The 144,179-nt window shown below is 42.8% G+C and overlaps 1 protein-coding gene across 1 annotated transcript; it reads left to right on the forward strand.

Annotated features, from left to right (window-relative positions):
* The first annotated feature begins 13,882 nt into the window (after nucleotides 1–13,882).
* Nucleotides 13,883–89,605, forward strand: LOC147683913 (uncharacterized). The gene is made up of 3 exons (XM_086944292.1): nucleotides 13,883–14,135; nucleotides 78,111–78,173; nucleotides 86,505–89,605. Exon 3 carries the CDS (start codon nucleotides 86,505–86,507, stop codon nucleotides 89,301–89,303), a length of 2,799 nt encoding a protein of 932 aa, XP_086800418.1. The 5' UTR covers nucleotides 13,883–14,135; nucleotides 78,111–78,173; the 3' UTR covers nucleotides 89,304–89,605.
* The last annotated feature ends 54,574 nt before the right edge of the window (nucleotides 89,606–144,179 follow it).

Consider the following 144,179-nt stretch of genomic DNA (forward strand, 5'->3'; position numbering starts at 1 on the left):
AAGGATGAATCACACGGGAAGAAAACTAAATTCAATTAAATGTTTAAAAAATAAAGAAACACAATAGGTAAAAAAAAAATCTGCAAGGAAATTATAGGATAGCGATAGTGGCAGAAAAGTAATCTGAATATCACTTATAGTTTGAGTGGTGTTTGTGCAGAAGTATATGCAGGTAAGGCAGCAAAGTAGATCTTTGCCCTGATTGTTTTCCATTGGCAGTCACTCAGAATGAGGGTGATGTGGTCAAATTTACAAAAGGTGGTTATAAGTCTAGTCGCTGAGTGCACTACTACTCACATTTCTACTTTTTGCAAGCTTGTGACCAATAATAATTACACAAAGGCAGAAATAAAAGTCTGCTATATGTGCATGAGACGTTGTAAAGGTCACGCCTGTAGCACAGAAGGCCAGAAACCCCTAGGGTGCATAACAATTGTGCTGGGTTCCCTCCAAGTTTTTGTACAACACTTTTAGGGCCCGATTATGACTATAGCACTCTGATGGACCGCCATAGCCACAGTTGCGGTCCGGGCACCGTCTCACTGGCGGACCGACCGCCCTATTATGAGTTTGGCAATCGGACCTCCAAAGGACCTATCCCAACTCCGCACTTAAGCACGTTGGAGCATGTGTTGGACTTTGGTTGTAGGAGAGCTTATATTTACTATTCCCATGTAGCTAAATTGGGTAAAGAGTTGGACTTTGGTGGGATCAGATTTACTAATCCCACTCCGAACTTAACCACATTCTGAAAGTGTTGGACGTTGGTAGGGCCAGATTTACTTTTCAAAATGCAATCTGTGTTGGGCTTTGGGGGGGATCATATATATTATCCCCCCTTCAAAGTTAACCAACTTGGCAAAAGTGTTTGACTTGCAGGAGTCAGATGTACTGTTCCCACTCCGAACCAAGTACATTGGGGGAAGTATTGAATTCTAGAGCTTGGGGGGGGAGGGGAGAGGGGTCGAATTTACAAATTTACTATTCCCATTCTAAAATTAAGTACATTGGGGACACTGTTGGACTTTGGTGGGGGCTAGATTTACTATTTCCACTCTACACTTAATCACTTTGGGGAAACTGTTGGACTTTGGGGTGAAGGGGTGGGTTTTCTTTTCTCATGCCTAACATAACCACATTGAGGAAAGTGGTGAACTTGGGGCATCAGGGGTGGAATTACTTTTCACACTCAAAATTGAACCTCAGGTTTAACATTCCCAATCCTCTCTTAATTACATTGATCAAAGTGTTGAAATTTGGGAGGTGGGGTAAGATTTAGTATTCTCACTCGAAATGTAAACACATTGGGGAAAGTTTTGGACTTGGGAGGGGGGTCTGATTTACTATTCCCACTCCAAACCTAACCACATAGCGGAAGTGTTGGACTGTGGGGCTTGCAGATTTACTATTCCCACTCCAAACGTAATCACATTGGGGAAAGGGATGAACTTTGAGGGTGTCATATTTACCAATACAACTCCATACTTAATCACACTGGAAAAGGTGTTGGACTTTGGGTGTGGGGTTAGATATATTATCATACATAATTGATCACATTGGGGAGTGTTGAACCTTGTGGCTGTGGTTAAGAGTTAGTATTCCCACTCCAAACTTAACAATATTGAGGAAAGTGTTAGATTTTGAGGGGAGGAGGTAGTCATATTTACTATTTCCATTTCAAATGTGACCACGTGGGTAATGTGTTGGTCATTGAGGGGGGGTCAGACTTACTATTCCCATTCCAAATGTGATCACATTTAGGAAAGGGTTGGACTTTAAGATTTTGTAATGAACTCCTGTCACAAAATTCGAATACATATTTTACTGACAATAACACTTGGAAGAATCAATTTCACTTTGCCTAAAAAAACTAAAACTCATAAAAAATTAAAATATTATTTAAAACCGATCATTGACATTTTAAAACACTCACACCAAAAAAGCACAACAACATATGTGTACAAATATCACATGTAAAAACAATAATCACATAAAATCTAAATATGGAATTAAAAAAACATATTATAATCCATATTATAATACCACTACTTTGAACACAAAATATTATCTACAAAGGTAATTATAAAAAAAGAAAAAGAAAAAGATACTAATCAAATGTTTATCAAACTACTCACAAATTAAATAAAAAATGTAAAGTAAAAATTTAGATAGAAAACATTCTGTTTTAAAAATGTTCAACAAAATATCAAATGTACATTTCATCACTGAATAATAAAATCAAATCAACCATAATAATTTTTTAACATTTAACAATTAAAATAAAAAAATGAACTGTGCATATAACAAACTCTTGAAAAATATTAAAATTTACTGTAAACCCAACATTCTGCTCCTAAAATTATTAAGAAAACTTGACATATATGTTGAAAAAAAATACACTATGTTACTACAAAAATAATGTGTAACAAATACAAAATGATATACATAACAACGATATAACACCGGCCAATAATTTTAACAATATTAAAATAAAATCAAAAATGTACTCTTGTCTGCAATATTCTGACCTACAATATTTAAGACAAGATGACATGATATTTTGGCAGGATGTTTGTGAGTTTGTAATATAAGGTACTCAACCATATATATAGCGGATACCCTGTAATTCTTATATAAGGCCCAAAATCTTTCAACGCAGCACGGTCCCACAAATTTCAGAAAGCAAACTAAAAAGCAGCAAAAACCAAAAAATGTGCTTTTTTGATCGACCGGACAGTGTTGACGACTGGTTGGACTCATTGCCTAAGGAAGACACCGGGAGTGGAGGCCCCGGAGGCGCGGACGGGGGTGCAACGGCACAGGAGTGACATTCTGGTTCCTGAGGTCCGATTCTGGGTCGCAGTTATTTACAGAGTATTGTCTATGTGTTCTCATTATTAGGCCCGGGGGTGGGGCGGGGTGGGACCGTCTCTCCCATCCTCCTCAGGGGTTCTTTGTGTAGAGTTTGATGAAGGGGCGACAGGCACACTGCAGTTTGGGGTGGCTTCTACGTCAGCAGGGGTGCAGGGTGGGGGGTGTTGTAACGGGTTCTTTGCTGGGGGTGGGGGGGGGTTATGGCTGTTCTTCATGTTTTGTGTATGTTTTCTCACATGGTACTTTTTTACTTGCTTGCATCCTTAGTTCTGGGGATCCTGGAGAAGGTGGTTTGGGGGTTCTGCGGGGATGGGGGGGTGATATGAAAGTGCTGTCTTGGAACGTTAATGGTCTGGGCGACAGGATTAAGCGTGGTATTGTGCTTCAATTTATTAGATGCCATTCCCCTGATATAGTTCTGCTGCAGGAGACCCACTTGATAGGGAACGCTTGTAAAGCCCTAGATCGACGAGGCTACCGACTGGTGGCCCATGCTGGTTTCACATCCGGTTCCTGGGGGGTTGGTATAATGGTCAAATCCTCCTTGCCCCTTGAGATAGATGAAGTTTCCCTTGACGATCGGGGCCGATATGCTGCTGTTTCGGGGAGATGGGAGGGGACGCTGATCGTAATTGTTGCTGTCTATGTCCCTCCGGGACTCCAGGCTACTACTTATGCTGATCTTGGTAGGACTCTCTTAGGGCTTCCAGATGGTGTCCTTATAATGGGTGGGGACTTTAACTCGGTGGTTTCGGGTGAATGTGACCGGCTACCCCCCAGGGTTTTGCCGTCATCCCAGCTGTGGCTGCCTGAGCTGATTGAGACTTTTGGGTTGGTGGATGTCTGGCGGATGCTGCACCCTACGCAAACTCAGTATACTTTCCACTCTGGTGCACACTGCAGCCTTTCGAGGATTGATTACTTTCTGATGTTAACTGCTAATACCTCCTTGGTGCGTGGGGTCCGACATCTTCCTAGGGGTATTTCCGACCATTCCCCCCTGTTACTTGAGGTTTCGGTGGGAGGCTTCCTTGGGGGTAGGGTCCCCCGCTTCATCCCTGGCACTTTAGGAATCCTCAACTTCGTTCAGATTTGGTCAAGGCCATTGATTGTTATTTTGACGAGAATGAGGGATCCGTCTCTTCCCCTACTACCTTGTGGGAGGCTTTCAAGACCGTTATACGGGGTTCTGCACTGTCCTTCATTGCTGCTGACAAGAAGGCCAGGAGAGAAAATGTGTTAGCCCTTGAGGCAGAAATTACTTCGCTTGAAAGTGACCTAGGTGGTGACGATACCCCTGCAATTTTGCATTCCTTAGCGCTGAAACAGGCATACTATAGGGCCCTGGTGACTGACGCCGCTAAAGTGATGCGTATGAATCAGCTGGGCCGGCTCTATGATGTGGGTGATAAGGCTAGTAAGCTGTTGGCGTGGTTGGATAAATCCGAGCGATTGAATCGTGTGGTGCCCGTAATAACCCGTGAAACTGGAGTGTGCGTGACTGATCCGGCTGAGATTGTTGAATGTTTTGTGGACCATTTCCAAACAGTATACCGGTCTGTGAGTGATCGAGATGAAGCTGACTCCCGTTTGCTTTTGCGCGATATCGCGCTGCCCTGCGTGTCGGAGTAGGATAGCTCCGCTCTGGATGCGCCTATTACGGTGGACGAGATTGCCATTGCCATTCGGTCCTTGCGATCAGGTATGGCTATGGGGCTATGGGGCCCAACGGTTTACCTATCGAGCTCTACAAACTGCAACCGGACAAAATGGCGACCCGTCTGCGTACTATGTTTGTTGAGGCATTTCGACCAGCGTTTGGCTACTATAGTAGTCATTTACAAGGACGGCAAGCCGCGGGATCGGTGCACTTCCTATCGCCCTATCTCGTTGCTTAACGCCGAACCTAAGATCCTGGCTAAGGTCCTTGCTAATCGCTTGCTGACAGTTATCTGTGACTTGATCCATCCGGATCAGTCCGGTTTCATCCCCCATCGGAACACGGCGCTCAATCTTCGTAGACTCCACAGCGCTCTCGCGAGAGCTGGGACCCTCACTGAACCCACTGTCTTGGCCTCCCTGGATGCCACAATGGCTTTCGACACCATTGAGTGGCCGTATTTGTGGGCGGTCCTTTCGAAGTTTGGTTTTGGCCCTAAATTTATTGCGTGGGTGCGGCTTCTGTATGAACAGCCGTTAGCCCAAGTTGTAGTTAACGGCAGAGTTTCTGAATTGTTCACACTGGGGCGTGGCACTCGACAGGGATGCCCGCTCTCTCCACTTCTCTTTGCTTTGGCATTGGAACCACTGGCGGCGTGGCTTCGATGGGAGCCCTCGATTAAGGGGATCCGGTGGGCACCGGACCTTGAGGATTGAGTCTATCTATACGCAGACGATATTCTTCTCTATTTTACCTCGCCTCAGAAATCCCTCAACGTGCTCTTTGATGTTCTTACCTCTTTTGGGAAGAACTCGGGACTCGTTATTAACTGGTCCAAATCGTGTGTGTATGTTATAGCGGGGGAGCTGCCTCCGCTGCCTCGTAGATTCCCAATCCAAGTGGCAGAGACTGGGTTTAAGTATTTGGGAATTTTCATTTCTATGGATTCCTCTGTGCGGTATGACCGAAATCTCTATGCTCCTCTTCTTCGCCTTAAAGAGGATGTGCGGAGGTGGCGTGGCCTGCCTCTGTCTCCATTGGGACGCGCGGCACTTTTTAAAATGATGCCCCTTCCTAGATTTTTGTATGCCTTGCAAAACTTTTTTGATCCTGTTCCCTCTCGTTACTTTCGCGAGGTTGAAGGTCTTCAGAGGCAGTTAATTTGGGACGGACGAGCTCGCATCTCCTTATCTAAACTCACGCTCCCCTGGTATGATGGTGGCATTGCCCTCCCGGACATCAGGCGTTACTATTGGGCCTCACAGCTTAGTGCAATTAACCACGCGACGTATTCCCCGGAGCCCACCCCCGCCTTCGCTATGGATAAATTTCTATTGCCGGGCGGCAACTTTAATAGGGCCTTATACTCGAAAGCGCCACTCCGACTTCTAACTGGACCTACGAAATGTGCTGTGCGTGCATGGAAAGATGCGACTGTGGCCACGGGTTGGAGTGATAGATTGACGCGCATGACTCCGTTATATGACTCAGAGCGTTTGGGTGGCCTGTGGTGGACGAAAGGGTTTGACAGATGGGAAATGATCGGTATTAGCAAGGTGGAGGATCTTTGGGCCAGAGGCACAATTAAGTCCTTTGAGGCCCTGAAGGTGGAGTATCAACTGGATGACAGGGAATATTTTCGTTATCTTGAGGTGCGTCATGCCCTGCTTTCCGTGTTCCCCCCAGGGACGGAAATCCCCCAATCATCTCCGCTTGAGGATCGGATTCTGGACGGCCATGTGCCGGATAGTACGATTTCTCTTATTTATAAAAAGCTTATTAATACCAGGGCTGACCTTCTGGTGCGATTTAGGGCCTCTTGCACAGCAGATGGCCTCGAACTGGATGACGAAGATTGGCAGATGGCGATTTCCTCCCCCCGGGAGGTGGCTATTCCGGCCCGCCTTCGTTTTGTACAACTGAAGATCCTACACCGAGTCTACATGACTGGTACGCGTCTGGTTCGGATGGGGTTTTCTGCTGATGGGTTGTGTAAGCGTGGCTGTGGTATGGATGGCACCTTTCTCCACATTATATGGGAATGTCCGATGATCTCCGCTTTCTGGTCCAGAGTGCATGATGTAATGGGGCGAGTCACTGGGGTCTCTCTCCTCCCTGAGGCGAGGCGCTGCCTGCTTAATGTGTGGGAGCCTACGGATTGTACGGCCGCTCAGACCTTCTGGATCACTCTGGGCAACATGGTTGCTAAGAGGGACATAGCGCAACTTTGGGGCTCCCACAGACCACCTGGAATAAGTGCTTGGAAAGAAAACATGGACTGGTGCATGTTTCGGGAAAAGACGGTGTATGAGGCTCGGGGGCGTCCCAGGAAGTGGGGTAGGATTTGGTCACAATGGAATGAATACCGTGGAGACATCTGTACCCCCTCACTTGATTTCACTGCTGATATTCCCTCGTCCCCGTAATTGACGTTCCTACAGACTGGCCACTATTCCTTTTTAATGTTCCTCTTCACCGTACCCCCGCCCCTTAGAAAAATTGCCTTTATTCTTAGAGATTGATTTTCCCCTTCCCCTTCTCCCATACCCCAGACACTGTTCTTATCATGTGAGTGTTTGTGTTGTTTGTTTCAATTTCATCAAAATTATAAAATGAAACCTACGTGATCCTCCCTATGATGTTTGATGCCGATGCACCGTAAAGATGTGACTTATGGCCTTCCTGCAACGCATTGTGGCCTGTTATCCTGTTGATTGTCATAGCGGCCGGCCCGATTGTGTTGTAGGCAGACGCTGTGTACTGTGCATACGGAAATAAAGGTTTAAAAAAAAAAAAAAAAAAAAAAAAAAGATTTTCAAAGTCATGAAATGTAGGAAAATACCCCTTTTTTACAAGGTCACCCCAACGTGCCTGGAAATTGATGCAATTTTGACCTAAATGCACTGGGTTCCTGCTAACCAGGTCCCCAGTGCCAGATTTCTTTCCCTAAAACCGTAAATTGTTCCCCAATTGGCAATACCTTTAGCACCCCTGTAAGTCCCTAGTAGATGGCATCCCTGGTACCTAAGGCATAGGTACTAATTAGGTCCATCATGGCTGCAGCATGCATTTTGCCACCTAAGGGAACCCCTCACCACACTCATGCAAACTGGCATGCAGGTTTTGTGACATGGTGCAGACAAACGTGAAAACAAAACATGGCACAGCTCCTGTGTACAATGCCTCCAGACAATGCAGGGAACATGTGTAAGTCAGCTCTACAGCAGGTCTTACAGCCCCAAGGCGGAGTGCATTATATTACCTGTGTGGACATATCTGCATGAGTAGATATGCCCCTGTGATGTCTACGTCAGTTCATAGAAATTGCAAGTGGACAGGGAAACCATGGATTTATTAATACATGCACCGAGAGGGTAACTTAGAGGTACCCCCTGAAACCTAATAGACCACTAGAGTGCTGGCTGACTGGTACAGTTCAGTCTGCCACCACAGGTGCACTTTGACCCCTAGGAGGTGAGATCCCACTCTCAGTTGTCAGGAACAATGTCTGCTCTGGCAGGAGGTGTTTACACCTCCTCCAAACAGGAAGGCTAGCAATCAGCATACCAAGGCTGGAGGCTTCAAAGCCTCTGCCATCTTTGATATGCGACCCCGGCAGCCCCCAAACCTAGGAGATGCCACCCCTTGCCTGTATATCCATTTGGCACCAGGACAGGTGGAAAATTTGTATGCGAGTAGGCGTGGAGCACCCCCAGGTTAGACACACCCCTAAGGTGGCATGGTTCGACACGGTCAACCATGCCACATTATTACATCGTTTGGGTGGCATGGGCGTGTTGGGCGCGGCCCTGGAATGGCTGACTTCCTTCCTGGATGAGCGCTTCTTCCAGGTGTTTGAGGGCAAGGCAGTATCCTCGAAACATCCACTGAGCTGTGGGGTTCCTCAGGGCTCGGCCCTGAGCCCCACGCTCTTTAATGTCTACATGAGCCCTCTATCCCTTTGGTGTGCGTATTGTCACCTACTCGGATGATACCCAACTGGTGGTCTCCTTGGATCACACGGAGGGATCATCCAACACCCTGGGGCCCTGTCTAGAGGCTGTAGCCAAGTGGATGCATTCCTCATGTCTCAGACTCAACGGGGAGAAGACAGAGATTATGCTGCTGGGCAATCTCGCACCGACCACTCTGGTTTCCATCTGGCCCGCCTGTCTTGGCTCTCCTCCCTCTCCTAAACCCCATATCAAGAGCCTTGGAGTCTGGCTTGACAAAGCACTAGATTTCTCTGTGCAGGCCACCAAAACTGCCTCCACCTGTGTCGGACTGATGAGAATGCTCCGGAAGATCCTCCCACTGCTTCCTTTCCAGGCGAGGAGAATCATGGTTCAGGCCTTGGTACTCTCTCGCCTGGATTATGGAAATGCGTTATACCTAGGAGCCCCGGTAGCAGTGATCAACAGACTCCAAGTCATACAAAACTGTGCTGCCCGACTTTTGTTTAACATCCCCCACTGGCAGTCAGCAAGGAAGGCCCTAAAAGAACTCCATTGGCTTCCAATAGCTGCTAGAACACACTTCAAAGCCATGTGCATTGTGCACAAAGCATTTCACCGAACAGGCCCAGCTATCTTGCGCTCTTTGGTTGTACCTTACACTCCATCGAGAACCCTCCGCTCCAGCGTCCTGCATCTAACAACCACAACTAAAATCAATAAAGCTCGTTGGGGAGGCCGGGCTTTTTCACACATGGTGGCGAAGATGTGGAACTCGCTCCCGCCGAATATGCGGGAGATTAGCGACCGGATGGTTTTCAGGAAAGCGTTGAAAACCCACCTGTTTGTCAAAGCGTGTTAACTATCACGGCTCTCGCTACATTAATCAGTTGAAGCGCTGCGAGGCCTTTGGGTATGTATGCGCTATTAAATATAATTTTTCATTTCATTTCATTTCATTTCAAGGTGAGCTGCCTGATGTGCCCCACTTGAGGAAAATGCTACCATCTTAGTGATGGCACAATTTAGGAAACTGGGAGGAGTGGTGCCCACTTTGCGCAGGAAGTGGTTATATAGGGAACGTAATGACTCCCAGTGTAGGTAGCCCATTGACTACTACTCTTTTCTCCCCTATGAACCCTAAATTTTGTATTTAGGTGGCCCCCTGAATCCAGAAGATTAGATTCCAATGAGTGGAAAGAAGAAGGACACTGAAGAGTCGATCACTGCATGAACTGAAGACTGTTGTGGACGTTTGGCACCGAACCCTGCCTGCCACACAAAGACTTGAGAATTGCAAAGACCTGACTTGTCCTGCAGCTGTGAATCCTCCACAAGCCCTGGAGATTTGCCAGCTCTTCGCCAAGCAGCCAGCATCTTCCACGGAGTAAAGGAGCTGCTCCCCTGCAGCCTGCAGGCCCTGACCGCGATGTCCGGTTTAAAAAAGCTGCTGTCCACCAGGTCCAATGAGCGGTAGCCACCAGGTGAAGGTCAGCACACTCAAGGAAGTCAGATCTGTGTCCTGCTAAGCCTAAAGATGCCCGGTCTTCCACGAGCCTTCCTGCACCAATACTCAGAATATGACCAGAGCTTGTTTGAAGCCCAGTCCAGGCTCCAACAATATCACCGATGACCTGCCAATGAGGGACGTCAGCTCTGCAGAGTCTAGCACTGAGTGTGGCCCTGCTGTCTTGTTTTTATCCCCTTTGCAGGCCCTGACCAACAACAGTGAGTGCCTTAATGCAAGAGAGCCAGCCGGCAACAAACACTTGGCACCTAAGCCACCTGGCCTAATGAAACCGGCTGCTTCCCTGTGCTTCCAGGACCCTCACGAGACGAGCAACCACTGAGAGCTCCAGAACTTGTCCCCCTTTGTAACCTAGTTCCTAATGCCCCCCCTCTTTATACCACACAAGGTTAGCAACCATTTCAGCACCTCTGCACCCTGAACCACCAGTGAAGATACAACCAATCTGCTGGTGGAACTGTGGTCCTTGTCCCCTACCACCTCAAGACCGAAAGGGGTCTCACGGAAACATATTGCAAGTATATGTATGCAGTGAATGTTCTTCTCCCACAGGAAAGCATTACTCATAAAAACACACTGTTGGTTAACATTGCTAAATCTGTGAAAAGTCTATTCCGAAAAGGTACTTACCTATTTACGAAGTTCTTGGTTTCAAGATACATACAAAATACCTGTTATTTTTCTAAATTGGTGTGAATCTCCTTTTTGAGTGTGAGGCTTATTTATTGACTCTGTGTGTGCAACAAATGTCTAACACTCCTCTCTGTAAGCCTAAGGCTGCTCGACCACACTACCCTTGATAAAGCACCTTGGGATTGCTACAGCAAGCCCCTGTCCACTCATAAGGGATACCTGGACTCTTTACACAGCATACCTCTTTTTGGTATACTATATAAAGAACTAGCTTCCTACACACAATATCTGATTTGTGTCACTTTCCATGCCGTTGTAAAAAAAAGGGACTTAACACAACTTCTTGTGCGGCGTTTCACTGCATTGGGTAGGCGTTACATGGGTGGAGTATAGGCATTTCCATGCATCCATCCCAGTGCTTAATTTGTAAAATAACAAGTGCCAGGGCTTAGACCAGGAGGTCACTGCAGCTTGCACCATCCATTGCCCCTTTCATCGCTGCCAAAACAACTACTAACCATCTCTCCTGCCTGCAAGTGCAACACGTTAGACTATTCCAGGTCCCCAACGCTAAAGGCTTGGCTGTGGAGGAAGGTATTAGTATTTTTAATGTATATTGTATTCATTAACACCAGTTGTTATGCTCATCTTTAAATTAGATGAGCAGTGCTGCCATGTGGCAGACAGTCATAAATGCAATGTTGACAATTAAGTGCTAGTACCGAGCCCCCGAAACCAATTAAGTGGAGGGGTGGAGCACCAGAAACGACCGGCTCAAATTAACCACTGATCCACACATGTATTTTGATGCAAACCCAGGTTAACTAAAAGCAGTAAAGCTGGGTTTGCACCAAAAGGGTGCACCATCCCAAGAGCGGCAGAACAAAATGAAATATCTTCATTGCTCCTTGTTACTTCCTCTGTGCATGTGTAGAAAAAGGAGTGTGCCTCTGAGGAATATTTTTGTACAAGAAGATGTACCTTCCTGAACAGAAACAATCCTGGCCACAAAATAGTCAACCTTGCAATATGAAGCACCATGTCGCAGACTGTCATAAACGCAGTACCGAGCACCCAAAACCAATTAAGTGGCAGAGCGGAGCACCTAACACCACCTGCTCAAATTCACCACTGATCCACCCATGTATTTTGATGCAAACCCAGGTTAACTGAAAGCTGTAAAGCTGGGTTTGCACCAAAAGGGTGCGCCATCCGAAGAGAGGCATAACGAAAAAAAATATCTTCATTTCTCCTTGTTACTTCGTCTTTGTATGTGTAGAAAGAGGAGTGTGCCTCTGAGGAATATTTTTGTGCAAGAAGATGTCCCTTCTTGAACAGAAACAATCCTGACCACAAAATTGGCAACCTTGCGACATGAAGCAAGGGTGCCTGCACTAGCGATAGGCAGCCACAAATCTGCAGCCTATGAAGAGAGCAGGACTGCATCATATCTTGGTAAATATGGCGCAGTTCAGCTCTGTTCGTTCACGTAATGCAACAACTTGCCCTGTAAATCTGCATCTATATTTTCTTCACAGAATTGTATATTCAGTTAAAAGTGTTCATTAAAAGCAAGTCCTGTATCCGGTCCAAACTCTGCAAAAGTAAAAGTCAGCCGCACATGCAGGTGACAGATGTCACTCTCTGCTAATTGACACAGAAAAATATGCAACATAAATACCAAACCAAACACAAAGGCACACTTATCAACTAACCCTTTTTTTGCAAAGTGGCAACGTCTTTTCAAAAACATTAACCCTCCTGAAAAGGACCATTGGGCTTTTTTACAAGCCTGTTGCAGCACAGGTGCGTCACTTTTTGTGACGCACCGGCGGCACAACATGCGTGGCTTTTCGTGTCCTTTTAAATATGGCCCCTTCTCACGCAGCATTGTGCGTGAAAGGGGAATGCCACGGGTTTGCTGTGGGTGTTCCTACGCAACACCCATGGATTCTGCCTCATTTCCAGATTTATGAGAAACTGTAAACCTCGGAATGGGTCTGAATGCTACACCTCCCCAGGGGAGACGTAGGGAGGCGCAAGGAGGACAAATGGTTTAATTTTTCCTTGTTTTTTTCGTCTTTCTATGCATACCGCATTCTGCAGCAACCATAGGAAGAGAAAATCTCCTCTTGTGATTGTTTTGTGCAGGAAGGTGTTCTTTCCTGCACATAAACATTCATACCCATGACGCAGGCACACTGGCACCAATTGTGCGTCAGCCCAGAGGAGAGCAAAGAGACCCGTCATACGGTTGTAGATATGACGTGTTCCTTTGCTTCGAAATTAACGCAGTGCGGCGCAGCAAACTGGCTTGTGGCAACGGATGCGTTAATTCCTTGGGCCTCATTTATGAGAAATGACGCATCGCTGCGTGAAAGCAGCGATGCGTCACTTTTCATTGCGCCCTCCTTGCGACATTTCTGATGCGTCATATTTAATGTATGACGCATCATGTCGCAAGGAGTTACAGATACATCAGTATTTCTGACGTATCTGTAAGCGCAAAAGTGACGCATTGCTGGAGTGTGTCACAAAAGTGACGCAACTCCAGCAATGTGTCCTTTCACATGGGGCAAACCCCATGTGAAAGGGCCTGCGTCAGTCTTACGCCTGCTGTGAGGCAGGCGCAAGATTTTGACGCAACGGCGTCCTAAAAGTGACTCTGTGAAATCTCATAGATTTCACTGCGTCACTTCTACAAGGCTTTTTGCAGGGGAACGCCCCGCCTGCATACATTATACCTGACGCAGGTATAATGTAGCGCAGGGGTTTACAAAGTGACGCATCTGCTTAGATGCGTCACTTTGTAAATAGTGCGCAACAGGAGGCATGTTTTACGCCGCCGATGCGTCACAAAAAGTGACGCATCGGAAGCGCAAAACTGACGCAAGGCCTCATAAATGAGGCCCCTTGTAAATAAGGCCCCCTGTTTCCGTAGACTTCCAGTAGGTACTGTCTCTAAAAGCCTGAATCACCCTCCAAAAACAGTTTTTAGATCCATTCCGAGCAAACATCTTTCCTCATCGAGAGCCAGCTGTTTGACAGGTGTGTTAAGGGAATAAACAACTTCCGTGTTTATTTTTTTGATCATACTCTCTCTGCTGTGCAATGGAGCCGAAAAATGCACAATAGATCGACGTGACACAGCCCCGGCTCTTTAAACGTCTTACGTCATGCGAGGAGGGCCTGACAGCACCGAATATATTCTACAAACATCTTATCGCTGGTTCACAGACTTTTAACCCAAGGGAGAAGCGAGCCCTGCATGACACTATGACAGGGGCCTGCGACCAGAGATAGCGGCTGGAAAGGTGCTCTGAGCACGTGCACCGAGGGGCCTGCTGTCCGTGCACGGAGGCGGCTCGGACTGCAGTGTTGACCCGACCGAGGAAATGGCATAGCGCCGAGTTAAAGGAAGGTCGACTTCGCACAGCTAAACTGACTCCAGCCTGGACAGTAAATTATATTGTATGGTTTATTGAAGGTAAGACGTCCTCCGTTTTATCTAAGCTTTAATACTGCCTCGATTTCCCAATTTTTCACGTTAATGGTATTTTAAAATAAGAATAATTATGGATTAGTAAACCTAATTCCCTGTATGAGGTTTACTAAACTTCTATGAGGTGATTTGGTGAATTTGAGGTCTTTTTGTGGTGCTTCACCTGTTTAGGTTGTTGGGTCTCCGCCCCAAGTTTGTGTTGTAGAGTTTCACCAGTTTACATTTGGGGCAGTGACCGGTTTATGCTGCTGGTGCTGCACTTGTGTAAACAACTGCTGCTGCATCTGTCTGCAGTGTTCTTTGGCAGTTTTTGTTTGTGATTGTACCTGTGGACATTGTTGAGGCTGCACTTGTTGACCTTGTTGGTGTGCACCTGATTACACAGTCAGTGTTTGCTTACCCTGTTGGTGGTGCACATGTCTGTATTGCTGTTCGCCTCTGCCTGTCTGGTACTGCACCTGTGGACATTGTTGAGACTGCACTCGTTGACCTTGTTGGTGTGTACCTGATTACACAGTTGGTGCTTGCTTACCCTGTTGATAGTGCACATGTCTGTATTGCTATTCACCTGTGCCTGTCTGGTACTGCACCTGTGGACATTGTTGAGGCTGCACTCGTTGACCTTGTTGGTGTGCACCTGATTACACAGTCGGTGCTTGCTTAATCTGTTGGCGTTGCACATGTCTGTATTGCTATTCGCATGTGCATGTCTGGTACTGCACCTGTGGACATTCTGAGACTGCACTCATTGTCTTGTTGGTGTGCACCTGATTACACAGTCGGTGCTTGCTTAATCTGTTGGCGTTGCACATGTCTGTATTGCTATTCGCATGTGCATGTCTGGTACTGCACCTGTGGACATTGTTGAGGCTGCACTCGTTGTCTTGTTGGTGCGCACCTGATTACACAGTTGGTGTTTGCTTGCACTGTTAGTGTTGCACATGTCTGTATTGCTGTTCGCCTCTGCCTGTCTGGTACTGCACCTGTGTACATTGTTGAGGCTGCACTCGTTGACCTTGTTGGTGTGCACCTGATTACACAGTCGGTGCTTGCTTAAACTGTTGGCGTTGCACATGTCTGTATTGCTATTCACCTGTGCCTGTCTGGTACTGCACCTGTGGACATTGTTGAGACTGCACTCGTTGACCTTGTTGGTGTGCACCTGATTACACAGTCGGTGCTTGCTTAAACTGTTGGCGTTGCACATGTCTGTATTGCTATTCACCTCTGCCTGTCTGGTACTGCACCTGTGGACATTGTTGAGGCTGCACTCGTTGTCTTGTTGGTGCGCACCTGATTACACAGTCGGTGTTTGCTTGTACTGTTAGTGTTGCACATGTCTGTATTGCTATTCACCTGTGCCTGTCTGGTACTGCACCTGTGGACATTGTTGAGACTGCACTCGTTGGCTTGTTGGTGTGCACCTAATTGCACAGTCGGTGTTTGCTTAAACTGTTGGCGTTGCACATGTCTGTATTGCTATTCACCTGTGCCTGTCTGGTACTGCACCTGTGGACATTGTTGAGGTGGCACTCGTTGTCTTGTTGGTGCGCACCTGATTACACAGTTGGTGTTTGCTTGCACTGTTAGTGTTGCACATGTCTGTATTGCTGTTCGCCTCTGCCTGTCTGGTACTGCACCTGTGGACATTGTTGAGGCTGCACTCGTTGTCTTGTTGGTGCGCACCTGATTACACAGTCGGTGTTTGCTTGCACTGTTAGTGTTGCACATGTCTGTATTGCTATTCGCTTGTGCATATCTGGTTCTGGACCCGTGGGCATTGTTGAGGCTGCACTCGTCTTGTTGGTGTGCACCTGATTACACAGTTGGTACTTGCTTACCCTGTTGGTAGTGCACATGTCTGTATTGCTATTCGCCTGTGCATGTCTGGTACTGCAACTGTGGACATTGTTGAAGCTGCACCTGTTGACCTTGTTGGTGTGTACCTGATTACACAGTCGGTGCTTGCTTACCCTGTTGGTGTTGCACATGTCTGCATTGCTATTCGCCTGTGCATGTCTGGTACTGCACCTGTGGACATTGTTGAGGCTGCACTGGTTCTCTTGTTGGTGCGCACCTGATTACACAGTCGGTGCTTGCTTACCCTGTTGGTGTTGCACATGTCTGCATTCCTATTCACCTGTGCATGCCTGGTACTGCACCTGTGGACATTGTTGAGGCTGCACTGGTTGTCTTGTTGGTGCGCACCTGATTACACAGTAGGTGCTTGCTTACCCTGTTGGTGTTGCACATGTCTGCATTGCTATTCGCCTGTGCATGTCTGGTACTGCACCTGTGGACATTGTTGAAGCTGCAACTGTTGATCGTGTTGGTGTGTACCTGATTACACAGTCGGTGCTTGCTTACCCTGTTGGTGTTGCACATGTCTGCATTGCTATTCGCCTGTGCATGTCTGGTACTGCACCTGTGGACATTGTTGAAGCTGCACCCATTAGCCTTGTTGGAGTGTACCTGATTTTATGCACAGTACTACAGCTTTAGATTAGCAGCATAACACCCAAGACAATCTGAAATGAATAAAAACAATCCCTGACACGTTCTTTGCTTTTATTAGAGCTTGCCAGAGAACAGTAGCTGTGTCCAGACACAAGAGTGTGCCCAATATAAATACATTTTCAGGCTTTGAGTACTACATAAATCATGTACATAAAAAAACTGGGAAACTGGGTAGTTGCCAAGTTTTAGGTGGAAAGCAACTCCTTTTTTATTGAACACTTTAGAACATACCTGACAGCCTAAATCTGCTCACCCAAATGTCTTTTTTTCTAGGAGAATTTAAAGCATAGGGGGCATATCAGCAAGGGCCTGCGATAATTATTGCACAGCGCTGTTAGCGCGAGGATAATTATCCCAGGCTAACGCTGGATTCTATCACAGAGGTAGCGTGCTATCAGCAACGCTTATCTCCCAAGCGATAGAAATCCATGCGATAGCCACAAAACAGTGAGATTAGTTCTGGAATTCCAGCGATAATCGCACTGCGACCGGCGATACCTTGCTGATAGGACAGGGTGGATTTAGCCTTGTAATCCACCTCCCATGGGATTACATGGCTAAGTCAGAATAAAAGCAGGCGTAAGAAAAGTAGCGGTAACCGCGGTTAGCGCTACTTTTCTTATCGCTCTGCATGTTAGCGTACACCTTGATAATTGGAGAAATGTTGGTTAGCGACATTTCTCCAGTTATTTTTGTGAGGAACGCTCACTTTGCATCTCATTAGAGATGCAAAGCTGGGTGTTTAGGAAACAGGTGCTAAAGCATGGATTCACGCATTAGCGTGTCCATGCTGATAGGGCGATAAAATTATCGCAGCTTTTCCTCCAAAAACGGACGCTAAAGCGGCGATAATTTTATTGCATCGCCTTGCTGATATGCCCCAGGGTTCGTTCCATACATGCCAAGCCACAAAGTCACTACCCTTTTGTCACTCGTGCAGCACAGTCTTTAACCATAGGACGAGCAAATGCCATCACGCTAAGCTGAAAAACGACAAGAGACATGTACCACTCTCAACCATACATATTCCGCATAGCAAACTAGAAAGCCCAGCATGCAACCTCCATTCTTGCCCATGCAGATCTCCCTGTGCTAGTTGTCTCCGGATATTAAAAAATAAAAACTAGTTTAGGTCGCCCTAAACTCACTCAAAACGAACAGTACTTTACACTGGACCAGGTGGTCTGTATTTATTTTTAAAAGTGAAAAACATCTATACGTCTACATGACCATATTTCCTCCTTCAACAAGTTTCACTCCACTGGAATGTATGATCATGGACGATTTGTCCTACTTCTCTTTTTTATATTGTCTCCAAAATCCACCTTTAATTTATGCAATCTCATACGTCTCAGGTAGCTCATGGGACATGCTGGTGCATATTTATGAGCCCCTATCGCCACAACAATGTCACTTTTCACAATGTTGTGGTGGCGATAGGGGCTTTGCCTTATTTACAAGGCAGCGTTTAGCCACTTAACGTGGCTTAAAGATGCCTTGTTAATAAGGCCCCCTTTCATGCTATACTCAACGTGAAAGGGGAGGGCAATGGGTGTTGTCCACCTCAACTTACATTGAATTTGATGCTGCCCCATATTTACAAAGGTGGCATAAATATGGGGCAGTGCCAAAATTAAGACCAGGGAAAACCTGGTCTTATTCTGGCTCATTAAGGAGAAATGTTTAATTTCTCCTTGTTTTTGCTGTTTCCATGTGTGCTGTGTTGTACAGCACACATTGAAACAAAAAAAACACAATTGATTGTTTATGTGCAGGAAGCGGTCCCTTCCTGCAAATAAACTAGATTTAAAAAAAAATTACGTTTTGCAACTTCAATGTGTGCCGCATTAAGCAGCACACATAGAAGTTACAAAACACAATTTAAAGATTGTTTATGTGCAGAAAGGGACACCTTCCTTCATATAAACAATCTTCCCATGCAACACAGACACCCTTGCACTATGGCCAGGGGAAACGCAGGGTTGCACCTTATTGTTGTAAATACGGTGCAGCCCTGCATTTCAGAAGTGGCGCGCCTGGGGTTAAGCCAAGAAGGCTAACGCTGCGCTCCATCACTTCTATTGAAAATATGCCCGTTGTATCTAAAATAGTCGCAAACATTTTAAGTGCACTACATTGGACAATATGTTCTCTATGTGGCACTTAGCATTTCACTTTATCAATTTTAAATATTATTAAATCGTAACTTATCACTCTTCCCAAATGGCTTATGGGAGGTATAAATTAAACAGACATTACACTACTTTGATATCTGCCAGAAGATCCTTTATATTTTCAAGACCCCCGATCCTTAAACTTTGGCTTGTGGAATATCTTGTTGCACTGACATTTCTGCCACTTTACCATATGCTAGCAGGACAGTTCATCCTTCTTATTTTCAAAACCAGCAATCCTAGGTGCATATCATTAATTACTCATAAATCACCTCAGTGGGCATGAATTAAATCTGTTAGTCTAAATGTAATTACATTTTGGCATCTAAAGTATTGTTGTTTTGGCTACAAAGTGTCCAATGGATCTACAGGATTCAACTGGCGATTGCTAGTCGGTAGTTATAGTTAGGAACATGTTTCCATAGGATAAGCATTTTTTGACTTGCCTATAACTTTGGCGTAGTTTGACCAATCTTCATGAACTCTTCCCAGTGTGAAGGTAGGTTCTGGTTGTCATGGAAAGTTTTGGGGTGATCTGTGCAGTGGAAACAGAGAATTTGGGCCGCGAAATAGGGTTGCGTTTGTAAGGTTAATTCCCATAGGAACCTTTAGCCACCCCTACAGCCCGAACCGCTGAATGGACTTACACCAACTTGGCAGGGAGGTAGATGTTGGTTCAAGGGGAGCCCTTGTTCAGTTGCAATGAGGGACTTTACTGCAACAGAAAGCCTGGAGGACTCCATTGCCCACATCCCTTAGGGGCTGGAGCCGCCGCCATCACAGGGTCTGCGCCAGGAGGTGCATTTAAGCCGGTTCGGGCTCCCGAATGCGCTGGAGCCCTTGTTCGTTTGCACTGAGGCACTTTACCTTGGCAGAAAGCCCGGAGGACTTCATTGCCCACATCCCTTAGCGGCTGGAGACGCCACCGTCACCGGGTTGGTGCCAGAAAGCGCATTTAAGCCGGTTCGGCTGCGGGAGCCCTTGTTCGTTTGGACTGAAGCACTTTACTGCAGCAGAAAGCCCGGAGGACTCCTTTACCCACATCCCTTAGCGGCTGGAGCCACCACTGTCACAGGGTCTGCACCTGAAGGCGCATTTAAGCCGGTATCGACTCCCGCAAAGCCCGGGTCAAGGGCGGGCCCATCTGCGCCCATCCGCGGCTGGACAAGGCTGTGCTGCCCCCCCCTTGGCGCAACAGAAGGGATAAAGAGCTGGTAAGGAAATTTTGCTACCATTTTAAACTAGTTATAATTAATAACTTGGGATACAAGAACATTTACGTGGACCACGACTACCAATGGAAAGCCCAGAGGTAAAAATGTGCCAATAACTAACTATTTGAAAAGCGCCATGACACTGATTAAAAAACAAGATTGTTTAAGAGAAAGAACACTGCTACAACAACAGCACTAAATGCAGCTTTAAAAGAGACTAGATCAGATCTGGCATATTTGGTGGAACTTGAACCCATCTCGGAAGCCCAGGGGAATAGTAATAATAAGAAAGATAATGTACTAAATATGGATAATTCAAAAGGCGGCTGTTGCATTCTGTTGTACATTTCATTCTGCCTTGCCCTTTCTCCTTGTTTTCCCTCTCTGGATCTGCTGCCTGGAATGTATGATGCGTGCCTGCATCTTGCATCCTGGGTTCCAGATTCCAGACCAACTGTATCACAAGACCTGTACCTGAACCTGTTAAGATGTGCTGTGCTTCAACTCTTGCTATTATATTAAAACTTTCATGAAAGTCAACTTTAATCTGCCTTGGATCTTTTTACTGGCGACGAGGTAAACCCTACTATTTCTGCCACCATCCTTGGAGCACAGGAGCAGAAAATTTTAATTTTTGGAACCAATTTACAAAGGAGGAAACCTGGGATACATCAGTTTGTCATCCTTGACAACACCAAATATTACTGAAACGTCGATTTTGCTACAAATTACGACATACCAGCGTTTTCCTGCTTATTTTAAACATTTCATGTCTTCAGCAAAAAAACGAAGACCACAATTTTCACAACGAAAGAACATCGCTTCTACCTCCATAATCGGCGCTTTTCCTGGCGTTTCCACCACTTCTACTCCGGCGGATGGGTGAAGTATAAAACTACTTTTCTTCAATTTGAAACGTTTTACACATTTCTTCTGGCGCGAGGCTTTTGCCAGCTCGAGACTTCCTCTGTTTCACGCGCTGTGTCGTCATCACGCGCTGCGTGATCACGTGTAACGCTTCACGCGCTGTGTCATCATCACGCTGCACGCCTCAGCGCCATCTTTGTTTCTATAGCAACGGAGTATACACTCTCCGTTGCGCTGAAAAACCGATGTCTCCTTAACGTTTCCACACGCCGGAAGAAAAAAAAAGAAACTGCATTTACACGCCGGAACGGATGTCGATGTTCTACTTAATGTTTCCACACGCTGGAAGGTAAAACAAAATACATTTACACGCCGGATGACAAAACAATACTGAAGTAACTTTATTATCGCTTTTATTCCATATTCAAGTACTCTTACCGTTTTTTTTTACATTCAGCATCTAACGAGAGGATATTTACTTGTGACTGCTATTTTACTATTTAAAAGGAATACTTTAAAACTCTTTTAACTCTTATGTACGTTATCATTTTGTGATATTTTTTTTTTTTAATCAAAAAAAAAATAATAAGAGCAAGCTACAATGCAGTTTGACCCACCCTCAAAATTTTTGCAAACCAAAGGTGATCCACCCATCCCTTGGACCAGATGGAAAGAGGAATTCTTTACCTACCTTAAAGCCATGGATGGCGAAAGAATGTCTGCAGAAAGAAAAAAAAACATTTTCTTACATTGTCTTGGCTCAGAAGGACAACTTGTCTTTAGAACTTTACCTCCTGTGAGGTCAGGTGGTGATTCAAATGTTTATGATGAGGCTGTACACAGAATAGAGGGAAGGTTTAAACCAGTAACTAGTGTTGCCTTAAACAGGTTTAAATTTTATACCAGGGTACAAGATGAGAATGAGTGCTTTGATGATTTTTTAACTGCTTTACGTGCACTTTCCCTTCATTGCAATTTTGGTCTTATGACCGACGAAATGATTAGGGATCAAATTGTTGTGCATGTCAAAAGCAAGAAAGTACAGGAGCAGTTATGGATTTTAGGGGATCCTAGTTTAGAGACTGCCATTAGTACAGCTAAAGCATTGGAACAGTCCGACAAATGGATCAAATCTTTAGACAAAGCCTCTACTCAAGCTACTCCGTCCATTTCCACGGGTGAGGTTAGCACTGTAAATGTCAAAACTCAAAATTCCAACAAATATGAGGGCAAAGGTAAACAATTTTATTGTTTTAGATGTGGAAGTCCGGATCATATTGCCTCTTTTCCACAGTGTCCTGCTCTAAATAGACAATGTAACAAGTGTAATCGCACTGGTCATTTTTCTAAATATTGCAAAACCTCTGCTAAACCTGTTAATGATTACAAGAAGTCTTCTTATAGTACTCCCAGACGTACTAATAGTAATGTATCCTATGTTGCGGAGAGAGAGGATAATAATCCGCTGGTTAGAGAGTCCGGTATTGTAATTTCTATACAATCTTCATTCGACATGACATTAGCAGATACTTTGCCTCCTCCAAAGAGTTCAGTGAATATTCTAGGCAAAACTCTGGAACTCATGGTGGACTCCTGTTCACCGTGGACCATAATCACTCATGATTACTGTGTAGAGTCATTTGGTAACCTAATTGATGTTAATTCTTTGTGTGAACCTGATATTGATGCCTATAATTTTGATACTTCTAAAATTAGCTTTATAGGTTTTAAAGAAGTCCCTATTATTGTAAAAAATAATTCAGCCATTATTAAGATGTATATAGCATCTAAAGGTGTGAATGTTCTAGGTTGGCGGGACCAAGCTAAGTTGGGGATCTCGTTAAATCCTAGGTTGAAAGATCCTGTGTGTGTCCTTGCCATAACAGATGGGGACTATGACTTGACATCCATGTCTAAAGAGATATCCATCTCTTTTCCCAATGTTTTTTCTGAGAAGCTTGGAAGATTGAATGGTTTTACGCATAAAATCAAAGTTAAACCAAATACTGTACCCCTAAAGCAGAAGTTGAGAGGTGTTCCCATCAGTGTCAGAGAGGAGCTCAGAGTCATGCTTGACAACATGGTTAAAGATGGGGTCATAGAAGAGGTAGAATCCTCAGAATGGGTTTCGCCTATTGTTTTGGCGATTAAACCTGACAAAACAATTAGGTTGTGTGTAGACCTGAGAGCGTTAAATAAATGTTTGGTTACTGACTGTCACCCGTTACCCAACATAAATGAAATGTTGTGCATGCTTGACGGTGCCTGTGTGTTCTCCACATTAGACCTAAGGTCCGCATACCACCAGATTGAGCTCACAGAAGACTCAAAACACTTCACCGCTTTTATCACTCCCCATGGATTGTTTCAATTTAAAAGAATGCCTTTCGGCCTAGCGTCGGCCGCTTCTGTTTTCCAGAGGGCAATGTATCACATATTCAGGGATCTGAATGTATATGTCAAATGCTTTCAAGATGACATTCTTGTCTTTTCTAAAAATATCTCTGAGCACGATTGTCACCTTAGAGAGGTTTGTTCCAGGTTGGAGAAATTTGGCTTGACCATTAAAGCTAGTAAATGCAAGTTTTTTTGTAAGACGGTAGACTATTTGGGCCACTCACTTTCAGGGGATGGAGTTGTACCAAAAAGAAACCTTGTTGATGCTATTGTTAAGGCCCCTTCCCCTGACAACAAGGAAAAGTTGCTATCTTTTGCAGGGCTTTGCGAATATTATAGCAAATTTATCAAAAACTTTGCTAACAAAATGGAGCCTCTCAGAGAACTTACTAGGAGTTCTGCCCAATTTATTTGGTCGGAGAAGCAGGAACAAGCTTTTAAACAAATCAAAGAGGAAATCGTTAATGCTCCTACTTTGAAGTCCTTTTGTGTCAACAAAAAGTGCATTATTACTGTTGACGCCAGCCTTTATGGCATTGGTAGTGTGTTAAGTCAGTCATCTGGTAAGGATGAATGGTGTGTTGCTTTCTCCTCAAGGACCTTATCTCCCACGGAGAGAAGGTACTCGGTAATTGAGAAGGAACTTCTGGCCTGCATTTGGGCTGTTGAGCACTTCAGGAATTATGTTTGGGGAAATCGTTTCGTACTACGTACGGACCACAAACCGTTGGTTGGGATTTTATCTCCTGGAGGTGGATGGAACTCCACTGCGCGCATAGCTCGTTTGTCCTCACGTCTTCAAGAGTATGATTTCGATATTGTGTATGTTCCTGGTAAATGTAACGTGACTGCTGATTTTCTTTCAAGGTTTCCTTGTGAAGATGCTCCAAACACGGATAATGACATTGATGTTGTTGCTTCTATTGGAGATTGTGTTTCCAAGGAATTCATCTCGTTACCGGAGGATGAATGGTTTATTGAACTTGGCAAGGATGTGGTCTGCCAACACCTGTTTGATTTTGTTAGGAATGGTTGGCCACCCCATAGGGGTGTTTCTCCGGATATAGCTCCTTTCTGCCAGGTTTCATCGGAAATTGATGTGTTTTCTGGTTTGCTGTTCAAGGCTGGTAAATTAATTCCACCTCAATCCTTACAAGAGAAGATTCTTCGTCTCGCTCACCAGAGTCACATTGGCATGTCATCGATGAAACGCCTAATTAGAGAGAGCTTTTGGTGGCCGGGAGTGGACAAAATGGTGGATAGGCTGGTGAGAGATTGTTCGCATTGTGTTAACAGTGACAAAATGCTTCATGTGACCTCAGCTCCCCTCAAGCCTGTGTCTTGGCCCACTTTTCCATGGCAGAAAGTGGGTTTTGATATATCTGGCCCATTTAAACAGTTGCCCTGTAATGCTCGGTATGCCTTAGTTTTGGTAGACTACCACTCCAAGTGGCCCGAAGTAAAATTCGTTAGCTCTGTTTCTTCCCAATCAGTCATTCTTTTCCTAAAGGAGGTCTTTGCCAGGGAGGGATTTCCTGAAACCTGTGTCACAGACAATGGTGTTCAACTTGTGTCAGATGATTTTGAGAAATTCCTTAGTGCATGTGGAATCAAGCATTACACCACCTCTCTCTATGAGCCTAGGGAAAACGGCCAAGTTGAACGCTTTAACCGTGTTCTCAAGGATTGTTTGAATGTTGTGCAGACTTCGGATGATAGTTGGGTGGATGTTGTGAGGAAAAGATTGTGGACATATCGTATCACTCCTCACTCTATTACAGGTGTTAGTCCCTTCAGACTCCTTAAGGGTAGGGAGCCTCCTTCTGATATATGTCCCTGGTGGATTAAAAAACTTGATGTAAGACTTGATGTTAATAATTCTGGTTGTGACCTTGCTGCTGTGGCCAAACGGGTTGAAAACAAACAACTACAAATGAAAACCATGTTTGATTCCAAAATGAAAACCAAAGATAATGACTTTGTGGTGGGGGATTGGGTACGAATTAGAAAACCTGGTTTTTTGGTCAAGGGTCTTTCTAAATTTTACCCTCCTATCAAAATTGTTAAAGTCTTTAAAAACAGCGTTGCCACACAGGATGGTAGAGTGTGGAATGTCCGCAGAGTGGCTAAATATTGCAATCCTGAAAATGTACGTTGCTCTTCTTCCTCTACTCAGCGTAGTTACCAGAGGAGACCTGATGTGTTTCCCGTTTTGCCTCCACCCAGTTCTGTTCATCTGGATTCCTCTGTTGCCTCTAGAGTTAAAATTTCCAATAGGCATAAGAGTGTTCCCAGCAGGTATCTAGATTAATGTTTTTTTTTAAGGGATAAGATGTGTTGCATTCTGTTGTACATTTCATTCTGCCTTGCCCTTTCTCCTTGTTTTCCCTCTCTGGATCTGCTGCCTGGAATGTATGATGCGTGCCTGCATCTTGCATCCTGGGTTCCAGATTCCAGACCAACTGTATCACAAGACCTGTACCTGAACCTGTTAAGATGTGCTGTGCTTCAACTCTTGCTATTATATTAAAACTTTCATGAAAGTCAACTTTAATCTGCCTTGGATCTTTTTAGCGGCCCATGCATATCGACCCACTTGAGATATCCATACTATCAAATAATACTGACTTGGTTTCCATACCATCCAAAAAGAGCAAACAACAATCAGTAAAAATGAAAGTACCAATTCCAAATCAGCCAATAAACCCGAAAACTAAGTAAAAGAATGGAAAAATCCCCAGTAGAGGCAAAAGGACCAGGGGTGGGTGACATAATAAATTATACACAAGGTATTGAAACTCTTTTTTTTTTAAAAACATAGAAAAATTGACAATTTAGAACGGCAATTAATGTTGGAAATCAAGTCAGTGCAAAAAGATGTTACCAACTTAACTGATTTGGGGCCATATGTATCAATCTCCCCATTTGCGATTCAGAATTTGCGATTTATTGCGAATCGCAAATTCTGAATCGCAAAATGGGAAGTATGTAAAAAATCGCAATAAAATAGCGATGCCCTAAAAATCGCTATTTTCATTGCAAAACCCCCAATAGCGATTCTTTACCATAAAAAATCGCAACTTTTCGATTCCTTACCGTAAAAAATCGCTATTCTGCGAAATTCGCAAATCTGTTAATCGGAAACTCAGGTGCAGCTTGATGACATCACAACCAGGAAGTGTGACTACCAATGCTGCACCTGAGTTTCTGATTCACAGTAAGAGAGAAGGAGTGGTGGAGAGGGAACACTGTAGTGGATGAAAGAATGCAGGACACAGGAGACATGCCCAGCCAGGACACCCTCCAGCAGCAGCAGGCTGACAACCAGAGGAAGAGGAAACAAAAATTCTCAGAAGCAGAACTGGAAGTTCTCATCCAAAAAATGGTCACAAGCCATAGGCTGCTGTTTGGTAAAAAGTCACTGAGGGTGCCTGAGACACGGAAGAGGCGCATATGGACAGACATACAACAAAAGGTGAATGCTGTTGGGGTAACACAGAGGAGTGTGGAAGACTTAAGGAAGCGCTGGTATGACATGCTCCAGCGCTCCAAGGAGAAGGTGGCTGCCAGGTTGGAGCAAGGCAGGAAGACTGGTGGAGGGACCTCCACTGCCACTGACTCAACACCTTTGGAGGAACTGGTGGAGGGAACCCTACTTCCTGAAAGCATCATGGGTGTCGCCAACCTGGACAGCTCCAATCCCCCGGGACCAGGACAAGGTAAGAGGCATGCCATCACACCCCTGACCCCCCAAAACTACCCCACAAACCCAGCAGCGACCCAGGGGCAGGACAAAACTAGAAGGCCAGTGCAGGTACACAAGCACACACTGCAATGCATTATGGGAGATGTAGTCACATGCACATTACAGTGATGCATTTACTTCCAACCAATCCCCAAATGCATGTGCACATCATGAAAGGAAAAAACAAGATACATGTAATCCCAAAAAGTGAAATTTAATAATTGTCAAGTGCAAGTCTGAACAGAAAATAAATGTGTGCTTTTACGTCCACAGCATCAACTGCAAATCAGGCAACAGGCAGTGGGAGACAGGGCAATTCCCCTACCAGACCAGCGACTGCGCAGGAGGATGAAAGTGAGGACCAGGCTAGCCCAGTGAACCCCCCCAAGCGCCGCAGGAGGAATATTGTCCAAACACTACCCCCTTTGGAGGACGAGGGCCAGGAATCTGATGGCGATGGCCAAACTGATACCACACAGCCAGAACCACAAAAGCGCCCGTGCAGATCCAATGCCAGAAGTCCCAACCAGGCGCAGGTCCCGTGCTTCCAGCAGTGCAGCTGATCCAGGGGATGGGTCTGTGTTTGCCAGTCTTTAGCTGAACATGTTGCAAAAAATATAAAGTCACTCCAAAGGGAAGTCAGGGTGGTAGGGGAATTGCCAGGCATCTCCTTTTGGGGGATTTTTCGGAGGCAATAGGTTTGTGACCAAGGGCCAAATGTATCAAGTACATTTTTAGTCGCAAACGCTGCGAATCACAAAAAACAGCGTTTGGAATTCGCTATTCCCAATGTATGAAGCACAATCGCATAGAAAAATAAGAAATCCTTAAAATAGAGATTCCTTACGTTGTGAGAGCCTGAATTCTGCGATTTCCCTAGCGATTCCTTATTTTGCAATTACCTCAGTTCGCAAATGGGGCAATGGGGCAATCGCAAAATAAGGAATCGCTAAAGAATGTATGAAAAAATCACAATCAGCGATTTCACGAAATTCGCATTTTAGAGAATCGCAATTACCACCAAGTGGGAGCAGGTGGTAACCAGGTGCAAACTATATAAGGAGTCCCACAATGCAACAGACTTTTTTCCACAATGGCTGGGCTTTACGTGATAGCCAGGAGACTGCGAATCAGAGCTGCTGCACAGAGGAGGAGACACCCGGAGAGGATGTTCCGTGCACGCATTACCATCTTCTAGCGCACTGAGGAGGACATTCATACACACTACAGGCTGGATGAAGAGAGTATCCTTGATTTAATTGATGAACTCAAACCCTTCCTTGAACATCCCACACGCAGGACACACTCCATCCCCAACCTCATCCAGGTCCTGTGCTCACTCCACCTCTTGGCATCTGGGAGTTTCAGGGGGTGATTGCCTCTGTCGGAGGGGTGTCACAGCGTTCCTTGATGCCATGGTACAGAGGCTGCATCACCACATTCACTTCCCAAGCACCCCACAGGCACTAGACCAGACCAAACAGGACTTTTATCAAATAGCCCAATTTCTCCACGTCTTCCGATATATAGATGGGGCACACGTTGCAAAATACCCCCCTCCCAGAATGAGTACGTGTTCAGGAATCGCAAATGCTACCATTCCCTGAACATACAGGTGGTGTGTGATGCCAAACACATCATCATGGACATTGTTGCCAAATACCCTGGCAGCACGCACAACTCTTACATCTTCCGCCACGGTGGGATACACCGTAGACTCACATGTGGGGAGTTTGGCGAGGGATATCTACTAGGTAAATGCATTTGTACAGAGGCCACACTTGTTAAGGATAGCATGTGCAGGACAGTGTTTAACCATATACCTCCCTCCCCACAGGTGGCAGTGCGTATGTGGTCCGTGACTTCATACTGACGCCCTACCTCAATCCAGCCAATGCAGCGGAGCGTCGGTACAACAGTGCCCACATTGCAACCTCCCCAGGCAAACCCCTATGTAATCGTTTTGAAAATTATCCCGAAATTCACAGACAATGCCATAGAGACAAGGGGGGACTTTGAAGAATCGGGTAGTGCATTGGTTCGCTTTAAATACTAATTGTAGCACCAACATACTCTTCCAGAACATAATAATGTTAAGAAAAGTAAGTTGAGTGGGCAGTATGAGGAAATTATGCCAGGGAGATTGTGTTGTTGGGAATTTTCGCAGCCCGGAGGTTGTGGGGTCTCAGATTGAAGAACTCTCAGTTAAATATGCACGGTCACTTAACCACCCTGACAATACCATTACTGCGGTCCCACTTGGCTACTTTTACAAACCTAAAAACGAGACACCACCACACATCAGCAACAAATCCCATCATATAGGCTTGTTTATTATACAATCCATGCCCAATAGGTTCACCCCTTTAAGATGCTGTAACAAAACTGATTGACTGCAGGAGGATGTAGCGCAACCAATGCTAATTACGCTTCGCTCCCATAAGCACTGTTCATAATAATTCAAATGGCCATTTATTACCTGGGTTTTTAACCATTACGTCATGGAATGTTGAAGGGGTAAAAAATAAGTGAAATGACAGGGACTGGTTTAAAACGATACAGGATTGTACATTAATTTTCTTGTACGAAACTTGGCATACAGAATCTTTCTTTATCAATGGTTTTAAAACAATCTCAACGCAAGTTATCTCTTTGAAGGCAAGGAGAGCAAAAGGAGGTTTAGCGGCTTTAGTCTCAGTAACTTCACCATTAATTTTACAGAAAGTATACATTAAATCACAGTTTTTCCAGTTTTTATATTTTTGCACTAAAAGAAAATAACGCATAGTAGTAATAAACTTTTATAATAATGTTTTTGATAATACTAGACATAGGGTAGTTATGTCACTGGAGGAGGAGTTAGATGACTTTCTAAAGGAGTTGGGGGGAGATTATTTGCTTATTTTGGCCGGTGATTTCAATTGTGAAACATGTAAAATTTTAATAGGTGAACAATGTGGCCATATTGATGAACATAGCGACCCTTGTCATCATTTCCCCTGTGATCCATATGGAGAAACGATTAATACTGTTATGTACAAACACAATCTAGAAATTATGGATATTCGGCGAACAAGAGGGAGAAACTCTTGTCCAAACATATGAAGGAGCGAGATCCTCGTCTAATATCGACCATGCCCTAGAATCAGGGAATTGTAAGGGTCTTGTCGAAATTTTTTATGTACAGGCAAGTCTGTTATTCCTGATACTGAAATTAAGCCTGTCACAACAAGAAATGGTGGGCATAGCCGCTTCTGATATTAGAACAGAAGTAGAAAATGGAATTACTATTAAATGGTCAGGTGTTTATCCCATAGTATTTATGAAAAATACATTTCAAAAAGATCAAGAACACATAAATATCTGTTTGGATAGATCTTCCCCAAATACAGATATAGTTAGTGCATTCCACAACATTGCGGATGCAATCTCGGGCGATTTGAAAATAAAAAACAAAAAAAATAGCGATCACTATCCTAGATGGTTTGACCAGCAGTGCACTAAAACTTAGATTGAGGGACAGAGAAAGAAATTGCACACTACAGAACAATTATAAACAGACAATATAAACAAGAAAAATAGAAATTCGGGAAAGGGCATGGGAAAACTGATCCAAGTAGCCGAGACACGTGATTCATATTGATATTTTGGAACACAACAGATCATCCTTTTTTAAGGACATATCAGCTGCTAAGATAAAAACTCTAGTAACTCCTGAGGAATGGCTGATCAACTTTGAACATATTTCTAACCCCGAAAAGATAATAGTAATTTTATTTTAGTGGATACTATCAAGATAGCACCCATCGCCCTAGACGAAATTAAAACTGCCCTAAACAAAAGCGCAAATGGTAAAGCTGCAGGACCAGTTGGGGTTCCTATCAATATTTTTAAGTCTAGTTTTGATTTTGGTCCCCAATTTTATCAAGTGTTTTTAATGCTACAATAGGAGGGGCGTTACCTGCAACTTTGGTGGAAAGCATTACTGTCCCTATTTTTTAAAAAAAGTCATAGAGGGAACGCAAAATGCTCCCAACCTATATCCGTACTCGATTCAACATTGAAATTGATGGGCAGAATCATGCTAGAAAGATTGGAAAGCTGGGTAAATGAGAATAATATTCTGACGCCCAGTCTGGATTCAAAAGGGGCATAGGGATGGTAGAGCAGTGCGTTAACCTCGAGTTATTGATTGGGAAATATACCCCTGCCAAAGAAGGTCAACTACATCTTTGTTCTGTTGACCTCACTGGTACATTTGATCTAGTTAATCATGTAAAATGATGGCAAACGTTGCAAGGTATGGGTGCAGCGCACAATATTATAATTTATTTATCACCAACATTTGTCCTTCTGACTTCAAAAGTCCGATACGGCACAAAAGGTGAATGCACTCCCCATTTTAGAGTTTCCTGTGGGATTTGACAAGGTTGCATTCTTGCTCCTCTTTTATTTGTTTTGTTTGAGTAAAATAAGGTTTTGTAAATGCTAATTCCTAACTATATATGGTCTATAACCTATGGTTTTTTGGGTGAATTTTCAAGGTTTCGTAAATGCTAATTCCTAACTATATATGGTCTATAACCTATGGTTTTTTCAGTGAATTTCAATGGTTTTTTAATAGCAAATATCAAAAGCTGTCAAATGTATTCTTCTTTTAAAGGAAAAATATATTTTATATGTATTTAATATAATTTTTTTATGTATATACATTTTTTGAGGGAACGGATTTATCATCTATCATGCTGAAGAAGAGTGTGGGGAAAAAAAACAAAGAGGAGGACTAAGAGGAAAGAACAATCAGTTCAAAAATACAATTGCTTTAAAGCATGAAGTGCTTTTCCACACATTTACATTTAAATAACCCATATTAGAACATACAAAATATCTACAGAGGAGACGGTGTACATTGAATTTTAGATTCTTCATTGGTACCTACATGTTGGTACTTACATCACCCACACAACACAACAGCTCTATTCAGAGCTACCCTACCTCAAAGCACTCTAAAATATTATTTTACTATTTCCCTTGGTTTTCCCCTTGTTACGCTTTCCGGAACACTACCCGGTGGCGGACCGGGCGCTAACCGTGCGAAAATTTGAAATAAAAAGGGTTTTTTTTCTTTACATATATGGGCCTCCTCAGCCACCCTCAGAAAACCTAGGGGGTCAGGATATGTCTCCCGTGCCCCCTTATACACATTCCCAACATTGTTTATCCTCCATCTTGTGACTAAATTCGTCCGAAACACAAGATGGCGGACTCCCGTTACGCTACCGGTGAGCTACCCGGTTCGCTACCCGGTTCGCGTACCGGGTAGCGCTTCCACCGCGAAAAATCAAAAAAAAATTTATTTCATTTTTTTGCCCCGCGGGGCCCTTTAATAGCCCCCACATCAATCCTAGGGGGTCAGGAGGGGTCTACCTTGCCCCTTTTCATTCATTTCCCCCTTTGTTTATTTCCACCTCTTGTCTCTCGATCCTACCGAGAGACAACATGGCGGCCGCTCCGGACTGTTTCAAATGTTGACAGTCACCGGAGAGCCAATCCGCTTCTCTTTGCGAAGTTCCGTTACGCGTCTGGTTCGCGAACCGGGGCGCTAACCGGGACGCTGTCACAGATATATATTTTTTTGAGCGTTAATTTCTCAAAATCCACTGGAGCACATATCTTGAGACCTAGCAAAGGCACATCGGGCAAACAGTCTCTACAATTTTGCCAAGTTTCATAGAAATCCATTCAGCCGTTCGAGCTAAAAGTGAGTCCAACCGCCCTATGGAAAACTCAATGTTAAAAACACGTTTTGGGACCCCCTTTTTTCTCGGCCCCCGCTTGACGAAACCCCCCCAAACTTTCAGGGGACGCTCAGAAACAAAATATGCAATTTTCCCGAAAATTTCAGCCAATTCCGTCCATCAACGCCAAAGTTATTCAACATAGAATTTTCAGAAATCCCTATTCAAAAAATCCTAACTATATATACCTACTGCCAGTAGGTAATATATATATATATATATATATATATATATATATATATATATATATATATATATATATATATATATATATATATATATATATATATATTACCTACTGGCGGGTATATATAGTTAGGATTTTTTCTCTATGGGATTTTTGAAAATTCTATGTCTAATAACTTTGGCGTTTGTGGACGGAATTGGCTGAAATTTTCAGGAAAATGGAACATTTTGTTTCTGAGCAGCCCCTGACAATTTGGGGGGGTTTCATCAAGGGGGGGCCGAGAAAAAAGGGGGGTCCCAAAACACGTTTTTCCCATGTTAATTTCCATAGGGCGGTTGGCCTCACTTTTAGCTCGAACGGCTGAATGGATTTGCACGAAACTTGGCAAAATTGTAGGGACTGTTAGCCCGATGTGCCTTTGCTAGGTCTCAATATATGTGCTCCAGTGGATTTTGAGTAATTTAGGTTCAAAAAAAGATATATATCTGGGCGGAGATAACCACACATCTGATCTGATTGGCTGTCAGCACTTCATCCAAGGAGTGTTGGCAGCCATCTTGGGACCAATATACATGATAGCACCTCATTAAAAAGCATTGTAGTTAATAGAGGGTTTTAGGACTTTAGTTACATTATAAATCATTTGTTGATGGTACCATACTCGTTTTAGGAATTGTGGTGGGTTCTAAGGTGATTTTACCATGTGAAAAAACCTTCTGCTGTGATATCATGAATATTGTTTGAAAGAAAACTAATATCTCATGATTTTCCCACAGCGGTTTGGAAGGGGATCTATAAGCTAAACTGAAAGCATATTTTCTGTAAATTCACATTATCTTTCTCAGTCATGTGAAAATGAAGTCTGACATTCTCAGTAAAACATGTACATCCAACAAGGACAGAGACTGTCAGTTGATTCCTTTGTGTTCTACTGCAGCCTCCTAGAGTGTTCTAAAGAACAACTAGAGCGCTAACAGTCCTACTTATTACAAAGGTATGGCACACCTGAAGCCATCTTGATTGGAATAAAGTGGTAACTCTTAAAACATTTAATTTAAAAAGAAACAACATGAGGGGGTATATTTTGCCATAGAAAATATGATTAGTGCTGCAGAATGAAAAATTAGGGCACATTTTGAGTGACTTCTCAAATCCTTTTCTATTTCATTAAAACATTCTGACATGCAGTCTCCCAAAATGGCCACCAGAGACAAAAGAGCCCAAATGTAGCCCAAATATCACCCAGATGTATAGCCCAAGTATAGCCCAATGACAGAATGTCCCAGAGTGTTCTAAAGAACAACTAGAGCGCTAACAGTCCTACTTATTACAAAGGTATGGCACACCTGAAGCCATCTTGATTGGAATAAAGTGGTAACTCTTAAAACATTTAATTTAAAAAGAAACAACATGAGGGGGTATATTTTGCCATAGAAAGTATGATTAGTGCTGCAGAATGAAAAATTAGGGCACATTTTGAGTGACTTCTCAAATCCTTTTCTATTTCATTAAAACATTCTGACATGCAGTCTCCCAAAATGGCCACCAGCGACAAAAGAGCCCAAATGTAGCCCAAATATCACCCAGATGTAGCCCAAGTATAGCCCAATGACAGAATGTCCCAGAGTGTTCTAAAGAACAACTAGAGCGCTAACAGTCCTACTTATTACAAAGGTATAGCACACCTGGAGCCATCGTGATGGGAATAAAGTGGTAACTCTTAAAACATTTAATTTAAAAAGGAACAAAATGAGGGGGTATATTATGCAATAGAAGGTATTATTAGTGCTGCAGAAAGAAAAATTAGGGCACATTTTGAGTGACTTTTCAAATCCTCTTCTATTTCATTAAAAAATTCTGACATGCAGTCTCCCAAAATGGCCACCAGAGACAAAAGAGCCCAAAGGTAGCCCAAATATCACCCAGATGTAGCCCAAGTATAGCCCAATGACAGAATGTCCCAGAGTGTTCTAAAGAACAACTAGAGCGCTAACAGTCCTACTTATTACAAAGGTATGGCACACCTGAAGCCATCTTGATTGGAATAAAGTGGTAACTCTTAAAACATTTAATTTAAAAAGGAACAAAATGAGGGGGTATATTTTGCCATATGAAGTATGAATGTAGCCCAAATATCACCCAGATGTACCCTCAGTGATGTCATCAGTGATGTCACTGACCATGTCATGAATGATGTAATATGTGACATCATCAGCAGTGGATTGCGGGTGCGCGATATATAGTTAGTGCAACTAACTATATATGGAATTTCAATGGTTTTGTGTGAGTAAAATAAGGTTTTGTAAATGCGAATTCCTAACTATATATGGTCTATAACCTATGGTTTTTTCAGTGAATATATATATATATATATATATATACTAGCAGCCCGTCCCGACGTTGTCCGGGGATGAAAAATAAAGTGTGTAATGTTGTTATAGATGAAGTATGTCATTATTGTAAGATTTCGCGGTAAACTACATTTTTTGTTTCATTTGAATGAGGATGTAGAATAAATTGATTTTGCACATTCCTGGTGCGAGAGAGGGCAACATATAACTGGCCATGAGTGAAGCACTCTTCTCGTAAGTCGATGCCTATAACTTTATATGTTTGACCTTGCGATTTGTTAATGGTCGAAGCAAAGGCAATGTTAATGGGGAATTGCAAACGTTTAAATTGAAATGGTAGATCTGTAGGTATCATGGGTATGCGTGGAATGTGAGCTAACTGGCCAGCAGCAGGACCAGATAGAATAGTTGCTTTAATGACATAAGGTAAAAGACTTTTAACTTGTAGTCGGGTTCCATTGCATAGATTTGGCGGATGTAGGTTTCGCAATAAGATGATTGGAATGCCAACTTTTATTTGGAGTACATGAGGTGGAAGTCCAGAAGGGTTAAGTGAGTTTAGGAATTCTTGAGGATAATGTACTGCGTCTTCAGTATGTAATACTGTGTCAATGGATTTATATACTTTTGTTTCCCCTGGGATTTGAAGTAGTATGTGTTCATTGATGTGGTTGACACTTGTGTTTCTGGGTGCAACTATAGCTCTTTCACAAATCCATTGGTAGTCTTTATTAATTATATTGTGAACGTCTGGGTATGCATGTTGTATGAGTTCCTGTAAGTTCGAGACAGCCGTCCCTAAATTTTCAATATTAATTGTATTATTTGTGTTGTGTAAATCTCCATTACCAACTTGTAGTAGAAGATCAGCAAAGAGATTATCTCCACCTCCTAAATGTGTTCTCATGTTAGTGCGTAAGGTAAGAGTTTGTATGGAGTCCCATAGGTGTGATGCTTTTAAGCATGCTTTTAGTATATCAGCACGTGTTCCTCTTGGGACAACAGGAAGAGTCTGACGGAAGTCACCTGCAAAGACAAAAGTGACCCCACCCATGATTGTAGGACAATTTCTAATGTCTTGTAGAGTTCTGTGTACGGCGTCTATATGTGCGCGGTGTGTCATAGTACATTCGTCCCACATGATAAGAGACACTTTTTGAAGCAGGGTGCCTAAGGGTCCGTTTTTGCGTACTGAGCAAGTGGATTCATTTTCAATGGAAACAGTTAAAGGTAGTTTAAACGTGGAGTGTGCTGTCTTACCTCCAGTTAGCAAAGTGGCAGCTATTCCAGAAGATGCAACTGCCAGAGCCAATAGTCCTGATGAGCGTATTTTTGCAAGTATTAGGTTGATTAAGTAAGTTTTCCCAGTCCCTCCTGGTGCGTCTAAGAAGAATATTTTTCCATCTTTTGTTTCCACACTTTCAACAATGGTGTTGTATGCTATTGTTTGATCAGGCACTAAGTTTGGCAAATTTTGTGCAACATATTGCAGTAGATTTTCTGTAGAGTTGTCAAAATCAGTATGGTTGTACGGTGTATGTATCGTTCTATTTGTTTGTGGCAGTTTGAAATCTTTTAAAGTTTTTTCACTTAGTACATACAGCGAGTCTTCAATTAATATGAGACCCTGGTTAAATATGTCATTACTCATTGGTATTGATTCATCATTTGTTTCTTGACGCCTATTGTGTAGTATATCTTCACACAAATCTTCTTTGTATTGGTCCCATAAAGTAAGCGGATCAGATGGGTTACAAAACAGCAGAATAGTAACAAATAATTCACGTAACTTCGATGGGGAATGTGAAAGTGCAGCATCACCTAATGTATGTTTCCAATGTTGGTCGTCTTCAATGAGTCCAAGTTCTTTACACGCTGCTTGATAGGTAGGCATTGGCTGTCCGTTAACCGTTAAAAGAGTTTCAAAGCCTGTAGGTCCGCGAACATGTTGTAAAAGAATGCGTAAGTGGAAACACTCCGATTGGTTTGGGTGAATAGTGTACATTCTACCAAGAGCTGAGTCTTTTTTTACACCAGGGTGTCCTAATACTTGCTGTCCACGTTTTCGCCGTTTAAAACTTGAATTTGACCATGTATAGTATTGTGGTACTTCTTGGTATAGCAATGTTTTTGCAAAATTGTCTGTGGCACACAATTGGAAGAAGGCAGTAAGCGTTGTGTGCGTTGGGTTCTGTGCTACATGTAGAATGTTTTTGTCATTGAAATAGACTCTTTGACCATTTTCAAGATGCACAGCTAGATGTGTGACAGTGGGATGGCGTTCATGAATGTGAAACTCTAGAATGCGCCACACTGCTTCGGAAGTGCTAATATACCGTCCATTTAGATATGTGTCTATTTCATTGTGTTTGTTTTCAATAGCAGCAGTTGCTTGATCCGAGCCTTTGTTAATATATTTGCAAATATATTTGATAGCTTTAACAGATTGGCAGTATTCAATATTAATGTGAGCATTGAAAGTGCGACAGTATTGGGGAATATGGAACAACCCACTGATTATTGACAGTGACTTCCTGTCCTCTGACTGTCATTGTGACAGTATGTCCACCATGTTCAGTGTTCCTTCTACGATAAATGGGGTAGCCGTTAACCCCAGTTTCGGTCTCATTAATGAGAGGGCGTGGGTATTTTTTGGTGCAAATCCCATTTTTCATACATGGTGAAAGAATGTTGTGTTCACCACAAGGACCGTGTATCATGTTTTTTTTGACAATAAGAAATAGTTTTGGATCGTTAATAGGATCAGGCAGCTCTGCGGAGATAATGAGATCAACGTCATCTGCATTAATTTTTGGTTCAAGCCATAATAGTAAATACGTAAGCTTTAGCAGATCCAAAGATACTCTGTTGTGTTAATAGTTTCATTAGTGTTTTAACTTTTAAATTGAATACCCGTGCAACTATGTCATGTCTATCGCATGGTTTTTGTTTTGGGAAGAGTTGATCTTTAATTTCTTGCCAGTCTGGATTGCATGTGAAAGTAATGAATAAGTCTGGTCTGCCGTAGTGCCTGACGTATGTCATAGCATCTTGTGTTTTTTCGTGCATGTACCTTGGTGATCCAGTGAAGGTAGCTGGTAAAATAACGTGCTGTCCAATGTCTTGAGCTTGTACGTTGTGATCTTGATTCACAGCATCTTTTAAATTGATGTAGTTGTCTGCACGTAGTTGTTTTTGATTGTGCCTGATAAAGTGTAGTCTTTCTGTGATCATTTTGGCCATCATATCTACAATGTATTGATTGAAGAGATTGCGGAACCAATGCAAGGTATTGAAAGTTGTATTTCTAACCATAAGAGTATAGGCATAGTACTGCATGCATGTAACAGTTTTGTTTGTTGCAGAGTTTCTTTGTGGTATATTGAGACAATAACCATCTTCACCTTTAGGGAATAGGATGGGGTATTGTAAAGGATCATAGGATCTGTGTAATTCAGATACTTTGCGTAATACTCCCTCTCGGGTATGTAATACAATGTCGCGTGGTCCCTTGTCCTCGTTGACTAAAAGAACTGCAACTTCATCGGTAGTTGGTGCACTATATCTTCCGGCATGTGTATTTGTTGGCCGTTTATCAGCGTGTATAATAATGCACAAATCTTCCTCTTGTGAATTCATTTCATAGTTGTACTTTAGTGAACGAATGTATGTGTTATGATGGTGCAATGTGTCTTGTAGTACTTGTATAAGGTCTGTGTTCAAATTTGGCACCATGTGTGAGCGTGTGTCTATTTGTTGCTGTTGAGATAGGAAATATATTTGTAGGAACTGTGGTGCTTTCCCTTCCATTGGCAGCATACTTCCAATCAAGTGGTATAACTGGCCCTGTATTTTAAATGTCGGCATGAAATTTCCTTCCCGAACTTCATTTGCACCAAAGGATGTCATTTGGAATAGAGTATTATAACGGCGTGTGTTTGTTAAGAAATGATTAGAAAGTGTGTGAGTGCCATCCAGTAGTTGTCTAATGAGTGGCGGTGGATCTTCAATGTTGTTTAGAATTACTTTTCCTGATGAGCAGCAAAGGCCTTTAGGCTCTGCCTTCCATTTAAGTGCGTTGCAGTGAGTACAGATAATGTTCATGAGTCCAATTTGTACATGTGGATTGTTGCTGTAGTCATGAAGTGGGTTGTAGTTGAATGCAGATCTGAGAGTGTGTGGGTGTTGTACTGTATGTTCTTCTTGCTGTGATTGCATAGTTTGAGTTGTGAAACTTTGGTGTTTTTGTATGTTGTGTGTCTGCAGTGTTTGATTTGGAATGAAAGTATCAGTGTTGTCTTTGTCGGTGTTGTTATTGTTGTTAGTGTGTGTGGTCTTAGAGGTCGTTGGCTGTGGAGTACTGTTATGATGCTGTTGTGAATGTGTTGTATTTGTTGTTTGTGAAAGATATGAGGTTGATGGTGCATTGATGCTTTGTAATGTTTCCTCATTATTTGTTTGTGTAAGTCGTATGCGCTTGTTTGTGTTAGCACGTTTTTTGTATGTAGTCCGTGAAAGATGTGTTTTTCTCTTCACCATATTGAAATGTATGTGTTTTAATTTTTTGCAAAAGAGAGAGTAATGTAGCTACGTTGATGTTCACTGTTGCTTTCCCTAAATGTTTTCGCGTAGTAATGTCACAATTCTCATGTATCTTAACGTCTGCTTTAGTAATCTGTTCACGTGTAATGTGCTCCTTATGTTTATTGTAACCTGCACACTTGTTACGGTTTACTCCTGGCAATTTTTGCTACCTAATGTATTTTTTCTGGTCACAATTGTCACTTTTCCCTCATGTATCGTAAGGTGTGCTTTTGTAATCTGTTCACGTGTAATGTGCTCCTTATGTTTATTGTAACTTGCACACTTCTCACAGTTTACTCCTGGCACTTTTTGCTACCTAATGTATTTTATCTGGTCACAATTGTCACTTTTCCCTCATGTATGGTAAGGTGTGCTTTTGTAATCTGTTCACGTGTAATGTGCTCCTTATGTTTATTGTAACCTGCACACTTGTCACGGTTTACCCCTGGCACTTTTTGCTACCTCATGTATTTTTTTTGGTCACAATTGTCAGTTTTGCCTCATGTATGTTAACGTCTGCTTTTGTAATCTGTTCACGTGTAATGGGTTCCTTTTGTTTCTTGTACCCTGCACACTTGTCACGGTTTACTCCTGGCAGTTTTTGCTACCTAATGTATTTTTTGTGGTCACAATTATCACTTTTCCCTCATGTATGTTAACGTCTGCTTTTGTAATCTGTTCACGTGTAATGTGCTCCTTATGTTTATTGTAACCTGCACACTTGTCACGGTTTACTCCTGGCAGCTTTTGCTACCTGATGTATATTTTTTTATCACAATTGTCACTTTTCCCTTATGTTTTTTAACGTCTGCTTTTGTAATCTGTTCACGTGTAATGTGCTCCTTATGTTTATTGTAACCTGCACACTTGTTACGGTTTACTCCTGGCAATTTTTGCTACCTAATGTATTTTTGCTGGTCACAATTGTCACTTTTCCCTCATGTATCGTAAGGTGTGGTTTTGTAATGTGTTCACGTGTAATGTGCTCCTTATGTTTATTCTAACTTGCACACTTTTGACAGTTTACTCCTGGCAGTTTTTGCTACCTAATGTATTTTTTTGGGTCACAATTGTCACTTTTCCATCATGTATCGTAAGGTGTGGTTTTGTAATCTGTTCACGTGTAATGTGCTCCTTATGTGTATTGTAACCTGCACACTTTTGACAGTTTACTCCTGGCAGTTTTTGCTACCTCATGTATTTTTTTGTCACAATTGTCAGTTTTCCCTCATGTATCCTACGGTGTGCTTTTGTAATGTGTTCACATGTAATGTGCCTGTTATGTTAGAATTATCCTTGTACTTGTGTTTAGTACATGTTTGTAAATTGCACACACCACTTTCCCCTTGTAACACAGTATGCTACCACTCACATTTTCTTTTGCTGTGTGCTGTATTGCAGTATTGTACCTCTAATTGTACCTTAATGTGTGCTTTTGACGTGTAATGTGCTCCTTATGTTACTTGCACATACCACTTTTCCCTTGTAACACAATGCTACCACTCACATTTTGTTTTCTGTGTGCTCTATTGCAGTATTGTACCTCTAATTGTACCTTAATGTGTGCCTTTGACGTGTAATGTGCTCCTTATGTTACTTGCACATACCACTTTTCCCTTGTAACACAATGCTACCACTCACATTTTGTTTTCTGTGTGCTCTATTGCAGTATTGTACCTCTAATTGTACCTTAATGTGTGCCTTTGACGTGTAATGTGCTCCTTATGTTACTTGCACATACCACTTTTCCCTTGTAACACAATGGTACCACTCACATTTTGTTTTCTGTGTGCTATATTGCAGTATTGTTCCTCTAAATGTACTTTGTTTGTTGTGCACACTTGCTCTGACGCCTTTGGTTAAGGCCGTCGCTATGTAAAGACGCCTTTGGCTAATTAGTTTGCTGTGAAACGGGTCCGTGCTACCTAACCTGCACACTTGCTCTGACGAGGCCTGCACTATGTATATCCGCCTTCGGCTAACTTCTGCGCTACTTAGGAAGGGCTCCGCGCTATGTAAAGACGCGTTCGTGAGATTTGGGCGCTCTTTCCAATTTCAAAATGATGCACTGATCGCGCTGTGAAACGGGTCCGTGCTACCTAACCTGCACACTTGCTCTGACGAGGCCTGCACTATCTAAATCCACCTTCGGCTAACTTAGGAAGGGCTCCGCGCTATGTAAAGACGCGTTCGTCAAATTTCCGCGCTCTTTCCAATTTCAAAATGATGCACTGATCGCGTTAGTATTTCTGAAGAAATGCCGCCTTGTTTATTTCCTGTTTGGCCCCTTTAAAACATCATTGGCCAATGGTTACCGTGTTGTGTTTTATTATACGTAGAAGTCGTGTGTGTGAAACAGTATATGCGTCGTGATTGGTTAGCAATGTTAATCAGCCTGCCCCCTGTGTGACGTCATGTTCGAGTTTTCCTGTACGGAAGGCATGTCCGCTTTTGATTCGAATGGGACGAAGGCATCAAGGGTAACACAAGGAATGTGTTTGTATCACAATATTTGTTATAGCGCGCTCATCCTGCGCTGTATAGAAAGATTTTCCTATTTATGGTTTTGTCTTAATTTAAAATCGTGTGAAAAGCGCATTTCGGTCTGGGTGTGTATATAATGCCTTGGTCTGCATAATGCATTTTAAATTTGGTGAAAGTGCATATTTTGTGCATTTGTGGTGTATGTGTGCAATGTAAGCTGTTATTGGGTTTTAAAAATCAGTGAAAGCACATAATTCTGCATGTGTGCTGTATGTGTGCAATGTAAGGTGTTGTTAGCAGTTGGCATGTCCCTGTAAACGCCCACACACAACCTCGCCCCCAAGGGACTACTTTTACATTTTTTGCGTTTTTCTTTCGTAATGTATATGGTGTACATATGTATAGCCTATGTCCTTCTGCTATATCTCCTCTTTCAAATGGTGTATTGTGTGTAGTGATTGGTGCATTACATTTCTAGTTTACCTGGCTCAAAGGTTTGTGTTCTCTCTTTATAATAGTAGTATAGATATATATATATATATATATATATATATATATATATATATATATATATATATATATATATATATATATATATATATATATATATATATATATATATATATATATTTCTATGGCAAAATTAAACCCCTCATTTTGTTCCTTTTCAAATTAAATGTATTAAGTGTTACCACTTTATTCCAATCAAGATGACTTCAGGTGTGCCATACTTTTGTCATAAGTAAGACTGTTAGCGTTCTAGTTGTTCTTTAGAACACTCCGGGACATTCTGTCATTGGGCTATAGTTGGGCTACATCTGGCTGATATTTGGGCTACATTTGGGCTCTTTTGTCTCTGGTGGCCATCTTGGGAGACTGCATATTAGAATTGTTTTAATGAAATATAAGAGGATTTGAGAAGTCACTCAAAATGTGCCCTAATTTTTCTTTCTTCAGCACTAATCATAATTTCTATGGCAAAATGAACCCCCTCATTTTGTTCCTTTGCAAATTAAATGTTTTAAGTGTTAACACTTTATTCCAATCAAGATGACTTCAGGTGTGCCATACTTTTGTCATAAGTAAGACTGTTAGCGCTCTAGTTGTTCTTTAAAACACTCTGGGACATTCTGTCACTGGGCTATAGTTGGGCTACATCTGGCTGATATTTGGGCTACATTTGGTTTTTTTTGTCTCTGGTGGCCCTCTTTGGGCTACATTGGGCTACATTTGGGCTCTAACATATATGTAGCCCAATGTAGCCCAATATATATTTTTCAAAGTTAATTTTCGTAAAAATCACTGGAGCATATATCTTGAGACATAGCAAAGGCACATTGGGCTACCAGTCCCTACAATTTTGCCAAGTGTTGTGGAAATCCATTCAGCCGTTCGAGCTAAAAGTGAACTCAATGTTAAAAACACGTTTTGGGACCCCCTTTTTTCTCGGCCCCCGCTTGACAAAACCCCCCCAAACTTTCAGGGGACGCTCAGAAACAAAATGTGCCATTTTCCTGAAAATGTCAGCCAATTCCGTCCATCAACGCCAAAGTTATTCAACATAGAATTTTCAGAAATCCCTATTCAAAAAAATCCTAACTATATATACCTACTGGCGACCGCCAGTAGGTAATATATATATATATATTCACTGAAAAAACCATAGGTTTGACACCAGTTATAGTTAGCTGGAAATTTTACTGACATAAAACCAATGAAATTCCACGTTATAGTTAGTTGGACTCACTATAACTTGCGCGTGTAATGCACTGCTGATGACATTACATATTACATCACTCATGACATAGTCAGTGACATCACTCATGACACCATCCAGTGAATGTGTGTCTTTCTAAAAAATAAATATGTTTTATATATGTATATGTAAAGGTCGAGGGAAGAATAAATGTTTAAATTATTGTCTTAATGAATGTTTTTTTTAAAAAGAAATGATTGGATAACTGGCTTATTAAGTGTATCTTAGTGAATACATATATTAGCGAGTAATGTTTAAATATTTAAATATATGTATCAGTGTTTCACTTTGTGAATAAGTGGCTGCATGGGTTGATGAGTAGCTACATGTGTGTGTATATGGGTTATTAGATGTTTTTTTAGTATCAGTATGAGTGTCTCTATGGTTTGGTGGGGGTGTTACTTATCATATAGATCCATCAATGACTGACTCACTGTTTCTATGTTTTTTGAAGACAGCATATGTGCAGGACTGTATGGGTGGATGAGTGTGTATATGTGTGTGTTAGTAAGTGAATGCCTGCCTCACTAGTGTCTTTATCAGTAACGACATATGTTTTAATTTAGTATATGTGAGTATTGATATATATAAGTCAGTATATGTGAGACTGAGAGATAGAAAGAGTTCCTGTTTAAATAAGTATGTGTTTCTATAAGTGATTGTTTAAGAGAGTAAGTATGTATAAGTTTCCTTAGAAGTAACGTGGTAGTGTGTGTATAGTTGTATATGCAAATAAATGGATGTTCAATAGTTTATTTGCATGTGTGAGTATGTGTGTGAGTAACTTTTGGATGACTGTCGGTGTGTAACAGGATGTATAGGTGTATCACTACATATGATGAGTGAGTATATGTATGCGTGACTATATAGAACTGTTGGTGAATGAGAGAATGTGTATATAGATGGTGGAATTACTGAATTGGTTGTTGTAACTGGTATGGGTATCTCCATTTTTTTGAAAATGTTAATTTCTATTTTCCAATATGTGTTTTAAGGGTTACATTACACTTAAAGGAGGTCTGTCATCAGTGATGTCATGAGTGATGTCACTGACCATGTCATGAGTGATGTAATATGTAATGTCATCAGCAGTGCATTACACGCGCAAGTTATAGTGAGTCGAACTAACTATAACGTGGAATTTCATTGGTTTTATGTCAGTAAAATTTCCAGCTAACTATAACTGGTGTCAAACCTATGGTTTTTTCAGTGAATTTCATAGGTTTTTTAAATGCTACTTCCTAACTATAACGTGTGCAAAACCTAGGGTTTTTTCAGTGAATTTCATAGGTTTTTCAAATGCTATTTCCTAACTATAACGTGTGTAAAACTTATGGTTTTTTCAGTGAATTTCATAGGTTTTTTGAATGCTAGTTCCTAAGTATGAAAGATATACCTGAAATAAATATCGACATACCAATCTTACGCGCACAACCGAGTGCACCCACCCACCTATTTCTTTCATGAAAGGTTTCCAATTTAAACCTAATGAATTTCTTCATAGACCAATGAAAGAACTTATAGTACGTTAAGACACTGAACCTAGGCTTTTTTTTGGTCATATAAACCTTTTAATTAAATGGAGCCGAATTTTTTTTAATCGTTCGGGCGTGACTGGTTGTACACACCTTAATATTTTTAAAAAAAAATATAAAAGGTTTTATAATTTATTTATTGTATACTTAAATCGAGCACTAAACATATATAAAATCTGTATGTGTTTGAATTCACTTCTTTTCACGTTTTTAAACTTCAGTAAAGAACATCGCTACTTCCAAATCACGTTCGTAACTAGATAGTGTCACCGCCTACACGTCCTAAGAAGCGCATGTAAAGTCATGTGACTTGAAAACAGCACTTGCAATTGGTTCTTAGTAGTTTCTGTTCTGGAATTTACACGAAGCACTCCACCCACTTTCCTCACAATCTTTTCTACTCTCAAGAGACAACAACGTCGAGCATCTTCCAGAAAACTTTGCTGAAATGGCTGCCCTTCCGCATTCATCTTCCGAATCTGAAGGAAATGAGCGACCACCATTAAGAAGGAAAAAGGAATCTTTCATTTGGCAATTTTTTACTTATCCTGAAGATTAAAAGAAAGTGAATGCGCCAAAAGTAACCTGCACGATATGCAATTCGGAGCTCTCAAGGGGAAATCCAGATAGAAAATATTCCTTTTCTATACACACCATGCAGCGGCATGTTAAACAAAGGCCCCCTGAGCATTATGCAAAAGCATCGACAAGAGCCCTGGCCACGCTATTACCATCAGAGGTGGCCAGCACATCTTCTGGTGGACGACCTGTATCTCCATCGAGTGCTGAGATGGACTTGAGACCATATCTTGCGAAGGTGCACATGAAATGCAACGAGTGTGGAAAAATTCTTTTGTATGGAGAGCAGAGCCTCGTTCTTATTAAACTCAAAATTGAAAGTCATAAATGCCCAAGAAAAGATACATTTCTTCACTTCATTTTCATAGTATTACATACTGAAAAATGTAGTAGCAACTTTAAGAAATCGAAAGCATCATAACACTTGTTTCCAAAAAAAAAAAAAAAAAGTTATTTTCAGAACTAACTCTTTCTACCAAAACGTGCTCCAAGAGCATATTATGAGATGTTTTTTCGCCGCTTTATTTTAGTGCGCGACCGGGTGCGCGCACCCTCCTATCGCGTACAGGACCTGACACTTGCATGTGAAGTCATGTGACTTCAAAACAACACTTCTAATTGGTTCTTGGTAGTTTCTATTCTGGAATTTACACGCAGCACTCCACCCACTTCCATCACTTTCTTTTCTACTCTCAAGAGAGAACAACGTCGAACATCTTCCCGAAGACTTCGCTGCAATGGCTACCGTTCCACATTCATCTTCCGAATCTGAAGGAAATGAGCGAACACCTTTGACAAGAAAAACGGAGGCCACGCTATTACCATCAGAAGTAATCAGCACATCTTCCGGTGGACGACCTGTATCTCCATCGAGTGCTGAAATGGACTTGAAACCATATCTGGCGAACGTGCACATGAAATGCAAGAACTGTGGAAAACTTCTTGTATACGGAGAGCAAAGCTTTATTCTAATTAAACACAAAATTGAGAGTCATAAATGCTCCAAGAAAAGTTAAATTTCTTCACTTTATTTGGATAGTATGACATACTGAAAAATGTCGTAGCAACTTTAAGAAATCAAAAGCATCATAACACTTGTTTCCCAAAAAAAATAAAAATAAATAAAAGTTCTTTTCAGAACTAACTCTTTGTACCAAAACGAGCTGCAAGAGCATATTAGCTGATATTTTCTCGCCGCTTCCTTTTAGTGCGCGACCGGGTGCGCGCACCCACCTATCGCGTAGAAGCAGCGAGACACGCATGTGCAGTCATGTGACTTTAGAACAACACTTCCAATTGGGTTTTACTAGTTTCTATTCTGCAATTTACACGGAACACTCCACCCACTTCCCTGGAAAACCAGTTTATCGAAAAACTTTTAAAGCCTCCTCTTATGAAACATTCAACATCGTTCACATAGCAGAGTAGTAAATAGCACTATATACACTCCGTCCCTTAATTATAAGAGACTTATTGCTATGTGAGAACAACTTTTGTTTTCACGCGATAATGTGAAATGCTGAGCCTGTTACAGAATTTTCTTTCACATATATGTTACTATTCTCCTTCGAGCACTAACACCGTAGAAAATACCACCAATAGCGGTGATATTTTTTACACCGAGAACGGGCGATTTGTATCGCTTAGAGCCCTTACAAATATAAAGTTTTATTTCCTAAGTCTCTGATCTCCAACTGTGCAACCTGGCTCCCCTGTGTCGTAATGAGGTCCATAGACAAAAACTACAGGGCCAGCATTATACACATGCACAGAACCACAAAACGACAAGAGCCACCATGTTAATATATATCCTTAATATAATAAACCTCTGAGAATAAATACATATTTCCGTGGCACCCCATAACAGAAATTTGGCGTCCTCTGACTCTGCTCCATTACCAAACACCCTAACCCCCCGCCCCCCTCACTCTTCACTAAACTCCGCACTCTACCCCACACGGACCACCTATTACAAACCCCCAACCTACCCTCCCTGCCCAAGCCCACCATGAACCTCAAACCGCCCCTGGAAAACTTATAAGACACAGGATTACTAAAACTCAAAGAATAGGCAACAGGCAGATAATCTAAATAGTACATAAAGGCACATATTTTTTCCATAATACTATTGAAAAACATGTTCTATTTTTTATAAATCTATCATGCATCTGACCCTCTAGAACCGCTTTCAAAACGTGAACTATAAACCTCTACATTTCATTTTCAAACCATACACTTTCAATTACATGATTTTTTTTTTTTACAATTCATGTAATGTTACACACCTTTACTAAAATACACCAGTCCCTGTTATTTATAAGGATTTATTTTCAGTCTTCATCAGTGACACTTTCTTAACATATAATGAAAATCACTGTAACTTTTTAAACGACAATGCTAACGCGGTAAAAATAACCCTTCATTTGCTTTCCTTTAAGAATGCAGACTATCTACCCCACGCATGCGTTTCTTGATCTTTGTATTTGGCAGCGAATACCGACCTTGAATCGGAAGACATGAACAAGAGCTCCATTGTCACATTTAAAACTGAACGTTGCATCTGCTCACACACATATCTTTCACTTAGCTAACATTCACAGAAAACAGCATTGATGTAAAAAAAAATTGACCTTGCTTTACAACTTGCTCAAATGACTCCCTTATTTTTTAACGCATCCTCCACTTCAAGAAAAGCTACTTTTTTGATAACTACTAAGCAATATATAAGTGACTAGACTCCTAGAAAATTTATTAAGTCATTCTGCTCCTCTCCACTGCATAGCCGGCGACCTAATTCTGTGGAGTTGCTATACAACCGGCAGTGCTGCGCCGTTTCCTTTACCATCTTGGGAAATTCAAAATGGATGTCCCTCCTGCCTTCGCAAACGAGCCGGACCACTTAGAACTATTTCGACAGAGAATGCTTCTGTACTACGGCACCTTAGCACTCTCAACTTTGAATACTTCATATCGATTATCATTTCGATATTCGTATTTCACCTGTGTGCAGCCTGTATTTCATTGCCTGAGCTGTGATTTCACGTGGGCCCTGGATTTATGTTTCTGCAATTTGGTACCTCCTGAACCGAATTACAATCACCTCATGAATCCGTTACTTGATCATGAACAGCTTTGTTACAACGGAGGGTTTATGGCCTTTGCAGCGATACAATGAGTTCTGGGTCATTGGAATATATTCGCAGCGGCGCAAGATTTCCTAACAGAGAGCTACATCGAAAACCCACCGAGCTGCCCTATGATGGTAAAAGACGCTCCAATAATGACAGATCATGAATGCTCCTTTCATCTTCTCAATTGGATGGCTGACATGTTTTCAGATGATAACAGTGATTTCCTGTTAGAAGCACTTGCTGCCTACTTTGCCTACACAATGGACGGTTAACTCTTTCCTAACAGAGAACTACATCGAAAACCCACCGAGCTGCCCTCTGATAATAAAAGAGGCTCCGATTTTAACAGATCATGAGTACTGCTTTACTCTTTTCCATTGGATAGCTGACATACTTTCAAATGATAAAAGTGATTTCCTGTTAGAAGCAGAAGCTACCTATTTTGCCTAAACAATGCTTCGATTACTCTTATACAAGCCATTGACGTCCTCATTTCCTTTTGCTTCCCTATATTCTTCACGTTCTTTTCCATATTTTCTTTTGAAGAACAGACCTATTGGCTTTACTAACAGTGGACATTATGATTTCGTGTTGTTTAAATTTTGGTCTTTTATGTGGACTACATTTGTTTCTTTACCTACTCGATTTTCAACTTTATTTTTTAACAGTCTAATCTCAACAATTCTATTGCATATCTTATCTAAGGTTATTTCAAACGTACTCGATGCAAAACTCGCTAATATATGCTACATGTGCCCTAATTAATGTGTAAATTTTAAACGAGTTTTTTATAACTGTAAACGCCATTTCGCATCTCAACTGCTTATTTCCGCCTCACACGCCTCTACTCCTTTAATTTCCTATAAAATTATGTTTTTAAAATACTTTACAGAAAAATATGTTCTTTCAATAATATTTCCATTATTACTTGTGCTGTATTTCAAATGCAATACTACAACCTTCAAAAGATATCTCAATACAGTAGTTCTCCTCAATAGTGATTTGCGCAGCATCCAACAGATTACATACATGCACCACTCACCATTTTATCGCTTTTGGCGCCTTTTTTTCCCCTCACACACTGACATAACACAAACTTGATAGTGCTTCGCATGTAGACAGCTAATTGATAAAGTAATGATGTATAACCACTTGCATTTTCATATATCGTTCCCTAACTGAAAGGCCAGAGACCTTCTTCCATTTATTAAAATATGATATACTTCCTTATAAAAGTGTACAATGTTTTTTCCAACTATATTCATTTTTCTTCAACTATAGCGTTTGTATTCCATGTACTACTGACAATACCAATTACTGTGTTTTTTGCAATTTCTGTACTCATATTACATAATGATTTGCCTTTAAAACAGTACATTTCTAAATAAACATTTCAAATATTCACAGTTTCTCTTTTAATCCATAATCTCAACTGAAATGATTTCATATTAAAAACTATTCATGGGTTCCACATAACCTTAACTGTAGACACTGAGGACCTTATTTATGAAGACCTTCCGCCGCCGGTGCCTCATTTTTTAAAATGGGAAAAAGTGACGCACCGGTGGCGCAAGGCCTTCATAAATAAAGTCCTGAATGTTTTCTTTTCTCGACCTCACTTACTGATACTAGAACCTGCAAGCCAATTACGGCCCGTGAACTCTTTCTTAGTAGGTCGCGCACCGTACAGACAGTTATACCACTGTTAAAAATTTTTTTTACTGTTACCAAGCACCGCCACAGTTCCGCTTCACTCAGACTTAATCACTGCTCCCACGCTTCTACAGGCCAAATGCTATGTCGTATTTCTCTCCTTATCACCCTTTCATCTCCACAATAACAAACAGTTCTCCGCCTGCCACCACAGAACAGAGTCAGATGCAGAGGCACCAAAGAGTGAACCCATCACCAACTGCCATCTCCGGCTGTTTCCATGGTTACACCTCATTCTGCACCTTGCTGAAGGCACAGGTCAAAAGTTTATGTCTCAACGTTCTACAACAAACTAAGAAGACTATTTTCCCTCCAGAAACACCTGCCAATCCACAGCTCTGTTACATGTCTTGTTTTTTCACACCCAATAGTACTTTTCGTTTAACATAAACATTAACATGCAACGTACTGTTCAATCTCCACTTATTACTATCAACCAATCATTTTTATTTTTTTAACCACACCCAGCCTCTTCCTTTTTCTTTATTTAGAATTTCAACTTCTAACTACCATTCCACTTCCAGAACCGATCGGAGGACGACTACAAATCCCTTGAAAATGAAGGTCTGGCTAATAGGACACAGTTATATTCACTGGAGTGAAAAATATGCAGTAAGCAGACGAATTTGCAACCTCGGCTTACCAAATGTACACATAACATGGATTGCCAAAAGAGGATTGAAATGTCACCAATTGATTCCATTGGTGAAAACTTTTATGCATCTCCCAGAACCAGACCTTATAATTGTGCACTGTGGTGGGAACGATCTAGGCACAATCACTGGGGTAGGTCTGGAAATGCTTCTAAAAGACACCTTTCGACAATTGATGACACTTTTTCCTCGATCTGCCTTGGTATATTCCAATATATGCCAAAGACAGAAATGGAATTGGTCCAATCAACATTGTGCACAATTTGAGAAAGCAAGGAGACATGTAAATAAATCTGTTTCTGCGTTCCTCAGAGATTATAGCATGGGTTCTATTTACCACAACAACTTGCGATACCACATGCAAGACGTCTATAGGAGAGACGGTGTTCATTTCACGAATGAGGCAAACAGAATCTTCCTCTGCAACATCAGGCTCTGCATCGGTACTTACTTATAAATGCAGAAAACACTCAATTAACACAATGGCTCTTTTCAGAGCCACCTTATATCTAAGCACTCAAACTTCTGATGTATCTCCATTTTCACACTCTTGTAAATAGGTGTGCGCGACCGGGTGCACGCACCCCGTATTTTTTTTTGGGAAAAAATTATATCTTTTTGCGTTTAAGGGCCTTACTGCACAACCCGAGAAAAGCTACGCAGCAAAACAATCTCTACCTTCTCCTCTTTCCATGTTTCAACGCTTTGAAATGAACAATATATTTACTCGCAGTGACAAAATGGCGAACAAAACTTCCTGATTTCCTTCGAATCGAACATTAACAGACGTCACGCAGCAAAAGAAAATTCCGCTCACGCGCAACCGCTTGAGTGCGCGCACGCGTGCGCTTATAGATATATAATTGACTTTAACTTTAATTTTCTCAACAACTACTGAACAGATTTACACCATTCCAAAAAAAGCGTAATCTGCGAACCGGACTCTACAGTTTTGCCAAATTTCTTATAAATCCATTCAGCCGTTCGACCTGTAGCCGAGTCTAAAGGTCCTATGGAAAATAACATGCACAAAACACGTTTTGGGACCCCCCTTATATCTCCGCCCCCACTTGACCAATCCCCCCCAAACTTTCAGGGAAGGAGCGCAGCGGACCGAGCCATCTTCTTTGAGAAATTCGCTAAGATTCTTCAACCAGAGCCAAAGTTATTCCAAATAGAATGTTGAGGATTTCCTATGGAAAACAATCCTAACTATAACTACCTACTGGCGACCGCCAGTTATATATATATATATATATATATATATATATATATATATATTCACTGAAAAAACCATAGGTTATAGACCATATATAGTTAGGAATTCGCATTTACAAAACCTTATTTTACTCACACAAAACCATTGAAATTCCATATATAGTTAGTTGCACTAACTATATATCGCGCACCCGCAATCCACTGCTGATGATGTCACATATTACATCATTCATGACATGGTCAGTGACATCACTGATGACAGCACTGATGACATCTCATTTGACATTACTGATCACATCACTGATGATATCATTCATGTGATAATACGATGAACCTCTTCAGACTCTAATATAACCTTAGATACAATCAGTGTAAACAGACACTCACAGACTGTCACTCATCCATGGAGTTACTCACACACCTAGTCAGTCATGCAAAGAATCAATCACACCTCCATTTCCTCAACTATACAGTTATACAAACTTTACTTATTCAAACATATACTAACACATATTTACTCTCTTATACAATCCCTGATACAAGTTCACAATGATCCACACAGCCACTCACACATTCACTGGCTCTTATGCACAGTTATTTATATATGTCAACTCTCACATGTACTGTGTTTTACATATGTACTTACTTTGACATGTAGCACTGAGATATCCATTCACTCACCAATACACTCATGCACACAGTCAACCGCCCATACAGCTGTTTCCACATGCACTTTTGAAACCATACATCTAGTGAATCAACTGCTCACACATCTATGCACAGAGTCATACACCTCCCAGCCACCCACACACACACTCAGTCTCCCATACAAATACTTGGGCAACCAATCAATAACCCATATAGTTACTCATATAGCTACTTATCAACACATGCAACAGTTTACAGAACAACAGACATAATGATGCACAAATTAAGACAGTTTAGTCACTAACCCATGCACTCAGTGAGACACATTTAATCACTCACTCATACAGTCAGTCATGCACCTACTAAATCCTTCATCCAGACACTTATACATCCACTCATTCTTCAATATGTAAGACATATTTTAACTTTACAGAAACATACAGTCACTGGATGTTGTCATCAGTGATGTCACCAGTGATGTCATTTGAGATGTCATCAGTGATGTCACTGACCATGTCATGAATGATGTAATATGTGACATCATCAGCAGTGGATTGCGGGTGCGCGATATATAGTTAGTGCAACTAACTATATATGGAATTTCAATGGTTTTGTGTGAGTAAAATAAGGTTTTGTAAATGCGAATTCCTAACTATATATGGTCTATAACCTATGGTTTTTTCAGTGAATTTTCAAGGTTTTGTAAATGCTAATTCCTAACTATATATGGTCTATAACCTATGGTTTTTTCAGTGAATTTTCAAGGTTTTGTAAATGCTAATTCCTAACTATATATGGTCTATAGCCTATGGTTTTTTCAGTGAATATATATATATACATACATATATAAACATATATCATCTGTATATCTATATAAATACAAACATAAATGCATGCATACATATACTTATATGCATACAGATGCATGTTATTTACATGAAAGTTGAAAAAACACTAATAAAAGCAAAGCTAAAAAGCCACCTCATTACAAACAGAATGGCTTTAACTTAAACGAGGGCGAGATCTATTGCATTTTCAATGCTTGTTTACTTTGGTTCCATCAAGAAGGCATTCATATGTGTCACACATTTGCCATAAATTCTGAATGTTAGCACTCTAGTTGCACATTAGATCACTGTAGTAAAGCTACTGCTCACCAGGGACGTCTGCTGCTGGTATTCAAAGTGCATGTTTCAGTCTGCATGTCAGAATGTTTTTAATGAAATAGAAGAGGATTTGAGAAGTCACTCAAAATGATCCCTAATTTTTCTTTCTGAAGCACTAATCATACTTTCTATGGCAAAATTAACCCCCTCATGTTGTTTCTTTTTAAATTGAGTGTTTTCAGACTTACCACTTCATTCCAATCAAGATGGCTTCTGGTGTGCCATACTTTTGTCATAAGTAAGACTGTTAGCGCTCTAGTTCTTCTTTAGAACACTCTGGGACATTCTGTCATTGGGCTATACTTGGGGTACATCTGGGTGATATTTGGGCTACATTTAGGCTCTTTTGTCTCTGGTGGCCATCTTGGGAGACTGTATGTCAGAATTTTTTAATGAAATTGAAGAGGGTTTGAGAAGTCACTCAAAATGTGCCCTAATTTTTCTTTCTGCAGCACTAATCATAATTCATATGGCAAAATATACCCCCTCATTTTGTTCCTTTTTAAATTAAATGTTTTAAGAGTTACCACTTTATTCCAATCAAGATGGCTTCAGGTGTGCCATACCTTTGTAATAAGTAGGACTGTTAGCGCTCTAGTTGTTCTTTAGAACACTCTGGGACATTCTGTCATTGGGCTATACTTGGGCTTCATCTGGGTGATATTTGGGCTACATTTGGGCTCTTTTGTCTCTGGTGGCCATTTTGGGAGACTGCATGTCAGAATTTTTTAATGAAATAGAAGAGGATTTGAAAAGTCACTCAAAATGTGCCCTAATTTTTCTTTCTGCAGCACTAATAATACCTTCTATTGCATAATATACCCCCTCATTTTGTTCCTTTTTAAATTAAATGTTTTAAGAGTTACCACTTTATTCCCATCACGATGGCTCCAGGTGTGCTATACCTTTGTAATAAGTAAATGTAAATGTAAATGTAAATGTAAATGTACATGTATTTATATAGCGCAAATCACTGACCGAGGTCGGTATCTAAGCGCTTGCTTAGGGAACCCGTCCTGGTATTCCTCTGTGAGATAACCCCGGCAGGGTATCCACAAGGTGAAAGCCAGGCATCCCGCCGCAAGGGGCCGTTGTGGAGATTAAGCAAGCTATTGCCCAGAGTCGCAGAGTGTGAACCCGTGAGTCGAGAAGGCACCGGAGTGAGAATTATCGAGACTGTGGAATTTTTTAGCCCAAGACCCGCCGAGGCGGGGAATTGAACCCTGGTCCAGGGCTGATCTCAGCGCTATAGTTGTTCTTTAGAACACACTGGGACATTCTGTCATTGGGCTATACTTGGGCTACATCTGGGTGATATTTGGGCTACATTTGGGGTCTTTTGTCTCTGGTGGCCATTTTGGGAGACTGCATGTCAGAATGTTTTAATGAAATAGAAAAGGATTTGAGAAGTCACTCAAAATGTGCCCTAATTTTTCATTCTGCAGCTCTAATCATACTTTCTATGGCAAAATATACCCCCTCATGTTGTTTCTTTTTAAATTAAATGTTTTAAGAGTTACCACTTTATTCCAATCAAGATGGCTTCAGGTGTGCCATACCTTTGTAATAAGTAGGACTGTTAGCGCTCTAGTTGTTCTTTAGAACACTCTGGGACATTCTGTCATTGGGCTATACTTGGGCTACATCTGGGTGATATTTGGGCTACATTTGGGCTCTTTTGTCTCTGGTGGCCATTTTGGGAGACTGCATGTCAGAATGTTTTAATGAAATAGAAAAGGATTTGAGAAGTCACTCAAAATGTGCCCTAATTTTTCATTCTGCAGCACTAATCATACTTTCTATGGCAAAATATACCCCCTCATGTTGTTTCTTTTTAAATTAAATGTTTTAAGAGTTACCACTTTATTCCAACCAAGATGGCTTCAGGTGTGCCATACCTTTGTAATAAGTAGGACTGTTAGCGCTCTAGTTGTTCTTTAGAACACTCTAGGAGGCTGCAGTAGAACACAAAGGAATCAACTGACAGTCTCTGTCCTTGTTGGATGTACATGGTTTACTGAGAATGTCAGACTTCATTTTCACATGACTGAGAAAGATAATGTGAATTTACAGAAAATATGCTTTCAGTTTAGCTTATAGATCCCCTTCCAAACCACTGTGGGAAAATCATGAGATATTAGTTTTCTTTCAAACAATATTCATGATATCACAGCAGAAGGTTTTTTCACATGGTAAAATCACCTTAGAACCCACCACAATTCCTAAAACGAGTATGGTACCATCAACAAATGATTTATAATGTAACTAAAGTCCTAAAACCCTCTATTAACTACAATGCTTTTTAATGAGGTGCTATCATGTATATTGGTCCCAAGATGGCTGCCAACACTTCTTGGATGAAGTGCTGACAGCCAATCAGATCAGATGTGTGGTTAGGCTCCGCCCAGATATATATCTTTTTTTTAACCTAAATTACTCAAAATCCACTGGAGCACATATATTGAGACCTAGCAAAGGCACATCGGGCTAACAGTCCCTACAATTTTGCCAAGTTTTGTGCAAATCCATTCAGCCGTTCGAGCTAAAAGTGAGGCCAACCGCCCTATGGAAATTAACATGGGAAAAACGCGTTTTGGGACCCCCCTTTTTTCTCGGCCCCCCCTTGATGAAACCCCCCCAAATTGTCAGGGGCTGCTCAGAAACAAAATGTTCCATTTTCCTGAAAATGTCAGCCAATTCCGTCCACAAACGCCAAAGTTATTAGACATAGAATTTTCAAAAATCCCATAGAGAAAAAATCCTAACTATATATACCTACTGGCGACCGCCAGTAGGTAATATATATATATATATATATATATATATATATATATATATATATATATACATACCAAGGTGTATTGAAGTATGAGTGGGGGTGTATGAGTTTCTGAATGGATGATTTAGTAGGTGCGTGACTGACTGTATAAGTGAGTGATTAAACGTGTCTTACTGAATACATGGATTAGTAAGTAAACTGTGTAAATGTCTGTATCAGTCTGTCAGTTGGTGTGTAAGCAGTCGCATGGGTTGGTGAGTAGCCACATGAGTGTCTATAAGGGTTATTGATTGGTTGTCTGAGTATCTGTATGGGTGCCTGAGTGTCTGTGTGGGTAGGTGGGGGGGTGTAACTCTGTGCATAGATGTGTGAGTGGGCAATTCACTCGGTGTATGGGTTCAAGAGTGCATCTGTGAAGGGCTATATGGGTGGGTGAGTATGTGTATGGGTGTGTTGGTGAGTGAATGGATGTGTCAGTGGTACATGTGTGAGTAACTGCATATGTGAAAGGCAGTATATGTGAGTGTTGGAGTATATAAATCACTATATGTGAGAGTGAGTGATTGTGAGAGTGGCTGTATGGATGAGTGTGTGCTTTTATCAGTGATTGTATAAGAGAGTAAGTATGTGTTAGTATCTGTATGAATAAGTGAAGTGGTGTGTGTATAACTATAGGTGAGTAAATGGGAGTGTGAATGATTCTTTGCATGATTGATTAGGTGTGTGAGTAACTCTACGGATGAGTGGTGATGTGTGTGTGTCTGTATAGGTATGTGAGTGCAAATGATAATGCTGTATTGATAAGTGACTGCATGTATGACTGAATGTATGGGTAAATGAGTAGACGCATGTGTAGACCTAGGAATCAGTGCGTGGATATGTGGTAACTGGTATTGCTGAGTCTATGGTTTCGAAAATGGTGGTCTGTATTTTAGAGTGGGTGTATCAAAGGTCATATTAGGGTGTGAGGAGGTTCATCAGATGATCATGTGGATGATGTCATCAGTGATGTCATTTGAGATGTCATCAGTGATGTCACTGACCATGTCATGAATGATGTAATATGTGACATCATCAGAAGTGCATTGCAGGGTTGTGAGTTATAGTTAGCTCAACAAACTATAACAGCCAAATTTCTTTAGTTTTGTACGAGTGAAATGTCCAACTAACTAAAACGTCCCTAAAACCTGTGTTTTTTTTCAGTGAATTTCTAAGGTCTTTTAAATGCTAATTTCTAACTATAATGTCCCCAAAACCTGTGTTTTTTTCAGTGAATTTCAAAGGTTTTTTAAATGCTAATTTCTAACTATGACTACAGAGGTAGGACATGTGCAGAAAGAGGAAGAAAGGCACAGAAAGAAGCAAGAGATATGCAGAAAGAACCAACAGAGGTGCAGAAAGAGCCCTTGATGTAAAGTCATCCTGTGCCCCAAACTTTTTGCTGACTGGAACTGGTGGAAACTGACTCTGACTAACCTGACCCGGAGCCAGGCTATGCTGAAAGACAATTCGAATACAGTGAAAACACCTTCATACACTTGGGTACACTATGGGTAAGGGGACCCCTGTAATTGGCATGACCTCCCCTGTAAAGCCCAAGTCCATAGCAGGGCAGGGGGATTAAAACTACCTCTAACTCAGAGGTGCAGAAAGAGGCAAGAAAAGTGCAGAAAGAAGCAACAGAGGTGCCAAAAGAGGCAGAAGAGGTGCAGAAAGAAGCAAGTAAAGTGCCAAAAGAGGCAAGAGAGATGCACAAAAAGGCAAGAGAGGTACCAAAAGCGGCAAGAGGGGTGCAGAAAGAAGGACGATAAGTACAGAAAGAGGCAAGAGAATTGCTGAAAGAAGCAACAGAGATATAGAAAGAAGCAAGAGAAGTGCAAAAAGACGCAAGTGAAGTGCAGAAAAAAGCAAAAGCCGTGCAGAAAGAACCAACAGAGGTGCTGAAAGATGCAAAGGAATGTGGAAAAGGTAGGAGAGGTGCACAAAGAGGCAAGAGATGTACAGAAAGAGGCAGGAGGGGTACAGAAAGAAAGAAGAGATATGCAGAAAGAGGCAAGAGAATTGCTGAAAGAAGCAACAGAGGTATAGAAAGGAGAAAGAAAAGTGCAGAAAGAGGCAAGTGAGGTGCAGAATAAAGCAAGAGCAGTGCAGAAAGAACCAACAGAGGTGCTGAAAGAGGCAAGAGGGGTGCAGAAAGAGGCAAGAGGGGTGCAGAATAAAGGAAGAGAAATACAGAAAGAGGCAAGAGAATTGCGGAATGAAGCAACAGAGGTGTAGAAAGAAGCAAGAGAAGTGCAGAAAGAGGCAAGTGAGGTGCAGAAAAAAAGCAAGAGCAGTACAGAAAGAACCAACAGAGGTGCTGAAAGAGGCATGAAGGGTGCGAAAAGAGCAAGAGAGTTGCACAAAGAGGGAAGAGGGATGCAGAAAGAAGAGGCAGGATGGGTACAGAAAGAAGCAGCAGAGGTGCCAAAAGAGGCAAGAGAGGTGCAGAAAGAAGCACGTGAAGTGCAAAAAGAGGCCCCTGAGGAGCAGGAAGACACAATAGAGGTACAGAAACAAGCCTGAAAAGTGTGGAAAGAGGCAAGTGGGGTACAAAAAGAAACAAGAGCAGTGCAGAAAGAACCAACAGAGGTGCAAAAGAGGCAAGGGAGATGCAGAAAGAGAAAGTAGGGCTACAGAAAGAGGCAGGAGATCTGCAGAAAAAAGCAACAGAGGTGCTGAAAGAGGCAAGGGAGGTGCAGAAAGAGGCAAGAGATCTGTAGAAAAAAGCAACAGAGGTGCTCAAAGAGGCAAGTGAGGTGCAGAAAAAACCAAGAGTAGTGCAGAAAGAACCAACAGAGGTGCTGAAAGAGGTGTGACAGGTGCAGAAAGTGCAAGATAAGGGCAGAAAGAAGCAACAGAGGTACAGAAAGAGGCAAGAGTGGTACATAAAGAGGAAAAAGAGGTTTAGAAAGAGGCAAGAGAGTTGCACAAAGAGGGAAGAGGGGTGTAGAAAGAGGCATGACTGGTACAGAAAGAAGCAACAGAGGTGCCAAAAGAGGCACGAGAGGAGCAGAAAGAAGCAAGTGAAGTGCAAAAAGAGGCAACAGAGGTGCAGAAAGGCACAAGAGAGGTATAGAAACAAGCATGAGAAGTGCAGAAAGAGGCAAGTGGGGCGCAGAAAGAAGCAAGAGCAGTGCAGAAAGAACCAACAGAGGTGCCAAAGAGGCAAGGGAGATGCAGAAAGAGAAAGGAGGGCTACAGAAAGAGGCAAGAGATCTGCAGAAAAAAGCAACAGAGGTGCTGAAAGAGGCAAGGGAGGTGCAGAAAGAGGCAAGTGAGGTGCAGAAAGAAGCAAGAAAGGTGCAGAAAGAGGCAATATAAGTGCAGATAGGAGCTACAGAGGTACAGAAAGAGTCGAGAGGGGTACAGAAAGAGGAGAGAGAAGTGCAGAAAGAAGCAAAAAGATGCTCAAAGAGGCAAGTGAGGTGCAGAAAAAAGCAAGAGTAGTGCAGAAAGAACCAACAGAGGTGCCGAAAGAGGCGTGACAGGTGCAGAAAGTGCAAGATAAGGGCAGAAAGAAGCAACAGAGGTACAGAAAGAGGCAAGAGTGGTACAGAAAGAGGAAAAAGAGGTTTAGAAAGAGGCAAGAGAGTTGCACAAAGAGGGAAGAGGGGTGCAGAAAGAGGCAGGACTGGTACAGAAAGAAGCAAAAGAGGTGCCAAAAGAGGCAAGAGAGGTTCAGAAAGAAGCAAGTGAAGTGCAAAAAGAGGCAACAGAGGTGCAGAAAGGCACAAGAGAGTTATAGAAACAAGCATGAGAAGTGCAGAAAGAGGCAAGTGGGTCGCAGAAAGAAGCAAGAGCAGTGCAGAAAGAACCAACAGAGGTGCACAAGAGGCAAGAGGGGTGCAGAAAGAGAAAAGGGGGCTGCAGAACTGGACAAGAGATCTGCAGAAAAACCAACACAGGTGCTGAAAGAGGCAAGTGAGGTGCAGAAAGAGGCAAGAGATCTGCAGAAAAAAGCAAGAGAGGTGCTGAAAGAGGTAAGTGAGGTGCAGAAAGAAGCAAGAGAGGTGCAGAAAGAGGCAATAGACGTACAGAAAGTAGCAACAGAGGTGCTCAAGAGGCAAGAGGGGTACAGACAGAGAAAGGAAGGCTGCAGAAAGAGGCAAGAGATCTGTAGAAAAAACCAACAGAGGTGCTGAAAGAGCCAAGTGAGATGCAGAAAGAGGCAAGGAATCTGCAGGAAAAAGCAAGAGAGGTGCTGAAAGAGGCAAGTGAGATGCAGAAAGAAGCAAGAGGAGTACAGAAAGAGGAGAGAGAAGTGCAGAAAGAAGCAAAAAGAGGTGCTCAAAGAGGCAAGTGACGTGCAGAAAAAAACAAGAGCAGTGCAGAAAGAACCAACAGAGGTGCTGAAAGAGGCGTGAAGGGTGCAGAAGGTGCAAGAAAAGTGCAGAAAGAAGCAACAGAGGTACAGAAAGAGGCAAGAGTGGTGCAGAAAGAGGGTACAGAGGTGTAGAAAGAGGCAAGGGAGTTGCACAAAGAGGGAAGAGGGTGCAGAAAGAGGCAGGAGGGGTATACAAACAAGCAACAGAGGTGCCAAAAGAGGCAAGAGAGGTGCAGAAAGAAGCAAGTGAAGTGCAAAAAGAGGCAACAGAGATACAGGAAGAAACGAGAGGTGCAGGAACAAGCATGAGAAGTACAGAAAGAGGCAAGAGAATTGCTGAAAGAAGCAACAGAGGTTTAGAAAGAACCAAGAGAAGTGCAAACAGAGGCAAGTGGGATGCAGAAAGAAACAAGAGCAGTGCAGAAAGAACCAACAACAGTGCACATAGAGGCAAGAGAGGGACATAAAGAGGCAGGGGGAGTGCAGAAAGAAGGAAGAGAAGTGCACAAAGAGGCAAGAGAATTGCTGAAAGAAGCAGTGGAGAAAGAAGCAAGAGAAGTGCAGAAAGAGGCAAGTAAGGTGCATAAAGAAGAAAGAGCAATGCAGAAATATCCAACAGAGCAAAATGAGGCAAAAGGGGTACAGTAAAAGGTAGGAGGGGTGCACAAAGAGGCAAGAGTGGTACAGAAAGAGGCAGGAGGGGTGCAGAAAGAAGGAAGAGAAGTGCAGAAAGAGGCAAGAGAATTGCTGAAAGAAGCTACAGAGGTGTAGAAAGAAGCAAGAGAAGTGCAGAAAGAGGCAAGTGAGGTGGAGAAAGAAGCGTCAGAGGTGCAGAAGGAGTCAAGAGGGGTGCAGAAAGAGGAGAAAGAAGTGCAGAAAGAAGCAAAAGAGGTGCTCAAAGAGGTAAGAGGGATATAGAAAGAGGCAAGAGTAGTGCAGAAAGAACCAAGAGATGTGCCCAAAGAAGCAACAGAGGTGCAGAAGGAGGCACAAAGAGTGTAGAAAGAGGGAAGAGACGTGCCGAAAGAAGCAACAGAGGTGCTGACAGGTGCACGAAGGGTACAGAAAAAGACAAGAGAAGTGCAGAAAGAAGTAACAGAGATACAAAAAGAAGCAAGAGTGGTGCAGAAAGAAGGGAGAGGGGTGTATAAAGAGGCAAGAGAGTTGCAAAAAGAGGGAAGACAATTGCAGAAAGAGGTAAGAGGGATACAGAAATAGGTAAGAGAATTGCTGAAAAAGCGACAGAGGTGTAGAAAGAAGCAAGAAGAGTGCAGAAAGAGGCAAGTGAGATGAAGAAACAGTCAAGAAAGGTACAGAAATAGGGAAGAAGAGTGCTGAAAGAGACAACAGGGGTGCATAAAGAAGCAAGACAGATGCAGAAAGAAGCATGGAAAGTGCAGAATGAAGCAACAGGGGACAGGAAGAGGCAAGAGAACTGCAGAAAGAGGCAAGTGAGATGCAGAAACAGACAAGAAAGGTACAGAAAGAGGGAAGACGAGTGCAGAAGGAGACAACAGGGGTACATAAAAGCAAGACAGGTACAGAAAGAGGCATGGAAAGTGCACAATGAGGCAATTAGATGCAGAAACAGGCAAGAAGGGTACGGAAAGAGGGAAGACAAGTGGAGAAAGAGACACCAGAGGTGCTAAAAGAGGCAAGTCAGCTGCAGAAAGAAGCAAAAGAGGTGCTCAAAGAGGTAAGAGGGATATAGAAAGAGGCAAGAGTAGTGCAGAAAGAACCAAGAGATGTGCCCAAAGAAGCAACAGAGCGGCAGAAGGAGGCACAAAGAGTGTAGAAAGAGGGAAGAGACGTGCCGAAAGAAGCAACAGAGGTGCTGACAGGTGCACGAAAGGTACAGAAAAAGACAAGAGAAGTGCAGAAAGAAGTAACAGAGATACAAAAAGAAGCAAGAGTGGTGCAGACAGAAGGAAGAGGGGTGTATAAAGAGGCAAGAGAGTTGCAAAAAGAGGGAAGACAATTGCAGAAAGAGGTATGAGGGATACAGAAATAGGTAAGAGAATTGCTGAAAAAAGCGACAGAGGTGTAGAAAGAAGCAAGAAGAGTGCAGAAAGAGGCAAGTGAGATGAAGAAACAGTCAAGAAAGGTACAGAAATAGGGAAGAAGAGTGCTGAAAGAGACAACAGGGGTACATAAAGAAGCAAGACAGATGCAGAAAGAAGCATGGAAAGTGCAGAATGAAGCAACAGGGGACAGGAAGAGGCAAGAGAACTGCAGAAAGAGGCAAGTGAGATGCAGAAACAGACAAGAAAGGTACAGAAAGAGGGAAGACGAGTGCAGAAGGAGACAACAGGGGTGCATAAAAGCAAGACAGGTACAGAAAGAGGCATGGAAAGTGCACAATGAGGCAATTAGATGCAGAAACAGACAAGAAGGGTATGGAAAGAGGGAAGACAAGTGGAGAAAGAGACACCAGAGGTGCTAAAAGAGGCAAGTCAGCTGCAGAAAGAAGCAAGAGAGGTGCAGAAAGAGGCAAGAGGGATGCAGAAAGAAGAGAGAGATGAACAGAAAGAAGCCAAAGAGGTGCTCAAAGAGACAAGAGGGGTGCAGAAAGAGGCAAGAGCAGTGCAGAAAGAACCAAGAGAAGTGCAGCAATAAGCAACAGAGGTGTGGAAGGAGGCACCAAAAGTGCAGAAATAAGGAAGGGGAGTACAGAAAGAAGCAACAGAGGTACTCAAAGAGGCAAGAAGGGTGCAGAAAAAGGAAAGAGAAGTACAGAAAGAAGCAACAGAGGTACAAAAAGAGGCAAGAGTGGTGAAGAAAGGAGTAGAAAGATGCAAGAGAGTTGCACAAAGAGGGAACACAAGGACAGAAAGATGCAAGAGGGCTGCAGCAACGGGCAAGAGCAGTGCAGAAAGAAATAATTGCTTAAAGAAGCAACAGAGGTGTAGAAAGAAGCAAGAAAAGTACAGAAAGAGGCAAGTGAGATGCAGAAACAGGCAAGAAAAGTACAGAAAGAGGGAAGACGAGTGCAGGAAGAGACAACATGGGTGAAGAAAGAAGCAAGACAGATGCAGAAAGAAGCATGAAAAGTGTAGAATGAAGCAAGAAGGGTGCAGAAAGAGGCAAGAGAAGTGCAGAAAGAAGCAACGGAGATGCAGAAGGCAGCAAGAGAGCTGCAGAAATAGGCAAGAGAGTCGCAGAAACAGGCAAAAGAGGTACATAAAAAGATAACAGGGGTGCAGAAAGAAGCAAAACAGGTACAGAAAGAAGCATGGAAAGTGAAGGATGAAGCAACAGGGGTGCAGAAAGAGGCAAGAGAAGTGCAGAAAGAAGCGATTGAGGTGCAGAAAAAGGCTAGAGGTGTAGAAAGAGACAAGAGATGTGCAGAAACGGGCAAGAGAAGTACAGAAAGAGGCAAGAGAATTGCTGAAAGAAGCAACAGAGGTGTAGAAATAAGCAAGAAAAGTGTAGAAAGAGGCAAGGGAGATGCAGAAACAGGCAAGAAAAGTACAGAAAGAGGGAAGACGAGTGCAGAAAGAGACATCAGGGGTGCAGAAAGAAGCAGGATAGGTGCAGAAACAAGCATGGAAAGTGCAGAATGAAGCAACAGGGGTTCAGAAAGAGGCAAGAGAAGTGCATAAAAAAGTAACAGAGGTGCAGAAGGAGGCAAGAGAACTGCAGAAAGAGGTAAGAGAGTTGCAGAAACAGGCAAAATAGGTACAGAAAGGGAACAGGGGCACAGACAGAGGCAAGAGAGGTACAGAAACAGGTCAGAGGGGTGCAGAAAGAGGTAGAGGGGGAAGAAATTTGATAGAGAGGTGCAGAAAGAAGGAAGAAAAGTGCAAAAGAACTAACAGAGGTACAAAAAGAGGCAAGTGAGGTGCAGAAGGAGACAAGAGAACTGCAGAAAGAGGCAAGAGAGTTGCAGCAATAGGCAAAAGGGGTTCAGAAAGAGGGAACATGTGAGCAGACTGTGGTAAGAGAGGTGCAGAAAGAGGGAAAAGGGGTGCGGAAAAAGGCAAGAGGGATGCAGAAATTTGGAACAGCGTTGCAAGAGGAAGCCAGAGCAGTGCAAAAAGAACCAACAATGGTGCAGAAAGAGGCAGGGGTACAAAAACAGGTAAATGAAGTGCAGAACAAAGCAAAAAGGGTACAGAAAGAACCAACAGAGGAGGAAAAAGAGGCAAAAGGGGTACAGAAAGGGGTAGGAGAACTCCAGAAAGAAGCAAGAGAGGTGCAGAAAGAGGCAAGTGGGGTACAGAAAGAAGCAGGACAAATGCAGAAAAAAGCAACAGAAGTGCTGAAAAAGGGAAGAGGGTAGAGAGGGAGGCAAGAGGAATGCAGAAAGAAGCAAGACAGGTGCAGAAAGAAACAAAAGAAGTGCAGAAAGAAGGAACAGAGGTACAGAAAGAGGCAAAAAGGGTACAGAAATACACAAGAGGGTACAGAAAAAGGCAAAAAAGGTGCCATAAGAGGGAAGAAGGGTTCAGAAAGAGGAACGGGGTACAGATAAATGCAAAAGAGGGACAGAAAGAGACAACAGACGTGCAGAAAGAGGGAGAAGTACCGAAAAAGAAAGAAATGTGCAGAAAGAAGCAACATAAATGCAGAAAAAGGCAAGAGAGGTGCAGAAGGAAGCAAGATAATCTTGCACACCATTAGTAACAATTTAAAACACAATTTAGCAATAAGTAACAAGTGACCATTTTAGGTTTGCAAAGGGCCTTCCACCACGCTGTAACACTTGTTGCTGCATTTTTAGTAATGTTTGAGCCATTTGAGCTAGAAACAAGGCTCCCCACACCCTAATTTTAAATTCCCCCCGGGACCTGCCCCTCCCGGGGGCTTAAAACAAATGAAGCGTGTGCTCCCTCCATGCCATAACAAACAGCAATGTCCCAAAGGTGGGCACACTGGGACATTGCAGGAGCTGGCCCGGGGGGGGCAGTCTCTGGAGCCATCAAGGGCTTCAGAAGGGGGGCCGCATGGCCACCTTCCAACATTTAACATAGCCCCGGGAGGTGGTGGTCTCCGGGGCCAGGGGTCCATAACAGACCGTCACATTAACATCATTTGTGCCCCGGGAGGTGGTGATCCCCGGGGCAGTGTGGGGAGGGGCAGAAGCCCCTCCCGACACTTCTCTAAATTAAATTGGAGCCCCGGGGAGGTGGCAGTCCCCAGGGTGTGAGGAGGCACGGGAGGTCCCCCGACCTCATTAAAACAAAGCCACGGAGGTGATGGTCCCTGGGGCAGGTTGGGGGGCAGGAGTCCTCCCACACTTTTTTTTGGAAAAAGCCCCTGGGAGGCGAATATCCCCAGGTCTGCGGGGGGCCGTGTGACCCCGCGCATTATGAGGAAAGTCCCAGGGAGGTGGCGGTCCCTGGGGCTTGGGGGCTCGCGAGGCCCCCGCCCGTATTAAACCAAAGCCCCGGGGAGGTGGTGTCCCAAGGGCAGCGGGGGGCACGTGCCCTCACACATTATGAGGAATGCCCCGGGGAGGTGGCGGGCCCCCACACCATAATTTTAGATTGCCCCCAGGACCTGGCCCTCCCGGGGGCTTAAAACAAATGAAGCGCGTTAGTCCACGCTTCATTTTTTAGGTCTCGCCTGAGCCAGTGCATGCGCTTGTCTGGCGAAACATTTAGGTAGTGGGGGCTTTAGAAATGCGACCACAAGCTTTTGCTTGTGGCCTAAGGTTTGCTGTTATGCGCGCAGGCACACGCGCAGCCGCCATCTGGCTTTCCTCTTCATGGCTCATTAAGCGCATCGCTCACGGGCAGCGCGTGATCGCGATCACTTTCAGTTTCACGGCCGCGCGGCTAATGCTTGTTGTTATCTCTGCTGTTATTCCATCTTTTGAGCGGTCCAGTTTGTGCTAATGTGATAGCATGGTTTTTTTCGTCACTGATGCCTGCTTACTGGTGCTCCTGCTTAACCAAATTTCAATAGTGCTATATTGCCTGTGACTTTGCCTCTGTCAGGTTTTTCACGTTTCTGTTGGTTAGCTGGATGAAAGTCCCCGTCCACCACAGCAGACGGCTTTGTATTGAGTGAATTGGAGAGGCTGTCAATCTCCATTTTGCCTGCTTACTGGTGCTCCTGCTTAACTAAATTTCAATTGTGCTATTATTGTCTGTGGCTTTGCCTCTGTCTCGTTTTTCACGTTTGTGTTGGTTAGCTGAATGAAAGTCCCCGTCCGCCACAGCAGACAGCTTTGTATTGAGTGAATTGGAGAGGCTGTCAATCTCCATTTTGCCCTCCCTCTGCGCTGATCCTCAGCATCTCTGAATCAGCACAGCTGGAGTTAGCAGTACATTCACTGGTAGCATGCTTGGTAGAAAGACTGGATGTACAGCAGTGTAATATTTGAGCAACTGAGGAAGAGTGCCCTCAACTAGCCCCCGCATGACGAGTGGCATGGCAGGCAGGACTTGGGTGAGTCCCAACAGCATTGTTATCTCTACTTCGCTCTAGCGACTACAAAGAGGGCTGGCTCATATGTACAGGAAGCTGTCCCTTCCTGCACATAAATAATCTATAATGGATATTTGTTACTTCTATGTGTGCTGCATTCTACAGCACACATAGAAGTAGCAAATCATCATTATTTATTGATTTTTTATGCGCAGGAAGGGACACCTTCATGCACATAAATAATCATTGATGGCCTTTTGATCTTTTTATGTGTGCTGCAGAATGTAGAACACAGAAAAAGGAAAACTGAAGAGACATAAAAGCATTTATTCTCGTGCACCATTCTAATGCATGCTCTTGCATAGCGTTAGATTTTGTCGCTGCCACAGATTTGCACCTCATTGTAAATCTGGGGCAGCGTCAAAAAGCAATGGGTGTTGTGGTGGAACGACCACCCCAACACCCATTGCATGCCCCTTTGCCACAGAAGACTGCAGCGGAAAGGGGCATATTTACAAGGTGGCATTAAGTCACGCTAAGTGGCTTAGCGGCACCTTTTAAACATTGAAAATGCGCTACACCACTGGACCATCAAAACAAGTGATGCTCTGATAGCGATAGTATGCACCTTAGTGTCGCTTCCATCCATTTCAGAGTTTTAAGGACCAGATGAAGAGTGGAGTGGCGACAAGAATCTCAAAAACTAAAACATTCAAAATAACCAAGCTCATAACACATTTTTTAATCAAACACCTGGCAGTACTGCATCAATGAAGGTACTTGACTACACATAACAATTGCAAAACTCTTCCCAGTTCACATTATAAGAGCGCTAATGAAAGTGTTCTTGCCCAACATTGGGACTACTTTAAAAGGCAAGGCAATGAGCTAGGTGTGTACCATCTAAATAGGGGCTGATAGGCGAACAGAAAAGAACAGTTCTCTTTGCCCAGTTGTATATCTCTACCAATCACCGACAATAAACATTCTAGAATGTCTCTTTGTTCCATTAGGTCAGCTCGGGTTTTGACATCAGTTTTGACATATTTCAATGGATTGTGCGGGAAAAATGTAGATTTTCATAGTAATTAATGAAGGGAAGACTTAATTTTATTAAAGATGGAGGCGAGTATTATATTTTCTAATCTTGCATAAATTTAATAGCAGTAGTAAAGATAAACACAAACTACATATCCCAAAATGCCGAACGACAAGATGGCGAATGAAAGATTAAAGTGTCATTGTAACATTAACCAATCACGTGAATGGTCCAAGTATAACGTCCAAATTGACTGCGATCAGCCCTCTTGTCTTGGGCGAGAAACTAGATAGGACCAGAAAATAAAGGGAAAATGAAAAGAACAATTAGACTAACTAAAGTCTACATAGCGAGGTTCTGTCAAAGATCTATAAACAGACCCACATCCATGAGGTAATAAAGAAGGCAAATAAAACGTAGAGACGTCACTTGGCTGAAGACCATGTTTAGGAGGAAGAAGGTGGCAACGCTGCAGCTGCTGACAGGGGGGGGGGAGAAAAAACATATTTTAAAGAGCTGAGGTCGGATAATACCTGCCTATGTGTCTTTAATCAAATTAAGACTTTTACGTTGGTGCGCAGGAGCGCCTCTACCATTCACATCTCCATGGGGCACCAGCGTTCTAGTCACACAGGTAAGCAACGTGCCTCCATGCGACCTGCCAGACTTCACCACCAGGTAAGGGTGATCGCCGATACCGTAATGCCTACAGCCATGGGCCAGCAACTCCAGCGCACCCCCCCACTCCGGGTCACAGACCCAGGCCCAGCGAGGCGTCTGGGCCCCATGGACTGTCTGTGCTTTCAAGGTTTTGGCTGCCATGGTGTTGCAAGGAGGGCGCTATGAAAAGTGATGCATAACTGGGTTTTCCCAGCGATGCACCTCTTTTCATAAATGTAGCCCTGACTGCATTTGTTCTTCCCTTGCGACCCTGGCTGTTCATCCTGGCTGTTGGGGTGCTTGTTGATCTGTGCTGCACTTGGCTCTGGCTGATCCATTCTTCATTCCATTGTTTTTTTTTGTTTTTTTATTGCAGGTGGACTTATAAGCTTTTTTTGCCTCTAGAGGGGTAATATTTTATTTTCCTTGACACTAGTTTTAGCAGCAGTTTTCACCGCGGCTAACTGGTACTATCGCCATGTAGCGACGTATTGTAACAACATGGCTAACAGGGCGATAGTTTTTGGCAATAGGCCGCGTTAAGAAAACTGCTGCTAACTAACGCTGATGCTAGTTAGCAGCAGTTCTTCTAAAAATACCCCCCAGTTCCAGCAACCGGGAACCTCTTACTACTGCTGCCTTTCCTCTGCTCTTAGTCATGCAATCATCCCTCTCAGACAAGGAATTACCCATCAAAATAAAGCTCATCTGACTGCTCATTGTACCACTTTGCCCTCTGCAACACATATATTTGCACTCCCTGGCATGCCAAAGCCCCTGTGTGTCTTAGAACACTTTTCCTACTTTACCTATAGATTTTGCCCCATATGCCAACTCATCCTGACCTTCTGAGACCATTTACATAACTTACACTCACCCTTCCTCCCCTCTACTGTTAGAAATGGGGTTTCTGGTTGGCACCCACACCAGGCAGAACACACCACTCTAGTTAGGGTAAGCTAGATGCACAACTAAGATAACCTGTGTTCACCCTCTGGTAGCTTGGCAAAGAGCAGACAGGCCTATCAAAAGAGGCAATGTGTAAAGTATTTGAGCAACACATCCACATAGTAACACAATAAATACACCACAAAAATACCCTACACAGGTTTTTAAAAATAGGTTGTTATATTATAAACACATTAAGGCTAAAACAATAAAAATCCAATGTTTACTTTTTAAGACATGAGCGTTTTTAAAATATATGTAAATCACAGTGCTTAAAGAGATGATTGTTGCAAGAACATTTGCCTTTGGCAGTTTATAAATGGTCACTTCGACCGGGTTACAAGAGGTAGGATTCAAGCAATGGATAGCTATGGGGCTGCAACCGTGTCAGTAAATCAGTGCCCAGCAGTGACTAGTACGGAAAGCTTCTCGAACGGTCACTCAAGACTATTTCACGTAGGCAGTCTCAGCCACCTGCGAGAGATAGGGTTGTAAGGCTGCAGGGATCTCCCAGGTCCAACTATGCAGAGTACCTTCAGCGGGTGCTGTAGCAAGCAAGACGAGCTTGCAGCATTGGGGGCCTCATAGACAAGTCTTTTGATGTGGCCGTCTTCTTTCTTGGGCCAAATGCGGGGACGTGCTGAGCTGTTCTTGTACGGCGCTTCAGTGGGCACCCTTCTAGGCGGGGCACAACGTTGCCCGGCAACCCTTAGGGTCACGATGCGGCTTCCTTTAGTGCTGCGGTGTCTTCAGCAGAAGCAGGGTACTTGGTCTTTATTCACAGAAGCACTCGCTCTTTTCACAAGGCACACACTGATCCTTAGCAAGGCAGAAAGGCACTTAATATCTCTCCCAGCAGAGAGCTTATCATTGAACAGCGCAAACTAGCGATCCGGCACGGTCTGCTTCTGGTCAAAGTGTAGCTGCCAGACTCCCGAACGGCAGAGTCCCACAGCAGTGGTGAAGTCTTTGATGGCCCTGGGACTTCAGGAACAGAAGGCATGCCAGCAAGCCCTTGGAGATCACTTTGAGGGAAGGCAGAGTCCAGCTCTCCTTCAGCCGAGTCATAGCAGCAGGCAACATGGCGACAAGCAGAAAAGCAATCCAGTTTAGTCCTGTAAGCAGCACAACAGCCCTTCTGACAGAGGTTTAGTTCAAGATCCAGAAGTTTCTGATTTTAGGGTGTCAGAGGCCCTATGCTTATACCCTAAAGTGCCTTTGATGTAGGGGGTGACTTCAAAGGAGCTCTCTGAAGTGCACAAGGATCCCTTTCAACCCAGTCTTGTCAGCCAGGCTATCTGTGAGAGGTAGTCACTGCTTTGTGTGTGGACAGAACATCACCTATTTAGGTGTGCCAGCCCCTCCCATTCCTTTCTGCCCAGAACGACCCATCAGAATACAGATTAATGTGGATGAGTGCTCAGAATGCAGATGAGCCTCACCTTCATGTGTTTTTGGCTGTCTAGAGTGAATACACAAAGTGCAGTTGTCACCCAACCATGATGTTTGTTGGAGACAGACTCTCAGACACGTAGAGCAGTAAGTGCAGAGAAATGTCCACTTTCTAAAAGTGGCATTTCATAAACAGTATTGTTAAATCCAACTTCTCCAATAGGGAGGATTTACCATTACCATTCCAAGCATATGAAAGATGAAAAAGCTACTCCTATCTGATCAGGAATACAACATAAAAGTGTATTAAAGAATTCCCAATTCTAGACCATGAGAAAGTGAAAAATAAAATAGGCTAGTTGTCACTACCAGGACATGCAAAACATAAAGGGGCATGTCCTACATTTTACTCACATAACATCCTGCCCATAGGGTTACATAAGGCCTTCCTTAGGGGTGACATGTATGTAATAAAAGGGAAGTTCAAGGCTTGGCAAGTAGTTTTGAATACCAAGTCGAAGTGGCAGTAAAGTGCACACCCAGGCACTGCATTGGTAGACCTGAGACAGGTTTGAAAGGCTACATGTGTGGATGGCACAATTAGTGCTACTGGCCCACTCATAGCATTTGAAGTACAGTCACTGGGTTGATGGTATACGACTTTACAAGGGGCATACCAGTACATAAAATATGACAATCAGGTATACACCAATGTCATTATGTTTGGGGAGAAGCATGTGCATTCTAGCACTGGTTAGCAGTGGTAAAGTACTCAGAGTACTAAGGCCAACAAAAAAAATCAACAAACATGGGAGGCATAAGGCACAAAGTTGGGGGAAAGACCACCCTAAGGATGACAGGTTTAACACGTGCCCCCTCCAGCTAAAAGTGGGGAGATCTACCCAATTTCTAGGGGGTTCTCATTACTAAGGTGGAAAAACCTGTCCAGACCATCAGCATTGGCATGGTCTACTGCTGATCTGTAGTTCACCCTGAAGTCCACACCCTGTAGGGAAACGGACCACATCAACAATTTTGGAATCTCTCCTCTCATTTGCATGAGCCACCTGAGGAGCCTATGGTCTGTTTGGATCAGGAAGTAAGTGCCAAACAGGTATGACCTCAGCTTCTTCAGTGCCTATACCACAGCAAAAGCTTCTCTCTCAATAGCACTCAACCTCTGTTCCCGGTGTGTAACCTCCTGAGATGAAGTCTACAGGTTGGTATAGGCCCTTCTCATTAAGTTGGGATGGTACTGCCCCTTTGTCATACTCTGAGGCATCTGTCTGAATGATAACCTTCTAGGAGAAATCAGGGACCTTGACCACAGGAGCTGTCAGCTCAGTCAAGTGGTCAACCATGGTGCCATATCCCTTGAAACCCCACCTATAGTGTCCATTGAGGCCCAAGATTGCGCTGACCTCAGTCAGGGTTTTAGGGTCACCCAGGCCATGATGGTTTCTATCTTGGCCTGAATGGGTTGTACCTTTCTCCTGCTCACCAGGTGTCCCAAGTATACCCCAGACCCCTGCCCTATCTGGCATGTACTTGCCTTGTTAGTCAGGCCTGCCTGTTGCAGAGCTTGAAGCACTTCCTGGAGGTGGACAATGTGGTCCTTCCAGCTGCTAGTGAAGATAGTTATGTCATCCAGATAAGCAGAAGAGAAGGCCCTCATACCAGCAAGGCCCTGGTTCACCAGCCTCTGGAAGGTATCAGGGATGTTCTTTAATCCAATGGGCATCAACCTAAACTGGTAGTGGCCCTATGGAGTGGAGACGGCTGACCTCTCCGTTACTCCCTCAGTTAGGGTGATCTGCCAGTACCCTGCTGTAAGATCAAAGGTACTGAAATACTGGGCAGACCCTAACCAATCAAACAGCTCATCACCCTGGGGATAGGATGAACATCAGTCTTAGTCAAAGATCTTAGCTCTCTGTAATCCACACAGAACCTCAGTTCAGGTGTGGTGCCCGGTGGGGCAGCTTTTGCTACCAGAACCACAGCACTGGACCAGAGGCTAATGGAGGGTTCTATCACCCCAACTCTAGCATTTTAGACACTTCAGCCTTAATGCTGAACCTCACCTTATTTAACAACCTGTAAGATGTATTCTTAACAGAGAGGTTGTCACCTGTGTCATATGTGCACATAGGTAAGTAGTCCCAGGGATAAGGGAGAACTGCCCAAGTACTTGGCAGCACTCTGTTGTTCAAGAGTTAGGATGGGTAAAAGGAATACCTTTTCCACAGACCCATCCTTCTTCTTGGAGTCTAAGAGGTCAGGGAGAGGTTCACTCTCCTCTTCCACTTTGCCATCAGTAACCAAAAACATGGTGATCTCAGACCTCTCTAACTGGGGTTTGAGGTGAATTACATACAGCACCCTGTTTGGTTGCCTAGGCGTCTTGATGTCCACCAGGCATGTGACTTCATTATTTCTATCAATCACCTTATATGGCCCATTCCAGTAGTCCAGGAGGGCTCTCTGCTCTACTAGCTCCATCACCCATACTTGTTGACCAGGTTGAAATTTCACAGTGGTAGAACGTTTGTCATACCACTCCTTCATGAGTTCCTGGCTGGCTTCAAGGTTACTGGAAGCCTGCTCCCATAACTTTGTCATCTGGCTTCTGAAGGCTAGCACATAGCTCACTACATCCAGGGGTACCTTCCTGGGAGCTTGCTTCCAACCTTCTTTCACCAGATCCAGAGGTCCTCTGAATGGGTACCCATACAACAGTACAAAAGGACTGAAACCTTCTCCTCTCTGTGGTACCTCTCTGTAAGAACAACAGGCATGGTAAGAAGATATCAATAACACAATACAACCTCGGGTCTAAATTAGCACACAAATCATATATTGGAATATAAGTGTGATGGAAGTGCAATCTCTCTTAATCTCTCATCAATAACAAGGGGAATGATCCCTTAAGGATGAAAACTCTGTGGTTATTCTAACTAGATAAAGAAAAGCATCATCAACCACTGGAAGATACGAAATACTGGAAATGAGAGACTCCCTGTTCCTATGTTCGCATTTAAAAGAAGTGCTAACATTAGAGACAAACTTGTACATACTCGTCCAAGACAGAAGAAAACTGATGGACTAGTATCCTTATGGGATTTACCACCCGTGAGAGGACACTTTCCATGCGGGATGTGTGCTGTGTGCCCACAAACAGAAAAAACTACGGAAATTGACATAGGCACGGAGAGACCATGGTCATTAACCAAACATACGAATTGCAATAGTGAAAGACTTGTTTATTTGATTTGGTGCCCGTGCAAACTTCGTTGTGTTGGAATGACAACCTGCAAAAACAAGACAAGAATATCTGAACACAAAAGTACTGTTCGATGCAAAAAAAGATCAACTAAGTTAACAAATCACTTTCTAGATAAGAATCATTCGGTAACTGATCTCCACTGGGTAGTACTGGAACAACCATGGATACCAACTCATGTAATGGATATTCAAAAGTTTCTATTCCGATGAGAACAACAATGGGTTTTTAGATTAAAGAGTGCCATCAGTTGACTAAATGAGGAAATCCCCTGGTTGTCCATATAAAGACAAGCTCATGTTTCAATAACGTACATTGGTTATACTTGTTCTGTTGACAAAAAAACAAAATCCAAGATTCAGTTCTTCTTTCACACTACATCTCTGTACATCTCACAATGATTTTGCAAATGAAGGTGCTATTACTTTGATAAACACACATAAGCATGGTGTGATGGGCATAAAAGACTGACTAAATAAAATATGGTAGGGTATGGCTCATGTGGACTAAGTTGACTAGACTACCCATAAAAGCTATAAGAAGCGAGTATGCGCAGATATAGGATAGTGTTTTAAATACCAGATTGAATCCTTTGTAGATGAAGAACATAGCTGAAGATAAATTCCACTTGTTTTATGGTGTATTGTTTTCAATACACCGGTAATTTGACAAATAAAGTGCCCCTTTCTTTCTTTGTAATAACGTATACGCCACTTACTGAGAAAGGCCAGCATATGGATCACATTGAGAAAGACAGGTTGACATGATTAATACGTATAACGTTTTTTTGTTTTTTTTTGTTTTTGTTTTTGGTGTTCAAAACTGCTTTATTGCATGGTTCATACAGTACACTGCTTTATGCGCCTATAACCCTGAGGCCGGCAGCGTGTTATTCGTATCAGTAAAAAAGTTGTGGATGGTGTGACACAGCCTTTTGACCGGCATCCCGGAGGCCCGGTGGCGTACAATATTATCATCTAATAGGTGTCCTGTATCTAGTGCAAAAGATATACCTGAGAATTCGCTGCAGTAGAACAATTTTTTCAATTTTATCAGTTTCCAACATTAAACAAAACTGTGAGGCCTTGTAAACACACTTGGAGGTGGAGGTCCGAGTCAACAGAGTAGCTTATGTATCGATGATCTTTCATTATTACACATTTATATATTAGTAGTCATGGTGATATACATTCATCATGAGGATGAGCATCGTGTGTGGTGTCATGGAGTATCGTTGAGTGCGGAGATGCGGGTACATGGTGTAAGCAGAGCGGTGGAGCCATATAGTGGGCAAGGGTCCAGCGGAAATGTCTGGGAGTACAATGTCCATTGATAGTATGTGGAGGTGTTCTGTGCAAGGTAGTGATCCACAGCGTGATCTATGGGGTAGCGCACCGGGTACGTAGGAGGTGAAATGTGTATGTGCCGACAGGCATTGTGTCTTATCTCTGAGTGTTAGCAGTTTAGCTATTCGCTAGTATGTCCTCCCTCTGGAACATCGCTGTCATCTGCCTGGGCAAGTAGGTAGCCGACCAGAATACGTATAAAGTTGGTTCAAATTGGAACTTGAATATGTGATGGGTATACGCATGCGCGAGGAGAGGGATTGCATGTCTCTTTATGCGCATGCGCAAAAAGTCTATTCAGGCCTATTACATTCAGGCATTAGACAATGACACCAAGGGGTCCTTCACCATGTTAGGATTGTTTGGCTTTTGATACACTATTTAAGAAGAGCCTGCCTGTCCGGTTGGTACCTCCGGTGGCAGCTTTGTACCGTGACGGGGTACCGACGGACAGGTAAGGCCGGATTGAGACTGGTACAAGTGTGTTTGCTTTATTTTTGAGCGTTCATTGTGGTTAGTTATAGAATACGCTGCATGCTAATCTCACTTAGTAATGTGAGCTTATTTAAAAGAACAGCTGACACGTTTTTTCTAAAATGTGTTACAAACTAGTTTTATGAGAGGCGCGGGTCATCTACAACAACCCCCCTCTTTTTTACAAAAATGTGGTTTGCCTCACTATGAGTGTCGAGAAGCAATTAAACATCAAAATAATGCCACTCAAATGAGGTGTTTGTTATAATTAGGGTTGCGAGGTGCTTAGTCTGTCATAAATAATGCAAAAAGACAGCGACACCGCGAGGAACAACCGGTTGACTTCCCAATGGTTTTTAAACATCTGTTGGCAATACTGTTACCTGGGGAGCATAGTTGGTTTGTTTTCTTACACACTAAAATACATTTGAAGTCTTTTCTTTTGTACACAAAAAAATGTAAACCCCTTTTTTCTTCAATTTGGCTGGGCACAGTATATTGTTATGCACACACTTGAGTATTTATAATAAAGGTCCACCTATACAAAGGCTAGGTATGACACTCATTTTTGTCCCCTACAGAGCGGGCCCCCTTCCCTGAGCTGTTGCCAGGTAGAGGTGAGGTGATTTAGCCTACGTTTGAGGGTAAGTGTGACTTGTTTAATTATACCATTAATGGATACTAATAATACGGAATTTAGTAATGTGTTAGTAGCAGATACACAACTAAATGTGTGATGTTTTGTTTTTCTCTCTTTTTTGGCTTCTCTCAAATTTACAGATATTCCCAGTGATACCTGATATCATCGCGCAGGGTTACTGGTGTTTTATTATCTTTATATTGTATTCACTACAGCTTATGTAGCAGCAGCATTAGTATAAACATCCTTTTTTTGGTCCTGAAGAAAGCCAATGATACAAAATATTGATCGGATGGCTGAAACATGTTGACCTGAACCCTGAGTAGTTTTAAATCTATACTACTCATTGCACTGCTTTTTTAATCCTGGCAGTGAGAGCAAGCCAATAAAAATAGTTTTTTGCATCCATGAGGCAGTTTTAATCTCACTATTATAGTTTTTCTTTCCCCTTTGTTGCGCTGCACTCTTGCGACACCAAAATACTCACATATGGGATTTAGCATCTCAATCTGGATAGTAACTATCTTTTTGAAAACATCCCTGAGCTCCTTCCTCATAGTGAGGAAGTTGTAGCCCTCAGTAGGACTAGGTTTTCCTGCTGGAAGGAGGAACCCTTATGATGAAGCATGTCACTTTAGGTGAGTGAGGGTTTTCGTCCTTAAGGGATCATTCCCCTTGTTATTGATGAGAGATTAAGAGAGATTGCACTTCCATCACACTTATATTCCAATATATGATTTGTGTGCTAATGTTGACCTGAGGTTGTATTGTGTTATTGATTACGATTAGGGGAAATTCTCCTCGTTGGTCTCTAAAATAATTTTCCTTGGACCCTCCCCCACCTGGTTTGTTGTACATGGTAAGAAGATATCCCACTGTTTCCTCAGGGCTTCAGGAAGGCCTCTGATCATGTATTTCAGGGTCTTGTTTAACATCTCAACAAGCCCATTGGTTTGTGGATGGTAAGGGGTAGAGAACCTGTATGTTACTCTACATGCTTTCCACATTGACTGCATAAGAGTAGACTGAAACTTTGTGCCCTTGTCAGACACAACTTCCTTGGGGAAACCCACCCAGGTAAAAATTCCCATCATGGCCCTTGCCACTGCAGATGCAGTATTAGTCATCAGAATGATTGCCTCTAGGTACCTAATTTATAAGAACAGAGGTCCTAAGCCTAGAACAATATTTCATACCAATGTTATATAGACCACAATAGGCTGCTATATACTTTTCCTTTGTCCAGCCGGGCAAGGGATTTATTTATAGAATGTAACAAGTGTTCAGAACTTGAAATGCATTTTCACAAAAAACATTTTTGTCTGCAGTAAAGCACAATCCTGTGCCGTACTTGAAAGTGAGAAGAGATAAAAGGAAAGGTATAATAGAATGAAAAGTTTACTTCAGGCAAGGAGAAGAGAGCAAACTGGGTACTGTTTTACATCAGAATTGACAGAGATTCCCAGAGTAGTACATACATACAATGATAAACACAAATTAACTGTATGTCTACTAAAGAAAGACTTCTATGAATTTCGGCCTTTGCGAATGCGAATTTGCTTCATACATATGGCCCTTTGTGAATAAGGAGGAAGAAATTGATAGGGCGGAGACGCCAGTAGCTGATGAGGACACCACAGATACGGAGTCCCTCCCTGGGTCCAGTCCCGGGGGCACTGCCCCAATCCTTTCCCTGTCCCCAGAAGAGTGGGTAGATAGGAGGGAAGAAAGGGAACATCAGCTGGCGCTGGAGAAGCTCAGGCATGCCAAGGAGTTAGAGCAGCTGAGGGTGGAAGAGAAGAGGCTAGAGACGGAGAAGGTCCTAGCGCAGGAGAGGATGGCGGAGGCGGAGAGGGCCTCTGCCAGGGAGAGAGTAGCTCAGGTGGGTAGGTTGTCCCTTGAGAGTGGTTTTTGTGGTCTGGATTCACAAGTGAGGGTGGGATCCAGTGGTGGCAGCGAGAGTGGTTCCAGCGCAGGGAGTCCCACTCTCAGAGCCCAGGAGACGGTGCCTGATTGCCAGGAAGAGGGGGATGGGTTAGTGTTCAGGGGCCGGGGAAAACTGTCCCACCAGTCCTGGGAGGAGTTTGCGGAGGAGTGTTGGACTGCATTGGAGGATTGGGTTGTGAGTTGAGTAGTGGAGGATTGGGATGGGCTGTGCCATGCAGTTATCAGGGAGCACATGGTAAGGAGTTGTTTCCCAAAGCTGCGTCACCACTTGTTGCAGTGTGGGTTCTCAGACCCCAGGGAACTTGCACGGGAGGCAGACCTTTGGGTAAGTGCCAGAGAGTCTGAGAGGGCATTGGGGAGTGTTCCTGAAGGGGGTGGTTCAGGGATCTTCCAACCCAGTGAGGCGGGAGAGGTGAGGAATAGCCCAGCTAGGTCCCAGGATAGTGAGAGGGTTGTAGGGCCTCACATCCTATCTACAGGAAGGAGTGAGAAGGGGAGATGTCCGAAGGTGCCCCAACCACAGTCACAGGGCCTGGAGAGTTTCATAAGGGAACCCCAGGTTCGGAGCCTATGCTGTCCTGATGTGCCTTCCAGTGAAAGGGATCCCCTCATGCCATGAGAACCCAGAGCATCTGTAATCGGAGCTCCAGAGGTTCGGGGGTCTGTCCAGTCACAGGGTTTAGATCCTGGGCTGGGGTTCCAGGTTCAGGGGTTGCCTGACCTGGAGGGTGGCAAATGCAAAACAACAGTTGATGGACAGAATGCAGACCAATGTCATACATTCACCCCAGTACAGAGATCTGGGCCTAAATCCATTGTTGTTTGCACTTCACACCACCCCAGTTCAGACATGGCCATATGCAAATCAGCCTTGACCCTGTGCCTCATGGGAACAGTCCAGCCCGAACTGCCAAGCCATGTCTTTCCTGGACCGGAATCAAGCATCCTAGGACCAGTTTCTGGCTATCAGCCGTCATCAGCCAGGATAGCTTGACTCCAGTGGTGTGGAGAGCATGGGAATCACGTCTGAGCATACCCACCCCACTCGGGGTGACAACTGCAAAACAACAGTTGATGGACAGAATGCAGAACAATGTCATACATTCACTCCAGTACAGAGATCCGGGCCTAAATCCATCGTTTTTTTGCATTCCACACCACCCCAGTTCAGACATGTCCATATGCAAATCAGCCTTGACCCTGTGCCTCATGGGAACAGTCCAGCCCGAACTGCCAAGCTATGTCTTTCCTGGACCGGAATCAAGCATCCTAGGACCGGTTTCTGGCTATCAGCCGTCATCACCCAGGATAGCTTGACTCCAGTGGTGTAGAGAGGTGACCTGGAGGGTGGGACACCTGTAATCAAGTTCCCTACCGATTTGACTTCCAGGGGTACTACTCCAGGTGGGAGGGTGTGGAACTCTGGAAGGGGGTGCAGAGGGAGGAAGGTTTCTCCTCTGGCCCGGCTCAGCCACAGGGCATAGATCCTGGGTTGGGAGGCCATGGACAGGGGTTGCCTGACCTGGCGGGTAGGACATCTGTAAACAGTGTCCCCCCGGGTTTGACTCTCAGGGGTACTTCTCCAGGTAGGAGGGTGCAGAACTCTGGGAGGGGGTGCAGGGGAGGGAGGACTCGCCCCAGTCACCAGTTCAACCTAAGTGTTTAGACTCTAGGTTGGGGAGAGAGTGGTGTCCTGAGTGTGTCCCGCGTAGGAGGAGAGGGCGGAACCCCAGAAGGAGAGGAAGGGGGAGGAGAGCCTCGTCCCTGAGTGCTGGTCAGCCTGAGGGTGAAGACCCCAGGTGGGAGGACCAGTGGCAGTTTGGTAGGAGGAGAGTGGTGAGGGGGGTACTATGGGCCTGGGGCTAAAGCCTCTCATTCTGTGAGAGAACAAGGGCTAGAGACATCTGAACGGTCTAGAGGCCAGTCCTGGCCACATCCTGCTAGAGAGCTTCAGTGGGGTGGTTTGGTTGGTGAAGGGAGTGTTGAGCGAGGGACCCATCGGGTTCAAGAGTGGAGAAGAAACTGCAGGTGCTCCTGTAGTTGCGGGCCTGCATCCACCTTTTTCCGCCCCAAGCAGGGAAGCCCATCAAGGCAATGATTGGTCTACCCTGGCTTTTGGCTGGGGGGGAGTTGTGTTGGACTTGGCCCCTTTTCTCCAACATTTTTCGCTTTTCACCCCCCCTAATTTAGGATGTCTCCCCCATGGTAAAGATTACTGTATAGGCCATGGGGGGTATGAGATGCCCTGTTAAACGTGATAATGTGATGCAATGGTGTGCACTTATTTCCCCCCCCCCCATTGTGTACATGTACCCTGGTGAAATGTTGCATTTAAAATGGATGCCATGGCTGTGCGTAGTGCCACCTGACTGCAGTAGGTTAGCGGTCTAGATGTTAGGTACCTAGCCATCTCTGCTTTTGGAGGGGAAGCCTGGCACCCAGGGTGCTCTACTCCTCCCCCTGAGCCAGTTTGAGCAAGTTTGCCAGAGAATTCCAGAAGCTTCTGGCACTGCCTGGAAGGTGGGGTGAGGGGGATATAAATAAGGGGGCTGTGCCACCATGTGTTGTAACTGAGCTTGGACAGGAAAATGAGGGGACCTGCTGCCAGGGTATACCGCCACTTGGGCCAGTGTGCTGGACCCTGCACCCATCTAGAACCCCTCTACTGTCCCCAGGGCTAGAGGAAGCCCCACTGCAGGAGTTCAGGCTGTTCTGTAGGAGGAGGGCCACGCTACAGTGGAGGATGGTGAAAACCTACCACCCTGTTTTGATGAGTTCCCACTAACTGCTGACCTCGCCCAGTAGTGCCTGCTGCTCTGTCCCCCGGCCCCGTGAAGAAGGAGGGCCCCCCTAGGTCCCTGAGGCTGATGGGACCTAGTGCCATGTAAGTGCTGCACCTTAAAGCACCTCGAAGGGAAGGAGCGCCTTGGACTGGATCCCCCAGGAGGTCAGGAGCGTTACCCTGTGGCCCCCGGGGCTTGCTGCTGGGACAGTCTGCCCACTAAGTGCCACAACCCTAAAGCCTGTGTCTAGAAGAAGCGCCGTGTGCCTGGAAGCACTGTGCCTAGAAGAAGCGCTGTTTGTCAGGGCTGGGGAAGAAGCTGTCAAGCGCTATACTGCCTGGGACTTCAAGGAGCGCTGTGCCTGCAAAGCGCTATCTTTGCCCAGGACTTTCGTAGCCTGCTGTGCCCTGCATTATGGCCATCAAAGCGCTGCATGTATACCCTGCAGTGATCCCGGTATTACCGTCAGCCTCACAGCTGGAAGAGGCTGCCTTTGTGCCCCTCGTGGTGTTAAGTTAAGCGCTGTGCCTTCTAAGCGCTGTGTCTTCCCAAAGCGCTGTGCCCGAATTGCGCTGCCTGCCCGACTCACCACCGCAGCCCGGGGCTCATCGGTGTGCCCTATGAAGAGCTGCTCCATCACTGGAACTGCCCCCGTGCCTCCTGAGCGCTGTGCCTAGAAGCGCTGACTGCCCTTTGCTGGCTGGGAGGAATCTGGGGCCTGTTGTTACCTCCACGGCCCCGGCGCTTGGGTGGAGAGGTCCCCGCTGTGAGGGGCATCGTTGCGGCGGCCCCCGGAGCCAGGAGAGGGCCACCGGAGTAAAGAGTGGGCCGCGCTGGGCCCTGAAGCCACCACCCGAATCATGTGGCTGGGGTGCTGGTGACGTCACCGGCCGCGCCCCTCAGCCCCCGCACAAAGATTGGTGGCTGACACCGCGCCCACCGTCTTGCCGCGCACCTATTGGTTGTGGTGCCTGTGCCCCCTGGAATCAGCACAGAGATTGGGCAAGGCGGGAGTTAACCCCCCGGAAGTCCAGCCCCACGAAGGCGGGAGCAGGAAGAAGCCGAGGAAGCACCGTTTGCGGCAGGGGACTGCAGGTCGCTGCTCCGCACTGGGCCATCATTGGAGAGGAGGCAGGCCCCCTGTGGCTACCAGGAGGGCGAGCTAAGCCCCAGAGGCCGGTCCACTCGAGGCACAGGATCGGTGCCTGAGGACCCGCCCGGGGAAGACTGAGGAGGCAGAAGAAGAGCCCCGGAACAGCCGGTGAGTGGAGCTGTGAGGTGGACTGCCTGAGACCCAAGAGAAGCCCCGTGTGCCTACCAGGAAGTAAAGAAGACCTGGAGGAGCCCGGTGAGTGGGGTTCAGCTGAATGAAAGTTGGGGGGGGTGTCGGGGCACAGGGTCGGTGTAATAACTTGTTATATTTGAGTTCTGACATTACAACGCCTTCTGCCAGAGCCAGCAGGCAGGGGATTGGCAGGTCAGGAAGCATAATAAAAGCAGCTGTTTAAACCCTTGCATGCTCATGACGAGTTCAGCTCGTCATGAGCTACAGTGCTCCGGTGCCCATGACGAGCTGAGCTCGTCATGGCCATTAGAACGCTCGCACGCTGGGATAATTCCCCTGCCGTGCTGAAAATTCTATTGAAACGGGTGTGGCCTTGACGAGCTGAGCTCGTCATGAGCACAGGAGCACTGTAGCTCATGACGAGCTGAGCTCGTCATGAGCACGAGGGCGCTGTGCGCGCCCCCCGCCCCCCAGCACAGCAGGAAAATTACCCCAGCAGCCAAGGGGTTAAGGAACAAAACAAAATATTGCTTTTCTTTCATCTGCTCTGTTATTCTAGCTGAATAGTGACAAACAGAAAGAAGAAATGTATGGCAATATATTTCTTTTTTGCACTCCTTAGGTAGTCACAGAAAGGTTTGAATCTTTCTGCATGTTTCTACACATTCTGAAATACTGTGCCTTTTTAAAAAAGAAAACTGGTTTGTATTAAATTGATTCTGCTATCTTTTTGTAACAATTATTTAACAGTTTTATTGTGTGTTTAGTTTTGCACTAGAGATTCTACTTTACTTCTGCATGTTTGCAAACATGCACTCTCATTCATATAAAAGAGCTACACCCCAAGGATTTAAGTGATTTGAGGGAACTCTGATGGTGTGACAATGTATTATAAGGAATAATGTACCCCCTGCTGTACACGGTAAGGATATTGCAAGTCACCTTGGTTTTCCATAACTATATAAAACAACTTGACCTTTGGCCTCGTTCCGGCATATGATCATGGAACTCCACAGTCACTTGCAGTATCCTTATCATGTTCACAGGGGATACTTTATCCCAAATATCCTTTCAGAGGTGACATACAAATATTCCCATCATTCATTCCACTAGTGGAGGCACAAGTAAACCTCTACCTCAAAGGAATTTAAATTGGATAGTACTACCATATGTCATTCTGAACCTATTCAAAACCAACATTTTTTTCTTTCCTCTTCCACTACCCTGACCTCCATCTCTAGCCCTACCATCTTTCGTCCCAACATTATTCACTCATTTCCATCATCTTATAAATTGTGCATCCACTCAACTCTTTGTTGACAACTATCACAACAACCACAGCATGCATCCACATTTTCATGAGACATATTACCAGATGCATACATTTTACCTACATCGATCCACCCAAGATTCTCCCACAAATACTCATATGGATAGTTTATTTTATGTAGTTTGTAGAGCGCACAGCTACCCCTGAAGGGGTGTCCCGGCGCTAGAACCTGAACCTCCAAAGGAGAGGAGAGGAGCAAGAAGGGAAATCAGCGGAGTAAATCATAGTTCACTTGACAACAGAAAAGCCGTCACACATTCTTCACACTGTGGGTTCAAATCGATCTGCAGCCAATTTCATTCCTGCCTCTCATGCACTTATTCTCTTTGCTATCAAGTTTACTCCAAACTCAACACTGCCTCAGCAGCCCCAAACCATCCAGTGCTAGGTTCCAGTTCAGATCTTTTTCACTGTTGACCTCACAACACTGTGAGGCCCACCAAGCACCCACCCCATGTGAACCCTGACACCTCTTTCATTTCCCTTCCTTTTTTATGTTTCCCTGAACCCTACTGTTTTATTTGAGTTGTTTTTGATATTCTCCTCCCCTTTTCTCTATTCCTCGCAGGTCTAGACAAGATCCCAGTGATTTTTTCTACCTTACTGTCTTTTTTCTTACTGCTTGATATTCCCCTTGTTCCTCCTCCTGCTTTTTCTTGGTTTTCTATTTTTTTTATAGCCAAAGTTTAGGCTATTGAAATGTTTTAAGACGTAGCACTTAGACGTTTTAAAATTAAAAATGTTACTTTCGAAATATTGAGGTAACACTGCTTTACTGCTCGAGATCTCAATTCCCAATCACTGGCTGTACCTACTGTTCCGTTTTGTCATTGCATATCTGTATTTCTGCCAATGGTAAAATGAGAAGAAGCTACTTTTGACATCACACTGGTGTTACACTAAAGTCCTAACCTTATCTCCTGTTCACTTTCTGACCTATTTGTTGACTCTGACTCATATGCTAACAAAAATCTTTCTTTTCTTTGCAAGATGCTTCTGAGTTTCCTGCTTCCACTTGTTCTCCTGTTCCAGACATGCAATGGAACATTAACCTGCATGAATGAATATGATTGCCCAAAAGACAACCAGGAAGTATATTCAAAAAAAGATATCACAGAGATTCCCAAGTCCACAAATCCAAATGTTACTGAAATGTTCTTTGTGTATACAGGAATCTCAGATATCAAAAAAGGAGCCTTCGTGAACATGCCACAATTGCAGCGACTAAGTTTTCTGGGAAACCAAATAACAAAAATTGACATTGGTGCATTCAACAATTTGATAAATCTTCACGAACTTGAAATATCAGGAGACCAAGATCTAGAAGAAGTTAAGCCGGGAGTCTTCACAGGCCTAGAAAAGATAAAAAAGCTGATCCTTAAAAATAACAAGATCAATTCATTAGAGAAAGAATTATTTGATGGTCTTGTGAACTTAGAAGAACTTTACTTAAATATGAATGAAATCCCTACCCTCCCAGATAGTATTTTTGACGCCCTTCTTAATTTAACTTTCTTACATTTAGCCAAAAATCAGATTACAGCCATTTCAAAGGAGCATTTCAGCAAACTCTATAATTTGAAAGTCCTAAGGTTGAATGAAAATAAGCTGAGCGATCTTCCGGATGGTGTCTTGGACAACCAGGGCAACCTAATAGAGCTCAACATCGCCAAAAATAAAATTAAGATATTGCCAAGTAGTCTGCTACCTAAACTGAAGAATCTGCAAAAGCTCTTCTTAGATGGTAACTTATTTGAGGAGCTCCCAAGTGAGGTATTCTTTGGTCTAAACAAAATCAAACAATTAAAGATCAATTCTAACCAGCTAAGAATTCTCCCCGATAACATGATAGACAGCATGCCTCATCTTTCTGAGCTGGATCTCAGTGAAAATAAGCTGACAACACTTCCAAGTGAGGTCTTCAAGAACCTTACATCTTTAGTAAAACTATCACTTTTTAGAAACCAAATAAAAGTCCTGCCTAAAAGAGCTTTCACTGGGCTGGCTAGCCTGACTGAATTAAACCTGGAAGTAAATCAACTAAAATCATTTGATGCTGACGTTTTTTCATTTCTTCCCAAGTTACAAAAACTTTACATTCGTAGAAATGAGTTGCAGAATATCCCATATGGCCTTCTTGAGCCCACGACAAAACTTTCTGCTATCTACCTTAGTGATAATCCTTGGTTATGTGACTGCCAACTACATTATCTATTCAACTGGATGAAGACATTTGCCAAGAAAGTGAAATTTGCAAATAATGTAGTGTGTGCAAATCCTGAACATCTTAAAGGGAAAACTGTCACATCATTAACAATAGACCAATTAATTTGTTTGACTACTTTACCAGTTCTGACAACGCTTGCAACTACAGTGCTAGCCACAACTGTCCGAGCACCTCTACAAATACACACAACAGAGAAAATGACCACTAAAACCACCAGCTACCCCTCAACAACTAAATTAATCACTACAATCCTTCCTTCTACTATCGGAAAAACAACATTGATGACTACTGAACCAAGCACAACTGCAATTCCAACAACAAACCAAATGGAAACGACATTAATTTCAACAAATCCTCACATCAGTACAATCCAACCAACAACAACAGAATCCACTACAATAGTAACTCCAGGCCCTCCTACAAGCACCCAAACTGTCATTCTGACAACCACACCAACTCCTCAAATCACCACAACATGGCTCCCAACAGTAGAAGTGACAACTCCAGTTAGACCTACCACCAGATCAGTCATTGCAATAATCATGCCAACTACTCAGATCGCAACAACTATACTTCAAACAACCAATCATGTAGCTACAACTGTTATGATTACAGCCCCACAAATATCTACAGCCATTATGCAAACAAGTCCTCACCTCACAACTATCATGCCTACAACCCTACAAATGGCTACAACAAAGATGCTAACAACCACGATAAGCCCGTTAACATCCTTGCCCACAACTTCTAACATTTGTGTGTCAACCACCCCACAAACAACTACACTGTTTTTCACTACCATTCGACAAACCACTGCAAACATTGTGGGAACACTACCTCACATGACTACAAGTACGTTATCCACTCTGATGCAAACTAGTACAATTGTTTTGTCAGAAACCACTAAAATAATGACAACTTTTTCACCAACAAAGCCTCTGCTTACCACAGCTGGATCGATGACTGTTTCTCAAAGCAGCATCCATGTCACATCACCAACACACCAAATCACCTCCATTATGACGACTAAAAGTGTTACTACTGTTCTGCAAACAATTCAGATGACTACTACCATTCTATCAACCCCACCTCAAATGACTTCAACAGAATTCGTTACCCCTGTCCATATTAGAATGGATAACTATGATGCACAATTTGAGACAACTGCAACATTACCCTGGACCAAGTCAACTTCAACATTCACCCAAGCAGCAGGATATGTATCAAGAATCACATCAGCTTTCATGGTAACGTCACCTTCGGATCCTCCTGCATTGTCAACTACTGCAAGAGAGACAGCAGGTGCCACTGAGATAAATGCTTATTTGGAGACATCCTTCAACACTCAGTCTCATGCAAGGACATTTCTTTTGGGTTCCAACCTTCACCATTGCCAAATATTTCTTATGTTATATCTGTCCATGCTGTTTGTGGAAATTGGCTGTGCTATGTTCTTATTGAATTTTGTGTACAAGCTTTACATTGCAGTTCAATTTAAAGAGATGCCTCTTGAATCAGTGCGATTGATCAGCATATATGAAAGAAGTTCCCAATGGATTTAATGGACAAAATTGATTTAACCTATACGGCAATTATGTCTTAATATCTCATAACTGTTTGCTTTTATTATAAAGAATAAGACTATACATGAAAACTCCATCAATAGACAATGTAAATATAGCCAGGGTTTGAGTGCTGCATAGGCAACAAGCCAATGCTTATATTTCTAAGGGAGTTATAATACCTAAAGAGTGAAACATTGAAAGTACTGGTTAAAGGGCTCTACATACCCTTCTTTTTTGTCAGAAGCAAGGTCCCCTTTTCATTCCAAATTACATTTTTAAATAAGTGCATTTTGTAAATGGACCACTACCGCTTTTCATTCCGCCTCATCTCCCCATGATAAAAGATCTTGTGTATTCTGATTTTATTTAGCTGGTGCAATATCTGTATAGAAAGGAAATTTCAGGTTATGCATATGTTATTTCTCCAGAGGCAGGATTTTGCGTGGAAATGGTGTTATTGTGCATGAGAAGTAAATGTAAAGGTTGTTTAAGAGTTCCTTGTCAGTTTCCATGACAATATAAAAGGGTGTATCACAAAAACTGTGAAAAGGCCAGCAGGGACACAGTCCAAAGTGGAGCACTGTCAAAGATGTGCCACAGAGTTGAAGAATCTACAGGGAGTAGAAGAAGAAAGTACCAATAACATAATAGTCAAAAAGAAAAGTCCACCAACCTAGGATAAATTAAAAACAAAAGAAAAGAAAGGTAATTTGTCAGACCACAATTTCGGTTTCATGTATCGCGTTTCATGGATGGAGTTTTGAATTTGCAGGTCAGCTGGCCTTTGTTGTTTTTGGTTGCTTTTGTATAGTTGCACCATGTTGATTTCTCCTTAAGCATTCATTACGAGTACCCTGGTGATGGTGTTACAGCAACCAGTAAACGTGGTTATCCTCTGAACTCACTGCTAGTTTCTGCACTGATGAATACCTACTACCAGGGCTTGAAAGCCACCTGCCAAAGGCTAGATAGGCCTGCAGGCACCCCTCTGAGAATCAGTGGGGGGGGGGGCACTCTCTGAGAGTAAGCCTGCACTAAGAAGTGTAGGTGTAAACTGGATCCGTTTGTGTCTGTGCCCCCAACTGCAGTGTAGCATACACTATACAGTGCAAAGACAACTGTGAATAAGATTTCTTTAACCGTCTCTTGACGACACTATATAATGAATATTGTCCCTTGATTTCTTGTGGGAAGACGAGAGGTGTGTCAGAGCATTCAGGATCGGAGAAAAAGAGAACCTTCTTCCACACAACCTAAAATAAAATACTTTTCTCTCCTAAAGATTTAGTCCATGCTCATTAGTACCCTTTCTTACGCACAAGCATCCAAGCAGAAACTGGTGTTTACTCTACACCCAAAGTTCAAGGGGATACTCTTTGGAATTCAAATTGACGGGTAGTCCCTAAGGGCCAAAACAAAAATGGCAACCCCATGGGCCTTATTTATGAGGCCTTGCGACAGTTTTGCGCTTCCATTGCGTCACTTTTTGTGATGCATCGGCGGCGTAAAGCATGCCTCCTGTTGCACTGTATTTACAAAGTGACGCATCTAAGCAGATGCGTCACTTTGTAAACCCCTGCGCTACATTATACCTGTGTCAGGTATAATGTATGCAGGGTGGGCGTTCCCACGTAAGCAAGCCTCGTAGAAATCTACCAGATTTCACTGCGCCACTTCTAGGGTGCAAATGCATCAATATCGTATGCCTGCCTCACAGCAGGCGTAAGACTGATGCAATCCCTTTCACATGGGGCTTGCCCCATGTGAAAGGACACATTGCTGGAGTTGCATCACTTTTGTGACACACTCCAGCAATGCGTTACTTTTGCGCCATATAGGTACTTCAGAAATACTAACGTATCTGTACCTCCTTGCGACATGATGCGTCATACAGGAAATATGACGCATCAATCATGTCGCAAGGAGGGCGCACTGAGAAGTGATGCATCGCTGCTTTCACGCAGCGATGCGTCACTTCTCATAAATGAGGCCCTTAACCTTTACAAAGGCATATCTTCCTTGACGTAAACATACATTATGTATTCCCTTCAAAACAGTTATAGTGACATTTTAGTTACAATGCAAAATAAAATAAAATAAAAAACATGACACTTCCCAGTTATGGTAAGCTGTGCAAGCCATAACTTGCCCCACCATTCGCTGTTCGTGACTTTACACAACACTGACGACATCTAAGCTTACACCATTGATTACATAATTACTGAGATCCCATTTGGCATCTGTGTTGACACCATTTTGGAAAGAATAGGCCATGGGTTCTGGGTGTGTCTAGAGGTCCCCCTGCTCTAATCCCCCACTGTTCCTGGCTGGTACATAGCTGGTTGTAAATATTTTATACAAAATACTAAGCCAGAAAACTGTGCCTCTAGTTTGACAATTTTCAACTCTAACTAACTTATTTGTGAATGAATATTGACTTTTGAATAATAATCATGGTAGTGTACCTAATTTCTTTATTTAAAAGGTTAGAGTGCAATGTGACTGATGAAGGATGAATGCCCTCTAAAATCTAGCTGAGTGTAAAAGACTGTCATAAACTCAAGAAGCATAGAAGGATACCAACATGTCTCTTTTGTTTAAGAAAGGTCAATGTTCCCGTGTACTCTAAGCTCCCATGGTGAAGTTGAGGCCCCCATACTGGACCTGACAATAATTAACTGAGAGTGCTCTCCTAGGCAAAATCTCTGTAAGCCTGTAATATGGAGTCTAGATCACCATGTTGGGGAATATATTGATTTCTATTACAGTTGCTGTTCTTTGTTTGACTCTCCTTATAAGTAAGTGGGGCTTGATTTGGTTTTGTTTCTTTTTGTGATAGACATACAGATGGATGCATTAAGCTGCTGTGAGCAAGTGAGGGTATGTGGCCAGTACCTTCTTTAATCATTGGGATGGGCCCATTTGATTGGCTACTCCAGGTAGGAGGAGGGTCTTGGCTGGTCAACATCTTCGGGATGGGAAGAGGCGGGCCATTGTATTTTCATTTGGTACTGTTGTAGCCAAACTTCTTTTTAGCTCTGGGATTTAGGAGGAGCTTGCTCATTTGGGGGCAGATTTATGTTAACTGGCGCATCCCCAGGGATGCGCCAGTTAACATGCGCCACAGCTCCGCCAGCCATGGTGCGCCGCATTTATAATGCGGCGCACCATGGTGCAAAAACGGCACAGATGCGTGACGCATCTGTGCCGGAAATGTGTCGCATTGCTGGAGTTGCGTCGCAAGCACGACGCAGCTCCAGCAAGGCTCAGGGGTGCCCCATTTTAACAATGCTGCGTCAAGACCTACGCCTGCTTCAAGCAGGCGCAGGCTTTTGACGCAGCATTGGCTGAAAAGTGACTGAGTGAAATCTCATAGATTTCATTCAGCCACTTTTGCGAGGCGCACCTGCCCCGGAACGCCCACCCTGCGCCGGAACGCCCATAAGCGGCGCAGTGCTTTACAACGTGACGCATCTGCCTAGATGCGTCACGTTGTAAATGGTTCGTAGGGATGCGCCACGTTTACGCCGCCTTGCGTGACGCAACAGCGGCGTAAACGTGGCGCATTGGATTTTACACTCTAAACGCAGCCATTTATTTATGTTTGCATCAGCCTGCTAGAGTTGCTTGGCTGTTTCCATTGCTGTCCCCGCAGGGAGCTGTTTAGAAATTCTTTGACAAGGATGTTGGCAGCAGTAAAAGAAGACAGTTCAAACAGAGGGGCATATGTTCAAGCCCCTATCGCCAAGGGAACGCCACTTTTTGTGACGTTCCTGTGGCGAGAGGGGCCTTGCCTTATGTACAAGGCAGCGTTAAGCCACTTAACGAGGCTTAACGCTGCCTTGTACATAAGGCACCCTTTCACACTATGCTTAGGGTGAAAGGGGTGGGCAGTGGGTGTTGTGGTAGGCGTTCCACCGCAACACCAATTGTATTTGACATTGTCCCCTATGTACAAGGGTGGCGTACATAGGAGGCAGCGCCAAAATTAAGACCAGGAAAATCCTGGTCTTAAGTTGGCGAAACGAGGAGAAATGTATTATTTCTCCTTGTTTTTGATTTTTCCATGCAGCACACATGGAAAAAGTAAAATGCCATGGTTTGTTTATGTACAGGAAGGAAGGCAGCTGTAGTTTAAACTTGTTTAGGGTTTAGGTTTATCAGTAATTATTTCTTGAACTGTAATGATCATGAATTTATTAAACCATACATATATTCAATGTTTAGCATATGCAATATTTTTGTAGATCTTGAATATATTTGTCCGTGTTTAAACTTCTGCTTTTATATTTTAATTGTTTTTTTACACTTCAAAACAACCTAACAATGCAAATTTTGGGTTTCTATAACTCCAGTGTGTGTTGGTACATTTATTTTAAATGACAGAATAAAGTATATGTATATATTTTGTAAAAGGCTCTTTTTGAAGGTTATTCAAATTATTATTCAAATAGGTGTTTAATATTTAGTAAATCGTTGTACATTAACATTTAGAATAAATATGAACCGTTTTACTTTTAACATCGGTTTAGTTGGAGCTCTTTTTATTTCCATGTTGCATCCTATTTATTGTCTTTTAAAATTTCAGAATGAAATGTCTCTACCTATAAGCATTAGTGCATTTCTGGACCATTCTCGTCTGAAATAAACATGTTTTGATGAAAAAAATATTTTAATAAACATTGTATATCCATTGACTTTACCACTTGGTAATAGGATGATATTGCCAAGAATGTAAATTTAGCGGCATATTTATGGGGTTTTGGCACAGGACAACGCATCAAGTCACCTTGCTGTGCTGCCCTGCATCAAAGTGAAATGGCAGGATTGCTCTACATCTATGGCATACGACACATTCATTTATACAGTGCGTTCCTGCATTCCTATCCTTTCTCCCCTGCGCTGGGGCTGTTTCGCCAGCCTAGCACCAACGCAAGCACCCTTGCACCATGGTGTAAGGGCTCTTGAGGTGCGTGCAGGATTGCTTTTGTACAGAAAGAGGCCCCACCGGCACAAAACAATCCTAGGAGGTGTTTTCCTCTTTACATAGAAAGAGGAACAAATGAGGAAAAATACAGTTATTTCTCCTCGCAGCGACCCTCCAGGTTGAGGTGTAAGGTTTTGGCACATCCCAGGTTCACATGTTTTTGTAAATCTGAGAAAGTGTCAAAATCCATGGGTGTTGCGAAGAACCACGGAACGCCTCCCTAGTGCTAATGCAATGCAGAAATTAGCGATTCTTTGCCTTACTCCATATCTATGAGGCCATCATTCGATGCGGTCAAGATTCCAAACAGAATGTAAATGTGCATACAAAACATAACAAGGTGTAACACATTACTCTTGAAGAAGCATAATTTAAAGAATTAAACAATAGCTAAAACTATGTACCCATTTAAAAGCTAATACCACAACACCCCCTTTCCTTACACAAAAAAAAGAAATCAAGTCGGAATATAATCACACAATATAGAAGGCAATTTGATAGTGCACTGGCTGCGAGAGCATAAAGGGTCCTGGTATGATTAGCTCTGAGTCGATACAGCAGGAAGATTGGAGTCAGCTGCACCAGCTTTGTCACATGCAGCCCTGAAAGCAGAATCACTGCTACCTTCATTGACCCGAGTAGCACACCTAGAGACAGCCAAATCAGCCACATCACAGATGCTGTGGCTCTGAATCTCTGAAGTAGACATGACGCCACAGTCAACATCATAACTCAAGATAGAATCCTCATCAAAAGGTCTGTCAAAATACATGTGCCTAAATATGTCCACTTGACTTTCTGTTAACCGAACAATACTGCCTTATTCCACCATCCTTCCCCATCCATTAACACAGAAGCTTTACTAACTCTTATGACCCGCACAGGTAAAGAGAACTTAAACTGACCTTTACAGACCCTATTCGCTTTCTTGATTAGCACCCAATCATTTACAGCTATTTGGACACTTTTAGCCCCTGTCCAGCGATCATATTGAGTCTTTTGCACAAGCTGCTTAGCCGCCACTCTGTCTCTGAGAAATTGAACATCTTCCCCTTCCTTACTTGCCTTAGCAAGGGACAACCATGAGAGAAATTCAAAAACCACTTTGGCATAAGCTTTGATCTGGCTTCCCTGCCTCTGGGAGCTTTAAAGGGAGTAACTCCTGTGGTAGAATGCGGGGATGTGAGGTATACCTAATCTTTTTTCTGCAAAAACACAGAAACATCAATATTGGCCACAAATGCTGCCTGAATCTCTTCTTTCGGAAAACGGTTAGACCTCTCAATGAAACCGTTGGAGGGCAGACTATACAATGCCACTTGAGAGTGTTTAATAGCATACTTCTTCATAAACTCGACCATTTGTCTAGAGACAAAATGCATGTCATTGTCTATAACTATATTGCATGGCGTACGGTCCACCTTAAATATATTCTCAAGAAAAGTTATCATGATAGAGGAATTGGCTGCCTCTACAAAAGAGTAATACAACCACTTTGAGAAGTAGTTAATGGCTACTAAAAGATATATTTGGTCAGTTGGAAGCAGATTAAACGGGCCGGGAAAATCTAAGGCGATCTTTTCCCAGGCTTTATCAGGAAAAGGGACTGGAAATAACGGTTTTCTAGATACTTTCCAATGCTTGTCAGAAGCTACACATTGAGGGCACACACTGACAAAGTTAAAGACTTGCTTATCTAATCCGGCCAACAGTAAATTTGTCTTTTTTTCTTCCAGGTAGCTGAAATTCCCATATGTTCCTCATGGGCCATCCTAATATTATCTCTCTGAGCGGGGCAGGTGGAACAAAAAGTCCAACCCTAATGCAAACCCCATTTTCAAACAAAAGTTCTTTAGCAACTTGAGGAAAATTCCTCATATACCCAGTGAGATTTTTCTCAGATGGCCACTTAGTTCCAACAAACTGCTCCACTTTACTCAAAACATCAACTTCGGCCATAGCTGCACACCACTCATCCTGAGTTACACTTCCTTGGCAAGCAGAAACCATATCCACAGGACCCACAACACACACTATGTTGCAATCATCAGTGCAATCTGTGTTATGGGGAAGAGGAAGGCGGGACAAGCAATCTGCACTAATGCTTTTCCCTCTTTGAATGTACTTGACCACGAGGTCATAATCCTGTAACTCTGACAACCACCTAACCAAACGTGCAGAGGCTTTGACCAAACTATTTTGACTTAACAAAAATACTAGAGGATTGTGATCAGTAAAAATTTCACATCAATTACCTCCTATAAATGTCTTGAATTGCTGCACTGCCGATACGATTGCCAGAGCTTCTCTTTCCATAGTGCTATAATTAATCTCAGCCCCCAATAATCCTCTAGAAGCAAATGTAATGGTGTGTTTTGCTCCTCAACCCATTGGCAAAAGACTGCTCCAATCCACTTAAGGCTACCATCAACAGTAATGAATGATTGCCCAGTAGAGACAAATGGTTGCAAAGGGGGGGCATCAATAACTAATAATTTGACTTCTTCAAATATAGCGTTGACAGCATCATTCCAATCAAATTTAACACCTTTTTTTTTTAGAAGAGACCTCAAGGGCTGTACAGTTAAACCGTAACCAGGCACAAACCTGGCATAATTCTCACAGAGGACAAGGAAGGAGCATAGAGCATCCTTGTCGGTAGGTGGAAGAGCATTCTTAATGGTCTCTATGTTGCAAAAGTTTGGTTTAATTCCCCTCTCAGAAATAAGTTGTCCTAAATACTCAACTTCTTGCACAAGAAGCTTGCATTTACTAGGTTTCACAGTCATCCCTCTAGTTTGTAAAATACTCAAAACATTATTTAACGTCTGGAGGTGTTCTTCTTTGGTTTCTGTGAAAATCAAGATATCATCTTGAAATGCCGGCACATGTGGCATAACACCAAATAACCCATCCATCAACTTTTGAAGGACACTCACCGCAGATGCAAGTCCAAATGGTAATCTTAAATATTTGAAAGCACTAAATGGAGTCAAAAACGTAGTGGGTGACTATGAATCTTCACTAAGCTAAATCTGGGGATGTGCCAAATGGAAATAGATGGTAGAAAAATACTTCGAACACCCAATGTTCGCAATCATCTAATGTATGTTTGGGAGCGGATGGCAATCTACCAAGATGTTCTGGTTAAGAGACCTCAAGTCCACACATAAACTTAGATCCCCAGTCTTCTTCTTGGTCAGGACAACCGGAGAAACTGGCAAAGCGTTTTTCTTGAGCTTAATGTTATGTTCAAAACCAAAGTACCATGCCCACGGCATCTTCATTAAACACCTGGGTATGACGCAACCATCTTGTCCACAATATCATCTCCCGCCTCCAATGATAACAAATCATCATGTTCTTCCTCCAATACAATGGGAGGATCGGGGCCTGGACGCAAAATGATGCTCAACTGTGCAAGAATGGACCTTCCTAAACATATCAATGTAGACCAGAAAAATCCAAGAAGGTCTATATCCTGTTCCTTGAAGGCCTTGGGGTTAATGTCAGGTCGAAGTCAAAACAGTCGCTCATAGTCACAGCTTGTAAAAGGAACTATCTGCCAGGATTGTAACAGGGGTACCAGAATCCGCCATCACCGGTATCGCCTTATCACCAATTACAACATCAACAACAGGTCCATTAATGTTCTTTCTTGAAGCAAAACAAGAGACATCTGGCAAATCAACAGTCAACAACACATTTGAGAACCTATTATTACACTCCTGCAATTCAACCTCAGAGTCATTTACACTCACATTGCTCATCTTAACCTTGTTAAGAGAGCTGCCACTGCTAGAAGCCCCCCCCTGCACGCACCTTTAAAGTGACCCATTTTACGACAATGATTACATTTTCTACCTGTCGCAGGACAAGATTATTCCCTATGTGATTCTTCGAACCACAGCAAAAGCACACTTGCTGACTGTATCCCTGCTCACCACACTGTGTTTACTCTTCATATAACTGTTTGCTATAGACGTCACAAACAACTTCTTCCTCCATAAGGCAACTAACAGAGGATTGAGTTTGTGCAGTATGATTAGACAGCACTTTTATAAGTGACAATCGATCTTTTCTTGCTTTTGGCCAAATCAATATTTTTCGCAAGCATAGGATTATGACAAGTCAGCAAGTGTTCCTGCAACTTTTTTTTAAAAACAATAGAAAACATATTGGTTGCATATATAAATGTCCACATTTTCCCAAAATTCACATTTAGCTGCCAAGACCCGTAGGGTGACAATATATTCCTCTACAGTCTCATCACATGTCTCTTTGCACATTGCAACATTGCAAAATTGAATCGCTCTAGCAAAACACTAAGGGGCATATTTACATTTTCTGGCGCATCTCTGCAAATCAGAGGGGATGCGGCGCACCATGGTGCAAGGAAGGGAAGATGCGTGACCCATCTTGTGGCGTATGGTCGGCGCATTGCTGGAGTTGCGTCGCAAACCCGACGCAACTCCTGCAATGCACAGGGGCCACCCATACTCAAAGTGATGCGTCACTCTTTACGCCTGCTGCGAGCAGGCGTAAGGATTTGACGCAGCAGCATCGTAAAACTGACATAGTGAAATCTTGTAGATGTCACTGCGTCAGTTTTACGGGGCTTTCCTGCGAGGGAACGCCCACCCTGCGACAGAACGCCCACATGAAACCTGACGCAGGTTTCATATGGTGCAGGGCTTTACAACGGGACGCATCTGCCTAGATGCGTCACGTTGTAAATAAGTCGCATCGTGGGGCATTGTTTACGCCGCCGCTGCGTCACAAAAGTGACGCAACGGCGGCGTAAAAGTGTCGTAAGGGGCTTGTAAATCTGCCCCTAGATTCATCAGAGCACTCTCCTCATCCTTTCCTTTGCTTCCAGATAAACATTCCAAGGTGTCTCTTTGTTTAACGGTGCAGGAAAATGAGGAAGATATCAAAAACTCTACTGTCCAGCCACCCCCAAACGATTAAATAAACAGGGCATCTTTCTGGGAGGAGAGTATTTATGTGCATCAACGGCAGTCAAATAGTTTTCAAAAATACGAAGGGCCCGATTCACAGAACTAATTTAAGACAAAATCCTAAACTTACTACTTTAGGTATTCACAGAAGTTAGGATTTGGTCTTAAAACAGACTTAAGACAGATTTAAGACAAAATCCTAACTTAAGTCTGTCTTAAGTTTGTCGTAACTTTGTCTTAAAACAAACTTAAGACAAAATCCTAACTTCTGTGAATACCAAAAGTAGTAAGTTTAGGATTTTGTCTTAAGTTAGTTCTGTGAAGTGCCTCCAGCCATTTTATTTCAGCTTTACCTGCTTTCTGCAGAAAGGGCGGTGGCTGATTAACTCCCTGACAGGCAGCCATTTGGAACAAAAGTGAGAGGGTGTATAGTCAAAGGTTATCTTCTCCACAACAGGCGCAAGGTGAAATAAACCCACAACAGGCTGCCTCAACTAAAAAAAAAAAACGGCTATCCAGGAAGCACAAGCAAATCGAAAAATAAACACCAGCACAACGGTGAACCTCAGAGTTCACTAATCCATAATGGCCGCACGTCAGAGTGACGAGATGAGGGTCACAAAATATGCGTGTCCAAAGCGTAGTAAGCAATAGAACGAACGACGCACCGCAAATGCACTGGACAGCAAGTTAGGAGCACGACTCACCGTATTCACAGCAGAGAAGAGAGTGTCACATGAACATCGACAACTTTGCAGAGCCTCAGCACGTGATCTGCTAAGTGCTGCCCTCAACACTTAAGTCTTTCATCCATGCAACTGAGAGAGCGCAAATCAAGTAAAATGTAGAGGTGCACCATATTTACAAGCACGTTGCACCAGTTTAGTTAAAGGAACATATAAGAGTGTCGAATTTATAGAGTGCATACATATAAGAGTCTTTAATTAATACAGAAGGGCATATAGTAGTATGAAAAGCTAATGTAGGAGTGTTTAGAGATGTTAGAATGATATTAAACTCCATGTTATGTGGCCGTTGCAGAGGAGAATGTAATGTTGCTAAACGTAGAAATGTGTAGGCCTCATGGCAGTTCACTGAGAAAGAATACGTGCCTTTACAATTTCACATGATATGGATTGCTGTTGTTATTATTGATCATAGAACTGGAAATATATGTTTTATAGAAGTGTTCCTTATAACCAGCATGTGCAATAAGTTAGAATACTGTTTAGGCTAAGAAATAAAGGTTCATAGAGTGCACAGGCCCGTTTCATGAAATTCTAGTAGGCCTGGAGAGATAAGGTCGTTTCTTTTGATCTGCATGTGCTAGTTAGAATCAGGTCGTGTTAAGCATAAATTGTAGACCATGCTCGAAGGTTTACGACTCAAGAGATAAGCTGGAGGCCGGAATTTGGGGCCCACTTCATGGGTGTCTGTTTGCAAGTGCGAGGGGGTTCCAATCAAGAGAGTGATGAATAGAGCTCTGTTCTGGGAGACAGGCACAAGCCTGGAGGAGGGTTCAGGAATTTCCTGGGGGGTACCGTCTTGCCGGAGAAGAGCCTGAGAAGCAAGGTCAACGCTAACAAGGAGCCCAGAGGAGTATCAGCATGGAAAAAGCCAGAACCGACACCACGTGAGGGGTGTACGTGAGGGGCATCTCTGAGAGGCGTTTCAACTGTAATTGTGATTTTGTATTAGGGACAGCACCCCTGGGTGGAGTTAGGTCAGATGGCCTGAGGAACCTAAGAGAGCGGATGGGTAGGCAGATAGGGCAGAACTGCGATGCACAGATTTACAACAAAGACTAAGGGAAAGTGAGTGATCTTCTTTGGAAGTCACCACGGCTGACACCTTTTTAGGTTAAGATCTTGCTAAGTAGGGATGTCACTTAGTCTAGTGTAGGGACAGTCTAATTTGGATTTTTCTTCCTTTTGTAAATGTCGCACAAGTTACAACTTGTGTCTATTCTTGAAAACTTGCTGATCTTTGAATTAGTTTTGGTGATATTCTTCTGTCGCCTAAGAGCATTTAGAGAATTCATGTTTGTATTGATGCCAGTGTATCTTTTGAACCTTATATTGAGATGTTTGTATCTCCAGTTATCTTTGGCTTTATAATAAAACTTTAAAACTTATTCGTAGTAAGTGGTTCTTCAGAGTTGTGTAAAGTCTTAACTGATTAACCTAGTAGTGGATTGCTTTTTACTCTATGACAGGTAACAAAGGTTCAGTCGACCTGAGTTGGGATCTAGATCTATAGTGATCTGATAAGAGATCAAAAATCCCACCGTAGCAGTTGGTAGCAGAGGATGGTTACCTTCTAGAGGAAGGTGATCTAGACTAGGTTAAGATTACCCCGAGGCCCCTTGATGTCGAGAGATGAGCAGCAGAAGAATCGCCTGCCGAAGAAGGTGCTGACGGTGCGAGAGAAAAGCAGCAGAGCCGGTCGAGAGTGAGTATAACAAGGGTCATACGTTGTCAGATTGCGGTGTTTTGTGTTGTATCTGTATTGTAATGTCATGCGGAGTTGAATGCCTGTAGTGTGATTGAGAGAGGGTTGTGAGCGCGCGCAACCTGGTAAAAATCTTAAGTTCAGAGAAGAGCTTAAGTGGTTCGGGTGTATCGGACATCCAGAGTAATAGTCGACCATTGTAAAGGGGGTCATGAGGTGCCATTGATCGCCCGCAGGACCGTGATAGGGGGAACGCAAGAGTGAGTGTATGGGTAACGGACGCAGGTCGGAAGTTACTGTGTGTAAGTAACCTATCAGTCAAGGCGATTGTCTGGACGTTCACGGAAAGACATTTCGTCAGTTAAGGTGACAATTACAGTTAGACTGTGGGCGTGCAGTCAAGGAAAGTGATCGCTTGGTCGGAAGTAATCATTTTTCAGGGTATGAATGGGACGCATGCATGACCGGGAGACGAGCTGAGAAAGGAGGGGAACTGCTGCGAAGGGGAGACGAGTGACGTCAGAGAGAGCCGCGCTGTGATAGGCCGGTTGGTGTGAAGCCGCGCTGTGATAGGCCGGTTGGTGTGAAACCGCGCTGGGATAGGCCGGTTAGCGAGAGCCGCGCTGGGATTGGTGGATTGTCATCAGGAAGTAAACGAACGCAGGGAAATAGGGAAAAAGTGTAGATTTTGAACATGAAGTGTTTTAAATGCTTGAGAGCGATCTTTAAGAGAAAAAGGAGAGAATCTTATTACGGGGAAGAGGCCCCGCCAGAGGGTACACCAGCTCACTATATGGCTACGAATGTTGGGTTGCATACTATACTGTGGCTTAGTACTTGGAGTAAGATTACAGAAGGGAACGAGGAACTGACTTTTCCGAAATACGGAACGTTTAGATTAGAAGTGTTGCACCAGCTAAAAGCAGTTATGTCTTCATTGAGACCCTTGCCTAGACCAACACAGTTTGAGGCCCTTAATGCGTGGATTAGGGCGGCGCACGACAGGAATCAGAACAGACGTCAAGAAAGAGTGAGGCGATCGGTAAGAGCAGTACAAGATGCCAAATGGGATGAGGAAACCAAGAAATGGAGGGTACAGACTATTGAAGTGGATAAGTTGTACCCAGTGAGAGAGGTTACAGGAGAAAAGAGAACCCCAGAGGAGGATGACGAGAGCGAGTCAGAGGATAGTCTAATAAATAGGTTGTTGATAGTTAGACCGCCTCCGTACAATAGGGAGATGGAAGGTATCGAACTCCCAAGGGAAGGTAGGGTTGGCATAGAGGAGAATAGAGCACTTCCTATAATGGATCGGGTACCTACCAGAGGTGAGGAAACACCTCAACCTAGTCCTGTACAGAGGGTAGTCGGAAGGTTTGTGGTGCAGAAGGTGCCAGCAACGGAGTGTGTTGAGTCTTATGGATTGCCAGATGCTCTTCAAGTACCTGTTACCATAGGTCCTATAGTGTCGGTTTATAACCCAGAGAAAGTGCGAGAGGAGGAACAGATGCAGCTAGACAGAGAAAGGGCTGAAATGGAAAGAAGGAACAACATGACAAATGCCTGGAGGCAATTGCCAAGACCGATAAAGTGGAGCACCCCATTGGATTCAGCAGTAGGTCCCATAACAGAACAGGGGGGTCAGAGAGGACCGATGGATCTGAGAGGACCACGGCCGAAATCCTTTAAGGAGTTGAGGGCTGACTTGAGAGAATGGGAGGCTGCCACCGAAACACAGAGTTACAGGTCAAGAGCGGAAGCTGAATGGGGAAGTCAAGGCAATGGGACATTGTCTCACTGCGGGGCTAGCGAAAGTGGTCAGGAGCAAGAAGGTAGAAGTACAGAGTGTGGAGGAGCATCTCGTCTCATTCACAGTGAAGGAGACCGAAGGACGCAAGAGTACAGGGATAGCTTTAAGTGCACCCTCCATGCACCTGGCGATAACATACAGCATTGGGATCGCGGGGACATGGGGAGCCACGAGGTGTCTCACCATGCGTCAAGCGATCATGGGCAGGAGCGGGATCACGGGAACATGGGGAGCCGCGAAGGGTCTTGCCATGCGTCGAGCGATCATGGACAGCAGGGGAATTGCGAAAGCATGAGGAGTAATGGAGTGTCTTACCATGCACCTAGAGAAACCAGGCAGAATGGGAGATGTGGGACTATGGGGAATAGAGCAGTGTTTCACCATACACCAAGAGAGGATGGAACTGCATGGGATCTGGAGAGATGGGAGCATGGGAGGACTCCACATAACACGCTTGAGCCCAGACGTAGGACTCAGAGCTGTGATGGGAGAGACGTAAATGGGCTCTCTAGAGACAGCACACTGAAGGCTATGATAAAGGCAAAAAGGCTCGATGCGACTAGTTTAAAATCTGACCTGGACGAGATAATAGATGGTGTGTTGCCTTTAGAAAGGATTGACATGTACGAGCAAGATGAGCTGCTGTTTATAGCAAAGGATATTACTCGAAAAGCAAGAGCAACTCACGAGAAATTGTCTGAACTGGCAGACAAGTATATGGTAGACTTGTCGAGAACAAAGGCATTACAGGGTAACCATAGGTTGCAATATTCAGATCAGGACCTAGATGAGAGGAGGACAACTGGATTAAAAACACACATAAGGGAACTGATCACAGGAATAAGAGTATGGAGAGATCTGGATAAATGGGAAGAAAGGTGGTCCAAGAAAGGGACTGTCAGGCGGAGCGCGATTGTGACGTCCCCGGAGGGAGGGCCACGCCGGATGGAGGCATTCCCTTTGCGGGAAATAGCGAATGGGAGTTATGTACATGTGCCCTGGAGTAGGGGAGATTTGGCTGCGTTTACCAATTCATTTCCGAAGTTAAGAGAGAATCCTGTAGAATGGTACAAACAGGTAGAGAGGTTTGTGAAGATTTCGAAAGTACTGTGGATTGATTTGAACACTTTATTCGACATTGTAGTCCCAGGAGACTTGTGGACAGCATGCAAAGTTAGTGTCGAATGGCCCACAACAGAACCAAAAAGGGATGCTCATACTAATGGTCCATCAGAAAGAGTAATGATAAAATATGAAAAAGTGATAACATGGCTGAAAGATAAGGTGCCACCGCAAGATATAGATTGGGTGAAAATAGACCGAACTAGACAGGAACCCAAAGAGACAGTCCATGAATTTTATGAGCGATTGCTGAAAACGTTCAAACAATACAGTGGATTAGATGTAATGGATCCCAAAGACATAGGACAGTTTGTATCGAAGTTCGTTTTGGGGTTGAGACCTGATATTTGTTTGATGATTCAGCAACATTTAATTTGCTGGCAAAACAAACCATTGGATGAAATTTTGAGATACGCAAGGTATTGCAGTGATGAAATAGATTCCAAAGCAAAGAAACTTAAGGAGAAGTTGATGCTGGTTCAGATGCAGTCGGCTGGAAAGGGTGGACAGCAGCAACAGGGAACAGGGACGATGGGAAGGAGATCAAATAGTCAGAGTAGGGACAACGAGGAAAATCCGAGACCTAGAGTAGACTTTGCTACATTGAAAAAGACGACAAAGTGTCACCAGTGTCACCAGGTGGGACATTGGAAACGCGAGTGTCCCTATAACCCTGAGAACGAAGAACTGGAAGTAGAGGAGGAGGAAGTTAAGACCGTTCCAGTCCAAGGGGTGACAGTACCCAAGGGGAAGGTGGCCAGAGGGGGGACTTCGGCTCCTCGAGCTCAGTTCCCGCAACCACCAAAGATTATGACAGGGGGCAAGATCTATAGACAAATGCCTCTTTTAGTAGGAGGAGAAGGGTGTTACTACGTTGATCCACTGACTGGACGGCGTGTGAGTAGAGAGGAGGACTGTACCCTCGGGGCAGTTCTAGAGGTGGACCAAAGAGGACCATTTGTTGAGGCCGAGGTGGCGGGGTGTCCTACAACATTCTTAGTAGATACCGGAGCTACTCGATCAACTTTGAGATCAGCCATGGTTCCGGATCTGCCAATGTCGGGGGAAACAATTCAAGTGGCAGGAGTCGCAAATAGGAGAATGACTAACCCTTTGACAGAACCAGTGCTAGTGAGGATAGGGAACTACAGCGATGAACATCAGTTTGTAGTATGTGATTCTAGCCCTGTGTGTCTGTTAGGAAGAGACTTATTGTGCAAACTAAATTGCACAATATACTGCACGCCTCAGGGAGTAGAGGTACAGACTAACGACGATGATGCCACCTTTAAAGTTGCAAATTCAAAAGTATGCGTAGAACTGTATCCTACCCTGACGGTGGAAGAGCTCCCTTGGGACTTAAGAGATACTGTGTCATCTGAAGTATGGGACTTCACTGGAGAAGAGATAGGATTGATTAAAGGAGTAGAACCAGTGAAAATCATGATAAAACCAAATGTTGAATATCCAAGAACGCCACAATACAAATTGACCCCGGAGACGATTGCAGGAGTAAAACCCGTGATCGACTCCATGATCAAGCAGGGAATACTGAAGGAAATCGTGGGTAGTCCATGCAACTCCCCGATTATGGGTTTGCAGAAACCTAGCGGGAAATTTAGAATAGTACAGGATCTCCGAAAGGTTAATAACATAGTTGTTTCATGTTGTCCAGTGGTACCGAATCCATCAGTGATATTGTTTCAGATACCATTCCAAGCTGAGTGGTTCACAGTGATAGATCTTTGCCAGGCTTTCTTCTCAATTCCATTAGATGAGGAGAGCCAGTTTCTTTTTTAATTTAAGCTGGAAAATCTTGTCTTAACATGGTGTCGTATCCCACAGGGGTATACAGAAAGCCCATCGATTTTCAACCAGCTACTGAAGAAAAATCTTGAAAGTCTAGTACTGCCACAGAACTCGGTTCTAGTTCAGTACATAGACGACCTACTTGTTGCGTCAGAAACAGAAGAAGCTTGTAAGGTAGACACCATCGCCCTGCTGAACCATTTAGCTGAAAATGGGCATAAGGTGTCTCCGAGCAAATTGCAGTACTGTCTGACAGAAGTACAGTACTTGGGTCACCGAATTGAAAAAGGAAAGCGGAAGGTGTCACCAGACAGGATAGAGGCGATCATGAAGATGAATTCGCCTACGACACAAAGAGAGGTCAGGATGTTCCTAGGAATGGTTGGTTATTGCTGACAGTGGATAGCTAACTTTTCCCTGAAAGCAAAACCCTTACAAAAACTGACGCACAAGGAGGTGAGTGATCCGGTACCATGGGACAAGGATTGTTTGATGTCGTTCCTACAGCTGAGAGAGGACTTGTGCTGTGCTCCAGCTTTGGGAATGCCAGATTATGAAAAACCATTTTTACTTTACTGTTGTGAAAGAGAAGGTTGTGCTTTGTCAGTCCTAGCACAAATTCATGGAAATGCCCGTAGACCAGTTGCATATTTTTCGGCTACTTTAGACCCAGTAGCCGCAGCGTTGCCCGGATGTCTCAAATCCGTTGCCGCAATGGGTGTCAGCATTGAAAGGTGTGAAAGTATTGTGATGGGACATCAATTAGTGGTGTATGTACCTCATTCTGTAGAACTGTTAATGACCAGGACCAAGACACCGCACTTGACCAATAATAGGCTCACGCGCTACGAGCAAGTTATTCTTGCTGCTGAGAACGTGACCCTTAAGAGGTGCTCTGTTTTGAATCCTGCCACTTTGATGCCACTTCCTAATGATATAGAAGATGAAGAATGTGAAGATCACGATTGCCTTGATGTGACTGAACTATGCACCAAGCCAAGACCAGATATTGTGGATGAGCCGTTGACTGACCCTGATGAAATTTTCTTTGTAGATGGCTCATGTGTAAGAGACGATACTGGTCAGTTGAGAGCAGCTTATGCTGTTTGCACTATTACTGGAGTTGTAGAGGCCGCCTGCCTGGAAGGAGTACACTCTGCTCAGGTAGCCGAAATCATTGCATTGACACGTGCCTGTTTAGCAGGTAGCAAAATTCGAGTCACCATTTACACAGATAGCCAATATGGTTTCGGTGTAGTTCATGACTTTGGGCAATTGTGGTCTCAGAGAGGTTACATGACCTCCTCAGGTTCGCCTATTCGAAATGGGGAGTTTGTGCGACTATTGTTAGAAGAGTTACAAGGTCCGGCAGCAATTGCCATTGTTAAATCTGTAGCACACACCAAAGGTACAGATTTTGTGTCCCAAGGAAATCGTTATGCAGACGAGGTTGCTCGCTACTGTGCGGAGCAAGGATACTCTTTCGTGGAAGTGGATGGGACACAGGAAAAGACAGAGTTAAACATGATGCTAGAAACAATTGATACTTGGGATGACTTAAAGGGCATGCAAGAGAACGCACCAGATTTTGAGAAAAAGGCATGGGAAACTGCAGGTTGTGTAAAAAGTGAAATGGATTTGTGGATTTCAGCAGATGGAAGGGCAGTATTACCAAATGAATTAGTGAGTCCAATGGCACGACAAATACATGGTCCAGTACATTTAGGAATAGATGCCATGCTGCGGGTATTTAGGCAGACTTGGTACAACCCCAAGTTTAGAGTAGCCGCAGAAGCAGTGTGTCAGAGGTGTGTAACATGTCAGCAATTGAACGTAGGAAAAAGGACACCAGTTACATTGAGTCACATTGGGAGGTCTGGTGGGCCTTTCAACCGAATGCAATTAGACTTTATTGAGATGCCAAAATGCAACCGCCTCAGGTATGTTCTGGTGGTTGTATGCATATTTTCCAGATGGGTCGAGGCATACCCTACACGCAGGTGCGACACACTCACAGTAGCAAAGTTGTTGCTTAGAGAGTTAATACCACGCTTCGGGGTGTCGACCTCTTTGGAATCAGATAGAGGGACACATTTCAACAGTGAAGTTGTGAAGATGCTTTGCTCTGCATTAAATATTGATCAGAAGTTGCACTGTAGCTATCGACCAGAGGCTTCGGGAATCGTGGAGCAGATAAACGGAACTATAAAATCCCGAATGGCCAAAGTGTGTTCATCGACATCCTTAAGCTGGCCTGCCATTGGTACTCATGAGTATACGTAGCACACCAGACAGGAGAACAGGTCTCTCCCCACACGAGGTTCTAATGGGGAGGGCAATGAGGCTTCCATCTGTTCCAACTACAGCTTTGTTGAATATCACAGATGATCTGATCCTGGATTATTGCAAGGGACTTTCTGATGTCATTCATTCTGTGTCTCTTCAGGTGCAGGCTGCTGAAATTCCATCTTCCAGAGACCTATGTCACGACCTGTGCCCTGGTGAATGGGTGCTAGTGAAGAAACACGTCCGGAAGAACTGCCTAGACGTGCGCTGGAAGGGGCCATACCAGATAATTCTGACAACGAATACTGCTGTAAAGTGTGGAGGACTGCCAAATTGGATTCACGCCTCCCATACTCGAAGAGTTCCAGCACCCCTGGAAGAATCAGCTCCTCTCACAGATGAAAATCCAGCTGTGGACGGCGAACCACTAGAGGGGATCAGTCAAGCTGTGGGGGTGTTGGAGAAGGCTGGGAGTGCTTCAGACCAAACGGAAGAAAGACAAGACGGCAGTGAAACTGAAGCTGCCACAGAAGGAGAAAGTTGCTGTGAATACGTCTCAGACACTGATCAAGTCACAAGTGATCAAGAACCGAGAGTGAGGACAAGAAATAGGAGAACAAGGCGTGGAGAAGCTAGTTGGCCTGAAAGGAAGAAGAGGCTGAGCTTGAAGCCAACTCCAGGGAGAACCCTTGCTCCTATATCTGAAGACTCAGATCTGGACGAAGGTGCACAGGATCAAGAACAGGAGGGTCCCAGAAGATCAAGGAGGGTGTGAGTGCCCTGCAGAAGATACGCCACTCCTGAGTGGACCTACCTAGCAGCAGATGTCTAGTGCACGGAGATCCGGGAGGGTGAGGGAAGTGACAGTGACCAGTACTGACCCAATCATAACGCTGGAAGTGGTGTTGTTGGTACCTGGACTTGAGATCGAAGGGTTTCTGACACTCACTGTCCCCAATCCTCCTTATCTGAGCAGAATAAGAGAACTGGTTCTAAACAGAGTAGAATTTCCGACTTTTGGTCCAACGATACCAGCACTCGAGGAGATCATTCTTCGCTTAGAAATATTAGAATACGTGATTAGAGCTGCTGGAACACGCATGATTACAGACTGCTAAAGACTTTGTAAATAAACGGATTGAGAAGATAACCTAGCGCCAAGTGGAAGAAGAAAAAATTTAGGGACTCTTCCATTTAGTGGACGGAGAAGGGCTAGGGTTGTCTGTTGCTATAATTCAAAAGACTGATCTTGCAAAAGGGATTACCAGCTTCCAGGTGAATGAATGAATGAATTACACATTTGTTACGCGCACAGCTACCCGTAGGCATCCCGGCGCCCTTTGCTCATTCATTCACAGAGTTAGGCAAACAGGTGAGTTTTAACTAGCCTCCTGAATTTTTGATGATTGGGTTCCAATCTAATGGAGTCAGGAAGACTATTCCATAGTTTGGTTGCCTGTAACGAAAAGCGTCTCCCGCCTGTACGTGTTCTTTTTGTTTTAGGGACCACTAACAAATTCTTATTATTAGAATTAGATCTGAGGGTCCGTTGAGGGCAATAGGGGGAGAACATGGCTTGAATTAGTACGGGGCCAGTCTTATAGAAGGCTTTATGTACCGTGGTCAAGGACTTAAACTCCACTCTCCTTTGCACTGGGAGCCAGTGTAACTGGCGCAAACCAGATCTGGCAGAGGTCCGTCGTGGGATGTCCAGTAACAGACGTGCGGCACAGTTTTGGACCGTCTGGAGGATTTTAATAGCGCCTTGTGGAGCTCCCAGATAGAGTGCATTGGAGTAGTCAAGGCGCGATAATATCAGGGATTGTACCAGTATTCTCCTGGAACTGAACGGGAGGAGTTTAATGGTTTTCCTCAGTTGTCTCAGTAAGGCATAACAGATCGCTGCTACCTTGCGCACCTGTACTCCAAGATTAAGGGCAGGGTTGAGCCAGACCCCCAGGCTCTTAATTTGGCTTTTTGGTGGGGGGGGGGGTGTCCAAGGCAAAGTGGCCACCAGTTGTCAATGGTGGACGGAGGCTTCTGTCCCAGTAACATTACCTCTGTTTTCGCACCGTTCAATTTAAGAAAGGATGTATCCATCCATGCGTGGATATCCGTTAGACAGGAGGAGAGATTTTTATAGGGGGCATTCTGAGACGCTAGTGAGATGATCAATTGCGTATCATCTGCATACGTCATCAGCTGTACTCCCCAGGGCAGAATCACCTCAGCCAAAGGCCTCATATAGATATTAAATAGTGTAGGGCTGAGGGAAGAGCCCTGGGGAACACCACACTGGAGACGCATTTGGGGTGAAGAAGCGTTATCCTCAAAGACCGTGAAGGTCCTTTCCGTTAGAAAGGAACGCAGCCAATTGAGCGCTTGCCCCCCAACCCCTACTTTTCTCAGCCTCTGCAGCAAGATGTTATGATTCACGGTATCGAATGCCGCACTGAGGTCTAAGAGAAGTATGGCGGCGTTGCAGCCGGTGTCAAGGATCTTCCTAGTCTCCTCTACCACCGTAATAAGGGCGGTCTCTGTTCCCTGAAGGCTCCGAAAGCCAGTTTGCGTAGGGTGCAGTACATTCCTTTCCTCCAGAAATGCAGAAAGCTGGGCATTTACATACTTTTCGGCAAGCTTACTGACTGTTGGCAGCAAGGATATAGGCCGATAATTTGCCCAGTCATCTGGGTTAAGGTTTTTTTTTTTAGAAGAGCCTTTACTCTGGCTTGTTTCCAGGAAGGGGGCACCGTGCCAGAGGCCAGTGAGGAGTTTATCACCTCCTGAATAAGTGGAGTCACCGTCTCCGATACCAGCTGTAAAATCGTAGGGGGTGCTGGATCCAATGGGGACCCAGATTTTAAGTTTTTAAGCAGTCCCTGAGTAGTTAAAACATCCATGGGAGGAAATTCTTTAAACTCCGTCATGTCTTCACCCACAGGAGTAGACAGTTCTGTAGGGGCGTGGGGGAAGGAGGAATAGATATTTATCACTTTTTCCGAGAAAAATGTGGCCAGCTCATTACAACGTAGTTGCGCTTTGTTGGGATCGGCCAATGAGGTCGGTGATGTAATCAATGATTTAAAGATTTTAAACATTTCACGGGGAGCATTGGCTGAGGTATAAATTTTATCCTGGAAATACTTAGATTGTGTATTTTTAATTTCCCGATTGTATTTCCTAAGAGCAGTCTTATAGTTCTCCTTCGTATCTGGAGTGGAGTTCTTCCTCCACTTTCTTTCCTCCTGTTTACAACACCGCTTGAGTGCCTTTAATTCTTCGGTGTACCAAGGTTTCTTATTCTCCCCACGTCTGTGGGAGAGTTGGGATTTAGGGAGGGTAAGGTCTAGGGAATTTTCTACCCACTGGTTGAACTGGGAATTAGCTTCTATAGGGTCATTCTTTAAACTAGGTAGGGATTCCCTAAGATTAAGGTTCCAGTTATCCACTGGGAGCTTAGACCATATCCGGGTTATTCTCTTAGATGTTGTTGCAGGTCTGTCTTGTTCTGTCAAAGGCAGCGTGAAGAGTAGCAGGTAATGGTCTGACCAGGGGACCCTGATTGAATTGGTAAATTTAATTTTACCCAGATTAGTATAGCAGTGATCTAAGGTATGTCCTGCTTTATGAGTAGGGCCTAGTACCAGTTGAGTGAGCTGAAGTGCTTCTAAGCTAGAAGTTAATTTAAGACATGCAGATGAATCCGGTTCGTCTAAATGTATGTTAAAGTCACCTAAAATGGTGAAATTGGGGGAAGCACTCGCTAGGGTAATAGCGTTCGTAAATAATTCCTCACAGAATTGCCCATATGTGCCAGGGAGTCTGTAAACTAACAGCCCCGATAGTGTGGAAGTGGAGGAGAGGGTAATGGTAAACAAGAGACCTTCAGCTCCAGAAATGTTTACTTTCTCGATTCTAGCTGCCATTTCCCTCCTAAGGATAATACCAATACCTCCACCTCGTGTATCTACCCGATTCTGCCTCAGGAAGGTGTAGTCAGGGGGGAGTGCCCGAACAATGTCAGGGTCAGAGCTTTCGGAGGTCCATGTCTCCGTGAGAAATAGTACGTCAAGTTCTTGCTCCTCCACAAGAAGGTGGAGCTGGGTAGCATGTGCAGGAAGGGGTCTGCAATTAAGTAGCCCTAAGGAGATTGGGCAGGAGGTGGTCTTATTATGGCCAGGCGTCTCAGAAGTGAAACGATACCTACATCCTGTGCAGGGAGGTGAAATTCTGGTGTGTACTCGTAATTTGCTGCATTGCCCAGTTACATTCTTCCTTAACGCTAATAGAGCGTTGCGACTATACGTTAAGTGAGGGAGTTTGGGCTTGGGCGACGCAGAGTGACTGGGCCCTGGGTCCGTCCTGGCCCGGACAGGCCCAGACGGGCTTACCTCAGGCGCACCTCCGGCGCAATTACGGCGCGTCCGCATAGCGCGTCCGCTGCGCGGAGGCAGAAAGGCGTGTTTAAGTAACAGCACCGAGTGCCTGTGTGCTGATGAGCTAGAGCTCCAACTGACCAGGGGAATACCTACCCAAGATGGCCGACGCCTAATTCCCCTCGCCTCCTAGTTCGAGGCTGGCTTGAGAGCTTAGATCTGTCCCAAAAGTCCCAATGGAATTGCGCTAGTAATTTTAAAAGTGCCACTAAGCAAAATGAATAATAACAGAATGATAAAATGCAATTTTAAAAAAACGATCTTTTCACTTTTTTAAAGCAATCTAATCAGGCTATCTACGATGTGTAGAGGAGTGAGGGTGTAAGTGTAGCTCTTTCGGCAGCCGCCTGCGAAGAGTGAGCAAATCTCGAAATGAAAAGTTGCCTTCCTTAAGTAACAGCACCGAGTGCCTGTGTGCTGATGAGCTAGAGCTCCAACTGACCAGGGGAATACCTCCCCAAGATGGCCGACGCCTAATTCCCCTCGCCTCCTAGTTCGAGGCTGGCTTGAGAGCTTAGATCTGTCCCAAAAGTCCCAATGGAATTGCGCTAGTAATTTTAAAAGTGCTTAAAAGGTGTGGTTCGAAAAGACCGAATAAGCAAAGAAAACACTGTTGAAGGAGCAAAGAGCAGAGACTTGTGTTGTGGTAGAGAAATTTAGAACTACACTGTCTTGAGATCATGGAGGCCGGCAACCCGAACCGCAAGGCAAAATGCATAGTAGGCACACTTTTAGTGGGAGTAATTTTTCTTATAGCTTTAGTAGTTACTGTATCATATATAGTGAAACATGAAAATGAAGAGAAGGCAACAAAAGAAGCAAAAGTTGTAGTGACATTGAAACCTACTACTGCTGGTCAAAGGGGGGACAATACAGAGAAAGATAAAGCTTTGCTAGCAGCAGAAGCTCGTAGGTTGCACGTAGATGAATCACAAGGAAATTTCAAATCAAATGCATATGCTAAATTGCTTTATGAATACATTGATGCAATGGATGCAATGGACTGTTACGTCTGCATGCAATTGCCAGCCTCTGTAGACAAAGGTATTAGGTACCATCATCTTCCATTGACTTATGGAATCACATGTAGTTTGTTGCTTAGTATATTTTATGAACGCGATAGCTTTGAGTATTATTTTTCAAACTTTGACGCTGTTTTGCCAGAGGTCCCGGCCTACAAGCATATGAACAAATGGGACTATTATAAGAGTGAAGATCGATTGAGGAAATTTTTCATTCCTTGGAGAACACTGGATACTTCATATGCCCGAAGAAATAATTTGACTTGTAAAGTATCAGAAATTGAGAAAAAGTTTATAGGGCAGGTGGATGATCGATACAGGAGGCAGAAGATCCTAAAGGCTTCGGGCCAATGGAAAACAGATTGGACCGAGGAGGAAAAGTCACACAAGAGGAAGGGTAGTAATGGTCCAATAGCTTTAGATCGAGTGCAAAGAGGGAAACTATGTATATACAGGGGTAAAACCTACTATGAGAATGTGTTTGTGGGAGAAGTAAGTTGTGAACATGCTTTCCAAATAGAATACTATACAAAGGATTTCTTGAAGGTAATGCAGGTGATCCCGAATGTATATTTTGTCTGTGGAAGAAATGCATATGTGAAACTACCGGATAATTGGTACGGATCATGTTATTTAGAAATTGTCTTCCCCAAAATATACCATGCTAAGGATCTAGAAATCATAGAGGGAAGAACTCAAGCCAGAGGGAGAAGGGATGTAAGCAATGATGAGGTAGTTGGAGACGTATTTGGTGCTATGTTCCCTCTTTTAGGGCTAATACTGAATGCATGAGATTGAGGATCTGACACAGGTGAAAGTGTGGGAAAAAGTGGGTAATGGAATGGGTAAAGTTGGAGGTTGGTTTGCTAACCTTGGAAAGGGTATCATTTGGTACATACTGAAACCTATCATCATAATAGTGATTTGTGTGATCACATTGTGGGGGTTGGTGCGGTTGTATCAATGGTATAGATCAAATAGGTTGCAAAGATCCATGAGAGAGCAGGAGCAGAGGTTAGCTGCGATGCAGGATAACCAGTACAGGAGTCTGAGGGCTCTAGAGATGATGAAGCGAGGGAGCACTGCTACGAGTTCTGTTTGATTCAATTCATACCCTCAGGGATGGTGTTGTGATGGTGATGACCCCTAAAGGTCATCAATGGGGGGAACGGAGAGAGCGCAAATCAAGTAAAATGTAGAGGTGCACCATATTTGCAAGCATGTTGCACCAGTTTAGTTAAAGGAACATATAAGAGTGTCGAATTTATAGAGTGCATACATATAAGAGTGTTTAATTAATACAGAAGTCCATATACCAGTACGAAAAGCTAATGTAGGAGTGTTTAGAGATGTTAGAATGATATTAAACTCCATGTTATGTGGCCGTTGCAGAGGAGAATGTAATGTTGCTCAACATAGAAATGTGTAGGCCTCATGGCAGTTCACTGAGAAAGAATACGTGCCTTTACAATTTCACATGATATGGATTACTGTTGTTATTATTGATCATATAACTGGAAATATATGTTTTATAGAAGTGTTCCTTATAACCAGCGTGTGTAATAAGTTAGAATACTGTTTAGGCTAAGAAATAAAGGTTCATAGAGTGCACAGGCCCGTTTCATGAAATTCTAGTAGGCCTGGAGAGATAAGGTCGTTTCTTTTGATCTGCATGTGCTAGTTAGAATCAGGTCGTGTTAAGCATAAATTGTAGACCATGCTCGAAGGTTTACGACTCAAGAGATAAGCTGGAGGCCGGAATTTGGGGCCCACTTCATGGGTGTCTGTTTGCAGGTGCGAGGGGGTTCCAATCAAGAGAGTGATGAATAGAGCTCTGTTCTGGGAGACAGGCACAAGCCTGGAGGAGGGTTCAGGAATTTCCTGGGGGGTACCGTCTTGCCGGAGAAGAGCCTGAGAAGCAAGGTCAACGCTAACAAGGAGCCCAGAGGAGTATCAGCATGGAAAAAGCCAGAACCGACACCACGTGAGGGGTGTACATGAGGGGCGTCTCTGAGAGGCGTTTCAACTGTAATTGTGATTTTGTATTAGGGACAGCACCCCTGGGTGGAGTTAGGGCAGATGGCCTGAGGAACCTAAGAGAGCGGATGGGTAGGCAGATAGGGCAGAACTGCGATGCACAGATTTACAACAAAGACTAAGGGAAAGTGAGTGATCTTCTTTGGAAGTCACCACGGCTGACACCTTTTTAGGTTAAGATCCTGCTAAGTAGGGATGTCACTTAGTCTAGTGTAGGGACAGTCTAATTTGTTTTTTTCTCCCTTTTGTAAATGACGCACAAGTTACAACTTGTGTCTATTCTTGCAAACTTGCTGATCTTTGAATTAGTTTTGGTGATATTCTTCTGTCGCCTAAGAGCATTTAGAGAATTCATGTTTGTATTGATGCCAGTGTATCTTTTGAACCTTATATTGAGATGTTTGTATCTCCAGTTATCTTTGGCTTTATAATAAAACTTTAAAACTTATTCGTAGTAAGTGGTTCTTCAGAGTTGTGTAAAGTCTTAACTGATTAACCTAGTAGTGGATTGCTTTTTACTCTATGACAGGTAACAAAGGTTCAGTCGACCTGAGTTGGGATCTAGATCTATAGTGATCTGATAAGAGATCAAAAATCCCACCGTAGCACACCAATCTCACTTCAGGTCTCGTGCATGAAACTCACCAAGTTCACATAAAAATGCACTGAAAGGTAGTGACCCAACGAAGAACAGGCTGGGTACTCACAAAGTATTTTTGGAACAGCAGTTTCCAGTGTTTTCAAATAAGTCACTTCCTCTACTCAATAAGAGTTGTCAGTGGGTCCCGTAGGTGTAGGAGCACCCGACTCCTGGTCCAAAATGTAGTGTAGACTTCACACTCTCGTGTGCCAGGGAAATACTGGAAACCAGAGCCCGGGGAACATTCACCAAATCAAGGGGCATATTATCAAGGGGGTTTACCTCCTCTTTTTTGGCTTTAAAAGCCAAGAAAGCGGAGATAAAATTATCTCCCTATTACCTAGCTGTCGCTAACACCAGTTAGCGACAGCTAGTAGGAGATAGCGACCATCTTGGGCCCCGCTTTGCATGTCAGTGATATTTATCACTAATGACATGCAAAGTGGGCGTGCCAAGATGTTAGCGACTGGAAACAGTCGCTAACATTGCTATCTCCTATTACCAACTTTTGGAGATATTTGCGCTAAGCGCGAATATCTCCAAAAGCTAACACCTGCCCCTGAACAGTTCTTAGCCATGTTATCCAATGGTAGGTGGATAACATGGCTAAGAGCATTAGCTCGGTAATGCATGAATATTGCTGACTTTTCAGCGATATTCATGCATTTCGGACGATTTTTATCGCTTAGGAGTTAAACCTCGATAATAGCAAGGTTCCTAAGGGATAAAAATCGCCGCAGCTCGGCGATAAAAATATCGCAGCTAAACCAACATAGCGATAATTATCGCTAGTTGTTGGTAATATGCCCCCAAGTTCTTTATTAGATGGGACCCACGACCACATCAAACTCTTGTCGGCACACATAGAAGTTGCAACTCATCATTTTTAAAATGATTGTTTATGTGGAGGTAGGGACACCTTCCTGCACATAAACAATCATGCAAGACGTTTTGCTGTTTCTATGTGTGCTGCACAATGCACCACACATAAAAACAAGGAGAAATAATGCATTTCTCCTCGTTGCACCCTGTTAAGACCAGGTTTTCCCTGTCTTTATTTTGGCGCTGCCGCATATTTACACCACCCTTGTACATATGGGGCAGCATCAAAATCAATGTGTGTTGTGGTGGAATGCCCAACGCAACACCCATTGCCCACCACTTTCATGCTCAGTATACTGTGAAAGGGGGCCCTATTTACAAGGTAGCGTTATGCCACATTGAGTGGCTTAACGCTGCCTTTTAAATAAGGCAAAGTCTGTATCGCCACCACAACGTCCAAAAAAGTGATTTTATGGTGGTGATAGGGGATTGTTAATAGGCCCCACAATCTCTTATTTTTCCAAATGAAGCATTTCTAAGTTAAATTGAGTGCACTCGTCTGATGTTGGCATGAGGTACACAATCTGTCTGTGACTTTTCATAAGGTCTTGCATTAGAGACGCTGCTGAGTCATTATGTGGGAACAGAGACCATACAAGAAGCAAGAGATTTCTTTGCTTCTTTCCTAATAATTCATATTCTCATGTCTTTTAATATATTGCCATACTCCACATCTGCAGCTTGTGTCATGTCAGTTCAGCATACTGCAAATGTAACCCTATGTTGTATGTTGACATTTGCAGTTCTCCCTACCAACTTTTTAGTTTCTTCATGAAGAAGTTTCTTAAAACCTGTTCGACCTTTAACAGGAGTCACGTGTAGAAACTATAATGTGCTTAACACTGAACAGAACACAATAGTAATTTCTGAAGAACTCTTACATCCTCAGACGAATGAAAGCTAGCATCTGGTTTGATACCATGCTAACCTCATCAATATTAAGAATCTTCAATCTTTTCAGAGCCCTGGTGACTTCATGGCAAGCGTAACTACACAACTTCAAGTACTTTAGCTTGTTATCCTGTTCCACAAGCAACATTAGCAGTCTATGCAATGTCACTCCTTCAGTGTTGTGAGCAGCTATTATGGTAGGAGCAGTCCCAACAAATGAAAAATCACAACTTGTCTTCCTGTGAGCAAATGCAGTCATCTCTTTAATTAGAAAACTTTTTCCCAGGGGGGGTAACACAGGCCCCCGCAGCCCCCGCAGTGCGGGGGGGCCCAAAGCTTCAAGGGGCCCCCTAACACAGTACTCCGGCAGAGAGCTCCTGTTGAGCTCGGAGGGGGCCCCTCCACGTACCTTGCAGGGAGCCCCCTCAAGTTTTGTTACGCCACTGCTTTTTCGTGTACCTGCCTGACTATTGATATAAAGAAGTGTAGGCTTCAATTAATGTACATGAACATTCAGACTTATCATGTAGGAGTCCATGTTCGACAGATTTTCTTATTTGCTCAAACATTTCTAGCAGTTCTTGAGTCAGATGAGAAATTACATTTTCTGAATCAATCGTCTCAGTCCTCACTTGGCCCATAGTATTTTCCACTTTATGCATAGGTATAGATGCCTCATTTTCAATAATAAGATGGGCAAGTGAATCTTGATTATTCGGGTCTGAACTCTGGTTCTCTTGTTAACTGTCCTTTGAAAACTCTTTAGTAATTGTTTTGTCTGGTTTAATGTCATCATTTAACATTCTCTGATACATAGGAAACACTTCGCATTGAATACTATCTTTGACTACATTGAAAGTATCTTCATAACAGTCATAGTCACCTAGCAGTTCAGTCTCTGAACACTGAAGTTTAAAAACTAGCTAAAGAGCCATATAAAAGAATTCTCTTTTCTCACCTGTTTGACAGCTCGGTTTACAATGATTAATCAGACATGGTTTAGAATGTCTCACTAAACATCCATTTTAGTTAGTCACTCCAAACTTTACTTGTTCAATATTCTTTTCCATATTATTTCTGTCAGTATAGTACAGTAGTACTTCATTCAGAGAAAGGTTTTCTCAATGGATACTCTGATTAGGGTAGTAAGTGTCCATCATATTGGTTTTAAGTAAAGTGGTACTCTCTGGATCAAACTGAGCAAGATACTCAATTTTGGGAAACAAATTCAACACATGTTTTTCGAGTTGATGCCAGGCCCAAATTTGCCCAAATTATTGATTTGGACTTCCTGTATCAGCTACAAGAACTGAGCATGGCTCCAAATCAGTGCCTAAAGTATCTACAAACATTTGCAAGATCAATGGAAAACAATTCACAAGGAGTTTTGAAATTAATCCCTGCAATGTTTGCATTAGCTTGCCTGCGAAAGTCATGAAGATCATCCCAAGAGTACACACACTCAAAGTGACAAACCAGGTAGGTGCACCTACATTGTGTAACATACACTTTAGTTGGCCGCCATGGCGATGGAACAAATATTAATTGGTACGACATTGGCAAACCATAATATTAATCAGTTCAGTTCAAAAAGACTTTATTTCGGTCAATATGACCTAAAGGTATGGACACCTGCAACCAATCATTTCTAAAATTACATCAGAAAATGCAAACAACAATTTTAAAAAAGCTATAGAATTCACTCCACACATAATTATCATATTAAAATACATTACATTTTTGGGGGTTGTTACTAGGCGAGGGACACATACTTGATTTCGGAAAGTGCATTGTGCGAATAAATAAATACATCAATTAGCTAAAAAAGATTCATAAAAAGGAAACCCTTGAACATAAAACTGTACTAAGCGACGGAGGAAGATTATGCCAAGTTACAATGATAGCACTTTTCATTCCCTATAGAGAGTCCAATACATCATTTGGTGATTTCAGGAAGACCCTTCTGGTACACCACATAGAAAACAGGAATCCTGCAACTGAATAGACAATCGGGATACTGAGATCATACTTCAGTATCCTGAATACTTCAATACAATGCCTGTTACCAAGGTTCCTGCAGATCTGTACCAGCCAGCGTTTCATTGCTTTATAGTAGCCTGGGCAACTAAAGAAAAGGTGAAGCACTGATTCTTCAGGGTGATCACATGCCAGACAATGTGCCACTTGCTGATCTCTCCACTTAGATGTAAAACAGCTGAAAGGAAGAACCCCAAACCTGAACTGTAAATAGAGCTTTCTTGCTGCAACTGGTTTGATAAGGTCTAATACCAACTCAAATCAGAAGGTATATTTTATTTCTAAGAAAGCTCTAATTAATTTCCCTGTTTTGGAACAAGAGTGAACTTGAGCCATTCTATATTCTTCATAGCGTACCTTCATTTGGTTCCTTGATATTAAAGAACAGGCTGGTCCAGGTTCAGCCCAACAATCCCGCAGGCCCATACTAGTTAACCAGTGCTTAATATGACCAAACCAAGGAAGCTTGGTAGCACCCCGTACCATTATTACCTCGGACAATTCTTCCCTAAAAGGTAAAAGTTCGGGAGTAGTCCACAGGCGGCGCCAATACATTACGGGTTTAAGGCTCTACACTTCTACAATTGCCATTATTCTCGTATCTAATCGAAGCGGAATTAGTGGAGTGCCACGTGGTAACTTAAACAACTGTCTGAGGTATTGATTCTCCACCTGTTATATGGTCTCAAGCTTAAGATGGCCCCATAGCTCTGCGCCATATAGTGCCCCACCTCGAGCCTGAGCCTTATACATTTCTAATGCCGGGCTAACTGCTCTCTTGCTAGACTTGCTAAAATCCTTCAAGATGTCACCTGTCGATTGCGCTAGTTTTAGTGTCGATTTCGTGATGTGGGCCCCCCAATCCATGGTCTCAGTAATTGTAATGCCTAAAAAGATGAAGGATGACACTCTTTCGAGGGGTATACCATTCAGTGAAGGGTTTGGGCGTGTAATTTTTGGACAATTATGCGCCATGAATTTGGTTTTCTGTAGGTTTATTTCTAGACCTCTTTCCCTACAGAATATCTCAAATTTGTTCAGAACCCTTTGTAACCCCATAGGTGATTTAGCTGCCAACAGAGTGCCATCGGCAAACATCATTGCTGAAATTTTACAGGAGGCTATCTTAGGGGAATCAAAGTCTTTTTCTACTAGCAGGGCATCAATCAAACCATTAATGTACAGGCTGAATAAAGTTGGAGCGAGCACGCATCCCTGGCGTCCACCACGTTTAATGGGTATGGGTGCAGTAAGGTTTCCATCCTTACCATGCCTAATTTGCCCAAGACTTTCTCTAGCATCCTGTCTATAGACATGGGTTTACAGCTAGGGTTAGGGGGAGCTAAGGTTTGTTTCTTCACTACACAAGCCCTCTTCCCAGTCTTAAAAATTCTCTAGTCTAGTGTGGGAAAAAATATATACACACCACTATATTACACTGATACAATCTGCAGACTCAAAAATTTCTCAATAACCATGAACCATAAGCTTGAATACTTCACCAGGCGCCAGGTGAAGTATCTCATCATTCGGACCCTCTTTGTAAATGTTAGGGGGGATGCCCAGCCCAGCCTTTCCTGGGCAGTGCCCGGGCATGCCCGTGCGCGTCCCGCACTACGGGAGGGCCAGGCCAATTTTGAGGGCCTCGGTCGCCCTCCAGCTGCGTCACAATCTCGCGCCTTGATGGGACCACTGGTCGTTGTAGTCCTCTGCTGAGCAGTTCACCTCACGGCTGTTCCAGCGGCACTGCTGGTCTTCCTCGTGGCCCAGGTGCAATACGGACAAAGCAGAGTGGAGCAGGGGTAAGATCACGATGGCCGTACCCCTCACAGCAGGCTTCCGCCCCTAAGAAACGCGTCCCACGCTGCAGGAGGGCCGGGCCGATTTTGAGGGCCTCGTTTGCCCTCCGGCTGCGTCACAATCTCGTGCCTTGCTGGGACCCCTGGGCGTTGTAGTCCTCTGCCGAGCCGTTCACCTCACGGCTGTTCCGGTGGCACTGCTGGTCTTCCTTGCAGCCCAGGTGCAATATGGACAAAGCAGAGTGGAGCAGGGGTAAGATCACGATGGTCGTTCCCCTCAAGGCAGGCTTCTGCTCCCAAGAAACGCGTCCCGCGCTGCGGGAGGGCCGGGCCGATTTTGAGGAACTCAGTCTCCCTCCGGCTGCGTCACAATCTCGTGCCTTGCTGGGCCCCCTTGGCGTTGTAGTCCTCTGCCAAGCCGTTCACCTCATGGCTGTTCAGGCACTGCTGGTCTTCCTCATGGCCCAGGTGCAATACGGACAAAGCAGAGTGGAGCAGGGGTAAGATCACGATGGACGTTCCCCTCACAGCAGGCTTCCGCTCCCAAGAAACGCGTTGATCACATTACTCTCTAGTAGAACATCTTTACCATGTACTTTTTCCAAAAAATCTGTTGCAGTGATATCATTAAACCATGTCCCTGTTCTCTTAACATGGTCTACAGCATAAGATAGAAATGACAGATCAAAAGGTGGAAAATGTACTGAATGTTTGCTTAAACTGGGATCTTCAGAACATAATCTACTTGATCTATATTGTGCTGCAGAAATCTGCACTGTTGGTACAATTGTAAAGCATCACGCGTCATGTCTCTTGAATGTGGAGGATGAATGCTGTAATGTTCACAGATTTCTTCTGCTTTACCTAAGTCAACTTTTTCAAACTGAGCAGAAGCTGCTGAGGCGGAACACATTTTCTAGTTTAAGATATTGCAAAGCTTTCTTAACCCCATCAATGCTTACAAGTTGTTCCCAGTTTTTTTAATCTTTAGTAGGCACTCCATTACCTAGAACCCCTAGTGGATCTTCTTCTTCTCGATCTATACCTATAGCTTTAATATTCTCCTTCATACTCCTAGACAAATACAAAACTTTAACTTTTAGAAGGAGGTAGTTTCTTATTTTGGTCTCCACTCTGACAATTTCTTAGAAGGCTGCAATGGCTGTATGAGAAAACTCTCATAGACTTTGAGGGTTTGAAGTTCAGGAGGAATTGGAAAAACTTCCAATTTATTAGGAACACCTCTAGCAGGCATTTTATTGTCATTGAGTTTGTCAATACAATATTTACAGATAAAGTGGCTCATGTACAAGTAAAACCATTCTTCAGCTGTCAAGTAAAAAGCCCAGGTTAAACCACTGCACTAGATCACTCTCCCATATTTTTCACAAATATATTTTTTTGGGGTGTGTGATCTGTAGTGGGTTTACCTACAACAAACACAACTTTAACAGGAATGTATACAGTTGTTGTTGCAAATGCATCAATTTCCTTGTTTACATTTTCTAAAACTGTGTTTGTATTAGAAATTTCAGTGTTGGTCTCCACAACCATCTCATTCTATTCAGTTGGCCTCTCAGGCCGAAAGTATGTCATCTGAATATCATCAATAACAAAACTCACTTCAGAATGACGACTTCCTAACAGCATATGATTTAGTTTTTGAAGGAAGTGAGCTTGACTTTTCACAAAATACAATCTTCTTACTAGAGAACGCGTTATAGTATGGTGCAGAGACAGCATCCTTATGTGATGGAAAGTACTGTCACAAATCTGTTGTAATAAGCAAGCTAATGAATGTCCTCATAGGTTAGTCAGTCTCCTAACATAACAAGGATCAAGGTGTTGCAATAGTTTGATTCTTTGTCTTACATTTCCTCTACTGTATTTTTTTAAGAAGAGTCTATGTTTTTTAATAGACTGTTGTCTTATGTTGCATACTTCTCTAACTTTCCACTCAAAACTGGTTGTTGAAGATATTGGCCTAATACTTCATTGGTTATTTCTTCTATATTGCTAGGCACACATTTTTCTTTCTCAGTTGGTGTATCTAAATTCATATCATATGCAGGATCAACTCTGTCAATTGCAAATACTAAGTAATTTTCTTGAAAATAGTCTTCCTCAATAAAGAACACCTCACTACTGGAATTGTGTTTTCACCTTCTCTGGTAAATAAAACAAAAGGTTTTTTTGTTAACTTGCAAATTCTGACATTTATTTTTAAGTGAATTAAGCAGTTTATCTAAACATTTAATTCTCTTCAAAATGAGAATAACTTACCCTTTAACACAAAGACCTTGTCGATTAAATACTCAACTAATTCTTTTTTGCTGTTGCAATGCTTTTTTCCTTGTCACTGTCTACATGTTTCACATAACACCACTCTTCTAAGGAAGAACTTCTGACAAAGTTCTTTGAATGTCTTCTACTTTAATATGTCTGGTTGCTTTGTTCTATTTCTGTTTTCTGGTTTTTAGAAGAAAAAAAATCTTTGAAGTTGACAGACCTTCATTACTACTTACACTTTCAGATGAAAGTTTAGATGATGTTATTAATATTTTGTTTTATATAAAAGACTGGGGCGCCTACTAGATTTCAATCTTTTTTTCATCTTTTCCTTCCTCATACTTTTTTGCATGTTTGGAGAGTTCTTTGTAGTATGTCTGCTTGTTCTTCTTCTTTACCTGCTTTTTTGTTGGCATCTTCAAAGATTCAAAGTCCTACATGAAAAATTAAACAAGCATGCTCTTTGTTTATGCTTCTGAAATTGTTATCACTATAATAAATTAGGTTTTACAATACTTTACACAAAACAATAATTACAAGTGACTCTATACTGGCACCTCTGAACAGACTAAAGTGTCTGTCTCGAAGATTATATATATATATCATCTTTATTGCTTGATTACTTAAAATAATTGCAATCACAGCATCATAATTAACCAACAAAAAAACACAATTACATTTTAAAACAAGAGAACTTCTCTTCACATAATTCAAAAAACAATCCCAAATATACAGTTTAAAACCTTGTTGATAGGCCCAAATCTAGCCACCTTACGTCTTGAATTACATAATACAGGTTAAAGTGACGGTGTGCTTTACATACTTTTCCATAAATATCATAAGGAAATATTATCGACCAATAAACATTAATTTCCCATACTTTCGGATGATCTAATTTGCAAAAAGTGCATCAGTTTGCTGCGATGGAAACCCCGCTGATATTACATTTCAAATTAATACCATTGTAACAAAAATGTATTAATTTAATCAAGATTATAAATCAATAAAATCTATAGCACCAAGGTCATAGAATTAGAGGGGATCCACCATATAATAAACATTTATCTACTGCCATTAAAAATGTTACTAATTGACATAGTAGTGGAACCGATTCACCGGACAATGACATGATTAATGCCTGATGAGCAGATCTCACACCACTCATCAGAAAATAAGGTCTCAGAAAAAAACGTCTAAGATTAGATAACCTCGGGCATACACATACTATATGTACTAGAGTTTCCTGTGGCCAACCACAGAATCTACAATTAAAGTCCAACAAAACAGAAGTACTCATCATGGGCCCAAACCCCGACGCCTGGAGCGACACCTGGTGGCCCACCGCCCTCGGAAACCCGCCAACCCCCACAGACCACGCACGAAACCTGGGAATCTCCCTGGACTCCGAGCTTAAAATGGACCGCCAGATCAACTCTGTCTCATCTTCCTGCTTCCACACCCTCCGCCTCCTTCGTAAGACCTTCAAATGGATCCCCCTCGAACACCGAAAGACAGTCGCCCACGCCCTGGTCACCAGCAGACTCGACTACGGCAACGCACTCTACGCTGGAATAAACAAAAACCTCCTCCACAAGCTACATAACATCCAGAACGCCGCCACAAGACTGGTCCTCAACCTGCCAAAACACTGCCACATCTCCCAGCACCTTTAAGATGCTCACCCACGCACACAAGGCACTCCACGGCACGGGACCAGCATACCTGAACAGCCGGCTCAAATTCCACGCACCCCAAAGGACCCTACGATTAGCCCAGCTCTCCTACGCCGAGGTCCCCGCACCAGAAAGACCAGATCGAGAGGCCGCTCCTTCTCCTTCCTCGTGGCCAAAGCATGGAACGCCCTTCCGCTCCACCTCAGACAGACAACATCGCTCCCCATCTTTGCAAGAAATCTCAAAACCTGGCTCTTCGACAGACCCCCCTCCTTGATGGAATGGAACCTGCACCCCCCCCCCCACCCCTAGCGCCTTGAGACCCTTACGGGTGAGTAGCTGCGCTTTAAGAAACTCCTGATTGATTGATTGATTGAGTCCGGCCTCTGTTTAATCCAAGAACGAGTGCCCTCCTTTGTTGGGTTTATACCCATACGTAGCCTTAGAAACATTTTTTTAAACTTTACAGAGAAGAAGACATTTAAATATGGCTTAACACGCGGGGATTAATATGAATTAATCACGTACCATGGATAGTTTTTTTCCGCTAAAGCAATTTTATCCAATTTTAACGATTCCAATTTAATATGCTTTTTTAAAATGAGTTTATAGTTAGGCATTTTTAAAGCTGACAGTTCAATTTCCAGGCCGATATCATGTAAGGATGCTAAAATATAGGCTCTCCATTTTGCAGTGTAAGCAGATTTGTCAATTGCTTGCCAGCAAATATTCCCTAATGATGCTGGGGCTGATGTTGATAAAACAGCCATGCATTTTAGGAAGGTTCCTTTTGATACCAGGCACTGTCTTTGGAGACCGAATTCCAGTCTAATTGCTGCTTGACACACTGACCTGTCAATTCCATAGGTTGCTATAAAAACCTTAACAATCAGTAAGTCAAGCAACTTCACATCTTTTCCTCTAGTAATCGGAGAGCCATAAATGAGGCTAGGTTGTAACTTGGCTTTAATTATTTTTAGAATAAACTCGTACGATTGATAATTCAGTGATTTCTTTAAACATTTAAAAGCATGGATCAACGTCACAGTCTTGGCCCTTAAATCTTTAAGGTGAAATTTAAAAGACATATGATTATCAAATATTACCCCTAGGTATCTATACGTCTTAACCATATCAATTGCGCCTGCTCTGGCTTTCCAGGAATTAAACTTCAGTTTAACTACACCGATTTTCATCACTTTTGTTTTTTTGATGTTCAGTTCAAGGCCATTCAGCTGTATATAATCATCAAAGGCAGTAATAAGTCTTTGTAGGCCAATGGGGGTATGGCTCGCCAAAATCGAATCATCAGCATACTGGAGGTAGCCAATTTGCACTCCCCCAATCCTAGGAGTATGGCCATTGACAACATCCAAGTGCTGTGGAAGCTCTGATAGAAATAAGTTAAATAAGCAGGGGGCAAGGACGCAACCCTGCTTTAAGCCATTATATGTTCTGATCCTCCTTGATAAGCAGTTACCCTCCCCAATCTTAACTTGAACCCAAGTGCTAGCATACAGAAGCATAATAGCTTTCAACAGTTTCATTGGAAATTCCCAGATCTGACAGTTTCGAGGCACAGAATCGAAGGCTGCCTTAAGATCTATAAAAGCAATATATAGATTTTGTTTATTCAAGACAGCCTTCTCCGCAAGCAATGTTAGGGCCAACAAATTGGTGATAGTGGATTTACCTTTCTGAAAACCAGTCTGATTGAATGGAATAATACTCCCCTTCATAGTCCAGTCTTCCAGGTCTATTAGAACACAGGAAGCAAACACTTTTGCATCAACATCAGTCAATGAAATTAAACGATAATTAGCTGGGTTTGAAACCGTACCACTTTTATTAATTGGTTGCACTATGCTACCTTGCCACGACTCTAGAACAACTCCCAATTTCAGGACATCCCTAAATAGATTGTGCAAAAAGCCTGCCCACAAATTACTATTAACACGAAACAGGGCATTCGGTAACCCATTAGGTCCTGGGGCACCATTTGATCGCAGCCCTCGTAACACGGTTAATACTTGAGTATAGCTCGGAATTTCTAGATCAAGTTTTAGATCAGGACTAGAATAAATAGCATGATCATTAGGGTTCAGATCAGAGCACTCTTCCTTGCCCACATAAATTGATGATATATTATTTACCTCACCTGAAGTGTTTTCCCACCCCAGCCGATACACCATACAGATTGGATATAAACATTACCCAACTCGATTCGGGTATATTTACAGAAAAAGCCCTATTGCCACCCCTTTCGAGGTTATTGATAACCCCCCAAAATTATTTTGTGTTATTTTGCTTAGTGGCAGTTAATAAGCTATTCCAAATCCCCGTTTGATATTTTAGTTTTGCTTTCCATATTTCTTGTTTATAGGTCTTCTTAAGTTCCTTTAGGTTTTCTTTATACACTGAGTAGGTCTGACAAAATCTACGGGCGTATGCCTCGCGAACAGCTCTATTGAGTACTTTCGATAACCTTAATAATTTGGGGGAAAACAATTTTTTATATTTATTCAGATTGGTATTAATTTTCCTGATCTTACCAGTAGAAAATTTCCCAACAATAGACTCTGTGATAAAATTCCATTTAATAATCATATTCATATCACCCTGAGAGCCCTGATCACTTTCCTTAATCAATACCTCAGCTGTTTGCATAATATCCTCCTTATTGGATAAATTCCATACCAGCCTCCTCAGGTTGTATGCTGAACATGCCGAATTGGGAAGATCATTAGATTTTAAAAGATTTTCTACCAAAAAATTACATTTTACAACCTGAGGGTTATGGTCACTTTCTGGCCGGCCGATTACCTTATATTCAGACACAAGAGGTCTCATATTGTCCGAAATAAATGTATAATCGATGATTGAACCTTGCTTAGAGTTCTTAAATGTGGAAGTTGGTCAAGATTTTACTTTTAACTGGCTGGTTCCAGCCTCTGACATAATATCACAGCAATCCTTAACTAAACCTCCAGACTTAAAGTTAGAGTACCGAAATAGTTGCAAATTAAAATCACCTGATACTATTAGACCAGCATCCGGGTATTGAAGTAATAAAACACTCAGTATATTCCGAAGGAAATACAACTGAGCAGACTTATCTTTACTTGTACTCAGGTATATGTTAAGAAAAACCAACCTTAAATCCGAGGTATTTACCACAAGGCATTGCAACCAACCCATATTAAAGTCTACCGCTTCCACAGTTAGGTTTAAATTAGCCGCGATATAACACGACAACCCACATTTTGCTCGGCCAAATTTATTGGATTTTACTGCTCGAATACTATATTTGTTAAATCCGGACAAAGGGGTCATTTGTTCACACCATGTTTCTTGGAATAATAAAAAGTGGAACGAGTTTTAAAAAGAAATTGTATCTGGATCAGACAATAAATGATGCAATCCGTGAACATTCCAGGAGCATAGACAAATTTCATTTATTTTATCTTCAATAACACCGGTTGCTCAATTCCTATTTATTCGGGGCACCTTTGCCAGTGATGCTGGCAACCAAGACCAATCCTCCATTCTCATATTGTTTTTGGGTAACCACTCGCAAAGACGACCCCCTGACTGAGGATTGGTAATCAACAAACCAGAACTGCAAGATTGAATATTTGTTGAACCTACTGCGCCTCTGAGCACTGGATTTGACTTAGAACCTTCATTAATTTTATAACCCATATCTATCTTAAGGGCCAATACCTTCAAGATCGGGGGATATTGTACACAATTCCAAATCGCGACCTTGATTCCACAGTCCATAAAAGTCAACCTAGATCCCAGAATCTCAGTAACAATATCACTTGATGACCAAGTGGTAATAGTGGACTCACAAGGAGTATTGGGCAGAACCTGTCTAAATTGGACTGACACCAAATCAGAAGATGTAATAAATGCTAAGTCCAGCATGGCTGAGATAATTTTCAATAGAAAACCTTGGTTAAGGCTGTCAAGGGTTTCCTGAGATTCATACAGTGGGTGCATTACTAGTTTGGTGTCCCCGTTGTTACTACTATGCTCCTGTCTGCCACATAAGGGGCTTAGTAAACCTGAATTAATTTCTTTAGATAAAATAGATTCAGGGAACAATTGTGCTGGGGATTGACACTGGCCTATGATAGGTTCTAGCGTTTCTTCCTTACTTAACCAATTCCGAATATCCACAGCATTGTCTTTAAGCAAAGGACCTAACCCCTGGGGTTCATTAACCAATTTTGTCACACAATCTCTATTTTCCAAATCTGTTTTTATTATATCATTTGGTTTGAGAACGTCAATGTTTTTGCCATTCATTGGTCCCTGGTCGCAGACCCTTATAGGAAGTGGCAGGGCAACAGAAGGATCTCCATCAACTGCTACTGTAACCTGTGCTGGGCATTTCTTAACAATTATATCAAACAAAAAGGCTCAGGGCAAGAAAATTATTATTAAAACATTGGAAAGATATCCAATATAATAGTCAGAGAAGCCCAATAGTATCAAAATTTGTACATTTATTTATTTTACCAATTGAAAAAGTTTTTTAATTTTTTTACATATAAATAATCTCATGCAAGAAAGACGCTGGTATACAAAAAAGCAATACATATAAACCAGACAGGTGGCAACAACAATACATATCACAGAACAAAAAAGGAACACCATAAACATAAATACTGTGTCCTTATAATAACTTAAGCCACAGAAAAGCGTCAACGGCGTTTTGACCGATATATTATTTGGCGGTCATCTTCAGGACTCAAAGAAGTATTCTTGAACAAGAGATCTTCTGTATAAAAATGTGTGCATGGACCGATAGACATGCAGGTCCTCCAGCATCAATATTCAATATCGTACTGCAATAAATACACTGCACGGTGAGGCCTTGCTACTTAATTGCGTAGTGGGAAAAATCATCAAGAGATCTTTTGAAGGGCCACCTAATGACCGCGGTGGTGATATACAGATGTATTCACCAACACATCGTTGTTCGGCGCATGTAAATTCAAAGACGCCAACTTGTTTCCTCGTGCATGAAGCCGGGCATTTCTTAACAGCCGGTTTAAAAATGGGATAATAATCCCTGGACTTTACTGCAATAGATGCTAGCACAACTGCACTTCTGGCCTTATTTCGCTCTTTCCGCAGCCTTTTCCTTGACCGTTTAGATAGTGGAGGACAATTATTTAAACCATCCCCATGGCTTATACTCGGGGGTTTCGCTATGGATATTGGCTTGCCTTTCTTAGGTCCATTAGAAATCTCACCATCCTCTATATTTACATCTAGACACTTAGGGGCAGATTTATGTTAACTGGCGCATCCCCAGGGATGCGCCAGGGATGCGCCGCATTTATAATGCGGCGCACCATGGTGCATAAACGGCACAGATGCGTGACGCATCTGTGCCGGAAATGTAGCGCATTGCTGGAGTTGCGTCGCAAGCGCGACGCAGCTCCAGCAAGGCTCGGGGGTACACCATCTGCACAATGCTGCGTCAAGACCTACGCCTGCTTCAAGCAGGCGCAGGGTTTTGACGCAGCATTGCCCTGAAAGTGACTGAGTGAAATCTCATAGATTTCACTCAGCCACTTTCAGGAGGCGTTCCTGCGCAGGAACGCCCCCTCCTGCGCAGGAACGCCTCCTTATGGCGCAGTGCTTTACAACGTGACGCATCTCCTAGATGCATCATGTTGTAAATAGGGTGCATTGTTTGCGCCGCAGTTGCGTCAAATAAAGTGACACAATTGCGGCGCAACAGCCTCATAAATCTGCCCCTTACTGACCATGGCCTCCCCGTCAACCTCCTTCTGCTTACCCAAATTGTCACACCCCACATTCACCTCAACATCTTGAGACTTCTTACTTTCAAAATATAAGCTATCATCCCCTTTCTTTGTACAGACCAGATTTTTATCCACAACTGGGTTTCCTGCTGTTTTTTTAACTTTTTTCATTAGAGTACCTAAGATTTCTGGGAGCTCAGCCATTTTATCCAACATGTGAGAACATGTACATCTTATTAGTTGATCATTAACCTCAGCCTGGGCTTTAACCACCAAACCTGTCAGATTTTGTAATTTAGATTCAATACCGGCCACATAGACCGCTAAAGTGTTTAATAGATCAACCTAAATTTCAAGTTTATTTGAATGAAAGTCAAGTGCACCCATTATTACATTCATAGTATTAAGCAGACTTTTCCATACACCTGTGTCAGCAGTATTTTTGTTATTTATAACATGACCATCAGCATTAGTTGGAACATCATATTTATCCGATAACGAAAGATCCGCAGGGCTCAGTGAGTTATCAAGCCGACTGGTGATAGGACTGATAGTAGGATTTACAGTATTCAATAAAAACAAATCAGCTTGATCTTGAATCTGAACGCCCCGAGGGTTGATCTTATTATCCATTTTTACCGGAGTTAAAATTGCCCAGTCATCCAATATCTGGACCAGTTCCGGATCATCGCCACATTTCTCTACACCAAATAAACGTAACATATTCTTATCATTTGTTGACTCTAAAATCGGCATTACGAAGGACTCACCCTTATCATCAGCCCCAAACACGGGCATCCCAATTGTCAAAAGGTCTTGGTTGACTGTCTCGAAGATTTCAGAAAAACACTAGGCTCTGTGCTACCATATTTTAACAGTGTGCAGATTCTTAACCAATAAAAGGGTGGCTCCTTTTCCTATAATTGTTTATAAGATAAATGTGTCATTGTTATGACAACATGGCCTCTCTGGTGAGATCTCTCTGTAAAAGGAAAGCCTTTACTGACAAACTCATCCCTCTGGAAAGACCTTTTCTCTGATTGAGTAGGGTGTTTGTTTCAGTACCGTAAGATCGCCCTCTCTAATAATATCTGTGAACAGATTAAACAGAAGGACTGGGAGAAAAACTAAGCCCTGTACTAGTAGATTTTAATATGCTGTACATTTTGTATTGTTGAATCTGATAAAACAGTGATTCCATCTCATAGTGCTCTATAACAGCAGCCACTCTAGTGACATCTCAGAAGAGAGCTAAAGCTCTGTATAGAAGAATTTAGAGAAATTCTAGCCACTGCATTGTATGGGTTTAAAAAATCACAAGCCCACTACAGATATCTCTGAGAGAGTAAACGGTGTGTGTAGAAGGTCTCAAACAAACACTAGCCTCTGTGCTACTGCATTTTATCAGAGGGGAGTTAGGGGTTAGTAAGCGCTGATGTAAAAGTAGAGCTTTGAAACACAATTCAATACAGAGTGAATGGCTCACTTCTATCAGAAAATTCCCTCTCTACTGATAGGTCTATAGAGGTTAAAGGTTTGGGGTAAAAGAATTTAGAGAGTAACCCAGCCCTGTACAAAGGCATCTCCGCTGAGAGAACCTGGTGTATGAAAAGGTTTAGAGACAGCAAGGTGTCTACTGATACCTCTAATGAGAGGAAAGTGTTAGTGTACACTATGCCCTCTCTAACGGATATAAACAGGGTACAGATTGGTTGTGGTAGAGTTTCATGTAAGAGTAACTCCTTCTTATACAAGAAATCTATACAGAGTGAATGGATCAGTCTTATAATAGCACATAATCTCTCCTGTTACTCTTTACAAGTTAAACAGTGGTTGTGAGGGACTTTACTAATGAAGCCATCTATCTCTTTAGAACTTTTCCCAAAGTAAAGAGGGTGTTTGGTTCAGCTTGCAAACAGCTGTCTACTACTAACACTTCTGAATGGGATACATAATCTGTGTAAAAGGATCCATGGAAACACTAGGCTGTGTATTATCACATTTCTACAGAGTGCAGACTCTGCATGGTTGAGTTTAATAAGAGAAGGGCTCCTTTTCTTATAAGTGTATACAAACTGAAGGCTTCTTTTTTATATAACAATATAGCCTCTCTGTTGAGACATCTCTTCACATTGAAGGCTGGGTATGAAAGGATTTTCTGAAGAAGTAATCCCCCTCTAAAGACATTTTCTCTGATTGAATAGGGTGGTTAGATTGCTTCAGTAAGACCACCCTCAGTAATGATTCCTCTGAACAGACTAGACAGTCTGTATAGAAGTATTGAGACAATAACTAGGCCCTGTGCTAGTATATTTCAGCATGCTATACATCCTGTATGGTAGAGTTTCATCAGAGATCCTACCTCATACTACCCTGTAACAGCAGCCTCTACGTGACAACTCATGAAAGACCTAGGGGCTCATTACGATGGTGTAACGATCGCCACCGCCGGCCCGGCGGTGGAGATCGTTCCACCATTGTCATGAGATTTACCTCTGCCATATTATGATGACGGTGGGTATCGTGGCCGACGGAAAAACCGTTGTCACGAATGCCTGCCGAGTGGACTAGGGGCCCTACTATGGTGGTGGTGCCTCCCAGGCACTGTCCGCCTTATTAGGATGTTGAGTTTGAAAGTCCATTCCAAGGCGGCAATGCCGCCATGGAAAGACTGGTGGGGATTGGGTCATGGGGCCAGTTGTGGGCTCCCCTTGTGTCTTGGAGAGGTGGGGTGCACTTGGGGGGGACCTATGGTACCCCCCTACATTTCGCTGCACTAAGTCGCAGGCATCATGTGGTGCCTGCCATGTGGTGCAGTAAAATGCCTGGCATGCGATTTTAACATTGCGGCGGGTGCAGCTGTCAGCAGCACCCGCCGCAATGTTAAATTACAGAATGCGGCCGCCATGGTGGCAGTCGCATCCTAATTCACGGTGTGGGACAGACGCATGTCTGGTGGCCGGTCCCAACACTGAGGGATGGTGGGTGGACTCATGTCCACCGCCATCCTAATGAGCCCCCTAATGCTTTGGGTAGAAGACCTTGGAGAACTAGAGCCTCCTGTGTTATATGGCTTTAAAAACAGCAAGCTCTCTACTGGTATCTCTAACTAGAGTAAAGGGATTGCGTAGAAGGTATCAGACAAACAATAGCCACTGTGCTACTACAGTGTTATTACAGAGGAGATGGAGGATAGTAAAGGTTGATGTAAAAGAGGAGCTTTGTACACAATTCTATGCAGAGTCAATGGCTCACTTCTAAAACATCTTTCCCTCCCTACTAATAGATCTGTAGAGGCTAAAGGATGTGTGTAAATGGCTTTAGTGAGTAACCTCTGAGACAACATGGGGTATGAATAGGTTTACAAACAGAAAGGTGTCAACTGTTACCTCTAAAGAGAGTAAAGGGTTAGTGTACAAGGTTTTAGACAAACACTAGACCCTCTGATAGAAGATTTAAACAGGATACAGGTTGTGTGTGGTGGAGGTTCATGAAAGGGTAACTCCTTCTCATACAAGTCTATACAGAGTGAATGGTTTATAACACACCACCTCACTGACACCTCTCTACCAGGGTAAACAGTGATGTAAAGTGATTTACTAATGACGCCATCTGTCTTTACAGATCTCTTGTCTGAGTGAACAGGGTATATGACTAGTTTACAAACAGCAATTTCCCTGACACCTCTGAAAAGGATAAAGAATCTCTGTAGAAGGGCCCATTGAAGCACTAGCCCTTATAATATTACATTTTAAAAAGGTGTACTTTCTACATAGTATAGTTTGAAGAGCAAGTGGCTCCATTTGCTATTAGTCTGTATAGGGTAAATGCTTCTATGTTACAACAACTTAGCCTGTCTGGTGAGACCTCTTTTCAGCGTGAAGGCTGGGTTTGAAAGGCTTCACATAGAAAGTCATTCCTGTGTAAAGACGATTTCTCTAAGTGAATGTGGTGTTTGGTTGACTACAATAAGACCACCTCCTTTAGTTATTTCTATGAGCAGAATAACCAGTCTGGGTACAAATAGTAAGAGAAGAATTAGGCCCTGTACTTGTAAAATTCAACAAGCTATACATTCTGTATGAGACAATTTGATTAAACAGTGATCGTATCTCATACAGCCCTGTAACAGTCTTCCCAGGGACACCTCAGCAAAAATCTAATACTTTCTGTGGAAGAACTTGAAGAAATAGTACCTACTGTGCTATATAGCTTTACAAACTGTACCCTCTCTGATGATAATTGTTAACAGAGCAAAGGATGTGAGTAGAAGGTCTCAGAGAAACACATGGCCCTGTGCTACTACACTTTCACAGAGTGCAGATTAAGGATAGTAAAGTTTGATGTAAAAGTAGATCTTTGCAAAACAATTCTTTATTTTTTTTGCTAAATGATTTTTATTAGGGAATAAAGCAAAGGAAGTACAAAAACTAGCATGTTCGAGTAGTAAAGTAAGTAAGACATGTTACAATTAATACATATGAAAATGTTGCAATTAAGCCAGAGATGAATGAAGAGTACATGACCTTGTGCAAAAATGGTTATAATATAACAACTAATAACAAGGGAAAAATTGAACATTACGAAAATTGAGTAGATCTTATCTGTGTAAAAACTAGAATATAAGGAACTACAGTAAGACATTTTTATTATAAAAAGGGGAAATAGAGAGCAAAATTAAGGAAGAGGCAAGTTAGAAGATAAATAAGTAGTGAACGGTAACCATAATAAATCAGATTTGATTTGTAGGTGGGTTGAAACATAAGAAACTGAAGCAATTCTGTGTTCATCACAAATTAAATTCCACCACTGTAAGAAGGATAACTTAGAATTGTCTTTCCAGCAAATTAATATAACCTTAAATGCGTCAGCAATAAACAAGTCAAATAAAATAGATTTGGAGAGAACCTGGTCAAAAGCAGGAGACATAGTGCCTAGAAATATATTATGGATACTAAAAGGAAGATTATAGGAAAAAATCAATAAACATTTTGACCTGCTATTTTTCCAAAAAGTATTAACCTGAGGGCAATAGAAAAGTAAATGTAATAATGAACCTTCAGCATTAAGACAGGACCAACAAGAGGACGAAACTGAGTGGTTGAATTTGTGAAGTAAAGAGGGAGTAATAACAACTCTATTGTAAATAAAATATAGAGACTGTGTTATTTTTGCAGCCTTGGAGGTTCTAAAGAGTTTCTGCCATATTTTGTCCCATTGATTAACAGTCAATATTTGCGATAAGTCATGTTCGCATTCAAGTTCAACCTTAGACTTAGTGCGGGGGTATGATACATTAGATAAGGCTTTATATATGAACGAGGCACTAGGTATAATACTAGAGGGAACATCATATAGAGGAGTGTCAGGTGAAAATGAGAGTGGGAAAGGTTGAGAGGAGAACCTCTGTAAGCAATTTTGAAGAGATGGAACTAAAACATTATATTGTTGAAGACATGAATCAGGTAGATTAAAAATTCCTAGCAATTGACGGAAAGGCAGAATGAAATCATTAGCAAACATTTGATAAACATAAAAAATGCCCTTTTCTTTCCAGTGTTTGTAATAAAACGATTTGTGATGAAATTTAATATGTCTGTTAAACCATAATTAAGAAGCTAGAAAAGTTTGATATTCGTCAAACGGTTTACAGAAAAGTATATGTAATAGGTGATGAGAGTATTTCAAAATTGGATATTGAGAAATAAAAGTACAATTGGTCAAAAATATCACGTCCTGAAAAGAAAAATCATTCAATAATGAACTTTCAACAGAAACCCAAAAAGGTTGAGATACATTTTGATAATCTTTAGACAAAGCATAAAATTGGCGAATCAAAAATACATTGTGATACAATCTAAAATCAGGAAATCGTACACCTCCTTCAGATTTGGGACAGGATAATTTGGATAGTGCAATACGAGCACGTTTATTGTACCAAAGAAATTTAGTACAAATAGAGTTAATCAGGGAAAAATAATAATTAGGAATTTTCAAAGGTAACATTGACAAAATAAATATTATCTGGGGGACAATCATCATTTTAATTGTATCAAGTCTACCCCCCCCCAAGACAAAAATAAGGGAGACCAAGAGGATAACAAATTGGTGACTTTGAGTTTCAGGGCAGTAAAACTATGGGATAATGTATCACCAATATTAGAAGAAAACCAAATTCCTAAATATTAAATTTTTTGGGGACACCATGTAAAATTAGTAGAATCAAACATATGTTGATAACATGAGTCATTTAAAGGCAAAATCTCAGTTTTGGAGAAATTTAATTTGTATACGGAAACTTGAGAAAATGATGAAATTTCTTGTAGAAAATGTGGTAGAGAAGATATAGGGTCAGACATGTAAATAAGAATATCGTCTGCATAAGCAGATAGTTTAATGTGATGGGATTTTAGTTTAAAACCAGAAATCAGAGAGTTATTTCTGAGTCGTTGAAGAAAAGGTTCCAGACATAACAAAAAGAGTAGAGGGGAAAGGGGGCAACCTTGGTGTGTACCTCTTTGCAGACAAAAATAAAGGGAGAAAAGACCATTAACAAATACACACGCTTTTGGATTTGTGTATAGCAATTTAACATACGAAATAAACTTGGGACCAAAACCAAACCATTGTTAAGTATAAATCATAAAATCCCAATTGATCCGGTCGAAAGCTTTTTCAGGATTCAATGATAGAGCTGCTAAGGGGAAGGGTATTTTTTGCTGAGAGTACGAATATTAGAAAACATTCTGATATTATCAGAGGCTAAACGACCTCTGACAAAACTAGATTGATCTGGATTAATAAGAGTAGGAATAACATTCTCCAATCTGGTGGCTAATATCTTAGCAAAAATTTACAGTCATAGTTGATTAATGATATAGGGCGAAAATTCTTACAGAAGGAAGGGTCTTTATTTGGTTTGGGAATAACAATAATAAGGGCTTCTAAAAAAGAACCAGAAGCTTTAGAATTGGATAGAAAAGAATTAAAAAGTTCCAGTAATTTAGGAGCAGAAATAGAATAAAATCTGAAAACAATTCTACTGAAAAACCATCAGGGCCAGGGGCTTTGGATTTTTTCAGAGACTTAAGGGCATCAGAGATTTCCTGGAGAGAGATATCATCCTCAAGAGAGGTAAATATATATGGAGAGGAAGCAGGTTAGGGAATATTTTGAAAAAAGCTGTGAAATCTCCCTCTGTTGGGTTAGTGATTTCTGTGTATAAGGTACTATAATACAATTGAAAAGTAGCAATAATGTCAGAATCAGCAGAAAGGAGTTGAGTGTTCACATCTGAATGTATAGGGCCAATAGTTTTGCGTTCAGATTTGATTTTTAAATAGTTTGCCAACATTGCTCCAGCCTTATTTTGGCCCCCATGATATTTGGATTTGATCTTAAGGAGGACGTTACAAGCATCTACTGTGGCATTTTTGTTTAAATTAGATTTGGCTTTAATTAAATCTTGTAATGCGGAGGAGGATTTAGAAGAGAAGTATGTATGTTCCAAAGTTTTGATTAGACTGAGAGTTTCTTTATATTCCTTACTCAACAGTTTTTTCTTCCTAGAAGCATAGGCAATGGTAAAGGCCCTGAATGATGCTTTGAAAGCGTCCCAGTTATTATGTACTGAGGTATCTAGAGATTTGTTAATTTCAAAACATTCCTTAATAAAAGTGGTCGCTTCTGAAAGAAAAGTACGGTCAGATAAAAGGTAATTATTAAACCACCAGCGGCCTTGTTTGAGTGGTGTTAGGGATGTATCAATATACGTGGAAACAGGAGCATGGTCAGAAATAAAAATGGAACCAATTTCAGAGGATTGGAGACAGGGTAATAGTGATTTGGAGATTAAAATATAATCAATACGGGATCTTGTGTGGTGAACAGGAGAGAAAAAGGTACATTAAAGACATCAGGATTACATGTTTTCCAGGAATCAAATAAAGGACGTGAGGAAATAGCTGATTGTAATGATTTGTGTGTTTTAATTGGTTTAAATTTGTAATTTGAAAGTCTGTCAGAAAAAGGATCTAGCCAGTTATTAAAATCGCCACCCAACATCAAATTAGGGTTAGATAAAGACATCAATTTCATTTTTATAGTGTGCCAGAAATCTGGGTCTGATTTCACCGGACCATAAACATTAAAAAAAGTAATCAGTGTTTTGTTGATAAGGGCGTCAACTAACACCCACGACTGGCAGAATCACATTCTGAGGACATAATTTGAGCTTGAATAGATTTGTGAAACAATATAGCAACCCCACCATGACGATCAATAGCTGGTGAAAAGATAATTTGATTAACCCAATGGCGTTTGAGTTTTAAAGATTCAACATCGTTACAATGGGCTTCCTGTAAAAAGGCAACTTGAGCATTAAGTGTAGCCAAATGAGACACTACCTTTTGACATTTGACGGGATGACCTAGACCATGAACATTCAACGAGACAACATTAACCATGTAGTTGGATTAGGGAATATGGAAAGAAACAGCAACATGAGACTGCATATTCAACATAAAGGAAACTGTGGGACCAATGAAAACAACAAGAAAGACACCAATTATTCTGTGTTGAGAAGAGAACAGTACAAGGGACAAGACATGTAATGAACAGTAGAATCGCTGACATAAAAGAAGAATAAAAATAGGAAGAAGAGAATGGAGAAGAAGGATATAGAGATAGAAAAAGGAAGGAAGTAGACAGATCAAGGAGGAAAATCCAGATCATTGAGCCACACTTCTCCACATAAAAGACCATCATATGTGATTTTGCTGAGGCACAGGTGAGGAATTCCAAATTGGATGTTCAATTGTCGCAATTGAGGGCGAAGGGCAAGAAACTCTTTGCGACGAGCATTTGTTGCATTAGAAACATCTTGTGAAATAAAAATGTTATGACCTGACCAGGTAAGACGACGTTTAAGCCCCACCGCCCTCAAGACGTGCATCAGTTCAGTAAACTCCAGAAAAAGCATGATGATCCCGCGTGGTTTATTGGACATAGGATTCAAACGACCTAGACGATGTGCTCTCTGAATACTTAGAGGAGCTGGTGATGGTTGCAGCTCCAAAAGTTCAGGAAGAAACTTCTGTAAAAATGCCACTAGATTAGAACCTTCAACATTCTCCGGTAATCGGTAAAGGCGTAAGTTATTTCTGCGATTACGATTTTCAAGGTCCTCAGCATGGACTTTTAGCTTGTGGATCTGTAACTCGAGTAATGGAATCTTCGAAGAAATATCTTGAATGTCACTGACCCGTTGTTCAAGTTCAAGCGCCTTTCCTTCCATGACAATCCATCTTTCTTCAATCTGTTTTAATTTTTCATTGGTAGTAGACATAAATGAATGGAGACCACGAACTTCGTCAAGTATAGAGTCCAAAACTGGATTCTGTGAGGAGAGGATAGGTGAAGGTGGGTCATTTTTATGCCGTTTAGGTTTTGTACCTGTGGAGGAGAATCTAACTGAATGGGGGCCATTGGCCATGGCTGAATATTGAGAGAAGACAGTGGTAATAGGAGGTCGATATTGAGAAAATGTCAGAATTGTATATATAAGTACTTCTTATGGTGACGGAGAGCAAGATAGTACAGCAATTACCAAAAAAAAAACAGCACTTTAGGCCTTCAAAACTGAGTAAATAACCATTAGTGCAAAGTAAACTAAGGTTATGCAAATGTACAGGCAAAAATATTCTGAGTAATAGAACAGACCCACACTGTCACCATAGAAAAAAACAAAAATATGGTGGGAAAATGACCCTGAGGTGAAATGATTAAGGGTCAAAGCATGAGTCAGCAAAGAAAACATGCATAATGGCATTAAAGCCCATACCACCACTTTTGTGAGGAAAAAAGCCCTCATTAAGGATATAGTTGGCAGAAAGAACAGGCGAACAAAGCCATAATAGCACCCATAGTAATGCACAAGCTCCAAGCGAAAAGGATGCAAAGTCCGAGGAAATAAGTAGAGCAGGCTGCTGCAGAAAGTCACATTAGGGCACTGAGTAAGGCAAAAGTGGCAGAAATGAGCAAGCGTGAGCGGCGCCGACGCAGCATAAAATGGCGGCCACTCGCTCTACGCTGAGGAGAAATCACTGCTGATCATAACTCGGCACAGGGATGAAGGAGCGCCCACCAAGACACTCCAAAAGACTCACCCCGCCTTCATAAGTCAGCAGGCAGCGTAGACGAGAGAAATAGGGGCGAAAGCGGCTCCGGTATCAGGAAAGAGTTCTGCGTCGTCATGAGCTCACACGGCATTCGCCATGTTTCTTCGGTGGGCCAGCCACGCCCGCCCCCCCCACTTTGTAAAACAATTCTATACAGAGTGAAGGTCTCACTTCTATCACAGCATTCCCTCTCAACTAATAGCTCTGTAGGGGTTAAAGGCTGGATGTAAAAGGCTTTAGTGAGTAAATCAGCCCTCTATAAAGGCATCTCCTCTGAGAGAACTTGGGGTATGAATGGGTTTGTAGATAGCAAGGTCTCTACGGAAATCTCTGAACAGGATACAGAATTAATGAATAAGGTTTTCTACAGTAACACATCACTATGAAGTAAAGACTATGTAGATTGTAAAAGAGAACCACTATGCCCTTGTTTTCCCAATATAGCAGAGTATATAATCTCTACAGTACATTTTCATACATTACATCTTAGCTAACACCTTTCTACTGAGTGATAACTAAGTATGTTAAGCTTCATTGAGACTCTCTCCCCTCCATGCACCTTTTGTATTAGTGTATAGGCTTTATGACTGTGTTTAGGACATCCACTCTCCAAAATGATATGTAGTAAGTACAATACTTGCAATATATATCAACCACTTCTGAGAGACACCCAGAACTCAATACAAAAATATCTAAATAGCCACCTATGAATTCAACAACATATCACAGATAGAAACAGCTGCGGCTCAGTAGCAAGTGCTCTAAATTTATATATGGCACTTAATTTGATAAGAATTATGAAACTTCAACAGCAACGAACACAGTAAAATAAATACAGACAACACACAAAAGTCCAATTACCACCAGAACAACAATATTTCTATAAAATGTTCAATATTAATGTCTTATCATTTGTTTAAAATCTTTAAATAGTATAGACTTTGGCAATTACATTTTAACTATTCAAATTTGTAATGCTTTCATAATGAGCAAACATTTTGAAACTGGTTTCTAAACATAGTATATTATTTAAGTATTTAGTCACAGACTTCCTACCTTAATTACACTATAGGCCTGATTTAGATTTTGGCCGGACTACCATCACCCCGCTCCTGCAGTTCCAAGTACTCCAGCGAGATGACGGAATCACGCCCACTGTATTTAAATGTGGCACCAACGGACTGCCGCCTGCCGCGTCAGTGGTCTTCTCGGCTGGCGGACAGTACTCTGTCGCCATCATGGAGGCAGGATTGTGCGGAGCCGATTTAGATGTTCCTATTGTGCTGGCGGTGTCCTAGTGGTGGAGATCTGATAAAGTTAGGCAAAGGGCGTGTGGAAACAGGTAAGTACTACTCATCATGATCACACTAAACATATATGTTGTGGATCAATCAATATGTACATGTAGGTAGTTTGCAATGCACTTTTTTTAACCTGTAACATTGCACACCAACAACATACACATTGTTGAATGTACACCGACAGAGTCCAGCGACAATGGGGTGATTTAGCATTGTGGTCAAGTAGTAGCAGCACAGGGAGGACCTGTACGATGAGTTTCATGGTGGAAAGGGAAGTGTAAACCCAAAAAAGGTAAATTTTCACCTTTTTTTCTGCGATTCCGCCAACTCGGACATTGAGGTGTTCCCACCACAGCTGCCCCAACAGAAAGGCCGTTAGCAATCAGTTTCGCGGTCTTCTAGGTGGAATTGCCTCCCAAAGCCGCTTTTGCCTCTGATGCTGTTGAAGTGGGAAGACGATTCTGGTGGAGTAGCAG

Source organism: Lissotriton vulgaris, chromosome 11, assembly GCF_964263255.1.
Source record: "Lissotriton vulgaris chromosome 11, aLisVul1.2, whole genome shotgun sequence".
Classification (NCBI taxonomy): Eukaryota; Metazoa; Chordata; class Amphibia; order Caudata; family Salamandridae; genus Lissotriton; species Lissotriton vulgaris.

What these genes read in the sequence shown, in the direction of transcription:
- LOC147683913 (XM_086944292.1), top strand. Translation starts at nt 86,505, where the DNA reads ATGCTTCTGAGTTTCCTGCTTCCACTTGTTCTCCTGTTCCAGACATGC.